The sequence below is a fragment of the Hevea brasiliensis genome, chromosome 9 (assembly GCF_030052815.1).
Source record: "Hevea brasiliensis isolate MT/VB/25A 57/8 chromosome 9, ASM3005281v1, whole genome shotgun sequence".
Lineage (NCBI taxonomy): Eukaryota > Viridiplantae > Streptophyta > Magnoliopsida > Malpighiales > Euphorbiaceae > Hevea > Hevea brasiliensis.
In genome coordinates this window covers 95840982-95985160 of record NC_079501.1, presented here as the reverse complement: position 1 = coordinate 95985160, position 144179 = coordinate 95840982, and the positions used below count along the sequence as shown (strand labels likewise).

At 32.6% G+C, this 144179-nt stretch overlaps 7 protein-coding genes, 1 non-coding gene and 2 pseudogenes across 11 annotated transcripts; 3 read left to right on the top strand and 7 right to left on the bottom strand.

Annotated features, from left to right (window-relative positions):
* The window catches only part of LOC110647962 (2-hydroxy-palmitic acid dioxygenase mpo1-like), a 1478-nt pseudogene extending 187 nt beyond the window's left edge, over positions 1-1291 (top strand).
* An 8456-nt stretch (positions 1292-9747) lies between these two features.
* Positions 9748-12177, bottom strand: LOC110647960 (cytochrome P450 704B1). The gene is given in 6 exon segments (XM_058154038.1): positions 9748-10089; positions 10367-10567; positions 10641-11027; positions 11125-11418; positions 11532-11747; positions 11857-12177. Coding segments are annotated over 6 exon segments (1599 nt in total). The 3' UTR covers positions 9748-9909.
* Positions 12178-13463: 1286 nt separating this feature from the next.
* Positions 13464-14890, bottom strand: LOC110647958 (NAC domain-containing protein 1). Its single transcript, XM_021802014.2, has 3 exons — positions 14614-14890; positions 14253-14533; positions 13464-14170 (listed from the first exon to the last, which is right to left on the bottom strand). Exons 1-3 carry the CDS (start codon positions 14777-14779, stop codon positions 13784-13786), a joined length of 834 nt encoding a protein of 277 aa, XP_021657706.2. The 5' UTR covers positions 14780-14890; the 3' UTR covers positions 13464-13783.
* Positions 14891-33148: 18258 nt separating this feature from the next.
* Positions 33149-47527, top strand: LOC110651860 (protein SHORT ROOT IN SALT MEDIUM 1). 2 transcript variants are annotated; one of them, XM_058154037.1, is made up of 23 exons: positions 33149-33218; positions 33312-33414; positions 34040-34234; positions 34931-34997; positions 35088-35221; positions 36286-36386; positions 36628-37302; positions 37407-37452; positions 38146-38238; positions 38327-38382; positions 38690-38810; positions 42893-43104; positions 43193-43256; positions 44057-44230; positions 44416-44446; positions 44550-45718; positions 45829-45903; positions 46007-46081; positions 46168-46488; positions 46625-46846; positions 46950-46991; positions 47074-47136; positions 47226-47527. In XM_058154037.1, the coding sequence occupies exons 2-23, from the start codon at positions 33343-33345 to the stop codon at positions 47313-47315; spliced, it is 4098 nt and encodes a 1365-aa protein (XP_058010020.1). In that variant the 5' UTR covers positions 33149-33218; positions 33312-33342; the 3' UTR covers positions 47316-47527. The 2 variants fall into 2 exon arrangements, with proteins under 2 accessions (XP_058010020.1, XP_021663015.2); XM_021807323.2 differs by having other exon boundaries at positions 34931-35221.
* A 637-nt stretch (positions 47528-48164) lies between these two features.
* Positions 48165-50176, bottom strand: LOC110651861 (methyltransferase FGSG_00040). The gene has a single exon (XM_021807326.2). The coding sequence runs from the start codon at positions 49908-49910 to the stop codon at positions 48279-48281; it is 1632 nt and encodes a 543-aa protein (XP_021663018.2). The 5' UTR covers positions 49911-50176; the 3' UTR covers positions 48165-48278.
* Positions 50177-52865: 2689 nt separating this feature from the next.
* LOC110651120 (anaphase-promoting complex subunit 2) lies at positions 52866-61044 on the bottom strand. Of its 3 annotated transcripts, none has more exons than XM_021806332.2 (17): positions 60756-61044; positions 60460-60549; positions 60150-60381; positions 59666-59961; positions 59172-59243; positions 58358-58590; positions 56468-56884; positions 56152-56353; positions 55937-56048; positions 55748-55830; positions 55050-55169; positions 54880-54968; positions 54723-54804; positions 54167-54358; positions 53528-53596; positions 53286-53453; positions 52866-53191 (listed from the first exon to the last, which is right to left on the bottom strand). In XM_021806332.2, exons 1-16 carry the CDS (start codon positions 60984-60986, stop codon positions 53331-53333), a joined length of 2643 nt encoding a protein of 880 aa, XP_021662024.2. In that variant the 5' UTR covers positions 60987-61044; the 3' UTR covers positions 52866-53191; positions 53286-53330. The 3 variants fall into 3 exon arrangements, with proteins under 3 accessions (XP_021662024.2, XP_021662025.2, XP_021662023.2); XM_021806333.2 differs by having other exon boundaries at positions 52866-53157; XM_021806331.2 differs by lacking the exon at positions 52866-53191 and having other exon boundaries at positions 53268-53453.
* Positions 61045-77769: 16725 nt separating this feature from the next.
* On the bottom strand, positions 77770-101624 carry LOC110651119 (caffeic acid 3-O-methyltransferase-like; annotated as a pseudogene).
* On the top strand, positions 90608-92091 carry LOC131183314 (uncharacterized). The gene is made up of 2 exons (XM_058154036.1): positions 90608-91117; positions 91885-92091. The coding sequence occupies exons 1-2, from the start codon at positions 90760-90762 to the stop codon at positions 91965-91967; spliced, it is 441 nt and encodes a 146-aa protein (XP_058010019.1). The 5' UTR covers positions 90608-90759; the 3' UTR covers positions 91968-92091.
* Positions 101625-112108: 10484 nt separating the features above from the next.
* LOC110650778 (caffeic acid 3-O-methyltransferase) lies at positions 112109-124913 on the bottom strand. Its single transcript, XM_021805900.2, has 4 exons — positions 124256-124913; positions 112884-113194; positions 112738-112802; positions 112109-112582 (listed from the first exon to the last, which is right to left on the bottom strand). Exons 1-4 carry the CDS (start codon positions 124672-124674, stop codon positions 112280-112282), a joined length of 1098 nt encoding a protein of 365 aa, XP_021661592.2. The 5' UTR covers positions 124675-124913; the 3' UTR covers positions 112109-112279.
* A 6074-nt stretch (positions 124914-130987) lies between these two features.
* LOC131183736 (small nucleolar RNA R71) lies at positions 130988-131094 on the bottom strand. The gene has a single exon (XR_009151761.1). It is a non-coding gene; the product is annotated as a small nucleolar RNA R71 (small nucleolar RNA).
* Between the last annotated feature and the right edge of the window lie 13085 nt (positions 131095-144179).

Genomic DNA, 144179 nt, shown 5'->3' with positions numbered 1-144179 from the left:
AAAATGTGGATTGTTTGATCTAGAAAAGCACTTCGCCTTCTATGGTGCATACCATAGTAACCCCACAAACATAGCAATTCACATGATGTTTGTTTGGCCAATCTTTTTCGCTGCTCTTCTTATTCTTTACTTTACTCCTTCTCTGTTAAACCTCCGCTTCTCTCTGTTTGGTAACGATGTTGATCTGCTTCTCAATTTTGGGTCCTTGTCTGCTTTGATCTATACTTTGTTTTATATCTGTTTGGATGCGAAAGCTGGTTCCTTTGCTGCTCTGCATTGTTCTTTTTGTTGGGTGTCTAGTTGGCTTGAGTTTTCTCTTGCGTGGAAGGTAAAATTTGTCTTCATATTAGTTTTTTTTTTTTTAATCAATTCAATATGGTTCCCTTTTTTCTCCGACCAAATTGACTCTATGTTGAAATTTTTCTCCATTGTTAATCATCTGTATGCTTGTTCATCTGGAAATTAAATATGCTTGTTCCGTTTGTGGTTTAAGGGGGAAAATAAATGCAGAAGAATCAATTTTGGGTTTTGTGTAATATTTGGTTGATGCTATTGACAGAGCTTCTGTTAAGTTTAGTAGGGTGTAATACAATATAATGCAATAAAACGTTTCTTCACTTTTTGTTTCATTTAATTTTTAATTAAACAAGCTTTTTGCAGGTTGTTCTGGTGGCTCAAATTGTCTGTTAGGCTGGACAGTTCATTGGCCATGGTGTCTTTGAGGTAAATTTTCTTTCTGTGATTTGTAAATACATCAATGGCTTCCCATCATATCTTTTCTGTAATTTGTAAATACATCAATGACTTCCCATTGTATATTTTCAATTAATATCCTGCAGAAAGGAGCACCAGCTTTTTTGGACAATCTTTCTCTAGCCCTTATAATGGCTCCCTTGTTTGTGCTTCTGGAGGTGATTCCTTTTAATTTAAAGCTTCATGAGGCTATAACACTTTTTGTCTGAAAATTAAGTTGATTATTTTGCTTTCGTTCAGACTCTTCAAGCATTCCTTGATTATGAACCATGTCCAGGGTTTCATGAAAATGTTCAAGCAAAGATTAAAGCTGAAATCAATGATTGACAAGAGAAGATGCAGAAGCTGCTTAGGTAATCTAACTAGGTCTGTATGCGATTTACTTTATTGGTCAGTATAGTTCATGCAACTGAAAGAAACCAAACTAGAAATCACATACTTCTTATATATCATCTAAGGGTGTGCAAATTCAGTCAATTGGAACCGAACATTATCAAAATTTTGGTCTCAATTTAGGTTCAATTCTTTGATGTTTAAATTTAGGTTCAATTCTTTGATGTTTAAATTTAGGTTCAGTCAACTGGAACCGAACATAATCAAAATTTTGGTCTCAATATACGTTCAAAATCTTGATGTTCATAATGAAGATAGTAAAATTTTTGCCTTTTGGTTATCAAAATTACTCTATAATGCTAATAAGGAGCTGTTGTGGAACTGTTACATGTGTCAGCTAAACTATTTTAAAAAGAGAAAAATATTATTTAGTTCATATATTTTAAGAAAATTAAACACTTCGTCCTAGTTTAGTTTTTATATTTTGTTTTCGTTAAACTAATTAATTCTTCTATCAAATTTTATGTTATTTATGCTATTCAAACTACTATTTAGTCCCTCTATTTTAAGGAAACTAATTAGTTGATCCCTGTATTTTGAAAAATACTATTATTTAGTCTCTTTATTTGAGTGAAACTAATACCTCCAGGTTATGAGAATGTTCATGGAGGTTTTGATTTTGGCAGTCGAAATGAGGAGGGAAAAAACATCCTGGATTTTGCTATGGCATACGACCTAATACTAGCAAATACCTACTTTATAAAAAGAGAGTCACATTTAGTGACTTTCAAAAGTGGGCAACATAGAAGTCAAATCGATTTCCTCTTAACCAGGAAGACAAATCGAGCTCTATGCAAGGATTGCAAGGTCATTCCAGGAGAGACTTTAACAAGTCAACATCGGTTAGTGGTCTTGGATGTCAAATTTAGGAACAATTCAAGTAAGGTCTAAAGAAATAGTGTAGCTCGAACAAAGTGGTGAGAGTTCAAAGGAGTAAAGCAAGTGAAGTTCAAAAATGAGCTTCTCGAGTCCGAAGCATGGAAGCTGGATATGGAGGCCAATGATATGTGGATACATATGGCATCAAAGATTAAAGAATTAGCTAGAAAAGTATTTGGAGAGTCTAAAGGACATGGACCACCCTCAAAAGAGAGATGGTGGTGGAATGAGGAAGTACAAAAGGCAGTGAAGAGAAAAAGGGAATGGTATAAGAAATTACCTAAATGTGATAATAATGAGGCATATGAACAGTACAAGATAGTAAAGAAAGAGGCAAAAAAGGCAGTTAGTCAAGCAAGAGCACAGGCCTTTGAAAAGTTATATGAGAAACTTGAAACTAAAGAAGGAGAGAAAGATATTCATAGATTAGCAAGGATAAGAGAAAGGAAATGTCAAGATCTCAATCAAGTTAGGTGCATTAAGGATAAAGAAGTAAAAGTGTTAGTGAAAGATGAGGACATTAAATAAAGATGGAGAAATTATTTTAATGATCTCTTTAATAATAGTCAAAATGGTAATAGCGTAAATATAGACTATAGAACAATAGAAAAGAATGTGGATTATACTAAAAGGATTAGATTTTTAGAAGTAAAGGAAGCACTTAAGAGAATGAAAGTGAGTAAAGCCTATGGACCCGATGGAATACCAATTGAAGCGTGGAATTGTTTGGGAGACATGGGAGTGACATGGTTAACTAAATTATTTAATAAGATTCTAAACTCAAAGAAAATGCCTGATGAATGGAGGAAGAGTATTTTAGTACCTATTTTTAAAAATAAGGGAGACATACAGAGTTGCTCAAATTATAGGGGAATTAAACTCATGAGTCATACTATGAAGTTGTTGGAGAGAGTTGTGGAGCATCGACTACGTCATGATACTTCTATATCTCTCAATCAATTTGGCTTCATGCCGAGTCGTTCAACTATGGAAGCGATCTTTGTCATTAGAAGCTTGATGGAGAAATATAGAGATGTGAAAAAAGATCTACACATGGTTTTTATTGACTTTGAGAAGGCTTATGATAGTGTTCCAAGAGATGTCTTATGGAGTGTGTTAGAACAAAAGAGGGTATTTATTAGCTACATATAAGTGTTGAAAGATATGTTTGAAGTAGCAAGTATTATTGTGCGCACAGTGGGGGGGGACACAAGAGATTTTTTGATCTCAATTGGATTACACCAAGGATCAGCTATAAGCCCTTACCCTTTTACATTAGTTTTAGATGAATTGACGAAACATATACAAGAGAGTATTCCTTGGTACATGATGTTTACGGATGATATTGTTCTGATAGATGGGACGCAATAAGGAGTCAATTTAAAGTTAAAGCTTTGGAGAAGTACTCTAGAGTCAAAGGGCTTTAAGTTAAGTAAAACGAAGACAGAATACATCCATTGCAAGTTCAGTGAAGGCCAAACTGGTGATAGGGAAGGAGTTAGTTTGGATGGAGTGATACTGTCCCAAAGTAATCACTTTAAATATCTCGGCTCAGTTCTTCAAGTAGATGGGGGATGTGAGGAGGATGTTAGTCATAGGATTAAAGCCGGATGGTTGAAGTGGAGACGTGTGTCACGGGGGAAGATTTTGCTAACCCAAAACCAGCTCCCAACACCCGTGTGGCACTTGTACTCTCAACAAGTCAGCCTCTCAAACTGTCCCTAGGATCTCACGGCAACCAATCTTACACTAGTCACCCAAAGATCACGGCAACCAATCCAAAGACAAAGTGTCTCAAGGATCCTCACGGCAACAACCCAACACAAAGTGTCCCAATGGCCGAATCCAACTCAAGCAACAAGCAACCAATCTCACGCAAGGCAACACAACAATGTGCAACACACACAACAACCATCAACACACACAACAACCATGCAAGTCATACACAAACAAGCAAACATAAAGAAAGGTAGAAGCATAGAGAAATAAGGCAAAAGGGCTACTTCTTGTATTGCTTGAAACCGGCTATACAATTGCCAAAAGGAAAAACAACTCTCAAGATGTTCCTCTCGCACACTCACCCTATCTCTACCGAAAATGGGACTAAGTCCCTCTATTTACATGCTTTGGCCACCCCTCATGATGGCCATTGTGTGGCCAAGCTTAAGTTACAAATAAAATACTCATGGGATGGGAGTGATGGACATGAGGAACCGGCTGCCTTTGACACATCATTCCAGTCGTAGCACTCCAAGTGGGCAAGGGAGGGAAATCTTGGCGCCAAGTGTTTTGGTCCCAAGTGGGCTGGCCACTTCATGCGCCCCACATGGGCTACACTTCCAACCCTCACGCTGCATGGCTTGGGCTCATCTTCCATGCACGTTGCCTTGGCTCCACTCACCACTTCACATGCGCCCCACTCAATTTCCTTGGTCCCCATGGTGCGCTGTCCACCTTGCAAGGTGTCCCCAAGTGTTGCACTACACCTGGCCACTTTGGCCCTTCAACATGCGCCCAACCTTGCCTTCACGTTGCATGGCTTGGGTCTCTCTCCATGCATGCAAATGTGCTGGCTCCACTTAGCTTCACACACTACATGGCCCGTGTATTTTAGGAGTGTTGGTTCCACTTTGGCAAAGCGCACATGCGCTATACTTTGGTTGACTTGGGCCATCAATGTGCGCCCCACTATCTTGCTCCATGTGCTGCCCATTTAGTGGCTCACATGCACCACACCACCATAAGACTACTAAGTCCCTCACCACACGGCCCGTGCACCTCTAGTGCGTGTGTCCCTCTTCTGCTGCATGTGTTGGCCACTTTGGCTCCATAGTGCACCTCACTATCCCAATTCCATGCAAGTGATTTCCCATGCACGTGAATGTGCTTGTCCCAAGCTGCCACACCATATGCTCCCCACTAAGTTGCTTAGTCATCATGGTGCGCTCCAATTGGCTTATTCCCATGCACATGCAACAAGCTTCACGTCCCCTTACTCCAAGGCTCCACATGCACACCACTTAATGGAATTGGCCTTCATAGTGCGCCCCATTGGTGCCTTGCTAGATGCACAAACAACATTAGGCCATTTAGTCCCAAACTACATGGTCCGTGGACCTCCACTATCTCAATTCCCACGCAAGTGTCAAGCTTCACGTAAGGCTTCCCCATGCCATGCAATTCACGTCCTTCTTTTTCAATGGCTCGGCCACCATGTCTTCCATGCACACAATGCCGCTTCATTTGGGCAGCCTTCAAGCACAAAACTAGTTGGACTTCCGAGACAATAATTTATGGGGTGACACTCTCCCCCCACTCAACCCAGCAACGCCTCCGTTGCCTCAAGTTGACGGCTCCTCACTGGTTCTTCACACTGCCTCCTCTTAGGCGGTGAACCTCTTTTCTTGTCCCATGAGCCCGTAGCATTTCCCGGCTGACCAATCTTCCCCATTTGATTGGCTTGCTTCTCATCCAGCAACTTCAGAGCAGTCCAAGTTGCCAAGGGAGCTACCACCCGAGGAAGAGGTGGGCTGTGTGAGTGAGCAACCAGCACCCAGAAGTCCAACTAGTTTTGTGCTTGAAGGCTGCCCAAATGAAGCGGCATTGTGTGCATGGAAGACATGGTGGCCGAGCCATGGGAAAAGAAGGACGTGAATTGCATGGCATGGGGAAGCCTTACGTGAAGCTTGGCACTTGCATGGGAATTGAGATAGTGGAAGTCCACGGACCATGTAGTTTGGGACTAAATGGCCTAATGTTGTTTGTGCATGTGTCAAGGCACCAATGGGGCGCACTATGAAAGCCAATTCCATAAAGTGGTGTGCATGTGGAGCCTTGGAGTAAGGGGACATGAAGCTTGTTGCATGTGCATGGGAACAAGCCAATTGGAGCGCACCATGATGACTAAGCAACTTAGTGGGGAGCATATGGTGTGGCAGCTTGGGACAAGCACATTCACTTGCATGGAATTGGGATAGTGAGGCGCACTATGGAGCCAAAGTGGCCAGCATATGCAGCGGAGGAGGGATACACGCACTAGAGGTGCACGGGCAGTGTGGTGAGAGACTTGGTGGCCTTATGGTGTGGTGTATGTGAGCCACTAAATAGGCAACACATGGAGCAAGATAGTGGGGTGCACGTTGATGGCCCAAGTCAACCAAAGTGTAGCGCATGTGCGCCTTGCCAAAGTGGAACCAGCACTCCTAAAATACACGGGCCATGTGGTGTGTGAAGCCAAGTGGAGCCAGCACATTTGCATGCATGGAGAGAGACCCAAGCCATGCAAGGTTGGGCGCATGTTGAAGGGCCAAAGTGGCCAGGTGTAGTGCAACACTTGGGGACACCTTGCAAGGTGGACAGCGCACCATGGGGACCAAGGAAATTGAGTGGGGCGCATGTGAAGTGGTGAGTGGAGCCAAGGCAACGTGCATGGAAGATGAGCCCAAGCCATGCAGCGTGAGGGTTGGAAGTGCAGCCCATGTGGGGCGCATGAAGTGGCCAGCCCACTTGGGACCAAAATACTTGGTGCCAAGATTTCCCTCCCTTGCCCACTTGGAGTGCTACGGCTGGAATGATGTGTCAAAGGCAGCCGGTTCCTCATATCCATCACTCCCATCCCATGAGTATTTTATTTGTAACTTAAGCTTGGCCATCATGAACGGCCGGCCAAAACATGTAAATAGAGGGACTTAGTCCCATTTTCGGTAGAGATAGGGTGAGTGTGCGAGAGGAACATCTTGAGAGTTGTTTTTCCTTTTGGCAATTGTATAGCCAGTTTCAAGCAATACAAGAAGTAGCCCTTTTGCCTTATTTCTCTTGCTTCTACATTTCTTCTTTATGTGTGTATGGATTGTCTTCCCTCCTGGTGGACATTTCCTTGGCGTGGACAAGTTTAAGGGCCTCATTTTCATTTGCCACCAAATTGGCCAATTGACATGCCCATTTGGTCAACTGCCATGAACGACCTCCCCGGTTGAAATTTCCTCGGATTTGCCCTTGTCGCCTAGGACTTCTCTCATGTCCCTGTGACCCATTGCCTTCGGCCTTTTGCTGTGTTCCAGCACCTTCTCCGTCCTTGTGGCTAGGTGACTTTGCCTTTCTCTTGGCCTTGCACCTTTTCTTGCTCCTCCTTGAGCGTTGTTGCCTCGGCCTCTCTTGCTTTGGCAATGCCACTTCTCTTGGACTTTCGGCTGCTGGTTGCTCACTCACACAGCTCACCTCTTCCTCGGGTGGTAGCTCCCTTGGCAACTTGGACTGCTCTTGAGTCTCACACACATCCACTGCATCCTTCCTAAGAGCTTCACTCGGGCCAACTAACCTCATGGCACCAAGTGTACAACACGGCAGGTTCTCCATGTTTGCCGGGGGTGGACAAGGTTGTTCCGGCTCTCTATCCTTGGCCAAGAACACTGCCCTCTTTGGACAGTCCCTCTTCTTGTGCGGTCCCCTGCACCGAAAACGCTTCAAAACTGGCCTTTCACCTCTTCGGTTCTCCTTCAGGCTGTGGAAGTTTTTCTCCCTAGCGCTTCCTTTTCCCTTGGCTGCGCTTGGCTTGGGTACCTCCACCCTTGCCTTAGGGCTTGTGAGAGTAGGGTGAGGATTGGTCCCAACCCCTTGGGTCACCAATCTTTTGAGCAACACAAGAAGTAGCCCTTTTGCCTTATTTCTCTATGCTTCTGCTTTTCTTTATGCTTGCTTGTTTGTGTATGGCTTGCATGGTTGTTGTGTGTTTTGATGGTTGTTGAGTGTTGCGCATTGTTGTGTTGCCTTGCGTGAGATTGGTTGCTTGTTGCTTGAGTTGGATTCGGCCATTGGGACACTTTGTGTTGGGTTGTTGCCGTGAGGATCCTTGAGAAACTTTGTCTTTGGATTGGTTGCCGTGATCTTTGGGTGACTAGTGTAAGATTGGTTTCCGTGAAATCCTAGGGACAGTTTGAGAGGCTGACTTGTTGAGAGTACAAGTGCCGCACGGGTGTTGGAGCTGGTTTTGGGTTAGCAAAATCTTCCCCCGTGACAGTTGGTATCAGAGCGGTTTGAGGAGTATTTCGGCAACTATGGCTGATTCAAGTAACCATGCGCAAGGTGGTCCTTCGTTGGTGGAACAACAGGCTGGTGCAAGGAGTAAGGTGCTGGCCAAATTCATGGGCCCTTCTCGGTTGAGAGAAGAGTTGGGGAACATTGAAACGAGGATGGACAAGATAGAGGACCACTTGGTCAGTGGGGACGATAGATTTGAGGAGCTGGAGAGCCGGCTAAGGGAGCTTGGAGAAGGGTTAGAGGACACCCGAGGTGAACTCCAAGCTACACTCAATGAAGCCCTTGACAAGGTGGCCAATGAAAGTAAGGCCCTGAAAATTGCTCACGCCAAGGAAATGTCCACCATGAGGGAAGACAACCGTGTGTTGAAAGAAAAGGTAGAGAAGATGCATGAGGACATGAAGGATATGCGGGAAGAACTTGGGTTGCTAGACATTTCCCCCGTGACACGTGCCACGGGAGTTTTATGTGATCGCAAGATTCTCAATAAGTTAAAAGGAAAAATTTACCATACAGCCATACGACTGGCTATATTATATGGTAGTGAGTGTTGGGCACTGAAGGAGTCGTATGCGTTTAAAATAAGAGTTGCAGAGATGAGAATGTTAAGTTGGATGAGTGGCCATACTAGACTAAATAAAGTCCATAATGAGAGTATTAGATAAAAGGTAGGAGTGGGGTCAATTGAGAATAAGTTGAGAGAAGGGAGATTGAGATGGTTTGGTCATGTGAAGCGTAGACATACGGAGACTCCAGTTAGATAAGTAGAGCACATTAGGTTACAAGATAGAAAGAAAAAAAAGGGGTAGACCTAAATTGACTTGGAGGAGAGTAGTATAACATGACCTAGAAGCATTACACATTTCTGAGGATTTAACCCAAAATCGTTTAGAGTGGAGAAAGTAAATTCATATAGCCGACTCCAAATTTTTGGGATAAAGGCTTAGTTGAGTTGAGTTGAATATTTGAGTGAAACTAATTAGTTGGTCTATGTATTTTAAAAAATACATTCTTGGATAAAAATGGAAATTTTGTTATGTGAAGACTAAATCTGAATTTACATTTTTTTGAATTTCCAATTCCTTGGACATTATTTTTATGTTTTCTCTACTAGAAAATAATTTTCCTTGATTGCTTAAAAATTTAAGAAAAATGATTAACTTTTTATGTAGACAGCTTATACAATTTTTATCAATAGACGAAAATGAATAGAGAATAAGGGGGAGAAGGGTGTAGGTGTAGAGAAGAAAAAACATGGAGATGGAGAAATAAGGGAGGATAAGAGAGAAATAAGGCGATGAGGATTAGAGTAGTTTAAGTATAAAAAATAATTATGGGACTAAATAGTTAACGGAGTCAAGTTACAGGGATTAGTTAATATGTTTTTCTAATTTCATTAAAATAGAGAAACTAAATAATAATTTGATTAGTATTAACTTAAGGAAAAATTGATGAAGGGATTAAAAAGTTTAACGAAAGCAAAGTATGGGGACTAAATAGTTAGTTGCGTTAAAATATAGGGATTAAATAGTAATTTACCATTGTAAAAAATTGATGATATAGAAAATTCTTAAGAAAATCTTACATGGAATAACGGCTTCATTATATAATTTTGCCTTGATAAGCCTAAACCATTGCAAAACCAAGTGCTAAAAAGAGTGATGTTAGGGTTCTGCAAGTCGGGCATGAAAAAATTACAGATCAAATATTTGTAACAAGAATGTCTTTCATCATCTTGGAACAATTTATTACTTACTATTTGAACTAATTGTTTCCATATGGATTGAAACAGCATGCTCTTGAAACATTGATTAACAAGAAAATCATGGCCTCTAGAATTGTTGTATCTTATGAACGCCTGGATGCTCTAAGCTTCAAGCCATGTGCCATTGATAGAATTGTCATCATTCTGTATTGCACTGGATGATTTGGGACCAAATCAAATTTGAAAAATCTGCAGAGTATGACCAGTGTCATCTTCATCTGGAGATATGCAGAGTCCTTACCCAGGCAAATCCTTGGTCCAGCCTACATACACATTAAAAATGGACAATAAGCACCAACCACTTTTCTCTGAGCATAGTGTCTGTACATCAGATTTAACCCAAAATCGTTTAGAATGGAGAAAGAGAATTTATATAGCCAACCCAAAATTCTTGGGATAAAAGCTTAGTTGAGTTGAGTTAGAGTATAGTATCTGTACATCCCACATCAGAAAGACATAAAAAGATCAAGGCTTAATATAATGTTTGGGCCTGACCATTGATTGAGTGTTTTGAAAGGGTTAAAATCTCTTGTATTTTACCTGAAATGCAGTGAACTTGAAAGGAGATGCTTTCTGGAAGAAACCATCTTTGAGCCATCTTTCAGGGTTGAATGAAGCTGCATCAGGTCCCTACTTGTACTTCATCCTGCCCATTGAATAGGGAACATAAGTCACCATCCCTCCTGCTTTGACTTTAGTTCCATCAGGCAACACATCATCCTCCAGAATCCCCTTGGGGTCCTACAATCATTCGATACTATCTCACTTATCCGCTACATTGATGGATTACAATTGGGAGTGAGAAAAGGTATACCTGAGGGACTGCTGGGTACAAACGAAGTGTTTCAGTGATCCCTGCATGCAGGTAATATAATTTTCCCAATGAATAATAAGTCAAGAGTCCTGCATATTGCACTGTTCTTTGAATGAAAGATTCAAGATCATCCAAGTCAAACTGAAGCAATGTAACATTCTCTTCCTTTGCCCTATCTTCCTCAAAAGTTTTGAGTTCCAAGTAGAGCTTCTCAGCTACATGGTTATGTGTCATTATCATGTATATTGCCCAAGAGAGAGTTGTTGCAGTTGTGTCTCTCCCAGCTCTCACAAAGTTGAGGACAACATCTCTCAGACTTTTATCTGTCAAATTGCTTTCTGGGTCTTCACCTAACTCAATGAACCTTGATAAAATATCATGTTTCTCCTGATTTTTCCCATCATAAACAAGTACTTTGGTCAGTGAAGACAAATTCTTTTCATCATTCTAGAGTAGAAAAGCTGTTAATAAATAGTTATGAAACCTTGTTATTATTGTTCTTTCGAGCTTCTTCCATTTCTGTTTTCCTTATATATATGACAGAGTAGGTGAAATCATCAATGATTTTAATGCTCATATCAAGTAGAGCTTCTGATCCCACATTAAGGAATTTCTTTATTTTCCACAATGGATCAATGAAGCAAAGTGTAACAATGATGTTGGCATTATCAAAAGCCTTAGCAAAGCAATTATCTGGTAGATTGGGAGCCAATGTTCCTATTTCTACACCAAACCCAACTTTGCATATGGAGTCCAATGTCATCCTCATAAACAATTCCTATAAAATTAAGACACTTATCAGGTTTAAGTTAGAATGGACAAAAAAATTAACAAGATTGGCATTTTAAAACCACCAGAATGAATGAATCTAAATCTAACTTTTCAAGTCACCTGCATATCTACTACTTGGTTGTGAAAAGATGCATGACTAAGGATAGATGAGAGCTTCAAGCTATACTCTCTAAAGACTCTGGTGCTGAAGTCCCTCAAATTCTTGGATGCAAACTCAAAACTATCAGTCTTCCTTTGTTTCCTCCATAGTTCACCATCTACATTAAATATTCCTTCTCCAAGCAGCGCTTCCATATATGAATGGTATGTTTCACCCTTCAATTGATATTAATTTCCTTTTATCATCAAATATAAGAAAATATCATAATGGACTTCAAAAACCAGAGTAAATAAATACACAATACTGATTATGGAGATTTGTTACCTTTGGATAATTGGCAAAGTTGGTCTTAAGAACATGTTCAACATTAGCAGGATTTGCAATGTAAGTGTATGTTGTGAATGGCATGGGAACTACTATAGTTCCCAATTTAGAGAGGTATTCAACAATCCAATCATGCATTCTATCATAGTTGATAAGCTGCTCAATTGCTGCACCAACAATTGGCCATGTTTTTAGTCCCTTCTTGTTCCTTTGGTTCCATCTATGGATAAAAATCCATGTCAAAGCCAAGCAAGCTATCATCGATATTCTCATGTTGTATCCATCAGAAGAAAGCAATGAAACACCCATTTCTTTTTCCATTGATTATAAATTCTGAAGAACAAAAAAATTGCAATGTACTGATAGAAAAGGCCTAAATGAAATAGTTTCTTATAATAAGCATGGCAATGGTAAAGAGGAAGTTGTTTGAGAAACAGGTTAGTGGTGAAGTTTATCAAGCAGAGAATCAGATATTTTCTGTCACAATCTTTGTATGCTTTAGGATAATTGAGATAAAATTAATTGCTTCGCCTCTTTTTGACCCTTTACCTAATCTATTCTGATGTTAAAGTATACCAGCTGAAACTGCTAAAATTGCAGGACCAAAGTTGATAAATTTATTCCACATGACTCATTCATTCAAAGAAGCAACAGATAAAACTTCTTCAAACGGAATTCCATCTTCCTGATGCAGATGTGAAAGTGGAATTGGAATCTTCATGGTCTTGCATCTGATAAGCCATTAGGATTTGTCGTTTTGAATATGGATAGCTATCAAAGCCAATGACAATTTAGTCCATGCATCTACTAGTTTCAAATCTGCTTTTTGAAAAAGCATTCATTTAAATAACATTAAAAAAAGTAGTTAAAAGAAGTTTAAATGTTTTAATGTTTTCATGATTAAAAACAATCCCAAGGGTACAAATAATTGTGCAAGAGCCGTACAGGATCTGCTTAGTATTTTATACTATTCAATTATTTCAAGAAATACAATCATACAAATAACTAAAAAAAAAAAAAACTCCCCAGAAGAGATAAGAATGGCAACTGTAGAGTCAAGGAAAAATTATATAATGAAATATATATATATATATATATATATATATATATATAATCATTTAATTATGATAAATCTTACATATATTTTATTATAATTAATAATTATAATAAAATTATTATATGTGTATCGATTTCACTAAATAAAAATTTATGAACTAAGATCGGGATAAAAACTTTCACTCTGAAAAACATGGGTGAGAACTTTTCCTTTTAATATTTTTAAATTTTCATTTAATTTAGTATTATATAATATAAATTTATTTATTAAAAAATAAATTAAAAATATAAAATTTAAATATAATTTTAATAATATATTTATTTTCTTTTAAATTATAATATTTAAATAAATAAATAACTTTTAATAAAAAATATTAATATATTATTGTACGGCACTCTACATATTACTAAGATTAGTACAGAGTCGAGAAGAATTAATTAAGTGCAGGGCAGAGCTAATCAAGTTTGGAAACAATTGCTATCCTTAAAATAGGTATTGCTTTTTCTCCAACCACAAGAGTTTCATATTCATATTCTGCTAGAATTAGGAATGAACCAAGAAAAAAACTACATTAAGTTAACAGAATACAGCCCATAGTATTGACAGATTCCACCTTGTTTCCATGACTTGGATTAAGAGAATTAGTACAAAGAATCTCCATCTAATTGAAAGCAACAGGACACAGCTTCAACAGTGAATGTGATAATCATCTCCATCATTCAAGCTTGACTACTGATTCATTAATAGATGGTATCACATGTTATTCACAATTGACTATTGTGTAAGATGTGTACTCTGCATAAACAATTTTTACATCTTACTAGAGATGTATTTTTTGTCCCTTGTCAAGCTAGTCAGATTCCAGGCAAATCACTGAAATTCATAGACCATTGGATCCACAAACAATGGTTGGTTTAGGATGCTGCCCTGATTCACCTGGAGCTTCCCTGAATCTGTATACTGGTTACCCATTTCTCCTAGCTGAAAATTTTCAACATGATCAGTCTCAGCATTGCTCATGATGTTCTGGAAATCAAAACTGGGATTGTATGTGTTGTCATTTAGAAGCTGGGAAATTGATCCCATATACTCAAATTCCAGTAGATTAGTAAGGGAACATGTCTTTGAAAATTTCAATATTTGTTGCTCATTAGCAGAAGGTTTGTCCAATTGGGTATTTGCAATTTCTATCTTCTCCTCCAAATTTCTTGCTATGTGCCTCTTCTTATAAATCCTACACAGGACCCAATCATCCAACTGGAACACAAAAAACACGAAAAAATCAATCATGGTTAAAAGAAAATAGTAACTAATAATTCAGAATTCAATGGTGGCTTACTCTCATGGATCTATTTTGCTTATTGGCTTGCTTTCTTGAATCATTTAAGCGATATTCATGCATAATCCAGTCAGTCTTGATACCCTTTGGTGGCCTACCATTGTAGAACACAAGAGCTTTCTTGACACCAACACATTTAGAACCACTGTAGATGGCCTTATCTGTGCCAGTGGCCTTCCAATACCCAGACACAGTTGCTCTGTTAGGCCTCACTCCATTTGGGTACTTCCTGTCTCGAGGGCTAAAGAAGTACCATTCATTTTCTCCAAATTCTGCTTTCTCTGCAGTAACAAGGGCCAAGAAATTAATAAACTAATGGAATAATAGAAAGAAAATTTCTTGAAAAACTGAGTAAGCTAACCAGGTAATTGCCAAGGATCAAACTTGTAAATATCAACTTCTGCGATTATTGAAACAGGGACTGGCTTATAAGTGGCTTGGTTGAGAAGGTAATACATGATCAATTCCTCATCAGTTGGGTGGAATCTAAAACCAGGAGGAAGATCAGAACTGGTTTTACTTTGCATTTTTCTAGTGCTGCAAACAATCCAAGAAAATGAACAAGATCAAGAAAATATAAAAATATGGGATTCAAGGCTAAGGAGAGGATGAGACTGTTTGAAATGTTCGCAAGGAGAGCACTTAGCCTTTTATCTGTAAGGGTTTTTTGTCGTGTAGTGAGCTGCATGGTTTTGATTGGCTATTCTCTTGACTTCCATTATTGAGATTTTCTCAGTTAAATTAAACACTGGACCTTTCTTTAAAAAAAAAAAAAGAAATATTTTACCCCTCATATCAACGAATCCCTACTTGTTCACACTCGACCATCTGGCTTCCCAGAGAATAACGCTTTCCTTCCTCAGATCATGTCATCCACCTCATGGCACGTTGCGCAACTGTATTGGTGGAAAAGAGAGTACAGCAAGATTTTCTCAGCTTGGAGAGTAAAACAAGAAATCCTTAACCTCGGATCGGACAGAAACGTAAGACGTTGTTGGGCCAAGTCAGCAACAAGTAGCCATCAAACGCACTTGAAAATGCCACGTGTCCCCTTTCCAAAAGAAGCACCCGTTAGACTGCGCCATCGAAGAAGTCTAAGATAAGCTTTGCTAGTCAAACAATGGAGCGTAGCTATCATAAATAGGTTTAATATTTTTAATAATTCTTAAATTTGCGATGAATTTAAATTTATAAATTTTAGCACCATTTATCATCAAAAATAATTTATACGTAAAAAAATTTACCAAAACCACTTTTTTTAAATATTTTTTATTAATACATATATTTATAATTATAATATTAAATTAATAATATATATTTATATTTTATATTTTTTTTATATTTTAATAAAATTATTAAAATTTAAAAAATAACTTTAATTTTTTTAAAAAAATATTTTTCTTAAAAATAGTTTATATTTTATTTTGAGTAATAAAATATTTTTTATTAATTTATTTTCTAAGTGTTTCATACACTAAATGCTATATAAAATATTTTTTTAATAAAACCCACAAAAGAAATGAAGCGCAATAATTATATTAAGTTTAATCTGAATTGAAATTTTATATATTGAATATTTATTATTAATTTATTTTATATAAATAATTTTTTATACATTATAATAATATTTATAAATTTTAATATTATATTTTAAATAAATATAATTTGAATATTTTATAAAATTATTAAGATTTTAGAATATAAATTATTAAAAATATATATTTTTTATACAATTATTAATTTAAATATATAATATTAATACATATTCAAAATAGTATTAACGTATAAAACTAATTTAAAATAAATTTATGACTTTTTAAAACTAAAATTAAGTGTTTTTATTATTTGTAATTTTTACGTAAAAATAAATAAATGAATTTTCAATTAAATTTTATAATAAATATTTAATTTAATTATTATTAAATTATTTTATTTATAAATAAATTTATAAATTATAATAATTGAATCTAAGATAAATTAAAAGAAATAATAATAAAAACCCTAATATTAACTTCGTGGTCCTTATCTAGCCACCTCAGCTACTACGTCCCAAATATTTTTTTAATGCGACGAAGTGGGATTGGGATTGAGATGAAAGGCCAACACGTGGCTCGGCTTAATTTGTACCAATCTTGTTACAATTAGAGATATTTTTTTTTTCCATGAATGAGAGAGGTCAACAATATGAGAATAAAATATTGTGAAAATAATTTTATTTAAACTTGCAAATTTATTAGAAATTTAATTAAAATTTATGGTAAATTATTTTAACAAATTTTAAATTTAATTATTATATAAATAATATCTGAGTTTTATATATTTTAATTAAATTTTATATAAAAATTATTTTTTATTAGTAATATTAATTTAATTTATTTAAAATATAATGCATATTACAATCAATTATTTATTGATATAAATGAATTTGCATAACTACAATCAACACATAAAAATGGAATATACTTTAAATTTAATTATATATTATATAAATTTATTTTAATATGATTAGATTAAATTGAGTAATTAAAATTAATTAATTTATTATTATTAATAAGCATTTAATATAAGTGGTTGGATACTCTTAACTCTTAAGTGAGTTTGAATATTAATCCTAATGAATAAAAAAAATAAATTTATTATCTTTATGTTATTATTATTAAAAATTAAAATTGGACCACAAAAATATTTTCTTCTTTTGCAATTTTTTATTTTTAACATATATAGTTTGTTTTAGAAAAACATCTTTAAAATGAATTAAGATCTCATAAATAGTTTTAATAAATAATTAAATCAATTATTTATATTAATTTTTATGTAAAATTAATTAATATATATAATAAATATATTATATTTTATTTACAAATTATTAAATTTATTTTTTTATATATTATAATTTTTCATAAGGAAAAAACTTGAGAAATGAAGTGGATCTGTATTAAATGTGGAACAAGAGAGATAATAAAGTTATTTTATATATAAAAATTAAGTCATTTTACTAAAATATCCTTTAAGCTATTTTTATGAGATAATGTAAAGAATTAAAATTTAAATTTTAAATTATATATATTATATTTATTATAACTACGAATTTCACTCCAAATTAAATATTTTATTTACTTTCTCTCTCCTCTTTTCTTTAATCAATTATTTTCTTTTTTTTAACTAGCTTTACACATTTAAAAAAAATTATGTAAATTAAAAAAACTTAAAAATAAAAATAAATAATATATTTTTATTTTTATTTTAATGTATAAATTAACAATTTAAAACTACAATATATATTACTTTATTATAATTAAATAAATCATCAATATGAATTTAAATTAATTAAATTAACTTAATGAAACTAACAATATAAATCGATTGAACTGATTTGATTAATGTATATATAATAAAAAATAATTAATTAATATTATAATTTCAAATAAATTCAATTGACTTAATTAAAAAAAATATTTCATATAAATAAATTATATATTTTTACTTAAATGCATCAATTAAATGATTAATTTACAAAAATATATAATCAATTTAACATGTTACAAAAATATAATCAATCTAACATGTTACATAGTTAATTGATTCAATTAACTGAAATATATATTTAATTAAATTATGATAATTGTTATAGTTGATATAAATATATATGAATAATGTGACATAATATGACATGTTGCATGCTCAATCGATTCAATTAACTAAAATATTTATTTAATTAAATCATTTAAATAATAATCGTCACAATTGATTCAAAATATATGTGGTCAGTTGATTTGATTGATTTAATTGACTCAAAATATATATGGTCAATTGACATAATGTAACATGTTACACAATCAATTGATTCAATTTACTCAATTAACGGGCTAATAATAATCGTTATAATTGACTCAAAATATATGTAGTCAGTTTATTCAATTAACTCAAAATATATATAGTCAATTGACATAATGTGACATGTTATATAATTAATTTATTCAATTTACTCAATTAAATGCTCAATAGACAAAAATACATGATCAATATAATATGTCGAATACTCAATTGATTCAATTAACTAAAATATCACATACTCAATTGATTCAATTAACTAAAATATATTATCAATGTGGCACTCAATTGATTTAATCAACTAAAATATATATTTTATTGAATCATTTAAATGATAATTGTCACAATTAACCTAAAATATATATGATTAATGTGACATTATGCATAATCAGTTGATTCAATTTACTAAATTTAATGTTTAATTGACTAAAATATACGATCAATGTGATATGTCACATACTCAAAACGATTCAATTGATTTAAATATATATTCAATTGAATCAATTAAATGATAATTATTATAATTGACTAAAATATATATAATCAATGTGATATTACACTTAATCAGTTGATTCAATTAACTCAATTAAAAACTCAATTGATTAAAATAAATGATTGAAGTGACATGTTACATACTCAAATTGATTCAATTGATTTAAATATATATTCAATTGAATCAGTTAAATGTTAATTTTTGTAATTAACTCAAATATAAATGTTAATTTTTGTAATTGACTCAAATATATGTGATTAATGTGACATGCCATATACTCAAATTGATTCAAATATATATTCAATTAAATTATAATTTTTGCAATTTACTCAAATGTATATAATTAGTGTGACATTACACATAATCAATTTGATTCAATTGACTCAATTAAAAACTCAATTGACTAAAATATATGATTAATGTGACATGTAACATACTCAAATTAATTCAGTTTACTCCAATATATACTTTCAATTGAATCAACTGAATTGTAATTTCGTAATTGACTTAAATATATATGATTAATGTGACTTTACACGTAATCAATTGAATCAATTGACTCAATTAAAAGCTTAATTGACTAAAATATACAATCAATATGACATATCAAATACTCAAATTTATTCAGCTGACTCAAATTGAATCAATTAAATTATAATTTTTGCAATTAAAATAATCAATGTGACATGTCACATATTCAGTTTATTTGATTGATTAAAACATATATTGAATTGAATTCATATAGATTCATCATATTTACTCAAATAAAACAAATATATTAATTTATTTGTCACTGTTTAAGTTAATTTCATTTCATAGATCAAATTTAAATTAATTTTAAATTGAATAATTAATTAATTAATTTAAATTTAAATTTAAATAATTTAATTAAAGTCAAAAATTAAAATTAAAAGTGAGATGAATAATTTGATTTAATTAAAATTAATCATAACATTAAATGACTATTTTTTTAATTAAACTGGCTAGATTAAAGGACAAAAAATATGTCATGTTATACCTTATACATTTTATGTAATTTACATTATTTTTGTCAATCGGTACAAAGTTGAAAAAAATAAAAAAGTCTTCAAACGATAAATATTGACTAAGAAAAAAATTATTTCATCACAAATATTAACTAAAAGAAAAAGTATATGCAGATTATACTATTTAAAACTTTAATAAAATAAAATAAAAATAAAAATTCAAAATAAAAATTTAAATATTAAGTATATATTATTAAAATTTGAATAATTATATATGTTTTATTCAATGTATATATAGAAAATAAGTACATAAAATAAATTTTATTTTTATTAAATAAAAACATAATTTATTATTATTTATTAAAAAAATGATATAATTAAAAAAAATATTAAAAGAAAAAAAATAAAAAATAAAAAAATTTACCTAAAAAATATAAATAATAAATAAAATATTTACATAATTAAAAATCTTTTAATTCACATTAATTATAAATTCACATTAATTATGAATCAATTGATCCTTTAATTATGATTCTTTTTATAATATCACTTTATAAAGATTGATATTTTGATAAGAACAAGGTAGAAGAGAGAATATTCTAGGAACCTTAGCCGCTACAATTTGGGACGCACCGATGCGTGCAGCAGGTGGCTTGACTTTGTTGACACGGGATTTTGTCTTTTACGATGAGGATGAAGTAGAGTGAATCCACGCAAGCTGCGGAAATGGAAATAACGTTAACGCGTTATGTCATCAGCCGGTAATTTATAATTTTTATTTTTTAATTTAATTTTTAATTATATTTTAAATAAAAATAAATTATTATTATTAAATTAATTTTTATTTAAATTTATTTTTTATATAATTTATTTAATAAGTTTTTATTTATTATATTAATAATTTTTTATAATTAATTTAATTCTTTTCATACATATATTAATAATAATTCATTTATTTATTTAAAATGTAATAAAATTATTTTATTCATAAAAATAATTTAAATTTTATAAATTTTTTATATTTTATTTTATAATTTATGTAAATTGATATTTATTTTTTTATAAAAAATATATTAGATTAATAAAAAATATTATTTTGAAAAATATTTTAATTAATATAATAAAAATATATTAAATTACTAATAATTAATTAAACTATTTAATTTTATTATATTAATCTTAAAAATGCTATATCTTTAAATTTTTATAAAATGTAACTTTTTTTTAATTTGATATATTTTTTATAAAATAATTCTTTTACAATAATTATTATCACTTTGCATAAATTTCTTATATAAAATATATATATTTCATAAAAGTTAAATTTTTAAATAAATATACAATGTATGCATATATAATTAAATATCAGCATTTTATATTAAGCTAATAAATATTAAAATATATACTATTTTTCAAAAAACAGTTCTTATAATTTTAATACTATAATTTTAAATTTTAGTTCTTATAATTTTAATACTATAATTTTAAATTTTAATTATCTTTATTTATAGTTAAATTTTCAATATAATTATATTTATCATCTATCTTTGTGATTTTACTGGTGTATAAAAATATAATTATTTAATTAAAATTAGAAAATAATTCTATTGAAAATGAATGATGATCAAAATATCAGTCCGAGACATGATGACATAAATTTTAGCACGAATAACAAACTTTTCCTAATATTATAGGAAAATAGGAACCAGTGAAAATATAAATAAATTTTGAGAATCAATATTGGTAAATATTAAATGAAAATAATAAAAATAAAGTAAATTAAAGACAAAATTTGAAAGCAAAATATAAGAAAAAATTTTTTTCTAGTGACTTTTTAATTATTTGGTGGTGTGTTAAAAAAATTATCAATTTAATAGCCATAACTCAAATCAAATAAAAAGAAAATAGAGAAATAAATATTATCTCAATGTAGTGAAGACTTGAAAAATAATTCTCAACTTTTTTAAGAAAAAAAATTATATTAACTATTTAGAAAGTACAACTTATATATTTGGTTGAACTCTAATAATACATATTTTTTTTATAAAATTATTATAATGAATAATTAAAATTATTTTATGAGAAAAAGTGTCATAATATAATATATTTCAGTAATAAACATAATATATAAATACAAAATTTATATATAAGTTATAATTAAATATCAAATATAATTAATATTTGGTCAATTTTAAAATAGAAAATGTTAATTTTTATTTATTTTATTTAATAAATATTATTTAATTGGAAGTCATCATAGATATCCCAATAATCATAGTTACAAAATAGATTTATACACTATATGTATAAGCACATATAATATTGCAGTTAATGATTAAAATTCTATTTGAGATTGTAATAAAAAATTTTAATTAATAAAATTTATTTTTCAAAAAATATTTATTTTAATGTGATTGGAAAAATATTTAGAAAATATTTCATGATTTTAAAATTATAATAATTAATTAATTATATTAAATTTAAAATTTTCAATAAATAATATTAATGGCACACTAAATATAATTTATTATTTTATTACAAGTTAAAAAAATAATTTGAAAGCATTGGAAGATAGAAGTAAGTTTGGTAGTTTATAAATGGCACAAATTATTTACTATTTATAGGAAAAATGATAAAAAAAATTTAAAATAAATTTAATTCAATCATTAAATAATTTTAATTAAAAACATTCTCATTACTAAAGCCTGAAGCCTTGTTCACTCAACTACACGAAGCCCATATTTTCTCCAAGTTCGATCTTAAAGCTGGTTTTTGGCAATTGGGTATTAACCCCTCTGATAGGCCCAAGACTGCTTTCTGCATTCCCACGGCCCAATACCAATGGACAGTCCTTCCATTCGGCCTTAAGACGGCCCCATCAGTTTTCCAAAATGCCATGACAAGGATATTCGAGCCCATACTATATAGTGCCATTATTTATATAGACGATATCCTTCTCTTCTCCAAAGATGTTACGGCCCATAAGACACTCCTCTCTACACTTCAACAATTGGTGGATTCCTATGGAATTATGCTATCAGAAAAGAAGAGCTCACTGGCCCAAACTGATATCGACTTCCTTGGGATGAAATTCAAGGATGGAAAATACCAACCGAGACCTCACATTGCAGAAGAATTACTGATGTTTCCTGATAAGGACTTGACAGTAAAACAAATACAACAGTTCCTTGGTATTATCAATTACATCAGGAATTTTATCCCGCATGTGGCCGCCCACACTTGTCAGCTGTCAAAGATGCTTAAAAAGGATGCCCCACCATGGAGGGAAGAACAGACATGTGCAGTCAAAAAATTAAAAGAAGTGACTTTAAACCCGCCACCACTAAATATTCCCAGCATTGGACACCGCATCCTTCAGACTGATACTAGTGACACCCACTGGGGTGCAGTCCTCATCGAAGAGATTCAAGGAGAAAAGCATATCTGCGGACATGCTAGTGGAGAGTTCCCAGAGCCTCAGAAACATTATCATTCAGTCTATAAAGAGATATTAGCTGTCAAAAATGAAATAAAGAAATTCGAATTTCATTTGATTGGCCACTATTTCACTGTGGTCATAGACAGCTCATCCTTCCCAAAGGTTCTAGACTTCAAAAACAAGTCTCTTCCTGAACCACAATTACTGAGGCTTAAGGACTGGTTCGCCAAGTATAAATTCTTCATCCAAAGATATCAAAGGGAAGCACAACTTGGTTCCTGACCTCCTATCCAGGCCAAAAACCCTCCACCTGATCCAATCTTCCTCTACACTCCCCTTGATCCTCATGGCATCATCTTCATCCTCTCCACATACTCCTTCTCCAATGCACAATTTCCTGGTTCCTACTCCAGACAGTTTTCCTCCCGGATGCTCACCAAACCAGCCTATCACAAAAATGGCTAAGTTCGCAAGGGACCATTTGTTTCACTACCTAAGTGCAAGAAACACCCTAAGGGGATTACTCCCCTCCTCGACTGTCTTTATCCCTGACAACCCTTTCCTCACCTGTTTCAGTATCCACCCTGGCAGAGAACTCATCCTTGAAGAACTATGGCCCCTCTGGTGCATGGTTACTCTCTATTCTACAGGGATAGAATTCCCACTCATGGCCCTGTATCAGTATGTTATGAACAACACCAACAGAACTCTCCTATCCAGATTTCTGGAATGGTTCAAGCCCATTTCAGCATGGCGCTACAGTCTGAAGCGCATCATAGACACCCATGGAATAGAAGATAGGCCCATCGCTACTCAGCCCAACATCAGAACCATGTTCATTTTTCACAGGCCTTTCTCTAGAAGGCCCGATGGACTCCTCTGGACCCAGAATACTGAATACGAGTGGAGGACTTACGTGGAATCAATTATTGATAAGGAGGCCATGGGACCCTTGAGGAAATAACTAGCTGAATATCTTTGTGAAATCAATAGCTATTATTGTCTGGTACCTCCCCATGTGAATTGTACATCACTTGGTCCCATCCAATCTCTCACTGATGAGCCTATTGACGGGACCCATCCTATGTGGCAAGATTCCCAAGATCCAATGGACACAGAGTCACGAGATGCCATTCAAAGCGCTAACCCACCATCTCCTGTACATAGACAGTGGCCAAAGGACTTTTTTGGAATCGACTCTGATGACTCCGACTTTGACACCCTCAATCTGTCCACCACTCCATGATAAAAGTTAAAGTTTGTCAGTCAATAATGTAATAATGTGTCCGTCTTTATTTTGCTTTCCTTTATGTTACTTTAAGAGTGTCGGTAGCTAGTTTCTAACCGGTTACCTGTAATGTTAAGAGCCTCCTCTCTTATATAAGGAGTTGCTCTCTTCAGTTGTAATCAGACTTAGTTCCCTTTCAATAATATTCTCTGAAGTTCTCTTCTATGGCTTTCTAAACTCTTCTCCTTCTCTCCGAAAACCTTTGAATGTGTATCATACTCTTATAATCAGAGATACATATGCTCTACACTTGCCTCTTTAAGAGGATCCTGTGTATCAGAAATATCTTTGTTTTGACATTAAGGTGCGACGGTCCCGTTATCACATGTATAATGAACAAAAAGGCACAGCCAGAGAGTACCTATGGAGAGGGAAGAGACATAGCATGAGTTCATTATATGTGTGGTAAGGGCTCCCGGCTTATCTTGGTATCAGAGCCTGGTTATGTTTGTATTATACATACTTCACTGGTGAGTAGGGGAGAAATCTTCAAACTCTGGTATTTCTTTTAATTTCTGCCATCTTCTCTTATCTTGGTATATCGGCTGAAAACTAGTAACTGCTTGATTCCTTCGTAGAAGGTAGAGCAATCTCTAGTCACAATGCCACGTACCAAACATGGCTTGTCAAACACCTAACCTCGCTTTCAAACTCATCTTCGCACTTCTTCTCCCTCTGAGATTGTTAATCTCACTTCTTCTCTTTTTTTTCTTCACCACTTCGAAGAACACTATCCTCCAGAATTGATAATCTCGTGGAAATATCCACTTTACCTAAAGACGCTCAGGTTGGAGAATCTCTTCTTCCTCTTCTCAGTCTATACAACATCTACAGACGATCTGGATCTTTGACCAGATCTATCAGATCTCTCATTTCTTCCAGAAGATCTTTGTCAAAAGAATATGTTCAGGCCTCCATAATGGATCAATGCTCTCTCCAGAGTTCATCTGCTGAATAGTACGTAACCTTAGAAATCCCTCCTCAGCTCATCTCCAGATGGAGACAAGAAGGGTTTTCTCATCTTCACTTTGGAGTTGTTCGACTTATCCTTAGTCTACATGGACGACGAGGACTTCCAGTAACAGCAAGAGTATCACTCCTCGATAAAAAGTTTTTACAGTATGAACATGCAGTGATAGGACATGTCTTACCACTTTGCATGCAGGAAGTGTGGTATTGACATTTTTCCCTAACTACAATCTTTCCCTTAGAGATCCACATCTCAGCACTGCTTTAAAAGTCCAAATCCAACTTACGGGTGCAGCCCAAGTCACATCTTCCATGATGGCTACGTTACACCACCAGATTATCTACAGGCTGCAAGATTATGCAGTAGATCTATCTCAGCCATCTGTATCAAATGATGCTCGCTGCTAGCGCATAATCGAGACCACTCCAACAATTGTTCAAATACCTAGGCAACTGCCTAGAAATGAGCTTAAACAGCTCATCCCAAAGGATTGGTTAACCAATTATGAAAGGCTCCATTCAACATCTCAACCAATCCAGATCACAGAATCATCTTTCAAAAGGAATCCTGACGGTACAGTACAAACTTCCTTCCAGCCACCACGGCATTCTACAGGATCCTTGCCTGTATTCTAAATCATGATGGTCCAACCATTAGAAAAGGAGTAAGAAGACTATCCCATTGGAGCAGTAACACCAGACAATCATTACATGTATCCTCAGAAAATAGATGGTCACTGCCCCTGGGATCTCCCAGGTTCTGGAGCATGCAACAAAGATTGTGACAATTACTGGGAAAATGAATATGACCATCCTCTGTCTGACAAAAATTGGAGGAAGCTCACCAAACAAACAAGAAGAGCCTCTTGCAAGCCTCAACAAGTTCTCAGAAGAGACTATCCAGATAATAGCCCATGGATTGGTATCCATGAAGAAACCAAGCAGAAGAAGCCTCTTCCCATACATGAGCTTGCCCTTGAGATCATCAGAAAGGAAGGAAAGAAACTACCTCCTCTCAAGCCAGTTTCTTCCCCTCCTCCTGCACTTCCTCTAGTACAACCCTGCATGATGTTCTCACCTGCTTCTTATGAAGCATACTTTCCTCCATTAGCACAACAAACAGACCAGCAGACCAAAATCTCCACCAGACCTTTCATCCACTCAACTAAGGTTGATAGTGAAGGTCAGATAAGCCCGATCACTCAAGCTGAAGAAGTCTTGAACTGACAAACCAAGAATGCTGCTGTCCAGAATAAGGCACTACAGCGTATTGATTCCAAGATTGACCAGGTCCTCACTAGGACTTAGCATGTTGATCAAAAAATTGACTCCTTCACTGCTTTTGCCCAAAACATGTGCAAAGACTTACAAAGCAAAATTACCCAGCTTGATAGAGATCTGAAGGCTTTGATCCAACAACAGAGATTTGGTGTAGAATTCAACCAAAAGGAACAGGAGATAAGAAGGCTGAAAAAACAGTTGGCCCAAGTTGAGGCAGACTTGCATAAGCCCACAGAAGCTCCGGTCTCTTACAGCCCATTCAGCCCTTTCTCTGCTCAAACAACTCCTAATCCTTTTCTTCCTACTCCTGAACCTGCTTACTCTCCCTTTGGACCTTTTAACTATTCATATGAACCACCTCCAACATACCACCCGTCTCCTTTGTTCAAACCCACTCCAACACCTGCCATATATGAGCCAAAGAGTCCATCTTCCTCGGAAGAATCCCATCCTCCAAAAAGGAAAATTGATAAAGGGAAAGACAAAATATATCATGATCCTCCTCCTCAGCATATGGTGTCCATATCCTCTGAGCCAGAACCAGAAGAAGATACTTCTGATGACTCGTCTGATGACAGTGAGGACGGACGAATGGATATCACGACACTGCTCATGGCTGATCCTCAACCAACAGCCTCCCAAACAGGTCCTTCACCAACTATAGATTCTACCAGTGGCACTACAGGCCCTACAGGGCCTCCTCAAGACCCCCATGTTGAGATCCCTGATGATGAACCCGATTCTAGATTTTGGACTACCAGGCGCTCCACAACAGACCAGGCCCAGTTCAGGCCCATGGTTTACCTTAGATGATGTTCCCCCATCAAAGTGGAGAGATCGCCTTGCAGAATTTAAAGCTTGGCTTGATGTCCAAATGCTCCAGGAAGGTGCTGACTCCCACACTATACTCAGAGAATTCATCTCTCGAACTGTTGGCACATTGCAAGATTGGTTTTCCTCCATTGGAGAATATCAGAAAGATCAATTTTGCCACCTGACTCCCTTACAAGCAGTCAACGCTCTCTTTGCTGAGTTTCTCGGAGATGCATCCTTATACAGCAAGCAGTTAAGACAAGAGTTCTTTGATATGTGCTGCTGTTCTTTAAAAAGATCAGACATTGAAAGACACTACCAGCGCATGACTCAACGTTATTATCTGCTTAATGGTTACAATGATGTCAACCTCAGGCATACCTATATTGCCTCCCTACCAGAAGCATTATAACCATAACTCCACAGAAGTATTGCTGCTACCAGAAGAGCAATGAATGCTATCACTATAGGGGAAATCCATCAAATGACTCTGGCCTGTCTGGACAAAATGTGCGAACAATAGAAATTGTTCAAAGATATCATTGACAACAGCAAAGCTTTGAAGAATGTATGCCAGAAGTCTCACCTTGCTATTAAATGTAAGGAAAAGAACTGTGAATGCAAGCCAAAGAAGAAAGCACATTACAAGAAGCATCCCTCTAGGTTCAAACCCCCTTTTAAACAAAAGAAAGGAAGAAGGTCAGTCAGATACTTTCGAAAGAAAAGAACGGGTACAAAGAAGTCTGACAGGTGCTATGTCTGTGGCAATCGAGGTCATTATGCCAAGAACTGCCCAAAAAACCCCAATAAGGCAGTTAAGCTATTACAACACATACAGCAGGCTTCTCACATCTCTCTGGAGCATGATGATGTTGAATCCCTGTTCTTTGAACAGGATGAGCCTGATGAAGATACAGTCTTTGCCCTTGGAGTAGACACTGGATCAGAAGAAGATTACTCATTCACTTCAGAAGAATCCAGTTCAAATACTGAAGCCCATTACCCGTCTTACCTGGCCCAACATATCCAATCCTCCCAATCCACTTATGGCCCAGACACTATTCCAATTCCTTTAGTCCCGATTCATATTCTTCCCAGCAAGTATGAACGGCCCATTAGTGTCATTGGCTTCCTAGATACCGGGGCTCACAAAAGCATGATGAACCCAGCCATCTTACCCTCTGAATACTGGGTCCCTCATAAAGAATATTTTAAGGCTGCAGATGGAAATGTTTTCAAAACTAGCCTCATCACTAAGCATCCAATTGGAATCCAGTTCTTTCCCACTTGTATCCTCTGGACTAGGGTCATCGGGTCGGATCTTCCTGACAAGGATCTGCTGATAGGCTTTGATTTGTATCAACAGGCGAAGCATTTGAAGATCCTCCCCACAGGATTGAAATATAAGAGGAATTTTCAGCCATTTACTTCTGTCCCAAGGTTATATTCTTTGGCTGATGCCTCAGCTGAATTCCAAGAGCACAAGGAGCTCCTCTTAAGGTCCTGTGCTGACTCTCATGCACATTTTCACCATCACCACCCCCTATGGAAAAACGTGAAATTCTTTGTCAGTCTTCCATTCAAACTCAATGAAGATATCAATCCGACAAAGGCATTACACCCGGAAATGAATCTTACATACTTGGCTCTAGCCCAAGAAGAGTGCAAACAGCTTCTCCAACAAGGCCTCATAGAACCCACTTCCTCCCAATGGGCCTGCCAGGCCTTTTATGTTGAAAAAAGATCGGAACGACTAAGAGGGAAGAAAAGACTTGTCATATATTACAAGCCTCTGAATCATTTCCTCTAAGATGACAAGTTCTCAAAATTTGGTCTTTTAGTAGTTATAAATTACAAAATAATGATTATAAGTTATAAATTAATAGCCACTATGTATAATTATTAAAGAAATATAAAACAATAATATAATAATATTAAAGAAAAAAAGTAATAATTAATAATTTTTTTATATATAATACCAAAATAACTAAAAACATAACATTAATAATATTCGATTACTATGTGAAAAATAAAATTTTATTTCTATCATTTATTAATTATATTTAATTACTATGTGAAAAAATAAAATTTTATTTCTATCGTTTATTAATTGTATTATAAAAATATCAAAAAAATAATATAAATTAAATATTAACACAAATATAAATATTAAATTTAAATAAAATATTAAAATAAATATCATTAAAAGAGAAATAAGAAATAAGACTTCCTTAACATCCTCCTCTCTCTCTCTCTCTCTCTCTCTCTCTCTCTCTCTCTCTCTCTCTCTTAGTGGCCATTGGATCGATTTTCTTTTTTTTTTTATTAATTTTTTAATAAATTCTTAATTTTTTTAATAAATTCTTAAATCTTAATTTCTCTTCTCATATTTGTATCATTTAAAGAATTTGAGATTCTTTCCTCAATATTAAGGTTCTATTTCTCTCAATTATTAGGGTTTTATTTATTCTTTCTTGGTAGATTTTTTTTTTCAATATTTGAATAAGTTATTTGACAATTCGAAATATAACGTGGATTGATAATTCCTTTTGATTGAAAATTTAAGTATGGATAATGATTTTTTATCAATAAAATTTAATAGTACGATATGTTTTTCCATTAACATTTGGTGGTTTAATATATTTTATAAATCATAGTGGCACAAAAGTAATAAATTCTCAAAAGATATAAAAAAATTTCTTTAATTGTCTAAAATAAAAATAAAAAAGAACTAGTTACCACTTAAAAAGTTTTTTTTTTATATTGAAATTATATATGAATAAAATATTTTAATTATTTATATTTATATTTATATTTTATTATTCTTATTAATAAATTATTAAATTTTATAAAAAAAAAAATATAAAGTGATGCTGCCCAACAAGCATGCGATGTTTATAGGAAATCTAGACTCCACAAAAGCAAATTATTGATCCTGTAGCAATTTTTGTAGTTGTTTTTTTTTTTTGGTAGTGAGCTTTTTGAGGACTACCCACTTACCCAGGCAACTTGCCATAGCAAGGATTAGGGATGAGGCCAGATTTTTATGAGAATTTGATCCGATGAAAGTTAATAAAATAAATTTAAATAATATATAATTAGATTTGAAATGAATTTAAATTTAAATTTAAAAAATAATATTTATAATAAATTTGTATTAAAATCTTAAAAACACATATAAATATTTAATTAAATATAAAATATAAATTTTTTATAATAATATTTATTAATTTTTATATATTTTATTTTTAAAAAATATAATTTAAGTATTTTATGAAATTATTAAACTTTTAAAATATAAATTTTATTAAAAAATACTTTTTTATATAGATCATTAATTAGAATATATATAAAATTAAATAAATTTGAGTATTTTTCAAGAAATAATAATTAAGTTTGAAATAAATTTATTACAAAATTTGAGATAAAAGTCAAATTTGAGATAAATTTGAGTATTAAATTTGATATTTATTATAAAATATAATTATACATGAACCAGTGAAAGAATAGATTAGCGTTAAATTATGATAAATTTTAATAGAGTTTTTATTTTTATATAATTTATATTTACACAAACTCTATAATTGATGTGGGATCCCAATTGATTAACTAACTGATAAATGAGTCTGCCTCGATTTTTTCATCATGAACTCACGCACGCTGACTCTTTCCTTGATTTTTTATATTTTATTTGTCAAATATAGAATACATGCACATACGAGTTAGTGACGAGAATATTAAAATTATGATCAATTTTAATAGAGTCTTTATTTCAATATAACGCATACTTACATATACTCTACAATATAAATTTTGAACCAACCGTGCCTTAATTAATCACGACGTATTAAATCAGATTGTTACAATAATTAAGTATTACTTTTAATAGAGCATAATGTAATTAATATAATATAATATAATATTTTAATATAATATAATATTTTATTTACTTATATTTTATTGTATTATGCTTTATTAAACGCAGTCTTATATATTATTATTATTATTTTTTCTCTATCACTGACATGAAACTAAGGAAAGTTAATATAGCAACTAATTATTAACACTCCATGCCGGCTTTCTTTCATTAATAAGATAAGAAATTAAGTGTAATTTAAATTAATATATTTTAAATAATAATAAAAATAATTAATTAATCAACGTATTTTAAAATTAAATGATATACATATTTATATTATTTATTAAATATAAAATTATATTAATTATTATTAAAAATATAAAATATTATTATTACATAAGAAGAAATATTTAGGAGTAAATAATTTAATTTTTTATAGGATATAATAATTCAAAATGTTAATATAAATTTAAATTGCATTCAATATAATTAATTAAAAATTTATTATTAATAAAATTTTGTTGTATAAACTTAAAATATAAAAATAAATATTAAATTATATTATTAAAATAAAATAATAAATAGACAAAACGTCTGATTTATTTTTTTAAATTATTTTATAACTTAAAAAGGTTTATATCACTTAAATCAACAATGAAAAAAATCCAATCAACAATCACATATAAATTAAATATATCGAATTAAATTAAAATAAAATAAAATTATATGATTTAAATTGAAAAATCATATAATATAGTTTAGACCACCAGCAAAATTAATAATTTAGGGTCATCATACCTTTATTTTATTTCTTTGAATGAAATTGTTGCAGCTTAAAAAAAAAGTTAAAATTTTTTTCTTACATCAAGATATTTTTTATATTCATTTATTATGATTCATAAAAGACTAATTCATTTAGGGTTCGTGATTGGCCTTCTCAACGATATCTTTTCTAAGATAATCGAATTTGAGTTATCCTTGAAAGCACAATGAGTCTTACATTGCACTCAACACTTGTTAGTAAAATTTTTTTTTTTAATCAATTGCAAACTTATTCAAACATTTAAATATTACCTATTTTCTATCACAATTTGACAAATTACTTTCTATTTTTACCCAATTAGTTATAAGTTTTTTTTTTAAATATTGAATAATAATAAAATATTATTTTATTTAATTTTATAAATTGATTAAATTTTAAGGACATTATTAAATTAAGATAGAATTAACTTGGGTTAAAATATTAAATTATTATTATTATTATTTTGTGAAAGAAGTTGGAATGATTAATATTATGCATTTAGGTATCATTTGGGGTTTTTTTTTTTAGAGCACATATGGGGCTGAAGGTAAAAGGTAAAAATAAGAGTTTTTTTTTTCTTTTTTTTAAATATTATTTTAAATATGGTTGAAAATTTAATTTTTAAAAATTTAATTATTTTGAAGTTTTTTTTATATTATTTTTTAAGCTTCTATAATTAAAACATATTAAATTTAATTTAAAATTAATTTTATAAAAATTAATTATTTAATTTATATATTTTAATAAAATTAATTTATTTATTTTAAAAATTACACTATTTAACCTATTTATTTTTAATCCTCTTACTTTTATTTTAACGTATAATTATTTTCGACTTAATTATTTAATTTTTATAATTTAAATAGTATAATTATTTAATTTTAAATTTATTAATTATTCATTCTCTATAATTTAAATAATATAATTATTTGATGTCATTTGATTTTTTTAATAATAATTAAGTAGCTTTAAAAAAATAGTAAGATTAAATAATTAATTTTATTAAAATATTAAGAATAAATAGTAATTTTTTTAAATTTTAATTAAGCGGCTGGCCCAACACATCAGACAACGATCTGACCTGACAGGCCCAAAACCGGTTCCTATATAAACCGAGAAACGTCAACGTGTAATTGGGTACCTGAAATTTCAAACTGTTCTATGCTTTGGCCGTAGGGTTTTGTTTTTTCTTCATCATCCATCCTGTATTGTCCTCTCTAAATTCTGATTTCAATTTGAATAATTTCTTTCTTATTAGCTGATAATTTGATTACATGTGTGGGTTTTCTTAATTACAGGTTTTTTTATCCTTTATTTTATGGTTCAAACATGTATTCCTCTAGAGGAAATGGTGCCTACGGTCAGCAACCTTATGGCTTGCAATCTGGCTATGCTCAAAACGTAAGCTCATTATAAAATCGAACCTTTACTTTTGTTTTGGAATATCTCTGGATAGTGTATTAATGGGTTTTGTTTGGATTTAATTATTATTGTTTTTTTTTTCCTTTTGGTTACTGAGATAATTGTTTGGAAGTTTATTACATCTTTTAATTACGAAGCTTTTAATTGGAATGCCGCTGTTTATTTTCTAATTGGGATATAGATGTCTGTTTTATGTACTACAATGGCTGTGGAATTTTATATAATTATTTTTTGGCTTTTTTGACATTTGTTCTCTCTCATTAGGCACCAGTTTGATTAAATTTAAAAAATGTTCATGTTTACTTGCTGTGACATTCACTTTATTGTAGCTTTATAAAAATTGTCATATTTTTTGATGTTTGTTAATTGAGTTATCTATGGTTATTTTTCATGGACATTGCCAAACTATCTAATAATTCTACCATTTGTTAAATTAGGTAACACTTTTATCGTGCTTACTGAAAAATGTGGGAGTTGCCGCAAGTGTTTTTTTTTTTTCTTTTTTTTTTTTTTTGGGGGGGGGGGGGGGGGGGTTGGTGGGCGCGAGGGGGGGGGTGGTTTTTCACTTATTTCAAATTGACTTTAAAATTTTGCAATTTGATAGCTGGGATCTGCATATTCTGCAAGTTCAGTTGGAGGGCCTAATGGAGGCTCTCAACATTCATTGGCTTCTAGGCATTCCTCAATGTTAAGTGCCTCTCAAGAAACAGATGTTGGTGGATTACGAAGCTCGGCATCACATTTTGGAGGTCAATATGGAGCTATCCATGGCTCAGCTTCCATGACTGGTGCTCAGCAGGTTGGCGGGATTACCTTCTCTTTTGCTTTTGTTTGGAATATTCCTGGTACTCGTGCATTATCTTATTTCATATTTAAAGGAAGTGCATCTAACCTTTGACATTGAAACTATTTCCAAAAATTATTTGATTCTTTCACACCTTAATCTTCATTGGTTTGCCTTGTTTTTCAGTTCAATTGACCTTATTTACACGGGATTATTCAGTGCTCCTGGAGCACATGCTTCCTCTCTCAGATATATATCCCATTCTCCTTTAATTATGGAGTAACTGAATTTTCATTTCTATAAGGAGCACTATTTTTTTAGTGCTCCTGGTTTGTATTATAAAATTCCCTTATTTACCTGCTTTATAATTTACATTTCCCATGTGTTATAATCTTGCTAATGTTCACCGGATCTTAGATAATTTCCTAAGATAATGTAAGATAAACATTTTATAGTTCTTTTTTGGTGGACCTCTGTAATCTTAACCTGGGAAATGTGTTTTTGAACTTAAAACTCCCTATCTTGAGAATAATGTTATCCAAACATTTACATTCTTTTTCATTGTGCTCCTGATATTGTGGCGAATTATTTTAATTGAGTTGTTAGAGATTTATTTTTGTAAAGTCTTAAGTCTGAGGGATTGTTAAATTTTGTCTTTGTCCATCTGCGGCTATATACTTCTAAGATTCCATTTTAAATTGTCTTGTATAGGTGCCCACAATGAGTGCTAAAGGGACTGGACCATCAGCTTTGGAAGTTCGTGGTGGCTATCCCTCAGGTCTATCTGATTCTCCAAAATTTTCTTCTGGTGACTATGTTCCATCATCTAGTCTTGGATATGGTCACAAAAGTGATCAATTATACACAGAGAAGATTCATGATTATCCAGTGATCGACAGACGTCAATATGGTGAACGACAGAGTGCTTATATTGGGAGGGACATGCAAACTGATCCAGCTGCACGATATGCCGATTCTGTTGGTTTTAGTCATCAACATCAGGTGATGCTTGTCTTTTGCTTTTTTATTTCTAATTTTTGTGCAACAAGACTTTTTTCACATGCATTAGTGTTTTTCAACAGTATTTATAGTAATTATCAAAGTTTTCATGATAATTCTCCAAATTTGAGTATTCTCCCTTGTACTTTTATGATCTGAAAAATTGGACCTCTGTTAAAGTGATTTTCTAAAAGAAAAAATTGCAATGCATTGTTCTATTGATATCTGAAACATACACAAACACATTACAAATTAAAAGATGCAAATTGCATTATTATTAAGAATCCATATCATGATTAGTTTTTTTAGGATAAAAACTTAGTTGAGTTGAGTATTAAGAATGCTTTTGATTATTTAAAAACTAATTGAACAAATATTATTGGTATATTGGCAATTAAAATAATTATTAACGTAAATATATGCGCTTTACAGATATATTAAAAGAATGTAAATTGGAGTTAGGTTTAGGAATACTTATGACTAATCAAATTATTTCTCCCCTAACTAAATATTTTAAGAATATCATTAGATTTACTGTTTCTAATACTCGACCAAATTTCAATTACGAGGACATTTTTATAAAGTACACTTCATTTGAATTAGGTTAAAGTGTTGTAGGTAATGATAATATCTTATTTAAATGCCCCTTCATTTCAAATATAAAGTAAGAATTAAATGCCCTTCATTTCAAATCCTAATAGATCCAAATGAACCTTGTACAATATTTATGTTATTAGATTTTGGATTTTTGCAGGTTTAGTCTGACATGAATTTGATTATCGCATAGGCTATTATTATTATTTTTTTTTAAATTGTGGGAAACACATGCCGTAATGGGTTCCACAACCTACTAACAGTAATGCGAATAGCAGAACACTGAATTTCAACAGCCAATCAAATTTTGGTTATAGTGATGTTTTTGTAATATTGTAAATGTTGATGCTTTTTTTGCCCAATGAATGTTTTAAATATTCATACTTTGATATGTGAAGTTTTTAAATAAAGGTCGTTTCTGTTCCTGTTTAATTTATAATATGCTTTGCTGGTTCTACCATCTACTGTCACAGGCTGGGATGTATGAACGTATTGATCAGGCATCAATGCTTCAACAAGAACAGTTACTGAAATCTCAGTCATGGCAATCTGCATCTCTTGATGGAAAGGCCAGGTATTTTTCATTTGTTAAGTATTTATCATGGGATGTGTCCAAATGGAACTTAATATGCATTTGATGGCTTATGGTGATTGTTTGCTGGTTACATCCTTTGACATTGATGAACAAGCATGGTCATCCTTGCCATGTTATAATATAACACATTAGACCTCTCTGTTATGGCAATAGCCTGTGTACAGCAAAGATAGCTTGTGTAAACTTCATTTTGCACTGAGTAGCAACACATTTCTGGCAGACAAATTGAATATCTTGCAGCAAGAGGTGCTGCTAGCCGTCATCCCACTCAAGATCTTGTGTCTTATGGAGGAAAAATGGATATTGATCCTAGCAGTTCATCAATGCTTAGTGGTGCTTCATATGGTGGGCAACATGCTCTATCAATATTAGGGGCAGCTCCGCGGAGGAATGCGGATGATCTCCTGTATCGTCAGAGTTCATCAAATCCAGGCTATGGAGTTAGCCTGCCTCCTGGTAGGGATTATGGCACAGGAAAAGGGCTTCATGGGGCATCTGTTGATGCAGATTATCATGGAGGTCATTTGAGGATTGATGAGCGTAGGGACGATAAAGCTGGTTATCTTCGGGAGTTTGAGCTAAGAGAGGAGGACCGTCGTCGAGAACTTTTGCGTGAGAGGGAGAAAGAAAGAGAAAGGGAAAAGGAACGGGAGCGGGAACGGGAACGGGAACGGGAACGGGAACGAGAACGAGAACGAGAACGAGAAAGAAAGCGTGAAAGGGAACGCATTTTGGAGCGACGTGAGAAGGAGAGGGAGCGAGAGCGGAAACGTGCAATTGAAATTAGACGCGAACGAACTCCACCAAGAGTCTCAAGAGAGAGACATGGGTCCTCTTTGACAAAGGAGGGGAGATCTTTGCGACGAGATTCCCCAAGCCATGAAGCTTCAAATAGGTGGATCATGATGTTTCATTTGCGTCCTACTCTAGTTCTGAATATATAGCTGTTTGAATATCTTGCAGTCTTCATAACTAACTAGCTGCTCTGTTATGCTGAAGGCGTCATTCACCTGTTAAAGAAAAAAGAAGAGAATATGTCTGCAAGGTAAAGAAAAACAATGCAAGAGTTTGGTAATTCAATGATTATAAGAACTTTTACCTCGTCAAGAATCTATCCTTTCCTTTTGATGTTCCAGAGTTGAGGCCTTAATTTGAATTCAGACGTGTTCCTGCTGTTGTGTCTAGTTGGCCTGCCTTTTCTATTCTTGGACCAAGTCTTCTATCTAGTTTGACTGAGCACTTCTTTTGACTTTCTTTAAGTTATACATTGTTCTTATTTCTCTTCTGTTGGAGCACTTATATTCTGGGCTGCTTTCCTTTGGCTCTGGGTGCCTGATTCCTAGCATTTCTTTTTTTGCTCGTGTGTTTTGTTCAAATTGATCTTGCCTTCATCTCCTACCCTTTCTTTTAATGTCTTCTATCATTTTGGACCTGCCATATGGAGACTATGTTCCCATCTCTCATACAGTTTCCAATATGAATCTCTGAAACTGTAAACTTGACTTCAGAAATTTCACATACAGGAACTTCTTATATGTTGATTGTAGAAAGCGTTTATTATGGCTTTTACTGCTGCTGAAATTCAGGAGTATTACCCTTTAATAAAGATGAATTTATGGCTGCTTTTTTTCATGTGAGACATACCATATATCAAGTCAATGGCACTCTGTTTTGTGCAACCTGAACTGTTCGTCGGTTAATTTCATTTTTATTTGTAATTTTTGTTTTGTACTTGCAGATTTCTGCTTCCATTTTGGTTGATGTAGAGAGGGATTATATGTCAATAGATAAGAGATATCCCAGACTGTTTATATCTCCTGAACTTTCAAAGGTCTGTGTTTCTAATTTGTCCCCCTCATTGGAAGAGATATCAAGGTTTGATAGTTTTTGTTTTTATCTTAACATCCTCATCATTTTAGGTTGTCATTAACTGGCCAAAGGAGAATCTTAAACTTTCTATCCATACGCCTGTCAGGTATTATGATCTTTAGTTATGTGTTTCCTGATTTCTTTGTTAGTTTACTTTTTCATTTATAAAGGGTGTGTGTGTCTGCTTGTATTGCTCTGCCATTACTTGCCATTGTAAAACCATCTGTATATATATATATTTCATAAGCATAAAACCATCAGTGTGTTATTGTGGGATTTTAAGCAACTATTTGAAGCTTCCAGAAAGTAAAACTATAAATAAGTAACTATAAATAAGTATTTTTATTTGTTTTACTTACAAGGTGAAAAACTAGAATGGACTAATATTTGTTAAATTGTCATAAACACAACAGTTTTGAGCATGATTTTATCGAAGATGAGGGTATAGTCAACTCAAAAGAGCCCCCATCAACTAAGCTTTTGGCTCAACAACTTGAAAAATCAGAGCATGGGCGCACAATATGGAATGCAAAGGCAGGTTATTTGTCTTTTTTTTTTTTTTCCCCCAGTTGTATTTAAAAACTGTATCTGCAAAAATATTTGATTTCAAAATAATGCTTCTAGTGCATTGTGAACTGCATTGATGTTAACAAATGCTTTTATTAGTGATTGTGAATATATTTTTCTGCCATTGCTTTCCATATTTCGTACAGTTGATAGTGGAACTTTGTTTCTGGATTTCAATTTTATTTTCTTTGTGAGGAAGTTTGAGCTTGAATAAATTCATTGTTTCTTCATGTTCCTTGTGTCACAAGCAATTGCTGACTGTGAACTGACATGTTTATAAGTGATGAATTAGTTAAATGCTTATTAACCTACTCATTGATATTGAATGAGCAAAAATAATGGGAACTGCATTCTGTATTTGTAATTTGAAACTAATTATTCCTATTTTGTGTTGTTTCACCTCTTGTTACATTCATAATCTGTAGTTTGTACTGCTGGAGCTGGACCCTCATATACAGTACTTTTATAACACTCTGGGTGTCGCCCATTTTTTTAATCCATCTATAGTCTTTTCTATGAATCAAATCTTCATAAACAGTGAGAACTCAGGAGGGCTTTTTATAGCCAGAAAATGGAAATGACTATTGTGAAGCTGGAGATCTGCACATGCCAAATTTGAATGATGCCCTTTTGGTGCCTTTTTTATATTTAACTTAATATGCATTCTTCACATCTTAAAATTGTTGTCATTGATATTTATGTTATTTTAATGGGATAAATACCCTAGAAATCCTCTAACTTAAAATGGTACATCAATTAAGGACTTGAACTTCATTTTTCCCCAATCAAGGCATTAAACTATTATGCATGATCCATACTAGGAAGAAATTGACAGATGTGCATATGTGGCCGCACTAGTGCAATACACTTGGCACATGTGCAGACGTACATTACCTTTGGAACGATAGTGGTATATTTAAAAGTTCAATCAAGGACTTCTTTGAGAAGAAATAATTAAACAACTTAATTGAAATACTGTTAGCAAGTTGGAGGACTTCTTGTATGTTTATACGTACTTCAATGGAACTGCCTTCCGTGTAAAATTGTCCTAAATTTCTATTAGGGAAACTGTTTGGATTGATTATTCTGGATTGACTAGATATTAAGGAGGGTTTTTTCATAGAATTAGTTGAATGTAAATAAACTTTAGAACCGTGATTTGTAGGTATGGTGATTGTGACTTGATTGGCTTCCTGGGAGTATAGAGGGAATTTTATAAAATGTTTATAGAATTAGCTCTTTTGATGCTTCATATGGTTTAGGAATATGTCCAAGAATAGCTGAACAAGCATGTTAAGATTAATATGTGGAAAATGGTGTCTGTAAGAGAACAAAATATAGATACATTTTTGTGAAGATGGGAATGGCACTGCTGAAAGATTAGTAGATGCTAGATATTCTGACGCAGCGTGAAGCTTAAAAACAAAACACTCTATACGCAAGGTGAAAATAAAGAGAAAAAAAACCTCTGCTGGATTTTTATTAGTAAAAAACTGTTATAAATACACAGATTTTACATGGTCTTAAATAACGGATTTTACTTAGCTTACCATTGCAGTTATTATTACCATCATTATTTAATGGATTTTTAATTTTGTACTTATAAAAGCTGGTACGGCCATTATTTAACGGTAACAGCCACTGCATTTTCAGTTAAGGATTCTTAGCTTTTTTTTTTTTTTTTTTTACCTCTTTCATTTGAAATGCAGTAGAGGGAAGTTTTTTTGGGTAAAAACTAGGGAACTTTTTTTGGCTAAAAAACTATCTTGGCTCATTCATTTTAGTACCTCTTAATTTTCTCTCGAGCAAGGTAGTTAAAAGCGTAAGGCACACTCAAAGCGATGCATCACCTCAAAGCTTAAAGCGCAAAAAAAAAAAAAACCTACTTCGTTGAAGGAAGCACAAAATTATTAAAAAATTAATTAATAATTTAATATGCGAAGAAAATACAATCCCTATACATAATTTGAACCTTTAAGAAATCATTATACATCAAAAAGTTTTTAGCATTCAAATTTATAGTCATAGCTTAGGGATCTTCAATAGATTTCCTATCAAAGTCCTAAATACTTTCATTTTGTTGTCCAAAATAAGATCCATTTCCATTAAAATCAATCTCAACATCTTCCTACATTGGCTTTGAAGTTGAGGCTCTTTGCGCGTTGCACCTTTTTTTTTTTTTTTTGCGCTTTAAGCACAAAAAGCTCTTATTTCACTAAATGCGCTTTGCTTTGCATATGTAAAAGCCTTTTCCTATTTGTTCCTGTGCTTTGGTGCTTTAGCGAGCGCTTTTTGCACTTTTGACTACTTTGCTCTCTAGGCAACTAAGTCATTTTCTTCAACTTTGTCAATTTTCTTCACAACCAACTCAAGTGAAATTATTTATTTCTCTACAAATTTTTGAGTTCAAGAGCATAGATCATAGTACGGATCATCAAATAGACAAGGTAGTTTAAAGGGTGAGTTATTGTTTTTTTTTTGTTCCTTTTAATTTTTAGCCATTTTTGAATATTTTTTTTTTGTAAATACTTAAATAATTAGAAATTAATATCAAAGAAAATTTTAAATAATTAGAAATTAATATCAAAGGAAACTTTAGGCTTTAATAATATTTGCTAAGTATAAATTTGGGCTTTAGCAAGATAAAATTTTAAGAAGATAAATAATCATGCAATTAACTCTTGAAATTGATTTTTATAAATTAATATAGTAACATAGTTGTTTACAAGCTAATTACACATTAAGTAAGTTCACTACCTAAAGTAATGATAAAACTCTCAATCCCAGTCCTAGGATCGAAGTTAAGTTAATTAAGAATCTTCTAGATACTCATTTTGATGTTAATAAGGTTTGTTATTTATTATCTTCTTAGTTATTGCGGTTTTAAATTGATTAATACTAATGATGTATGAGAATAGGTGATTTAATGTCTATATTTGATATATTTATGTTTATTATTTAATTGTACATCTTAGTTTTAATTTGTGTAACGACATGCTGATATCGTTACGCTAGGGCTGTTACAAGTCCGTTTACATTACTTACGGTCATGGCCCTGTTCCATGGTATTTATAGAGATTTTATTCTCCTAATCCTTTTAGAAAAATATGAATCTACTAAATAGGAAGTTTAGATAAATTAAAATACATTAGGAATATCTAGACTAAAGGGAAAATTAAATCCTAATTAAAATGCGAAACTAATCTCTAATCCTAATTGAAATAGGAAATAAACACAAATCCTAATTAATATGGGAAACAATAAGAAAACTAAATCTGCAGCCTTATTTTAGCAGAATAGGAAGTAGGATGCCTCTTGGACTGCTTGGTCCAGCTTGGAGACAAAATATGGACTGAAAAACGTCACTCCCCTGAATTTCCCGCTTCTGGACTGCTGGGACAGAACATCAGACGCCCTGGGTGTGTGGTTGGAGCCTGATACACGCCCAGGGCATGTACTGCTCTGTGACACTCTGCTGGCCACTCTATTTTTCTACAATTTCTCCGCATCATAATGTGGTGCTGTTCTACGTGGTCAAATGTAGACTTGTGGATGTGTTTTGCAGAAGAGTAGCTTGATTGATTTTAGGAACTGGAGGAAAATTCTGAAAGCTGATGCAATATAATGTTGATTGAAGGGTTGAAGAAGATGGAAACTTTTTCTTCTCAAGGAAGTACTTATGAATGACTGGATCTTGATTTCATGTGAGTGGAAGAAGAAAATTAATCCAGCTGATCCAACTTTTTTCGGAATAAGAATTAAGTTACATGAAAAATATATTTGTATTCTGTTGATCTTTGTGTTGAGAAACGCGGTAATCCATTTGCAGAGTAATGATCAACATACTGGAATTCTAGATAAAATTACTTTTTGGATGCCTGTGTATGATATTAGTTGTTTCTCATGTAATTTTCTTGTTTTATTTTAGTCATGTCTGATTCATGATGTTAGTTCACCTTTTCATATATATATATATATGCGTGTGCACATGCATGCGCCGGTGTTGATATTTTTCTGTTTGGTAATGTGTATTTTTCTGCCTGGTTCAGATAATTTTGATGAGTGGGCTCAGTAAAAATGCTCTGGAAGAGCTTTCTTCTGAGAAAAGCTATGATGATCGTCTACCACATATTTGCAATATTCTTAGGTTTGCTGTGCTGAAAAGGGATCGCTCTTTCATGGCACTTGGTGGTCCATGGGATACTGCTGATGGTGGTGACCCCTCTGTTGATGATTATGTTCTAGTTCAAACAGCCCTCAGGTTAGTATTCTTTATTATATGGGGAATTGGTATATGGATGCTGAACTGATACTTTCTGAAATGGACTAAGTTGTATTTTACCTTGTAGACATGCAAGGGATGCAACGCAAATTGATTTGCAGAACTGCCATAACTGGAATCGTTTTCTGGAGGTGCTATACTTTTTTATAATTATGTGAATTAGAACCTTTTGATCTTGTGTTCAGTGTATATGAGATACAGTTCTATATATATGACATAGTTTTTATAAGCTTCTGTGGTTGCCATCTAGTGATTCATGATAGATGCTTGTAGTATGTTTATTAAGGGAGGGAGCATAGTATGAAATCCTAATGAGTAATGCCTTAGGACTACTCAAGGTAAGACCATAACTGAGGTCTGTTCCTAAAAAAAAAATTGTGAATATACCTGTGACACAATTAAACACGAAGACAAGTAAAGTGCAATTTTAGACTAAATCTGACAACTGCAGAGGACACTTTTTGTTTTACCAAAATTCCTTTTTATTGTTTTTGGGTTAATAGTTTTAATTATAGGTTTTAAGTAAATAGATGTAATCAAATACCAAACACCTTTAGTTATAAGTTTGGCTATTCATGCTGGGATATGTTCATTGGAATCCCAACTTATACAAAGAACTTTGTTTGATAGTTGAAGCTTGTCTCTAAGTGTTTTCTCCATGGTATTTATTTTGCTGTTGACATTATTTGAATTGAAGGTCAAGTGTAATCCTCAATCAATGCTGAATAGATATTTGGCAAAATAGATTTTGCTGCTGAATTTATTTGTTTTGGTGAAGTTTTTATGCTAGTAAGCCCATGGTTGATTTTGTTTTCTCGTTTTCCTCTTGGATGCATTTCTTAGGTCGAATACTTGAGAGGTTTAGTTTGGCTGCTTGCATATATTCCTTGAAGTCAGAAACTGATTTCTAGACTACTGTTTGCATTTGCAGATACACTATGATAGATTTGGGAAGGATGGATTTTTCAGCCATAGAGAGATCACTGTTCTGTTTGTTCCAGATTTATCTGATTGCTTGCCTTCGTTTGATGCATGGCGAGACCAGTGGCTTGCTCATAAGAAGGCTGTTGCTGAGAGAGAGCGTCAGCTCTCTTTAAAAAAACAGGTGTGTTTTTGTGTGGGCTTGAAGATTTACATGTAATTTTGCTGATCTTTCTTCTTATGCTCATATTTTGGTGCATCCAGTGATTATATATGGTTGGTGTTAATGCTTTTCACTTGAAATTTACATTTATATCTATGGATCATAACATATTCGTGCAAATGTCATGCTTTTTTTTTCCTCCTCAGAGGTCTATGGAGAAGAAGGAAGGACAGAAAGGTGAATTTTTTATCCAAGCTTCTCGTACTGCATTATGTTGCATCTTTTGCTATGTTTATAATTATAAAATCGATATCATTCCTCATTCCTCTTTACTTTTCAGATAAAGGAACAGATTCTTCAAAAGAGTCTAAAAGGGCAGACAAATCAGAAAAAACCAAAGGATCTGCATCCGCTGGTGTCAACAATATGGAGAAAGATAGGAAACGTAAAGCGAATGCACAAAAGGGCGATGACAATGACAAGAACCTTGAGAAGAAGAATGGGATTGAAACAGGGGAGGAAGTCAAGAATGTTGAGACGAAAGAAAAGGGAGATACTACAGGTGCTCAGACAACTGACAGTGTGAAGACTGGAAAAAAGAAGATTATAAGGAGGATTGTCAAACAGAGGGTTGCTAATAAGAAAACAGATGCTGAGAATAGTATAAGCAAGCAAAATGAGTCGTTCGATGCTAAGGATGCTGGAGAGAGCAATGAAAGATCTGAGATCTCTGTCGAGCAGAATGAATCTTCTGCCGATCCTTCTGGAGTTAAAACTTTTGTGAGGAAGAAAGTTATAAAGAAGGTTCCAGCAGGGAAAGCTACTCAAAATGAAGATAAGAGTATGCAACCTGAGGTTAAAGCTGAGAAGGAAGTGGACAACACTGAAGACAAACCAAAGGATAATTCACAAAGCGGCAGTGATGCAGTTTTGCAAGGTACTAGTGTTAAAACTGCCATAAAGAAGAAAATAATTAAAAGAGTACTTAAAAGAAAGCTCACAGGTGTGGGGACGGGTGATAGGGCCAGCAAGACTAAGAAGGATGACAAGATAGTAGCTCAGGCAGGTAATGAAACAGAAAATATGGAGAAAGAAAGAACAGATACAGAAAGCCAGATGAATGAGATGCAAAATTCGGAAAAGAAAATAATTCCCAAGTCAAAATCACCTACTGTGGAGAAGGAAGCTAGTGTGCCCAATTCAATTAAAACAGAAATCAAAGCTGTCAAGGAGGATAAGAAGAATGACAAGGAAATTGATGGGAAAAGTGCCTCTGGGGCTAAAATTGAGGGCAAGGATGACAAGCAAAAAATAGCTCAGAGGGATAATCATGATGGCAAGTATAAAGGAAAGGATGATGAAAAATCAAAGGATGAAAAGAAGAAAAAGGATGGAAAAGACGAGTCTAGGAGTAAATCCAATAAGGATGCAAAAGAAAAGAGAATGCCCGAAGAACCTCCTAGACATCCTGGATTGATTCTGCAAACAAAAGGGGAAAAAGAAACTAAAGTATGTTACCAAAATTATAATTAATTTTTTTTTTCCCCCTTGAACAACTGATCTCACGTGCCTTGCTTCTAACCTGTCCCTATTGTCTAATGGTGCATTTTTCACTACAGCTGCGGTCATTGTCACTTTCACTTGACTCGCTTTTGGACTACATTGATAATGATATTGAGGAATCAACATTTGAGGTTTGTTTTGATGTATTTTGGTTCATGTCGCTCTTGTTCCATGAAGTCATGGTACATAAAGTAATATTGTCTTTATTCCTCATGTCAATTTTGTTCTTTGCAGCTCTCATTATTTGCTGAATCATTTTATGAAATGCTTCAGTATCAGATGGGCTCCCGTATTTTGGCGTTTCTGCAGGTGGTTCACAGTGGCAAATCCATCAACTTGCTCATTACTTGATTTATTTATTAAGATATCTTTATATGTGCATCTCTTGTATGCAGAAACTACGCATAAAATTTGTAACAAAAAGAAATCAACGGAAGAGGCTGTGGGAGGAAATGGAAGAGAAGGAAAAGGAGAGGAAATCATCAACTAAACGACAGAAGACTAATGAACAGCCTGTGAACACCAAATCGGCTGAATCTGAATTGTTGGGCACAGATCAATCTGAGGATCAAAGAACTAAGAAAAAGGAAGATACTTCTGTTGATAAGGGTAATGAAGCAAAGTTGGAAGATGAAACTGATTATGAAGAAGACCCAGAAGAAGATCCTGAAGAATGTGAAGAAATGGAGGATGCTGGAGATGACTTGTCTGATGAGGCAATGATACCCTCCCTTGTTTAACATTTGAATATCATTTTTCATGTTTTGTTGTCTCGGATTGATTGCCTTTACCTGTAAAAAATGCTGCATACTATCATGTTGAAATAGATTTATTTGGTGAAATCATTTACAGAAGGATGAAGAAGAGGGAAGGATGAGTCTGGATGCTGTCCATGAACCAGTGACTGGCAATGGGAAAGAAAAAGCAGCGAAAGATGCCAAGGAGACAAAATGTGAAGAGGCAAAGGTCAAGTCTGATGTTGATTTGTCAGAAACGAGAGATTTGAAGGTGGAGACTGGGAATAAAGAGCCATCTGCTGTAAAGGATGCTGTGGTTGATAAGGAACTATTGCAGGTTTTGTTGCAGACTCTAAACCCTCAACTCTTTTTATTTTTTTATTTATTTGAGATGTGAGTATATTCTTTCATTTTCCCTCTAACAATGCAAGTGTTCTCAGGCTTTCAGGTTTTTTGATCGTAATCGAACTGGCTATGTTAGGGTAAAGATTAAGATTAAAGCTTTTATGTTTTTCTTGCATTAGCCATGCCCAAGATTGGTGAAGAGTATCTTCTATTTTTCAGGTTGCAGACATGAGGTTGATTATCCATAACTTGGGGAAATTTCTTTCCCGCAGGGATGTGAAGGTGAGAATTTACTTTTCCATAGTTCAGGATTTTTTGTTCACCCCTCAATAAATTGGAAAATGTGGTTCATAATGGCTTTTCTTTATCAGGAACTCGTGCAAAGTGCACTGTTAGAGAGCAACACTGGGAGGGACGACCACATTCTTTATGGCAAACTGGTGAGAATGGCCCTAGATTGAGACATGGAGCCTGGTTTGTTTTTGCTTTTACTAGTTTGGCATTTGGTTTTTGTGGGTGGTGTTACTTTTTATCAAGTTTTGATTCGTCAGAAATCTTTACTGGTGAAAAGGATGGTGCTGTTACATATTTTGCAGAACATTGATAATGAGAAAATGTAAATTGTTGTGAGCAATATTAATAGAAACTTTGGGCGATAGTCCCCCTGTGCTTATCTTTTTTATCGAAAAATAGCAATTGCCATTGATAGGAAAAAAAAATTTACATTGTTTTGGCCCATTAAACATCAAACCTAGCTAAACTCCGAACCCAGAACCAAATAACCAAGGCCCAGCCATCAACAGAAACCCTAACCAATCCGAGTAACCAACCTGAATTCTTCAACCCGGCAACAGCGGAGCCCCATCGCTGCTACTCAAGGATTCACTTATCCTGTAGATCGAAGCACGCAGGGAGGAGCCACAGAGGAACTATGCTAAATCAAACCACATGCAAGCTGAAATCACTTTGTCCAAAATAGAACAAAGACCAAGGACATGAAGACCACACCAGGGCACAAAAGGCTAGGGGAGGAGGAAGACGAACCAATGAACCAAAGACTGAGCAAATGCTGGCGGAATTAGGAAAGGCTTGGCAGTGTTCTGGCGTCTCATTCTCATTTAATCAAAAGGGATCAGGGTCCACCAGCAACTCTGAACAATAATTATTTTAAATTATGTGAAAAGCAAATTCATCTCCTACTAAATTATGTGAATAATAATTATTTTTTTAAAAGCATCATATAATTTCAAATTTAATTATCAAGGCAGGTGGTTGATAGATTATGGCATTTTTGTCCCTTAATGAACGCATGGGCCAACGATTGATTGCCATTTATGCAAGAAATAAACTATTTTATGAAAACATAGACCATAAATGACTAGAATATAAAAAGAAAATCCTTTTCTTGGAATAGCTATTGTAGCTTAACAGCCGCTTAGTTCATGAACTTCATGTTGAAGAAGAGACTTCATTGCTTGTTTCTTTACCACTTTTCCATATATTCCTCTTCCCAATTTCATTACTCTCTCCATCTCCACCACATTAGCAGTTCTTCTTAATCCTCCCATCAACAACACTTTCACTACCCTCTCATCACTTCCTGTTGCTTCTGCAACACTATCCACCACTACATCAACAGCAGGAAGCCGTCTTCCCCACCTCTTCACCAACTTCTCTGACCCATATGCTTCACAATATGATGGCCAAAATGATGCCCTCAAATACCCTTTCTCTTTTCCTCTTACCATCCACCTTTTCATGCCTTCTTCTAGCCTGAATATTGCACCACCTACCTCTAATCCTCTTTCTATTCCCATCTCAATCTCTTTCATTTCTTGCTTAGAACAGAATTGTTCTTCAAACTTGCATCTCTTGCAATGACAATGGAAACCCCATGTATTTGACATTTCCCTTCTTTTCTCCATTGGCAAAAGCACATCAAAATATGCAAATGTGATCTCTTCTCCTGCCTTCACATCCCTTGAAGCATGAACTAATACATAATCCCCTACATGCAAGCGCCTAGCATTGGGATGACATGAATGGTTGATGAATGAAGCTAGCACCCACAACCCAACACCATAATAATCCTTATTCTTCCCCAAGACACTAGCTGAAACTGAATCCTCAACAAGAGAATTCACATCCAATATGCTCATCATCCTAACCATATCAAGCTCTTCATTTGATTTGCTACTGATCTCCTCCGCCTCTTGCCTAAAGAGGCTCATTTCAGGCACCCCAAGGTTTTCTTCCTCTTCACCAGTCGACAACGTACTCACCAAGTGTTGGATTCTTCGACACTTTTTGGTGGATTCTACAATTTCATCAATGAAATTCTTCCACATCATCAATTGTGCGTTTTCATTCGAATCTTCGCTTGACAATATGCCTCTCTCTGTAGCAATTGCTTTGTTCACTAACAACAACGTCCCTGCATCAATGTTCTTCGCAGCAAACAGGCCTCTCCCACTAAGCTGAGACTGTTTAATCTCTACAGGGCCAATATATTCAGCGAGCTCCGGAAAACTCCCACGAAACCCATTTAGCACCCAATCTGAAAGATCAAAAGCTCCAGTCCTTGATTGAAATTCAAGTTTCTTGCATTTCTCCACATACCCATTTAAGGTTTCAAGATTCCCATTAGCCTGTGGATCAAGAAGAGCTGTTTTAAAGCAATCCAAAGCCATAGAGTACCTGTTCAAACAGAGCAAGATTTTTCCTTTGCAGAGAAGAGCCTTAAAATGGGTACTGTCAATTTTCAATGCTTGATCACAATCTTCGAGTGCTTCAGTGAAGTCTTTAAGCCTGGACCGTGCTTCAGCTCTGTTCGAGAGGGCTAAGCAGAGGGATTTCTGAAGCTTGTTGATTTGATCTGTGTTTGGGTAGTGTTGATTGGTGTTTGAGCTCTGTTCTTGGCAAAGATCGATGAACTGAGTATAGACTTGCACCGACTCTTGCCATTCTTCACGGAGGAGAAGCTCGTTGGCCTTCAATCGGAGCTCTTGCATTAGCTTCTCCGGTGATGATAGCTGTTGTTGATCCTCTTCTCTCATTTTTTTTTTTTCCGACGTTGGTGGGCTATCACTTCTGTTCGTATGGTTTTTGTTCTTTCTTAGATTTAAATTTGAGAGCTTATAACGGTCACATTTTGTAACGGCAACGGCTACTATTCCTCTTTTCTGTTTACGAATATTAATTAGGTTTTATTAGTTGTGATTAAGAAAATTTAAGAGTGTATCTTTCTGAAGTGAAAGAAAAGCCATGATTCTGAAAAGTGGAAATAAGAAATATCTTAAATATAAAAATTAAAGAAAAGTATAAAAAATTATGATAAGAGTTTTTTTTTTTAATTATTAGTTAGTCTTTGCACTTTAAAAAAATAAAAAAAAAATTCTTCTAATTTTTAAAAATATATTATTTAATTCTTTTATTTTTTAATCCACAAATTATTTAGTTCATCCCATTATTTTAAATCAATTTTTCCCCAGCTCAACTATTCAATATTTATAATTTGAATAGTATAATTATTTAGTCTCATAATTTTAAATCTATTAACTATTCAATTATTATCTATAATTATTTTTTTTATTAAAAGAATAATATAAATAATTAAACAGTTAATGAATTAAATATAAAAATATTAAATAGTATATTTTTTAAGTAAAAAAATAAATAATTAATTTCATTAAATATAAGAATTAAATAATAATTTTTTTAATAAAGTACGATTCAGTTTCATATTTTAATATTTTAGAGTTTGAGATTTAATTTTAATAAAATAATATTTTAAATTTTATTCAATTAACACTTTAAAATATTTTGCTTCAACAAAACTAATTATGCTGATGTGGCGATTTATAATTATTAAAATAATATTTTACTAATGTGTGCATCCCACAAGTAAAAAATAAAAATTTTGAAATTATAATTTTAATGAAAATAAAAAATAATTTATAAAAAAAATTAAAATCCAAATTTCGTTCCCCCACTCCTTTCTAAGTCTTTCTTCGCATCTTCAGCATTGCTTAAACAAGATCATAAACCATTAAAACCCATGTATTAGATTAACAAGAAAAATAAATCTTAAGGTAAAAATAACAATATTTAGCTAAAGGAATATTTATATCCTCAATTAAATATTGCAACAGACTGAGTTTTTGCAAATATCTGATCTGATCAAATTCTAATAGAATAAGTTTAGGTAATGTATAATCGGATTTAGAACGAGTTCAAATTTAAAAAATAATATCCAGTTTGAATTTTGTGTGTTAGATATTCATTGCCTAAACTTGTTTATGTAAATAATTAATTAAATATAAAATATATATTTTTTATAATAATATTTATAAAATTTATATTTTTATTTTAAATAAAATAGAATTTAAATATTTATGAAATTATTAAATTTTTTAAAAATAAATTATTAATTAAAAATTTTTTCATGAAGATTATCTATTAAAATATATAAAATTAAATATAGTTGTGTTTTGAGAATAATCGGATTCGGTAATTTTTGATCCATTACTATCTTATCTTCGGTAGGATTCTAATACCAAAGAAAAGAAATGCAAATTACAACTTGTTCTTTCAGATTTATTAAAAATGATAGATTAGTTTCTCTATTTTTATCTTAAAATAACTTAAATTCGTTAACATAATAGTTCATCCACTCAAAATAAACACATTTCCATAAGGGAGGGATTAAATGATCAAAAGTAATCTCAATTTCTAATTTAAATGGAATGATTATTTTATTGAAAGAATAAATAATAATTATTTTAAATTTAAAATAAAAGGAATAACATGTAATTTTTAATAAATTTTAAGAGAAATTTCTAATTTATTCTAATTTTATTATTATTTACTCACTTTGAGTAAGAAAAATATTAGCATTTATTAAGAGAAACACCAATATAACTCACAAAATATTTAGATATTTGGTCTAATAATTTGAGTTTTTAGGTTAAACCATAGCATATGATTTGGTCATAAATATCGTTGACGTGACCAAATAAGATTTACCAATAATATGAAAAAATCTCGATAAAAAATGACAATTCCATTTTTAGGAGATTCTCAATCTTACCTTTAATAAGATTCCTCCTAAATAAGAATGGAGTTCCATCATAGCTAGTTACATCAATCTTTTTACTCATCTTCTACATCCTCAAAAACTATGAAACTCTTTGAATTAAATACTGCCTTAAACATAAATCAATTTAACTATGCTCTTTTTATTATTTTACAAGTCTATAGCTGCATCATTTAGATTATTGATATTTAAATTAAAAATAAATTAATATTTTACCAAATTTGGAGGGTTATATTCTAATTTATCCAAGAAAAATAAATCTCTTGATCACAATAGCAAGTAGCAACCAAGCCCTTTTACCTACATTTAGGGAATTAATCAAGTTTTCAAAATTGATTCACATATCCATATTATCAAATTATGAAGCTATATGGTATTCTTCCATATATATATATACATATATATATATATATATATATATATATATACCTAGCTGGCTAAAATGAATTTGTTTTTTTAGTATCCAATCAATCAAAAATAATAGGATGAATTTGAGTAGTATATATAATATTTTATTTTTGGATTATTTAAAAAAAAAAAATAAAAAAGAGCCTTAGTATAATACTAATATCTTTTTAAATGTCTTCAATAGCTAATTTATACAAAATGACACTTTTTTTTTTTTTTATATAATAATAATATAAATATTTTAACTTATAAATATATATATTTTTTTTATTTATTTATTTTTATATTTTTTTTTAATTTTTAAAAAAAAAAAAAAAAAAAAAAAAAAAAAAAAAAAAAAAAAAAGAGAAAATATAACAAATATAAATGCAATTATGATGATTTACATTTTAATTTTTTTTTTTTCACACAAAACACACAATCACATCACAACAACAACACACATACAACATCAACACATCACAACACATAGATATGTGAGAAAACTAAAGGAAGAAATCTAATTTACATATGACCAATAGATCCACGTCTATATGATCTGCAGAGAGTACCATCTTGTGATGAGAATATGGGAAAGCATTCTTAGGAAGGACACTCACCTTTGCAATCCATGAAAAGATCTCATAATTTGCTCCACTTTGCACAACAGAAGCACTTAGCACCGCAGGAAGAGAATATTAGTCAGAAGGCTAGTTAGTGTTGCTGATGATCACATCAAAACTCTCCTACAGATATCTCCATCATCATCCAGCTATATTTACCAGGCCAAAACCTAGGTTGCTCGTTACCAAAAACTCCCACTAGAAAGCAATATCTTCCAATTAAGGAGAAACACTAACAAGGCAGTGAAACCACACTAGATAGATGATGATGATATTGTGATAGTTATGGTGCATGGTCTATGATACAGTTATAAAACAAAACTCACTTGCACTGGTTATGAAGTATGACGAATTATGATCATATCGGATCGTTACTTCTTCAAGAAGTACATTCCATCTCTCAATTCTAACTTCTCTTCAGAAACTAAACCTGATAAAAAGCTTTGCAGCTGCTGCAGTGACTTGTCATAAGGAGGATCAGCTACACAAAACATCTGGAACATTTTTTTTTTTTTATGAGTTGACTAAGAAAACAGTACTACTTGTTACTTGTTAAAACCATTCTCACCTTGAGAGTGTTGTGGATGCGATCCAATGCCATGCTGCCGAAATTAGTGAGCATCCCCATTATAAATTTCTACAAGAAGCCAAATGCCCTTTAGAAAAGAGAGAACATGCGAGACTTAAAAAATTGTCAAACTCCACATGCACAACAAAATCCAGATTTTCTTTTTTCCGATATTTCTTACTTGACCAATGAGTTACCCAGCAGTTGCTCCATAGCCATCCCAAACCCATTTTACACCTCAAATAGAACAACCTGACATACTTCTTCATACTGTCTAGAACTAATGTTTTAACTAAGAACGTATTGTTACTGCAACAAACTGCGAGGATTGGAGCAACTAAATCAAATTAAATCCCCTCCTAAATACAACTATCAATGAGGCAAACTGTTAGAACTTTCCAATTCTAACAGTGGCTTTGATGACAGGGAATGTAGCCATATAATCTTAGTCAGATTAGAAAAATCAGAATCAATCAACCCCCAGCAGATGAAAGAAGCTAATTTTGAAAACAATCTTCGAAGGATGAATTGTAACAAGAACAAATTAATAAATATTCTCACAACAGTTTAAAACAATACTCTAAATATGCATTCATAAATAACAATGATTACCCAGAAAATTTACATCGTATCACATACCTCATACACAGTCATTTCCTTGCGAATTTGGTCCTCAACAGAGGCTACAGATCTCTCTCCCTCCTCATCACCAACTAGCAGTTCCTCACAACTCCCACTGTTACCACCATTCTTACTAGCATCAACCATGCCTTCCAAAAGGGTAAATACATGATCATTAGCATCTGCCCCAATTGATTCGGCAAGAATTCCCTAGATACAAAAAAGAGGTGCAAAGAATCATTTACCTCCTTAGATTTAGTCCTTGGAATTTTCACATCTATCAGTACACATAATAGAACACGCTTAACCATGAGGGACACTTTTACTCAAAACTTGCCAAGAAAAAGACAAGTTAACTTCAATGAGACAGGAAATTATAGATATAGGGAAAAAAAAAAAAAAAAAAGGCAAAACCAATATCTTGCCCACCTGTAAAAGTGGCAAACACTTTGCTCAGCCAGTAATGGATTTCAAGTTTGTTAAACTATCTGCCTAGGGTTTCTATCAATCTTAAAAATGCAAATGTAAGAAAGATAATCAAAAACCAACATATAGAGGAATTTTTCAAACCCACCTTACTTATCCAAAAATTTATCCTTCGATTGAGTACATCCACTGGTACCCCAATAGCAGATGCAAGCTTACTTGCGGTCCAACTGAAGAAGAAAATAAAACACTGTTAAACAATGAATGGATAGCATACCATGTGTTGCAATGATTCTTAAGCCTACCTCGTGTGATCTTGAAATTGCATGATAATTGCAGCATGTACAGGTGATACTGTAAACGGCATTGCTCTATCTTCAAATTGCAACTCCAGCTAAAACAAATCATCCATGATATATTTTGAGCAGTGCAAAATAGAAAGGAAAAACTAAAAGACGATTTTGGGGCATCTAACCTTCACAGTGCCAAGATTTTTCTTCCAAAGTAACTTACGAGGAGTCTTGATTTCGTGAAACCTATTGGCATAATCAGTGAGCAGTTTTTCAACAGGCTCAGGTACATTAAGTGCTTCGTCCTGAGATCAAGTAATACAAAGATGCCTTTGTAAATTGATGCTTTCATGAAAAGAATGGTCTTGACAGTGCAATTACAGGACAAAAACCAAAACTATGATTCATGATCCTCTTGACATTTTATGCTCAGTACTTTATATGCACCAAGTTACTGTTTCAGTGTCCTCATAGAAGTAACATGGGACTAAAAGGGAAATTTCAAACACATATTGAACTTAAAAACCAGAAGAGAATATCAGTAGCAATTGAAAAAATGAAAAAACAATTCAGCATGCTTGCAGAAAATTATGCAGTACAGGTTGTTAAGGAATATTGTATTACATGAAGCTGCTGCCAAAATCTAAAAGCAACAAAATCCTTTATATATATATATATATATATATATATATATATATATATATATATATTTGTTGTTTACACTGATAATTGAGTTCAAAGTTGAAACCACAACGTACAACGTTATCAATCACAAAGCCTTGCCCCAATGATGGAGGACATGGTAACAAGCCTTCTGATGATCTGATCCAAGGTTACCAATAAAAAAACATCATAGCATTAAAAGCAAAGTTTTCCCTAGTACCTGGATTGGAGGCCAAAAATTTGAGGATATAATGGTGGCATCAAGAACATCCAGATATACTCCTGTTTCTTGCTGCTCTTGTCCTAAGAAACCATTCAACAAGAGAAAAAGCTTGTGAACACAAAATCAAAGTGTAATCTGTTAAAGAGCTTTAACAGCGCTAAAATTTTTTAAACATTCATCAATTACCTGTTTGAGTTGACTGTATTGTTGCTTTGATATTATGGTTTGTTCTCTTGGAATCAATCAAATCATTAAGCATAATTTCACACCTCTGCATACTGCTGTCTCCAAAATGTATCTGGAAAATGACAAGGAGAAAGAATACAGGTTACAGGTGGACTATTTGAACAAACATGAAATGAAGACTTCCTCACAGACCAAAACAGCACTAGGTCACATGCCTTGAGAAGTTCCAAAGTTCTTATCTCTGAGTCAATGTCATAATCAGATTTGTTGAGAAGCTTTTCAGCAAGCATCACACGATATTCATTAACAAGTTGGTCTTTCGAACCAATTATGCCAACAATCATCCCCAGTATGTCAACCTTCCTTTGAGTCCTACTGCCCTTTGATGGATCAGCCTCTATGGGATCAGGCTCCCAGCTGAAAGGGCAAAAAGCAAAATGTCAGCTCTTCTTATTAATAAGGTGAAGGACGTACTGAGCGTTAACAAACTTGAGCCATAAATTAAATACATGAATTACAACTTACACATACCGTAAAGCGTTGATCCATGCTTGCTTGTCATCAGTGTGGAAGTCATCATCAGCAACAGCATTTTCTTGACTTTCCTCATCTCTATTTAATTCCTCAAGAAGGCTATCCCCAGTAATTCCAGATCCATTTGGGTTCCCCCCAGTCCCATCAGTTAGCATGGTTACAATGCACTTTATGGTGTCTTTCCTACCCCTTAAATAATCTCTTATTGGCTCACCAACTGCTTCAAGAAAGACACCAGCAGGATCAATAGTACGCAGTGCTTTAATAGTTGAAACATACTGATGCAGTATGTCATTGGTTGAGGCACCCGCAGTGAGTAAGCGATATCTCAGTGAAGAAATGAATGACTCAACCAACTTAGAATGTTGTCCAGTATATTCAAGGCACTGTTTCAAGTCCTCAATCGCAGGGGAGCTGCAGCATTAGTAAAATAATTAGGGCATATCAAGGAACTTCCTTTAGAGTATCTTAAATTAATATCAGAAAATTCCAGTTATGAATGGAACTCATTACATTCCATAAAAGAGGATGAATGATTTGTTGCATATAAACAAAAAAACTTCTGGTTTTAGAAGCAAATTGCAAAATCCATACAATATATACATTGCCTTTTAAGATATACTGAAAATGCGTTTGTGCAGTATGCAGTATCTATTTTCTAATTTAAAACTGATAATGCATTTCTGCAGTATGCAGTATCTATTTTCCAATTTAAAATACATAAAAATCATTCCACAAATTCAAGATTAACCTTCATCCATAAATGCTTCGAATTTTAATAAACAGAAAAGAATCTGAGATGTGAATGTTCACTCTTATACTAATAGAGTCTGCCAATCTCTGTGCACAATAAGATAAAAAGAGAAGTAGGTCATGCCTCTAAAACAAACATGCTTAACTAGATCTCTTTGTTTATAAATTTAATTCACATGTTACTTGTGAAAAGTTCAAAAACTATCATGCACTTGCATTTGCATGCACATAAGAAGCATCAAAGCGACACAATTACAACATTTTAGATTCCCTAAGAGACAATGCAGACAATAAAACCCATCAACATGTGTTAGTTATGTAGAAATCTTAAAGTCATCCTCCCTTACTTCTCTGGCAAAATTGAAGGCAGAACACTCAATAACTAAATTGCCACTGCTTCCTCCTACAATTCAAATTTAAAACTAGTTCAAATGAATTCCACAAAACGTTGTGAAACTCAATTGAATTTCATATTTTGTATTTTTTATTTGAAAAAAAAAATATAGATTTAAATTCCAAAAATTCAATTCTATGGAATTGGCTTTAACTAAAATCAAATTCTATCAAAAGAGTTGGAATTTGAAATGAATTCCACGAAATTATGACAATATTAATTTTTCGACTAAAATGCCCATGTCTTCCTCACACAAATTATCTCTCCTACCCCCCTCTCTCTCTCTCTCTCTCTCTCTCTCTCTCTCCTTTTTCACATTCTCTCTTCTACCTTTCTCTCACAGACTCACACACAACATTTAAAATAAATATTTTGAAATTAAATATTAAATATAATTTGTGCATAACTAAAATAAACTTATTCCTTATAAAAAAATTGTTATATTAAAAATATTTTAAAAATAAGACCAACAAAATTCTAAATTATATAATAAGAATAAGCTTTATGGAGGATATTTTGTTATAAGGATAAATGAACTCCAATTACAAAATTATACTAAATATGAATTATATGGATTGAGTTGTGCATTTTAAGTCGTATTATACCAAAAAATTTTAATTCATTTTCAAATGAATTCTCATTCCAATTCCAAATGAATTTCACATCTCTAGTTCATTTGAAACAAACAGTGTGGAAATGTTAAAAAAGGGATTAACATGCAATTACTTAAAATGAATTACCTGTCAGGATAGTCCACTATTATCTCAAATAGTTTGGCTATTCTCAGATCTTGCAATGTTTCATAGGCAAAATACTCTAGCCGCAACTGCCATCTAATAAGCCCTTCAGAAGGAGTGTTACAAGGTGATGGATGACAAGCCAAAGGTGATTTGATACCGGGGGAAGGGCTATCACAGCTAACAGAATCGCCAAGATAAGCAAGAAGTGCATGCAAGAACTGGAGAGGCACAGCCTGTAGAATATATCTCCAAGGAATCATCCATGAGTAACACAGGAACATAGACCAAACAGTATAGAGAGAACATAACATCTAGAGAACTAAACAATTTGAAGAAGTGCCAACAATGACACGAAGGCACTTCATGAGATTGCATGATATTGAATGCTTATATAGAAAGCATTCAATTTTGCACATAAACACAAGGACAATGGGAATTTACAATAGGTCCTCCGTCTTCTTCGTTAATAATATTGATACAAGAATAATAATAGAATAATACAGTTCAAACTTTATAGCATCATGCTAAAAATGTTCAATCAATGATATCATATTCTTGTTGGTATAATAACAAAATATTAGACTCTTGTACATGACATTCTCTGGGCTCAATGCCCCAGCAATCATGGTTTAAATCTTAAATGGGTACAAATATAGTAAAGTCATTAGTGTAAAGGGCAGCCATTGTCTGCCAATTTAACGCAATATGCGGATGAAATCACTGAAGATAAACCACGAATAAGTAAAGGCATCTATTATCCATTCATTCTACAGGCTGAAAGAAATAGAAATGATAAACAAGTAAAGAAGGGTACCTGTATCCATCCTTTAATGGACTCCAGCACAGAAGCCCTGTAATCATCACCAGCCAGATCATGCACTTTAGCCTGCCATCAAAACAGAAAATATAATGTGTTACAACTAAAGGTGATGCACCATATATTTAAGAAGACAATTGATATACAACAGCCTAAAATGAGTTACAACCATCCACACTTACAAGTGTGTGTGTGTGTGTGTGTGTGTGCATGTACAATCTAAAAGTTGCAAAGGCACAATAGCATTAAACACAAACCTGAGTAGCATAGATGACAATGAGAAATGTGACAGTAAGACATGAAAGGCTGCGAAAACATGAAACAAAGCATATATTTTTATATTTATAATGGTCTAATTATTTCAATATTAGATTTAAAAAAGTAAAATTCATCTAAATAGTTCTATATAATCAATCAACTATATAAATAGTATACAATCATGTGACACAGACAAGACTGAACATTGATTGCACAATTAATAAAACAATCACCTTCAAAAGTAAAAAGATGGCAGAAGCATAGGCATCTTCAGTCATAGAAGTAAATCCAAGATTTCTGAGGTCTCGAACGATTTTCCCAATGTTCTTCACCAGCTTGTTGTTCTCTGTGAATCTACCTTCAAGAAAGCATTCATCAATTTCCATTTCACCATTTCTACAAGACAGTTTGCTTTTTTCATCTAAATCCATGTCATCTTTATCTGGAGTATCACCATCACCATTAAACTCTCCCTCCATGATAGCACTCAGCTCCTCGAGCCTTCCCTTAAAATACCAGTGTAGTATTTCTAAGAACATTGTAAGGCATGGAAAGAAGGACAGCAATTAAACTTAGTATCAAATATATTCTTAGACAAGAAAATTCTAATAGCAAGAAACAATTAGCTTGAATATCCATATAAAAGCGGTGCCAAACTAAAGAGAGAAAACAAATTAATTTAAAATGTAGACAATAAACTAAAACAGATAAGCATACCGGGAAAATGTCGAGGAATGCTGGCCATAAGAACTGAAGACACCATTAACTGATACCTTGAAAATAGATATGATTTTTGAGCATTTGAATTATGTTTTTCCTCAGATGAGCACTCCTTGTAAGACTGCAAGGCATGAACTAAGACTAACAGGCACTTCCCCTGATACTGTTTTTCGGAGGATATCTCTTCAAGAGCTCTGCACAAAAGTTGCTGCAGCTCATGGTAAAATATCTGCATATTTAACCATTTTGAGACATCAGTGTACTAGCAGAACAAAATCAACCTGGCAAAACAGACACGCTTACATACAGGAGTTTCATGCTTCCCCAGAGTTGCTATATTGCTATAAGCATCAAAATGCTGCCAAAATTTTGAACTGCCATTCTTCTCAAATGTTTCCTGTTACAAAAACAGCATATGATTGCTCTCCTGAATGCATAAAAGCATTTAAAATCCTGAGATTAAAATTTTGATCAATAAAAATAAAGTTTGAATGATCACAAAAATTCAAGAGCCACACAAACCCATTCTTCAAATTGATCCAAGAAAACACTTGCATGACTCACAAGTACCCAAACTAACAATTATCAATAAATAACGAATACCTCCAACGACTTGAGAAAGTAATCGTTAACGAGAGAGCCAAGGCCATGCTTGCAGAGCGAGTGCACATGAGACACGAACTCCGGCGTCACGGAGATATCACCAGCGCCGTTAAGAAGAGCTGTAGTTGCGGCACAGAATCCGGCGTAGTCCTCGAGAATTTCATTGATCAAGTCGTCGCTTAGCGTATCCAAAATCCCTATATTACATACTAAAGGAGCTAATTCCTCCATTTCCTCTCAAGGCCACTGCTTTGAAAACCCTAGAGAGGTCGGGTGAGCTGAGAAGGGAGGGAAAACAAAATTTATATTAAAATTTTTAAATTAGATTATTATTTTTTAAATACTATTTAAATTCGATTTAGTTTTATATATTTTAAATTAATTAATAATTTATATAAAAAATATTTTTATAGATAATTTATATTTTAAAATTTTAATAATTAATAAATATTTAAATTTTATTTATTTAAAAATATAATATTAAAAATTATAATTATTCTTTATTTACTTTTAATAAATTCATATTTATTTTTTCAACGACAGGTTTACTTTGTTTTTCTTATTTTCTCAATTATTTTTTTTTTTTACTATTAAATATTTATAAATACTCAATTTAATTGAATCTTAATATAATAAATTTAAATAATATATAATAAAATTTATGATTCATTTTGAGTTTAAATTTTATATTTTGAATATTCATTATTTAAATTTATTTATATTAATATTTAATTAAATATAATATATATATTTTTATAATAATATTTATAAATTTTTATATTTTTTATTTAATATAAAATGAAATTTAAATGTTTTATGTAATTATTAAATTTTTAAAATATAAATTATTAATAAAAATATTTTTTTAAATTATTAATTAAAATATATAAAACTAAAAGTATTCAAATTTTTTTAGATAATAATAATCGAGTTTGTTATGAGTTTGGATTCTGATAAGTTGATTTTAACTATCATTGTTATCCCTGCTATCACATGCTGCTAGAGTGAATTGGGAGGACGAAGGAGAATAGTGAAATCCCTTACTATAATATTTAACTTAATTCGTCCCAGACCTAGCTTTTTTTTATTTATCTAAAATTATAGGGTATTTTATTTTTTAAAATAATAATTAATTTATTAATGTACCCTATTTATTGTGCATTGAGAAAATAAAATCTATAAATAAATTAAAAACATAAGTTACTTAATTTTTAAGGAAGCAATATAAATGGTGGATTTAATAGAAAAAGACTAAATAAAATTTATTATTTTAACTATATTAATTATTTTTTCAATCTATATGAAAATAGAAGTAAGTCTATTTTATGAGATGGATGGCCCTTTCATTCTTTTTTCAATTTATTTGGAGTGGTAAGTGAGTTTTGTATCATATTATAAAAAGGGTGAATTAATGAAGCGTAAAAGTAAATAAGGGTAAGCATCATCCTCACTTATAAAGCTAGGCATTCAGTTCAAACCAAATCGAAATTGAATTGTTAAAACCGAGTTAATTGAATTAACATATTTTAAATCAAATCAAACCGAACCACTTTAATTTGATTTGGTTTAGTTCAAACATATCAATTTTTGGGTTTTAATGGATTTTTTATATAAACTTAACTTTCAAGTTATTTGATTTGATTTTGATCTTGATTTGAATGTAATAGTCATTGATCAATAAAATTAAACAATTTATATATAAAAAATACATATAATTCATAAATTCTCTATAAAAATAAAGCAATTTAAAAATTAATAAAGTAATTCAATTAGGTTCGGTTTAATTAGTTTTTTCTCTCCAAAACTGAATCGAACCAAAATAAATAAAATTCTTAAAATTCAAAACTAAACTGAACCGAATTACTGGATTATGGTGACTTGATTTGGTTTATTCAATTCAAATCGAGTAGTGCTCACCCCTACTTACTTACCCATAAAAACTTAATTTGTTTTACACTCCAAATTAAGGTATAAGGAGATGTGAGGAGATGTAAGAGCTATGACTATTTTTATTTATACCTCTTAAGTGTATCCTTTCTTCATATCTTCCCAAACATAAAAAATATATATATATATATATACATTTCTTCTCTTTATCTTTCCAAACGTGAAATTTTTTTTTATTATTGTAATCCTCGTTACCTTTTCCTCTCCTGACCTTTAGAAAAGATTTTTATAAAACTTTTTTCAGATTTCAACGAAAAGGATTAGTAATCTTTTCGTTACTTACTCTTTTCTCAATCCAATCAGACCCTCAAGAATTGACACTGATTAATTAATCTAGTTAATTTAATAATAATCTAAATTTACCATTCTTTCTTTTTATTTATTTTCATATTTTATTTTCCACCCTTTTTATCCAAACAAAATAAAAAAATTTCCTCTCATTTTCTTTATTAATAAATTTTTACCAAATACAATAAGATAAATGAAAATTTTACCGTGTAGAGATTAAATCTGAATTTATATATTTTTTTTAAAATTATTTTAAATATTTTCATTTAATTTTCTAGTTATCATTTTCGTATTTCTCTAGTTAAAAACAATTTTCAAAAATTATCACATTGATTGCTTGGAAATTTATGGGAATTGATTAATCTTTTTATGCATACAACTTATACTAATTTCTATCAAAATATGAAAAAAGCGGATATAGGAAGAGAGAAATAAGGGAGGTAAGAAAGAAATAAATAAAGGGGAGGGTTTCATGGCAAATTGGATATAAAAAAATAATATGAAGAACTGAAAAGTTAATGAACTAAATTATTGCTGAGACTAATTAATTAATAGTAGTTTGACTAACATTAAAATCTTTTGACTAAAGAAAATTTGACTAAATAATTTAATGAAAGTAAAATATAAATATTAAATAGTATATTTTTTAAAATATAAAAATTAAATAATTAATTTTATTAAAATATAAAAATTAAATAATAGTTTTTCCTGTTAAGGAAGAAGAGGAACAATAAATCAATTGCCTGAAGTGAACATGAAAAAAAAAAGTAATTATTATTTCTAGGGATAAAAAGAATGTGAGTGATATCAAAGAAAGGATCACAACAACCATGACAGAATTAACCACATCGAATTAAAAAAGAAAAAAAGATATTTTTAAAAATAAAAATTAAAAATAAAAATAAAAATAAAAAACTTTACATGTTTTTACAATTATAGTTAAAATTTTTTTTTGTCAATTTTAGCCTAATTTGAAAGGCTCGATTAAAATTGGGGATTTGGGGTGCTGATGTGGTGACTGTTGTGGAAAAATATTGTTTTTTAATACGTTGTTGTTGATGTGGCAGATGATGTGGCACAAACTTTTATGTTCTTTATGACATGGCGGCTGACATAGTAAAAATATTATTATTTTATATATTATCGTTGACATACGTGATATAATTTTAATAATTAAAAAATTTAAAACTTTTTAACTTTTATCAATTATAGCTAATTCTATAAGTTTATTTCAATTATAGCCAATTGACTAATTTTGATCTAATTTGAGCAAAAATTAATATTTTATTAACTAATAAAATTGTAAAAAATGAAAATTTATATTACTTAGTATAACAAAAAAGTAATTTTCCCCTCTCTCCCCTCATTTTTTTATTTATTTAAAAATTAAAAATTCATGTAACAAATGTCAATAATAATAATAATAATAATAATAATAATAATAATAATAATAATAATAATAATAATAATAATAAACATATGGTTGAATGTCTATATATTATTGGATGACTGTGGGTGAGAGGAGAGAGAGAGAGTGTGTAATACCTACTATTTTTCGATGTTGGAATATCTGTCATTGACGAAATATTTTAGTGAAAATTAAAACTTCACTGACAAGGGAGTGGCAGTAATATGTGAAAGTGTGTTTTATATATGCGTGTTTGAAGTATTCAAAATGCTTTTAAGAAAATGAAAATGTTTTAAATGGTTTTGATTGAAGAAAAGTTTTTAAGTATGTGTTTAGGCAGAAGGAACTTCGACAGCTGAAGGATGGACTCTCGGGAGCCGAAGTGCCTTTTTTGGTAGCCGAAGTCCATTTTTCAGCTTAATTCCCTTTTTGGACAGAATGGATTCCAATAGCCGGAACTAAGGCTTCTGGTAGCTGAAAGTTCCTCGACTATCAAGGGTATAAAAAGGACCAAAAGCTCATTTTTTTGTCCAAAACACTTAGGTTTTCTCTTCTTTTCTTTTTCTCAACTGTTGGCACATAAAAGGAGCTCTTTAAAGAGATTTTCTTAGGTTTTTCAAGATCTGGAGGTAGATTCTTACATTTAGAAGTTTGGAAGAGTAGATTCAAATTTCAGAATTTTGATTTTCTCACCTTCAAGCACCAAGAAAAGAGGTAACTTTCTTTTCTTCCTGATCTAATGGGTAGATCTAAGAAAGTTGATGAGGGATTAGGTTTCTGTAACTTCAATTTCATAAAAAGTTATTTTTAAAGTTGAGTTTTGGGGAAATATATGCATGTTAGGGTTAGGGTTTTGTGATTTATGTGGAAATTTCATGTTTTGTTGTTAGTTTAGTAATGTTTAAATGTTATAGGCCTTAAATAGTTAGTTCCCCTTAATGGATTTGAAGAAATCTATGAATATGTTATGTCAGGTTTGGGAAAAACCTAGAATTTGAGTTTTTAATTAATGTATGTAGGTATTAAGCATGTTTTCAAGTTGTTTTAGGTCCCAGAGATGTGTATATGAGATTGGATTATGTTTTAGAACTTTGAGATGAGTTTTAAGGTTTTTTGGGAGAAGGATTCTAAAGTTTTTCGACTTGGAAATTCTGAAAATTCTCAAGTTCCACAGCCAAAGTATACAGTTTCTCAGAAAATCTAAAAAATCTCTAGGTTTGGCAGCCAAAGTCTAAGACTTCGGCTGCTGTAGTCAGCATTGGACAAAAGGGCCACCCGAAGCCTAAAACTTTGGCAGCCGAAGTATTTTCTCCCTGACTTTTTCTCTCTTCTTTTCTAAGATTCCAAAACATGGTTTCATGGTTTCTAAGGGCCTAGAATAAGATGTTTATGATATGTATAGAGTTTTAGAACCTTGTATAACACCTTAGAGTCCGATTTTGTAAGATCAGACTTAAGGGACTCATAAGGTTAAGGATCTGAGGATAGCTACAGTTTGATTAGGTGGTTGATAGGCTTCGAAAGGTGAGTAACCCTGACCTTAATAAAATGTAAACTTTTTAAATTTAATTTATGATCATCCTCATGCATTATGTCATATTTCTTTATGATGTATGTATCTAAAATACAAAGATATTGCATAATTGCATAATTATTATTAGTGCATTGACGGATGTTGGATTGAATCCTCCCATGTTTATGACTATGTTATGTTATGTATGTTATGGATCCATAAGTAAATCCCATGCGGAGATCTTTATGATGCCCTATCAGGAGAGATCTATAAGTTGCCCTGAGTGCATGACACATGTCATGTTTTAAGTAAAAGTCCTAAGAAGTCTCTGTATGAGCTAGGCACATTGGTTTTGGGGAGTTACTGGTGACGTCCATCCTATGTGAAATGTTTATGATGTGGAAACCCATATGAATAATGCATTGCATATGTATAAATTAAATGATATAATTAATATTGGTTAGTTTACTCACTAAGGTTGTGTAAGATTACCCTTTTTTCCTAACCCTCAGATGTAGAGTTGCAGGACTAGAAGAGTTCTTTGAAGAGAGAGCATCAAGGTTAGCTTTAGACTTTTCTTTTATGTATGATGTATGGGTAGATGGACATGTAAAATGTGAATGATTAGTACTGTACTAGTAATTAAAGAAAATTGAAGTTATGTAATATTTTTAGAAACCCTAGTTTTACGGGCTATCTCTAATATCCTCCTTTCATGCTCTACCCACCTTACGTCTCACCGTTCAACTCATATCCCATGTACCCTCCACAACAATATCCACAAAGTTCTTCAACCACCATGGAAACTCAAAATCCTATGGAGGGAGTTACAAGAAAGCAAGTACCGCCACCCTTTGCAGCTCCTATAGTTCCTACACAAGAGGCTAGGATAAGTGGTCAAAGTAAGGCAAAGATGATAGACTACTTAAAGTTAGATGCTCCCAAGTACAAGAAAGGAGATGATCCTTTTGAGTACGTTAAGGTGGTCAAAATGATAGTCGATGAATAAGATGCTAGTGATAGTAAGGCCATTCAGATGGTCGGCTCTACCTTAAAATGAAAGAAGGTGAAGGATTGGTATATGTCCTATGTTGATGATAGGGTCGACAATATGACCTAGTCTCAGTTTATGGCAGAGTTTACCAATTGGGCTTTCCCAGAAAGCTTTAAAGACCTAAAAGTGGTGGAGTTTGAACAGTTGAGACAGACTATTGATATGAGTGTTGACGAGTGTAAAGATAAATTTATTGATCTTCTACAGTATGTGGGGCTGAAGTATGATATGGATAAGAAAAAGGTAAAGAGGTAGACTCAGAGGTTACACTTTAGATACTCCTCATTGATCTTGGCTGTAGAAACCCATAGCTTCCATTTTATAATAGATGCTGTAAGAAAGATAGAGGCTGGAGGTATTATTAAAGGGAGTTTGGAGTTGAAAAGTACTAAAGCTGAGCAATCTACAATTCCTAAGGTTACACATGTAGGGAGGTTCAATCACTTAACCAAGACTATTTCCTTAACCAAAACTAAGATAAATAAAGGAGGGAAGTTTGGCTAGAAGCAAAAAAAGAATAAGTTCTGAAACATAATCAAGTTAGGCCACGGGGTGGAAAGCAGATCTAGTTTGGGATCGGATGCCTCTGGTTGTATCAGATGTGGGAAGCCTCATTGAGGAGTTTATAGGTTTGGAACCTCCCAATGCTACAAGTGTGATCAAAAGGGGTACATGTCTAGGGATTGTCCTAACATGGAAAGGGTGGCTTCACAGTAGCAGACTGGGTCAGGTAGTATGGCTCAACTGGTAGCGAGATAGATTTCTGTGGGTCCCTTATTAGGGAGGGGACAGGGTAAAGGGCTAGGTTCTTCTTCCTCTATGGCAAGCTCACAAGGGAGGGGTTCGATAGCATAGGCACGGATCGTTATCATGACACAATAAGATGCCAATGCTTTTAACAATGTGGTATTAGGTAATCTTTGTATTGAAAGTTTCAATGTGCATATTTTGAATGATCTTGGTGCATCTCATTCTTTTGTTAACCCTAAAGTAGTTTTAAGATTGGGTTTAATAGTTTCGAGTCAGCAATGTCCATTGCTTGTTAGTGAACCCAAGTGTGATCCTTTAGTGATAGAGATGATCTGTTACACCTGTCTAATAATGTTGGAGGATAAATGCTTTCTAACTAACCTAGTGGTCCTAGAATTAATGGATTTTGATGTCATTCTAGGGATGGATTGACTCTTAGCCAATTATGCCACCTTAGACTATAAAAACAAGGTAGTAAGGTTCAGAGGACAGGATGGGTCAGAGATAGTTTTTTAGGGAGATCAAACATCATTAGTGAAGGGGATGATCTCCGCAATGTAATCTAGGAAGATGCTCCAAAAAGGATGTAGAGGGCTCCTAGCCCATGTTAGAAAGTTTGTGGAGAACAGAAGTGGACCGGGATCAATTCTTGTGGTTAAAAAGTTTTTAGATGTGTTTCTAGAAGAATTACCTGATTTACCACCTAAGAGGGAGATAGATTTTAAAACTGATCTAGTGTCTAGTATTAGACCCATATTTATTCCTCCTTACAGGATGGCTCCTGCAGAGTTAGAAGAGTTAAAAAGAATAACTATAGGAATTAGTGTATAAGAGATTCATTCGATTGAGTACCTCCCCTAGGGTGCTCCAGTACTATTTGTAAAGAAGAAGGATGGATCCTTGAGGTTGTCCATTGACTATAGGCAGTTGAATAAGGTCACTATGAAGAATAAGTACCATTTGCCCTATATTAATGACTTGTTTGATCAGCTAGCTGGAGCAAGTTATTTTTCAAAGATAGATTTGAGGTTCGGATATCACCAGTTGAGGATTAAGGAGTCAGATATTTCAAAGATTGCCTTTTAGACCAAATACAAATATTATGAGTTTCTTGTGATGCCATTTGGGTTAACCAATACCCCAGCTGCATTCATGGATCTCATAAACAGGGTGTTCAAGCCTTATCTAGATCACTTTGTGATTGTCTTTATCAATAACATACTAGTGTACTCCAAGAGCCCTGAAGAACATGCACAACATCTAAGAATGGTTCTTTAAATGTTGAGGAAACACCAGTTGTATGCTAAGTTTGTTAAGTGTGAGTTTGGCTAAATAATATATCCTTTTTCATACATAAGGTTGAAGTAGTAGCAGATTGGCCGAGGCCGACTATAGTTACTGAGATCAAGAGTTTCCTAGGTTTGGTAAGCTATTATAAGAGATTTATGCTTGATTTCTCCAAGATAGCTACTCCAATGACTAGTTTAACTTAGAAGGATAAGAAGTTTGAGTGAAGTGATGAATGTGAGGAGAGCTTTTAGAAGCTTAGGGAGTGTTTGATTTCAGAATTAGTACTAGCTCTGCCTACAGGCAATGAAGATTTCACAGTTTATTGCAATGCCTTTGGAGTGAGTTTGGATGTATTCTTATATAGAATGGAAGAGTAATAACTTATACTTCAAGACAGTTGAAGAAGCATGAAACTAATTATCTCACTCATGACTTAGAGATGAAGGCCATAGTCTTTGCCTTAAAGATGTGGAGACATTATTTTTATGGAGCAAAATGTGAGATCTTCACAGACCATAAAAGTCTTTAATACATTTTCAAACAGAAAGAGCTGAATCTCACACAAAGGAGATAGGTAAAAGTTCTTAGTGATTATGATTATATAATCTAGTACCATCTAGGAAAGGCAAATGTTGTTACAGATGCCCTTAGCCAGAAATCATTTGGCAATTTAGCTCATATATTCATGGAAAGGTGGCCTATCTTGAAGGAGTTACACCAGCTGATTAGAGAAGGGTTACAGCTAGAGTTATTAGTTAAGGGTACCTGGATAGCTTAAATGAAGATAACTCCAGTGTACCTAAGGCAAATAGCAGAGAAATAACATGAAGACCTTGAGTTGGTAAAGATAGCATAAGAGGTACAAAAAGGTAAGATTAGTGAGTTTCGTTTCGATGGAAAAGGAGTGTTAAAATACGAGAATAAGTTATGTGTACCAAATGACATCTAACTTAAGGGAGACATTATGAGAGAAGCTCATAATACTAGGTATAGTGTACACCCCAATGCCACTAAGATGTATTAAGATTTAAAGAAGGTGTACTAGTGGCCTTTCATGAAAAAGGAGATTGTAAAATTTTTTGCTGCTTGTGAGGTCTGTCAGAGAATGAAGCTGGAGCATCAAAAGCCAGCGGGAATGCACAACCCACTACCCATTCTAAAGTGGGAATGGGAAAATATGGCTATGGACTTTGTTATTGGGTTACCAGTAGCCTCCAATAGACATGACTTGATATGGGTTATAGTGGATAGGTTAACCAAGACTACTCACTTCATTCCTATTAGAGCTAACTATGCTACGGATAAGTTAGCTCAAGTCTATGTGGTAGAGATAATAAGGTTGCATGGAGCTCCAGTGATAATAGTCTTCGATAGAGGACTGCAGTTCACATCAAGATTTTGGTGTTGTCATCAAAATGAGTTAGGCACTAGGTTACACTTCAGCATGGCTTTTCATCCTCAAATAGATAGACAGTCAGAAAGGACCATACAGACTTTAGAGAATATGCTAAGAATGTATTTACTTGACTTTGGAGGATTGTGCAAAAAGTACATTCCTCTAATTGAGTTTGCATACAACAACAACCATTACTTTAGCATTGGAATGGCACTGCATGAAGCTCTTTATGAGAAAAAAATATAGGTCTCCTGTGTGTTGGGAAGAAGTAGCTTTAGCGGGAACAAAGTTGGTGGAAGTCACCAATCAAGCCATGCCTTTAATAAGGCAAAGTTGAAGACAATAGCCAGTAGACAGAAGAACTATATAGATCTCCATAGGAGATAAGTGGTTTTCCAGGAAGGGGACATGGTGCTTCTAAAGATATCTCCAAGGAAGGGTGTCATCCGATTTAAAAAGAGAGTCAAACTAGCTCCGAGATATATTGGACCATATGAAGTACTACATGAAGGAGTGGAAGCTTGAATAAGGGCATTAAAACCTTGAATTTCAAAAATTATTTCTAAGGTTACATGCACCATACTAAGTGTCTTATGATCCTAATTAATTTCTAATGGCCAATTGCATACCAAAACATATTTTAGCATGCATTAAAATTTCATTTGCCATTAAAGATTATGAATTAATATTTAATTCAATTAAACCCTAACTAAAAGAGGGATTTTTAGGTACTAACCTCTTGATGCACAATTGAAGTCTCTTAGGATATTCTTAGGACCCCAAATATTATCCCTCTAGTTTGTCCACCACAAGCACACACCAAAGTTTGCAATGGCAGCCCCTAGATTGGCTTCTCACGCCTTGTCAACTAATTTTGAGATGGGGTTTTGCTTTGTGAAGGTTGTGTGAATGTATTGGGAGTTAAAAACACTTTTTAATAATTTTAATTCAAGAGGGAATCAAAGTGTTTCCCTTGAATCAATTGAGAAGTCAAAGAGGAGAAAGAGACCATGTTACTGTCCAACATGAGAGCAAAAGAGAGGAGTGATTTTTTCTTTATAGCTTTTTTTTATAAACCTAGGTCAAACCCTCACTTACTCCATTGCCACATGTCATCACAAGATCCCATCTTGTTATTATTTGATTTAATTTTATGAAGCCAAGTGTCAAGCTCTATTTAAATCATGACATGTGATCTTCCATCATAGGAAGACAAATGGCAAGATCATATAGTGCTATGTGTCACCATCTCTTGGTGCCACATGCCACCATCTCATGGCGCCACATGTCACCATGTGAAAAGACCAATTTGCCCTTACTTTTTAATTTGAGTTCTTAACCCAAAATTATAATTTCTCCTCTTTAAATCAATTTATATCAAGTATAAATTAATTAATTAATTAATCTCGATTAATTAATTTCTCATAATTACATTCATATTTAATGAAATTAAATATAAATTTAATTTATACTATACATCCAATAACCTAGATTTGGTTTCAAGTTATGCTAGGGACTTTGCAATCTTATTGCAAACCAAACCTCTTTAATTAATTAATTAAACTCTTTAATTAATCAATTAAATCACATTTTAAATGGTGATTAGCTTATGTAGATGTGTGACTTACTAGGCTCATTACTTATTGGCAATGAGAAATGATATTAACTCTTAATATCATTAGAACTCTTTCTTACCGTAAATGATTTTTCTAAATCATTTTAAGCATCTCATAGACCATGGTTGACATCTAGCATAGTACGCCATGGCCACCCAATCAGTAATAAGGAATACCTTAAATGAACCTTTAATCATATGTTACCATGCACTAGAATCTCTCCGTTACAAAATCCCAATTCGAGCTGGAGTCACGGTTAATGTCAAACCCCATTTGCTTTGAACATTACGTTCTCTTTTAATTTCAGTTCTTGGTTAATTAGATTTTCTTATTAGAAACTCCTTTCTGACTAAATATATCTGTCCTGGCCAGGAACTTGAAACATTAAGAACAATTAAATGAACATAGGATTTTATTCCTATTTACCTAGGATAACGGATTCCATCTTGATCAACATCTATCTCCATATATTACTAGTAGGAGCCAACACATGCCCATATACCCATACACAGTACAAGTATGAAAGCAATATCAAACTCAAACCACCTATATACAAGATAACTGTGTTATCTCAGGTCTAAAGATTATATGTACTGATATGATATATAACAATGCATTGACAAGAGTAAACTCTATGTGCTTGTCATAAGCGTCACTGGTTCGACCTACTTATCATGTATAAATGCCTATTATGTTTGTTATGTAGCATAAGACTCACCACTCCATCTTATTTATATCTCATATAAATACCTTGGGAACAAACATGATTACAATCTTTCTGGATAAGTCATGTCCTTTGTGAAGTATCCTCAATTGTGAATCAATTTATGATACTTTGTGATAGAAATACTGTTATTCATATTCTTAACAACTTAAGAATAGAATTTCTAACAAAATATCAATGGACCTTTTCTATTACACATAAATATATTATGTAAACAGAAAGTGAAATTACCTTTTATTAATAAAATATATATAAGATACATACAAAATGATATGCTCTAAGGCATACTACTAACACTACAAAGGGTCAAAAATGATCTTCTAAGTTAGCGTTGCCATCGAAAATGGAAAGAATCCATCCGGTGTTCCATGTTTCTATGTTAAGGAAGTTCGTGTCAAATCTGAGTATGGTTATAAGTGAACCAGATATGGAAATTTTAAAAGATCTTTCTTATATTGAACAACCTATTCAGATCGTAGATACGCAGATAAGGAAGCTAAGAAACAAAGAGATGCCTATAGTTAAGGTGTTATGGAATCACCACAATATGGAAGAGTGCACATGGGAAACTCGTGACTCCATGATACGACAATACCCCTACCTTTTTTAGGTATGTTATGTATGTTATGTTATGTTTTTATGTGTTTGTTTTAACATTCGAGGACAAATGTTCTTAAGGGGAAGAGATGTAATATTTGCCATTTTTCGATATCGGAATATCTGTCATTGATGGAATATTCTGATGAAAATTAAAACTTTACTGATAAGGGAGTGGCGGTAAGATGTGAAAATATATTTATGTATGTGTATTTGAAGTATTCAAAATGCTTTTAAGAAAATGAAAATTTTTTAAATGGTTTTGATCAAAGAAAAGTTTTTAAATGTGTGTTTAAGCAGAAGGAACTTTAGCAGCCGAAGTCCCTTTTTCGGCTTAATTCCCTTTTGGACAGAATAGACTCAGACAACTGGATCTGAAGCTTTCGGTAGCTGAAGTCCCTCGACTATCAAAGGTATAAAAGGGATCAAAGCTCATTTTTCTATTCAAAACACTTAGGTTTTCTCTTCTTTTCTCTCTCTCAACTGTTGGAGCATACAAGGAGCTTTTTAAAGAGATTTTCTTGGGTTTTTCAAGATCTAGAGGCAGATTCTTCCATTTAGAAGTTTGGAAGAGTAGATTCAAGTTTCAGGATTTTGATTCTCTCACCTTTAAGTTCCAAGAAAGGAGGTAACTTTCTTTTTCTTTTTGATTTAATGGGTAGATCTAAGAAAGTTAATGAGAGATTAGGTTTCTATAACTTTAATTTCATGAAAAGTTGTTTTTAAGTTGAGTTTTGAGAAATTTATGCATGTTAGGGTTAGTGCTTTGTGATTTATGTGGAAATTTCATGTTTTTAATATTTAAGTATTATGGACCTTAAATGGCTAGTTCCCCTTAATGAATTTGAAGAAATTCATGAATATGTTGAGTTTAGGGAAAACCTAGGATTTTAGTTTTTTATTAATGTATATGGGAATTAAGCATGTTTTCAAGTTTTTTTAGGCCCTAAAAATGTGTATATGTGATTGGATTATGTTTTGGAACTTTGGGATGAGTTTTGTGGTTTTTTGAGAGAAAGATTCTATAGGTTTTTTACTTGAAAATTCTAAAAATTCCCAGGTTTGACTACCGAAAATCAAAGGTTTAGTAGTCAAAGCATGCAATTTTTCGAAAAATCTAAAAGATTTCCAGGTTGAACAGTCGAAGTCCAAGATTTTGGCAACTGTTGTCAGTACTGGACAAAAGGACCAATCGAAGCCTGAGACTTTAGCAGCCGAAGTTTAGGACTTCAGTAGCTGACGTTGATTCTGTCTGACTTTTTCTTCCTTATTTTCTAAAGTTCCAAAATATGGTTTCATGGTTCCTAAGGGCCTAAAATAAGATGTTTGTGATATATAAAGATTTTTAGAATCTTGTATAACACTCTAGGGTCTGATTTTATAAGATCGGGCCTGAGAGACTCGAAAAATTAAGGATCCGAGGATAGCTATCGTTTAAGTTAGGTGGTTGATAGGCTTTAAGAAGTGAGTAACCCTGACCTTAATAAAATGTAAACTTTTTGAATTTAATTTATGATCATCCTCATGCATCCTATCATATTTATTTAGGATGTATATATATATATATATATATATATATATATATATATATATATATAATACGAAGATATTGCATAAATTGCATAATTATTGTTGGTGGATTGATGAATATTGGATAACCCACTGCCTCCCCACAATGTTTATGACTATATTATGTTATGGATCCATAAGTAAATCTTATAGGGAGATCTTTATGATGCCCTATCAAGGGAGATCTATAAGTTGCCCCAGGTGCATGACACGTGTCATGTTTTAAGCGAAAGTCCTGAGGAGCCTCTGTATGAGCCAGGCACATTGGATTTGAGGAGTTATTGGTGACATGTCTATCCTACATGAACTGTTTGTGAAAACTCATGTGAATGATGCATTGCATATATATGAATTAAATGATATAATTAATATTGATTAATTTACTCACTGAGCTTGAGTAAGCTTACCCCTTTCCCCTAATCTCCATATGCAGGATTGTAGGACTAGAAGAGTTCTTGAAGATAGAGCATCGGGAGTAGCTTTAGCCTTTTCCTTTATATATGATGTATGGGTAGATGGACATATAAAATGTGAATGGTTAGCACTGTACTGGTAATTAAAGAAAATTGGAGTTATGTAATATTTTTAAGTATGATGATATATATGTTATGTTAACCCCTTTTTTTTTTTGGGACTATGTATGTTAAATAATTATGCTTTAAAGTTTTTGTATTTTAAGGTTCAAATTTTGAACTAAATTATGTTAAGGTTCAAATTCTGAACTAAATTTATGTTATGAATGTCCAAATATGTATGAAAAGACTAAAGTGTAATAATTTGAAGTATGCCTAAAAATGGGGAGATATAGGAATATGTGTATGTTTTACGGGTTCTGGGCTTACTATAGATTTTGACAACCTTAAATTTACTTGATTCCTAAAGCCGATAATAGCCCTTAACTTGGGTCGTTACACACACACACACACACACACAGAGAGAGAGAGAGAGAGAGATGTAGGTATAAGGATATTTCTTAGAGAGAGCGAAAGAGAGAGAGAGGGGGGTAAAGAGTTATGGGGGGGGGGGGGGGGGATATAAATATATATATATGTGTGTGTGTGCAGGTATAAGGATATTTTTTAGAGAGAGAGAGAAATTGGTGGAGAGGTATTTTTAATTTTAAATAAATAAGAATTTATCTATTTTCATAAATAAGTTTCATAAATACCCCCCCAAAAAGGGAGAGAGATAGAGAAATATTACTTTTTTGTTTATACTAAATAATATAAATATTTATTTGTGACAATTGTATTAAGTAATAAAATATTAATTTTGACCAAATTAAATAAAAATTAATTAATTGACTATAAATGAAATAAACTTATAGAATTAGCTATAATTGACAAAAGTAAAAAAAATTTGGATTTTTTTAATTATTAGAGTTTTGCCACATCAACGATAATATATAAAATAATAATATTTTTGCTACGTCAGCCACCACGTCATCAACAACATAAACGTTCATGCCATATTAGCAATAATATATTAAAAAATACTAATTTTCCACGTCAGCTACAACGATCGGGCCTAATTTTTGTCAATTTTGGCCTAATTTAAAAGTTTAGTATTTATTATGGCTGATCAAAATTAGGCATTTAGAGGCACTGATGTGGCAGCTGATGTAACGATTGGGCTCCAACCACTAGAAGAATTGTCCGCTTTGGCCATAAGCCTCACGGTTTTGTCCCATAGGTGGAATGGAAAACTTCCCAGGAGGTCACTCATCCTAAGATTTTTCTTAAGCGAGCACGCTTAACCCTGGAGTTCTTCCAACTCTCCAAGCCATTCCACCAAAAGGTGCCTCTAGTGAATAGTTCCCCCATTTTATATATCATTACTTTTTGAACCCAAGACCATCTCCGTGCTTTGCTGATGTGGAATTTGCCTAAGGGACCTTTCTCCCCCCCTTTCGGGACTCAGCGTTCTCGCTGAGGTTTGCCCCACCATCGCCCAAGAGGACACGCGAGCAAGGTCCCTTAGACAAATCCCACATCGACAAAGCACGGAGATGGTCTTGGGTTCAAAAAGTAATGCTTAACCCTGGAGTTCTTCCAACTATCCAGGCCATTCCACAAAAATGGAAGAACTCCCATTTTATATATCATTATTTTTTGAACCCAAGACCATCTCCGTGCTTTGTCGATGTGGGATTTGTCTAAGGGACCTTGCTCGCGTGTCCTCTTGGGCGATGGTGGGGCAAACCTCAGCGAGAACGCTGAGTCCCGAAAGGGGGGGAGAAAGGTCCCTTAGGCAAATTCCACATCAGCAAAGCACGGAGATGGTCTTGGGTTCAAAAAGTAATGATATATAAAATGGGGGAACTATTCACTAGAGGCACCTTTTGGTGGAATGGCTTGGAGAGTTGGAAGAACTCCAGGGTTAAGCGTGCTCGCTTAAGAGAAATCTTAGGATGGGTGACCTCCTGGGAAGTTTTCCATTTCACCTATGGGACAAAACCGTGAGGCTTATGACCAAAGCGGACAATTCTTCTAGTGGTTGGAGCCCAATCGTTACATCAGCCGCCACATCAGCGCCTCTAAATGCCTAATTTTGATCGGCCATAATAAATACTAAACTTTTAAATTAGGCAAAAATTGACAAAAATGACAAAGTTTTAGCTATAATTGAAAAAACACATCAAGTTTTGAATTTTTTAGAATATTAGGCCATCCGAAAATTGTTCTTATTAAAAGGGTTTTACTTGAATACCAATGTATCAAAGAGTAAAAAATAGAACACGCAATACCATTATAAATCAATAATTTTAATGCGTCAATAGGATTATATTTTTTTAAACTATAAAAAAATAATATGGAAAAAATATATAAAAAATAAAGGTGATGATATTTTTGAGACACAAGGTAATAAATTCTACAAGTAATTGATATATATTTCCTTTATTTTTGCATGATAATTAATCAGGATATAATTAACTTTTTATTATAGACAAAGCACAATCATACATATAACTCTTATTTGTTTTCTTTATTGAGAATTACGTACTGTGAAAGCCACCTTTGAAAATCTTCTCATCTCACAACTTCAAAAGTTAAAAAGCCAAAAGATAGCATTGAGAAAACTTGGCCCTTAGGCACTCTTCAAGAATTCCATCACATAGGTATTGAAGGCTTCACATGCCACTCGAAAACCTTGAAATCCAGCACCCTTGGCTAATGCCTCAAATTCCTTTTCAGTTCTTTCTTTCCCACCTGGGTTATGAACCAACATGATGCAGTCATTATGAACCACTGTCTTGGTGGCGAGGCTGCTGTCTGGGCCAACCGCAAGAATGCATTCTGCTATGATCACTTTCCCATTTGGTGGCAGCGCTCTGTAACAATTATTCAAGAATTTTAAGCAGTGCTCATCGCTCCAGTCATGGCATATCCACTGTACAAGAATCAAGAACACTTGCATTTTAGGCCACTAAAAACATCAGAAATCTTCCCACTAAAAACATCACTAGAACCAGGATAAGAGGTCTTTAAAATTCCAAACTTACCTTCATGAAAATGGCATCTCCTTTAGGAACCCTAACAAACATGTCTTAACCAACATGCTCCACGCCTACACGCAACAACAATCTCTATGTGAAAATCAAGCAGGATATTAAGAAGGGGATTGGAATTTTTGGTAGGGAATTTGTAAATACCAGGAAGGGATGGAGCATCCTCAAGTACATGGGGCAAATCAAAGTTAATGCCTTTGATTGAAGGGTATTTGGAGACGATCATGCTAAGGACAGCTCCAGTACCACCACCAACATCCACAATGGAAGAAAGGCCTTCAAAGCCTTTATAAATCTCAAGAATTTTCTTCATGATAATGGTAGAGTGATCAGACATTCCCTTATTGAAAACCTTATTAAATCTTGGATCTGTGCCATGATATTCGAATGATATCATTCCATATGCCTTGTTAAATGGAATGCCTCCTTCAAGAACTGCATCTTTCAAATGATACCTGTAATCAACAGAGCCTTGACTTACTTATCTTATTCATTAATTAGAACATGTTTAATTAATATAAATTTATCCACATCAAATTCATTTTAAAATCTGTAATTTGGAACATGTTCAATCTCTCGCTTTACTAAAATTAGAAGTTTAATTTTGATCGCAAGGGTTTTTGAGGTCGTCTGGACGAATACTAACTGAAGTGGGAAAAGTGAGGAGTTGCCACTTTAATTTTGAGGAAAATTAAAGAAAACCATTTGTAATAATAATTAAAAAAAACACTTCGAAAATAGAGATTTTAGGTTCGGGGTCCGTATATGGGTGGGGAAGGTGTTAGGCACCCCACCTCATCCCTCAACGAGGGTAAACAGATTTAATGTTATGCTCTTTCTAAATTAAAACTGATAATTAGGGGGTTAAAATGATAATGTCAATCCTTTGTCCGAATAAAAGGAATATTTAATATTTCACCATTTAGGGTTGCCCAAGAACACGAGTACATGAGACGGCACTTCAGTGGATAGTTGTTACGTAATGGATTTTGTTGGGGGTTAATTTGAATTTGGAAGTCATGGTATTTGTTGAGAATTTTAAGCAGGAGATTTCGGATAAGAACTCTCCTCTGATCTCTACATATTTTATTAAGATTTTGGCTGAGAATCGGGTAAGAACTCTCCCAATCTCTTAAAGTATTCAGTTTAAAGTTTAAGTGAAGGATCTCGGATAAGAACTCTCATCCGATCTCTACGTATTTTAAATTTTGGCTGAGGATCGGATAAGAACTCTCCCTCGATCTCTTAAAGTTTTCTGTTAAAAATTTATGTGAAGGATCTCGGATAAGAACTCTCCTCCGATCTCCACATATTTTAAATTTTGGCTGAGAATCAGGTAAGAACTATCCCCCGATCTCTTAAAGTATTCTGTTAAAAATTTAAGTGAAGGATCTCGGATAAGAACTCTCCTCTGATCTCCACATATTTATTAAGGTTTTGGCTGAGAATATGGATAAGAACTCTCCTCCGATCTTGTTGAAAATTTTAATTGAGAACTCGGGTAAAGACGCTCCCTCGATCTCTTTATGTGTTGCGTTAAAAATTAGATTGAGTTCGGGTAAGAACTCTCTCCCTGAAATGTGTTTATTGGAATGGTATTTGTAGGAGCTTCATAATTAAGGATTCAGATAAAAGGTCTCCTTTTGGAGTATTGAATATGAAGGAAACCCGTGCAAAGCTTTTCCTAGCCTACAGGACCTTATAACTAAGAGGAGGACGAAAAACTGAACTCCTTTCTCATCTTCTGCATGATTGCTTTATCTGAACTCTTTCATCCGATCTCTTTTAGTTGCTCGCTCGGGATCCTAGCTTATTTTGATTCCCGATCTATTGCCTCATCCCCTGGGCTTGTTCCGAGGCCCGACCTCATGATTTATTTATTCAACATAATCCTGTTCCCAATCCTATTCAACCCTTTTGCTATACCCCTTCTTATTCAGTCCCAAAAACTCTTGTTAAGATACTCTTACCTATACTCTTTAGAGTATTTACGAGCCACTGAGGACTCGAACATCTACTCTTGAAGGGATTGAAAACTAAATGACGATAAATGATATAAAAGAAGATACTGGGAATAACTATTGACCTAAGTAATCTATTTTGAGATGTAGTGCGACTGGATATCAAAGAAATTTTAAAGGGAAACTGGAAAAAAAATAAAATGAAGATCTTCGTCAAAATAATAGTTTAGACGCTTACCTGTAGGAAGTTGAGGAGATAAATGAGTTAACTCTGGTGTCCACAAGTCCTACAGAAGTGAAAGTTGACGGCAGAAGGACTCGAACTTGCTCAATGTAATGGGAATAGATCGGAACCAAGTTGAGCTTGGAGAGTAATGTGCTGATAATAGAGCAGTAAAAATGAAACTGAACGAAAATGGCTTCACAGAGTAATAAAAAAGCACTGAAAATGAAAATCTCAGGGTTCAAAGCTCCTATTTGTGAAAATACTTAAGAAAACTAGCTTCGAAAGTTTCTCAACACTATGAAAGCTCAGAATGGTAAGTAGCAAGACTGAATCAAATTTCAGAGTCTTTCCACTATAATCATCACCTTCTCTCTTTTTTCTTCCGTCCCCCTCTACAGTATTGCATGCAGGTATTTATAGGGAACGAGTACCTATAATGAAGGGTCATGATCTCACCAGGGGAGACGAAGGGTTCAGATTCAAAAGGACATAATCTGATGTTTAGAAATTAAAGAGAATCAAGATGGAGGGCTGGGATCCCATTCAGAATATCCGTCCTTTCTTTTTTTAATCCAACGACTCAGGGTCTTGCCTCACAAGATGGATCTGAGGGCTGGGAATAAAAAGCGTCGAACCTATTAACTGCTTTTTGATCCAAGGGCTCTGGATCCATCCTTATGATTATGATCAAGGGTGGAGATCGAGATGTATAGGACTGCCATAACTGTTTTGGCATCTGTCAGCTAGGTGGACGTTTTCTGTAGTTGAGGCATGTGGTGAGGACCTGATCACGCCTGCAACGCCTTAACTAACTCGACTCTAATAATGAAAAAAGTTGATTGAAAGTTATTTAATCTTTCTATGCTTTCCGATCTCTATTTTCTTTCGATCTCCCTACTATGACCCTCTCCTTTTTTGATCTCTCTCTTGTATCGGGTCCCTTCTCATTTCCCGATCCCTCCCATTCTAAATCTTTCCTCTTTATCTGACTTGCCTTGATCAAAGCAATTAATTCTTCAGTTACTGATGCATTCGCTTCGATTTCTGTATGCAATAAATGCCCAGGCCCTATATATATGCACCTACGGGAAATCCCCTTCACACTTCACTTTTCCTCCTTCAGTTTGTTTTCAATGCTTCATTTCTCCAATCCTAGCTTGTCTGGTGATAATTTTGATTATGGCGACCATCTTTGATCTTTTTCCGACTGTTTTCTTCGCCTTTTGCCTGATAATTTATGAGCCCGGCGATCGGAGAACTATGGAGACATCATCTAATGACAGTGAGGGAACCAGACTAATTTACTGATTAAGATCAAAAGTGATGATCGTGTCGATCTCGAGTTGATCTATCAGTACAATCGGTAGACCGATCTCGGGTTGATCTATCAGTACAATCGGTAGACCGATCTCGGATAAGAGGACTGCTAATTTCAATCTTAATGTCGGTGACCGCCTCTTGAAGTTCATTTGGCTTCCAACCACAACCACATCGGGCGTCCCGACTGTAGCTCGGTTCTGGTCGATGGCATCGGCAATGACTCCGCTCAATATCATGAGAGTCATAGTCACTCTATCTGAGCTGCACATCCATCCAATACTTGTGGCTGACTTTCTGATCAAACACATCTTTTGATTCAGTCACAAGACTAGGCTTTGACATAGGCCAGCATTCAGAGTAGAATGTAGTGCTGATTTTGAGGGATCGCCAAAAGGATATAACTCGATCTCAAAATGTAGTGCTGATTTTAAGGGATCGCCAAAAGGATATAACTCGATCTTTTGAGATCGCCCAAATGTAATCCGATCTTTGAGATCACCCAAATGTAATCTGATCTTTGAGATCGCCCAAATGTAATCCGATCTTCGAGATCGCCCAAATATAATGATCTTTGAGATCACCCAAATGTAATCTGATTTTTGAGATCGCCCAAATGTAATGATCTTCGAGATTGCCCAAATGTAATGATCTTTGAGATCACCCAAATGTAATCTGATCTTTGAGATCGCCCAAATGTAATGATCTTTGAGATCGCCCAAATGTAATGATCTTTGAGATCGCCCAAATGTAATCCGATCTTTTAGAAATGAAATGAAATTTTATTTGAATATTTTGTTTTGTTATTGAATTAGTTATTTTTTCTGATCTCTGATTAGTGTAACTGATCTGATCCCTGGGCGAATCACCATGCGGCGATCCGTGGCTTCAAAATTTATTCAATTTGATGGCCTTTGGTTAACCGCTCATTTATCCAATTTTTATTATGTTTATGGAACCTTCCCGCGACGTGTCAAGAAAGCAACCTGATTCCGCTAACCAATGCATCGCTTGGGACTTCGCGAGCATTTAATGCTCAGACGAGTATAAATAGGGAAGAGGTGAGTCAGTTATTTCCTTAAGTCATTTTAGAACTTCCCTAGCAATCTCAGCATTTTCTCTCATTTTCTCAAGTTTTCAGGTGCCGATCACACTCCGGTAAGGGTTTTGATTTCCTTTCTTGGTTAATTTCTTTTGTTTTTCTGAAAATGAGCGGTGCTGAGGGTTAGAGAGCTGCGAGCCCGCCTTCTGTCCATATTTCGTGGACCTTGGAAGAAGGTAATGCGATTGGACTAAGCGGACGTCCCAATACAGCCATCATTCCAATTACTGTTTCGCCCACCAGACTGAGGCGAGGAGCGTCTTTGAGAAGAGAAAACCTGCCAGCTGATGAGTTGCCTTCGGTCTTGAGAGAAACCAATCTCCAATCTATAAGCCAAGAGTATAATCTGCAGATCGACTCTTTTGAACTGATTAAATGCCACGGCGACCATCGGGCCGATCACTTCTTTGATGAAGGTGATCTCATCATGGTATATGAAGAACAGCTGAAGGCAGGGCTCCGTTTTCCTTTGGACGAATTTTACAAGGCCGTCCTAAAGTTCCACCATGTCTCGGTAGCTCAAGTGCATCCGAACTCCTGGCGGACTTTAGTAGCCTTCCGGGGCCTTTGCCGAGCTAAGAGACTGGAGCCCACGGCTAAAGTCTTTACCGAGCTGCATAGGCTTGCCCGAAGGAAGGATGATGAATTTTGGTTCTTTTAGGCAAACCCGAACTGCGGGCTCTTCACCGATCTCCCTTCTTCGCTGAAGAACTGGAAGAACCGGTTCTTTATATTGAGGAGCAAGATTCCAAATGGCTTTAAGGGTATCCCACGGAGTTGGCAACACCTGGTCGCTCCGATTCCGAAGAAGATCATCTTAAATAAGGACAAAGACGCCATGGTGAAAGAGTTAAAGTCTCAGGTGTCCATTCAGAAATTCTCGTGCTTAGACGCAGTTATGGCCGAATTGAAGTATTGGATGATGCGGCTGATCACCGACGAAGACTACGAGCTTTAGCTCTCTGACCTCGGTCCTGGTACAATCCATATCTCTGGCCTTTGAATCTTAGCAAACTCACTGACTTCTTTTCTGTGCAAGTATGGCAGGTGGCGACACTTCTAAGGAGAGTCGTCACTGAAAGAGGGAGGTCTCTCGAAAGGTGCAGGCGATGAAAGAGGCCACCGTTACTGCTACTTAGACTCCTCAGCATGAATTGGTAGAGGTGTCGAGCTCTCCTCCCCAACCTCAGGAGCAGGCGATCCCAGAAGTAGAGGTCATCGTTCCTCCTCCTCAGCAGATCGAACTTCCACCTCCCTCGCCTCCTCCGATCTCCTCCAATGTGGAAGGGGAGTCTTCTGATCGTACTATTAGGACACTTTCTCGGGGCGCTCAACTCCTGATCCAATCACTAGAAAGGAATCGTTCCACCCGAGGGAACCCCGGCCTAGCCAAAGTCATGGGCGCCTCTATCTGCTTCCAAGAAGATCGAAACAGATTGGCAGAGGAGAGCATCGACGATATTTTAACTCAGACAATGAGCTTGGGCTTGGAGGCTATTGCCAATCAACATGTGATCCGAGAGAAAGCCCACGCCTGAAGGAGGGAGATTCTTAAGGCAGTCCAGGATGCCTCTGCTGCACAAGCTCAACTCTCCTCTGCTAATGACTACATCGCCAGAATGGAAGATCGGATGAAGCATTACGAAGAGAGGATAGCGGAGGTGGAGCAGGAACTTGAAGACTCCCGGATTGGTCGATCTGCCAATCTCACTCATTTTGCTGAGGAACTTCGGGCGAAGGAGGAGGAGCTCCAAGCCAAGGATGAGGAACTCCAGGCCAAAGAAGAGGAAAGCACAATGAAAGAGGCTGGGCATATGTGAACGCCCATAATTAGGGGTGTGCAGTTTTCGGTTTAAACCGAAAAACTGAACCGAACCGATTAATTCGGTTCAATCGGTTCGATTTTAAAATTTAATCGGTTCGGTTCGGTTTATAATTTTAATAATTTCGGATTAATCGGTTCGGTTCGGTTATTTTCATAAAAAAATCAAAAAAATCGAACCGAACCGAAATCAAAGAAAACCGAACCGAACCTTAAGATTTTTGAGTTTTGATTTCTAATTTTTTTTGTTTTTATGTTTTTATTATTTAGATTTAATGTTAAAAATATGAAATTTTATAAATTTCGGTTTGATAGGTTTAAAACCGAACCGAACCGATATTTATCGGTTCGATTCGATTCGGTTTTCTCTTATCAATCGGTTCGGTTCGGTTTTTAAAATTTTTTATTTTCGATTTTCGGTTTTATCGGTTTGGTTCGGTTCAAAATCGAACCGACCGTTTGCACACCCCTACCCATAATGATCTCCTGGCCGAGCTGAGGAAGCGTTATCCTGAGGAGGACTTCTCCTGGATGAATCAGCTCATTCCAAAGGCCGAAGAAGAGAGTGACGAGGAGTCTGAGAGAGAGGGGGGGGGATCAGAGAGCTGATATTGTACCTAGGGAGCAGGCTGGGGGAGATCCACCTGCTGAGTAACTTGTATATATTTTGTTTTGAAATGAATAAAATCCCCTTTTTGTTCAATTTCTTAATGAGATCAGAAAACGTCCAAATTGTCTGAGTACTTAATTGATTGAACGTATTTGAACATTAAACTTAAAAGCGATTATTAATCAGAGTATAAGAGATCGGAAAAACATTACACGTAAGCATGAGATCGGACTAAGCCATGACCAAATACTGGGTAAAACTTTAGAACATTAGAATTGCAAAGACTTGACATTGACTTGAACTCTTAAGATCGGAATCGTCATTAGACCAGATAGAAACCTTAACTTTATTTTAAGGAAAATTTAGGGTCTTCAAATGAGAAGCCCAATCACATCGTTAGTCGAATGAAGTTCTACAATATTTGTGCAGAGAGATCGGAGAGTATCAGTAGGCAAGATTGGATGGTCCGGAGACCCAATATTGATTCGACCCCATTTGATAAGAGATCGGAAAATAATTAACTTAAGCGTGAGATTGGTTTGTTTCATGGTCGAGCAACCGGTGAGCTCGGAAAAGCCATTTGTGATTGAAGGACATCGGTTGAGAGCGGATAATAAAGTGAAAAGTTTAAAAGTTGCTTGACTTCGGAGGTCAGCCAAAATAGAGTGTCTACAGATCGATTAGACAAAATTTAAAAGATGAGAAATTTAAAATGACATAAATATAAATAGTGTCAAAAGATTTATAATTTTTAAATATTATTATTGTTGACCCCACAAGCTCAAAGGAGCATAGATTTTGATGATACCAAAACTCAACTAGAATCAAACTAACATTATTTTTTAAGTGTTGTGTATCTCAAAGAAAAAGGACAAAAGGATTTCATGATGGATTCGTGCTTCTGAAGAAAAGATGACATTCTAAGGATAACACAGGACGAATCAAATGAGATCAAAGAAGAAAATGTTACCTTCCAAGGCTGCATTGAAAATCATAATTGAAGGTACATATAGTATAGAAGTTAATTTTATTTTTTAGGATTACTTGTGAAAAGAATTGAGGAGTAAAAGTCAATGATACTTATTTTCAATCCCTCAAAAGATTTTCTTTTTAAATATCATTATTGGCCTAAAAAGTGTTTGACTATGATTTGGTGTAAAGTTTTATAGTTTTGAAAGTTATGCAGAAAAGTTTTCCTGGTATGCTAACTGGTTTGCTACTTATTTTAGTATGCTAACTAGTTTGCTATTTTCTCAAGTATGCTAACTGTTTCAACTCTGCACAACATCGCAGAAAACGATAAAATAACGGCTATTTTCTTGAAATTCGTATCTGTAACATTCAAATGATTTCTGCAACGGTAAAAAACGTTCCAAAGCTATAAATACACCTTCCTTTGGCCATTTTGCACTTAATGAGAGTCCCTCTACTGTTCAAAATCTTTAAAGCTTTCATTCAAAGTGCTCAAAGTGATTTATTGCTCATCATTGGCTTATTTACTCAACTCTTCTTTATAGATTCTGTTATATTGGGTGAGAGTGAGTTTTAAACACCTTATTATCATTTATGAGAGGTCATTCAAGCACCTATTGAAGCTTGGTTGTGAAAAGTGTTTGGGATAACACTTGGTAGAAGTGTGAAGCTACTTGTAAAAGCTTTGGTGAGAAATTTGTAAAGGGCTTGGTCTCTTGCCTTTAAAAGAGAAGAATAGTGGAGTGAAGACTCAAAGTGGGATCTTTGAGAGAGTGGATGTAGGCTAGTTAAAGCCGAACCACTATAAAAATTCCAGTGTTCATTTTCTTAACCTTTGCTCTTTACATTTATGCATTTTAGCTTTATGATTGATATGCTTTTGCTGATATGAAAATTGATATCATATGCTATTGATCTTGCTGCTATCTGAGAAAAACAGTTTCTTCGCTAAATCACGATATCCGATATAACTGCTTGTTGTTTAATCTGGCCGCTAGTATATCCGTATTCGCTCGTTCTTTGTGTTAAAAATCTATACAGATTACTGATATATTTACTGAATGCTAATATAGTCTGTTATATCAGTATACTGATTGCATATAGCTTAACCTTGTATCAACTTGTTAATAGAGTTATATTGTTCATATTTCGCATTAGTCAATTAAGTTGAACTTAGCTGCAATTTTCAAAGGTTTTGAGCAAGAACCGAAAATTGTTTTTAAAGTCCAATTCACCCCCCTCTTGGACATATTTTGGGACATCAATTTGGTATCAGAGCTTGTCTCTCTTGCTTGAGGATTAAACCCCTTAGAGTGATCCACACACATGGCTAGTTCATCTAGAAATTCCACTGGTATACTCCGCCTCTTAGCTGAAGGTTATTCCATCACTAGACCACCACTTTTTAATGGCACAAATTATTCCTTTTGGAAAACTAGAATGAGAAACTTTATACAATCTGTTGACATTGATGCTTGGAGAATAGTTAAAGATGGTCCTTATATTCCTTATAAAACCAGTGAAGGAAATGTACAAATTCCTAAAGCTGAAGTTGAATTTGATGATAATGATTGGAAGAAAATTTCTACAAATGCCAAGGCTATTAACATTCTTCATTGTGCTCTTGATATTAATGAGTATAATCGTGTTTCAGGATGTCAAACTGCAAAAGAGATATGGGACAAACTAGAAGTCACATATGAAGGAACTGATGTAGTAAAAGAGTCAAAGGCAAACCTCCTCATCCGTGATTATGAATTATTTGAGATGAAACCTGGTGAAACTATTGCTGAAATGAGTACCAGATTTACAGACCTTGTAAATCTACTTAAAGCTCTTGGAAAGAGATTTGAAGAACAAGAACTTGTAAAGAAAATTTTGAGGTCTCTTCCAAAGACATGGGAAGCAAAAACTACTGTTTTTCAAGAGACCTAGGATTTGATAAAATAAACCTATGTTTAGTTAATTGGTTCTCTCATTGCTCATGAGTTGTTTTATAAGAAAGATGATAATTTAGGTGATCAAAAGAAAAGAAAGGCATAGCTTTCATATCCAAAAAGTAGATGAGAAAAAGAAAATGTTGCTCTTAAAGCTAGTTCAAGTGATGATTCAAGTGCTTCAAGTGATGATGATGAAGATATGGCTATGATAGTCAAAAGATTCAAAAGAGCATTTAGAAAAGGTGGAAGCAAATACAAGAAGTTCACAAAGAAATATGCTCCAAAGACTCCAAATCATTCAAGTGAAATAGTTTGTTATGAGTGTAACAAACCAGGCCACATTAAGCCAAAATGTCCTACTTTGAAGAAGAAAAATAAGTTTAGAAAGGACAAAAGCAAAAAGGCAATGGCGGCAACATGGAGTGATAGTGACTCTTCATCAAATGATGAAACAAGTGACAAAGAGGCTGCAAACACTTGTATGATGGCAATTGAAGAAAAAGGTGAAAGCTAACACATCGAAGATAGTGAAAATGAGGTAAATCTTGAACTTTCTAATGTTGATGAATTAGAACTTGCATTTGTGAAGACATATGATAAATATAGAACTTTTAAAAAGAAATGCAAAATTTTAGTTCATGAAAATTGTGCTTTAAGATCAGAAAATATTTCATTAAGTATGGTTTCAAAGGAAAATGAATTTTATAAATCTCAAATGAAATTATTTAAGGAAGTTAATGATGAGCTTCAAAGATCAAAAGAAGTGTGTGAACAACTTCTTGAGAATACCTGACTTCTTGAAGAAAAAGTTGAATCTTTGACAAGAGATTTATCTAAATTTACAAAAGGTAAAGAAACACTTGATATATTTCTTGGGAATCAAAGATCCACAAATGAAAAATCTGGAATTGGATATGATGGATTTATGAAGTATGAAAAATACAAACAATTTTTTGTTAAAGCTACATCCTTTTCTCAACCGAGTATTACATGCTTTTATTGTAATCATAGAGGTCATATGATTAATGCTTGTCCTATTAGGAAAGGAACCTTTAAGGCAAAGAAAGTATGGGTGCCTAAAGAAACCCTACCTAATGTTACTAACATTCAAGGACCCAAAGTTGCTTGGGTACCTAAGAAACGATTAATCGATTTCAGTGTCCGCTAAGGAGTATCTTTGGAAACAGAACATTAGTACATTGATAGTGGCTGCTCTAGGCACATGACAGGAAATAAAGGCAAGTTTTCCTCTCTTACCTTGAAAGAATAAGGTTATGTGAAATTTGGTGATAAAAGCAAAGCTAAAATTGTTGGATGTGGAACTATTGGTAGAAATCCTTGCATTGAAAATGTTGCATTAGTTCAAGGATTAAAGTATAATCTTTTAAGTGTTAGTCAACTATGTGATAATGGTTTCAAAGTCATTTTTACTTCTACACATTGTGAAATTCATGGAAATAATGTTATGTTTGCTGGTGTTAGAATAGATAATATTTACTTACTTGATTTAACAAGTCTTGAAGAAAATTGTGAAACATGTTTTATGACTTCAGATGATAGTGCATGGTTATGGCATAGAAAATTAGGACATGCTAGCATGAGTACACTTGCTAAACTTTCTAGAAGGAACCTTGTTAGAGGACTTCCAAAGCTAAGATTTGAAAAAGAATTTCAATGCAAAGCTTGTGCACTTGGTAAGCATACAAAATCATCTTTTAAATCAAAAAATGTTGTAACTACGTCTAGACCATTGGAATTATTACATCTTGATCTTTTTGGTCCAATCACACCTAGAAGTCTAGGAGGCAAGGCTTATGCATTTGTAATTGTTGATGATTTTTCAAGATTCACATGGACTTTCTTTCTTGCTCATAAAGATGAAACCTTTGATATATTTGAAGCTTTTTGCAAAAGAACTCAAAATGAAAAAGGATATTGCATTACATCCTTGAGGAGTGATCATGGAAAAGAATTTGAAAATAAATTGTTTGAAAATTTCTGCTCTCAAAATGGTATTTATCATACATTCTTAGCTCCTAGAACTCCACAACAAAATGGAGTTGTTGAAAGGAAAAACAGATCTTTGCAAGAAATGGCAAGAACAATGCTGAATGAAAACAGTTTACCAAAATATTTACTCAAGCTGTAAATACAGCATGCTACATTTTGAACAGAGTCTCCATTAGAGCTATTTTAAAGAAAACTCCTTATGAACTATGGAAAGGAAGAAAACCCAATATTGCATATTTTCATGTCTTTGGTTGCAAATGTTACATTTTGAATAACAAAGACAGCAATCTCAAGAAATTTGATGCTAAATCTTGTGAAGGAATATTTCTAGGCTATTCAACAAATAGCAAAGCATATAGGATCTTCAATAGAAAAACATTGACCATGGAAGAATCAATGCATATACTTTTTGATGATGCTAACACTTCCTTGCAAAGGAAAGATTCTTGTGATGATGAAATTGAGCAGATTCTAAACTCAAAGAGTTCGAACAATGATGAGCTTGAATCAAAAGAACCAGTGGAGGATGATCAAAATGACAAAGAAGAAGAACTCCCTTGCTCCACAAATATTGAAATTCAAGATGACTCCCAACCAAATGTGGAAGAACTACAAATTGAGGAACCTCAACATCAAGATATTCCACAAGAATGGAGGTACCATAGAAATCATTCCAAAGATGACATTCTTGATAGTCCATCACAAAGAATGATGACAAGAGCTCAACTTAGAAGATATTTTGGTAATGTTGCTTTTGTTTCTCAATTTGAACCCAAAACATATGATGATGCTCAAAATGATGAAAATTGGCTTTTTGCTATGCAAGAGGAATTAAATCAATTTGAAAGAAACAAAGTTTGGACACTTGTTCCTAAACCTAAAAAGCATTCTGTTATTGGAACTAAATGGGTATTTAGGAATAAGATGGATGAAAAAGGACATGTAGTTAGAAATAAAGCTAGACTAGTAGCTCAAGGATACAACCAAGAGGAAGGTATTGATTTTGATGAAACCTTTGCTCTGGTTGCTAGAATTGAAGCTATTAGAATGTTGTGTGCATTTGCATGTTTTAAGAATTTCATGCTTTATCAAATGGATATTAAAAGTGCATTTTTAAATGGATATATTGATGAAGAAGTTTATGTAGCTCAACCTCCTGGTTTTGAAGACCCTCACTTTCCAAATCATGTTTACAAGCTTACTAAAGCTCTCTATGGTTTAAAGCAAGCTCCTAGAGCATGGTATGAGAGACTTAGTAAATTTTTGCTTCAAAATGATTTTAAAAGAGGAAAAGTGGATACTACTCTTTTCATTAAGAAAATTGGAAAAGACATGCTTATTGTGCAAATTTATGTAGATGATATTATTTTTGGTGCTACTAACCATTCTCTTTGTAAGAAATTTTCCAACATGATGAAAAGTGAATTTGAAATGAGTATGATGGGTGAACTTACCTTCTTTCTTGGATTGCAAATTAAGCAAATGAAGGATGGAATTTTTATAAATCAGTCCAAGTACATAAAGGATATGCTAAAGAAGTTCAAAATGGAGGATATGAAAAGTGTTGGAACTCCCATGAGCTCAACAATTAAATTGGAGAAAGATGAAAAAGGTAAAGAGGTAGATAACAAATTTTATAGAGGTATGATTGGTTCTTTACTCTACTTGACAGCATCTAGACCAGATATTCATTTTAGTGTATGTTTATGTGCAAGATTTCAGTCATGTCCAAAAAAATCTCATCTTGTAGCAGTTAAGAGAATTTTTAAGTACCTCATTGGCACTCACAACATTGGCTTGTGGTATCCAAAATGTGAATCATTTGATCTTATTGGTTATAGTGATTCAGATTTTGCTGGTAGTAGATTAGACAGAAAAAGCACTTCTGGAACTTGTCAATTTCTAGGTCATGTATTAGTTTCATGGCACAGTAAAAAGCAAACTTCATTGCACTTTCATCTGCAGGTTGAATATATTGCAGCTGGAAGCTGTGTTGCACAGATTTTGTGGATGAAACAACAGCTTGAAGACTTTGAAATTAAATTTGATCACATTCCCATAAGATGTGATAATACTAGTGCTATAAACCTATCAAAAAATCTTGTTCAACACTCTAGAAGCAAGCATATTGAAATTAGACATCATTTTATTAGGGATCATGTTCAAAATGGTGATATTCAAATCGAATTTGTCCCTTCTGAAAAACAGCTTGCTGACATTTTTACAAAGCCACTTAATGAGGAAATTTTCTGCAAAATAAGAAGAGAACTTGGTATGATTGATGCTTTTGATTAAGTTTTGATGCATTCTCATGTTTCTATATGAAAATGAAGTGATATATGTTGGTTTGTAGTGTTAAAGATGCATTCTGATATTTTTGGTGCAATTTGAAAAATTCTGGATCATATCAGATATGAACAGTAATCTGCAGAATTTGATCTTAGTGGCATACTAATTCGTTTGCTAATTTTCTTGTTTGCTAAATGCTTTACCACTGCTCCTACTTTTTCGTTGAAAAACTGGAAGTCAGGTCTGATTGCACTAAAACTCTGAAATTATTTTTTTTCGAGCGCCTATTCTGCATGTTTAAAGCCCATATTACTTAAATACCCCTCTACTTAGAGTATTGCATCTTTATGTATTTAAGGGCAAAATGGACTTTTAACACATTAATTTGCGCGGGATTCAATTTTTTTTCTGAACCATCAATCTTCTCGCCGTCTCTCCTCTGCTACACGCTACCTATTCTCTGCAAAAACCTACAGTTATGTCTTTTCAGTTTTAAAATTCAAAACTCCTCTTTCCGTCGCTTCGTATCTCAGAACCCGAACGGCTGCATTTCTCTCTCCACTTGCAAACCCATTTCGGTCGCACCATTCCAAGCCATCGTCTCCCTTCATCATTTTTAAATACTTCCGAAACCTATTGGCAGTGAATCGATTAAATCGATTGTTTGCAGATAGAAAACCCCCAAAATTTTTCGTTTCTGTTATTTCTTTGAATCTGCCGAAAGAAATCATTTGCTGTTGGATATTTTTCTTTTGCCTAAGTCGATTCGCACTCTCTGTTTCAGTATATTCCAGGTATAAAATCTAAAACTTTAATGAAATCGTGTTTTACATTCTATCTATGCCTGTTTTATTTGCTTTCGCAATGTGCTGATATTTTTTTTGATTTGATCTCGCTTGTTTGTTCTGTTTTAGCGCTCAGTTGTTAATTTTTTGGGCATTAACATTTCGTAAAATGTGGAATATAATAATAAATTGATTGCCATGGATTCGTAAGAACCCAAATATCTCTTGCTGTCTGTTCTAATTTTTTTTGCCATTGCGCTCTGTTGTGCTAAATGAATGATGATATGCTTCGATTGATTATATATATAAATATATATCGGCTGCTCACATCGCTGAATTTATAATCTCAGTCCTCACTGTCCTTACGGCCTATTTTGCTTCTGAGATTGGTTATGGCGCGAGACAAAGGAAAAGGGAAAGCCAAAATCCCTACATATTCATCATCGAACTCAACTAACGCAAGTGTTCGTGCGTCACCTCCTCCACAAAAAGATGCTCCTCTGGTAATTGGCAAACCAAAAGAAACACCCAAGAAAAGAACCAGTGAGCTAGTTCAAGAAAAGGGAACCAAAAAGAAAAAGACTTCAAAAGCTCCAGTTGTACATATGGAGAGGGCTATTCATGAGCCAAGGTATATTCACTGGCCTGCTTTTGTTGAAGTTTCTGTTCCTTTGCAATCCTTGTTTGAGTATCAAAAATGGGATAAACTGTGTTCTGACACTGAAGGAGTGTATGTGGATTTAGTTCAAGAATTCTATAAAAATTTGAGGGTTGATGATTCTGACAAAGATGAGTCTTTTAAGGTGAAAATGAAAGGGAAAATCTATGAAGTGACAGTTGCTAGATTAGCTAAAGCCCTAGGAATTCCAAACAGTGGGAATAAAATCTGCTCCCACAAAGATGTTTTTGCTGTTGGTGGATTTAACAAAAGAGATTTTGAGGGTGAAGTGTTTAAAGGGGAAGTGAAGGATAAAACTAGCATTACTCATGCACATCAACACATTAAAATTCTTCATAGTTTTATCATTTATGTGTTGAATCCTAGAACTGGCAGTCCCAACTATCTGAGTACCCTTGATCTCTGCATAATTTGGCATATAGTGAACCAAATTGAATTTAATCTTGCCTATTTTATGCTGAAGCAAATCATGAAATGGAAGCCACCTTACAAGCTACCTTATGCCCATCTTCTTAATGGTCTGTTTAGAGACTTTGGGATACCTTTGGAAACCGAGAAACTTAGGACCAATATGATCCCAATCACAAGTTTGCAAAAAGATGATGATGGTAGAAAGCTTAGATTTGAACAAGGTGCTAGTTCCAAAGATAGTGCAAGTGACACTATTAATGTTGAAGGTATTTTGGAGAAAGTAAACAACTTGAGAGAATTTGTTGAAATGGAACTTGGAGAGCTACAGAAATTTAGAAGTTTTCAAACTGTTCTTATGAATGCTCTTGATTCTAAAGTTGATGGGACTTTAATGTTAATGTACAAGATTGTGGAAGAATTGTTTAAAATCAAAGTTCATTTGGGTATTTCAACCACTGAGGCTGGAGAAACCAGTAAGGCTGCTACTGGTTCTGTTCCTCAAGCCGAGAAAGAAAAAGAAAAGGAGGAAGAGAAAGAAAAAGAGGAAGAAGAAGAAACAGAAGAGGAAGAAGAAGAAACAGAAGAGGAAGAAGAAGAAAGAAACAGAAGAAGAGGAAGAGAAAGAAACAGAAGAAGAAGAAAAGGAAGAAGAGGAAGAAGAGGAAGAAGCTGAAGCAGAAAAAGATGACAATGATTCTGATGATGAGAATGGAAATGGAGGCAGCAAAGATGGTAGTGGGAAGGATATGAGTGACTCAGAGTCTGAGGCAGAACCAGAGACCCCTACTCCTGCTGCTCCTGGAAAAGGAAAGGGAAAAACAGCTCCAAAGGAAAAAAGCAGTAAGCAAAAAGAGGAAACTGGTAAATCCTCTGGCAAAAAGGCTAAAACTGGCAAAAAGTCTACAATGAAGTGCGTACTATCACTGAATCGAGTTAACACCGGGCCTATTATTCCCTTGACACTGTGAACCGAATTGGTCTGCAATTCTTCAAACCTTGAGTGACAAACCTGTCAAGCCCAAAAAGCTGAAAATGGCTGCTCCAAAACCAATCAGAAGAAGCTCTAGGCTGAAAGGATAAACTGAATTCTGATTGAATTTTGTCTAACAGTCTGTCTGTTAGTTTGCTACTTAGTTTGCTACTTTTGGTTTTTCTGAACTTTAAATTAGTCTGCTATATCAGTTACTGTTTTGACTGTTTATTCACTGCACTTAAACTGAATTTTGATTTATTCACATGTGCATGCTTTCTCCCATATTCTTTTGATGCTGACAAAAAGGGGGAGAAAAGTAATGAATGGTAATCTTGATATGTGACATAGGTTGTGATTACTTATGGATACTTATGGATGATATAGTTTGTGCATATTGTTGATATAACTTGTGAATGTGATTACTTGTGGATAATATAGTTTGTGCATATTGTTGATATAACTTGTGAATGATATACAGTTTGCATATTGTACATATTTAGTTAGTATTTTAGTCACACTTGACTCCTTAAGAAAATGCTTATGAATATTTCATTGAAATTATTAAGGGGGAGTTATTTGTGATTAATTGTTGGTATAAGCACATACATAGGGGGAGTTATTCTCTCATATACATTCATACACATACTCACACTTATCAATATTTACATGGTGATTCAATTGAGTTTTGTCATCATCAAAAAGGGGGAGATTGTTGACCCCACAAGCTCAAAGGAGCATAGATTTTGATGATACCAAAACTCAACTAGAATCAAACTAACATTGTTTTTTAAGTGTTGTGTATCTCAAAGAAAAAGGACAAAAGGATTTCATGATGGATTCGTGCTTCTGAAGAAAAGATGACATTCTAAGGATAACACAGGACGAATCAAAGGAGATCAAAGAAGAAAATGTTACCTTCCAAGGCTGCATTGAAAATCATAATTGAAGGTACATATAGTATAGAAGTTAATTTTATTTTTTAGGATTACTTGTGAAAAGAATTGAGGAGTAAAAGTCAATGATACTTATTTTCAATCCCTCAAAAGATTTTCTTTTTAAATATCATTATTGGCCTAAAAAGTGTTTGACTATGATTTGGTGTAAAGTTTTATAGTTTTGAAAGTTATGCAGAAAAGTTTTCCTGGTATGCTAACTGGTTTGCTACTTATTTTAGTATGCTAACTAGTTTGCTATTTTCTCAAGTATGCTAACTGTTTCAACTCTGCACAACATCGCAGAAAACGACAAAATAACGGCTATTTTCTTGAAATTCGTATCTGTAACGTTCAAATGATTTCTGTAACGGTAAAAAACGTTCCAAAGCTATAAATACACCTTCCTTTGGCCATTTTGCACTTAATGAAAGTCCATCTACTGTTCAAAATCTTTAAAGCTTTCATTCGAAGTGCTCAAAGTGATTTATTGCTCATCATTGGCTTATTTACTCAACTCTTCTTTATAGATTCTGTTGTATTGGGTGAGAGTGAGTTTTAAACACCTTATTATCATTTATGAGAGGTCATTCAAGCACCTATTGAAGCTTGGTTGTGAAAAGTGTTTGGGATAACACTTGGTAGAAGTGTGAAGCTACTTGTAAAAGCTTTGGTGAGAAATTTGTAAAGGGCTTGGTCTCTTGCCTTTAAAAGAGAAGAATAGTGGAGTGAAGACTCAAAGTGGGATCTTTGAGAGAGTGGATGCAGGCTAGTTAAAGTCGAACCACTATAAAAATTTCAGTGTTCATTTTCTTAACCTTTGCTCTTTACATTTATGCATTTTAGCTTTATGATTGATATGCTTTTGCTGATATGAAAATTGATATCATATGCTGTTGATCTTGCTGCTATCTAAGAAAAACAGTTTACTGCTAAATCTGCTGATATCTGATATAATCTGCTTGTTGTTTAATCTGCTGTCAGTTAGTATATCTGGTATTCTGTTCTGGTTGCTGTGTTAAAAATCTATCCAGATTACTGATATATTTACTGAATGCTAATATAGTCTGTTATATCAGTATACTGATTGCATATAGCTTAACCTTGAATCAACTTGTTAATAGAGTTATATTGTTCATATTTCACATTAGTCAATTAAGTTGAACTTAGCTGCAATTTTCAAAGGTTTTGAGCAAGAATCGAAAATTGTTTTTAAAGTCTAATTCACCCCCCTCTTGGACATATTTTGGGACATCAATTATGAAATTAGTTTTAAACAAAATTATACAGCAAAAAAATTAGTTTGAAATTAGGATTTATTGTTGTTATAGATAAAATTAAATAAATATACAAAAATTAATCAAAATTAAAATGTGACATCCCTAAATAGGGTACCCTATCCACATCCCTAATTTCATTTGATATTGGTAATAATAATAAAATTATAATAATCATATTTTCGTATAATTACTATCATAAAAATGATACCTGTGACATGCAAAAACTTTAAAAAAATTTAAAAACTTATAAATAGATTTTGTTTGTTGAAGTAAAAAAAGGCACAAAAATGTAGTAAAGAAAGAAAAAGAATATCATATTGTACGTCAAAGTTAATTAGGTCTAGGTCATATTGAAAAGAAAAAAAGAGTGTTTAACTGCAGACTTATTCGTTACTAATTTTTTTAACAAATTTATAATACATAAAATATTTGTCATTGAATAAAATTAGAATTTCATATCTAATGATTTAAATACAAATTTTTTTATTTAATTAAATAGTTAATTTTTAATAATAATTTTATAATTATGTTAATTAAGTAGTTAATTTTTTAATTGTAATTTAATAATTTAATGTTATAAAATTATAAATATTTAGAACAATTAAAAAAATAAATTAATGAAAGTGAAATTTGATGTTTAATTTTTTATTAATTTCATTATAATAGATTAAATAATTTTTAATAAATTAATAATATTTATAGAATTAGGAATATAGGATTATAATAGGATTTTTTGTGTAAGTAGAATTACTATTAAAATAATATTAAAATTTTAATTTATATTAATTATAGTAATATTAAAATTGAAATTATTTATAGTTTTAAGGATGCATAAGTTGCCTCTAAATATTATTAGTGACGAATTGAGTAGAATAGTTTCTTCTTATTCAAAGTATTAGTGACAGGTAGGCTATCGTTAAAATTATTAGCGACAAGTTTATATAAAATAGCTTTTCGTTACTAAAAGTATTAGCGATAAATATAACGTCGTTAAAGGTAATTAGTGATATATTTATTTAAATTAGCAACAAAAATTTGCAGCTAATGTATATTATTAGTGATAAATACATATAGCTATCGCTATAGATACATTTTTATTGATATTTTCATAAATAATATAAATTATGAAATATATTTTTTACAAAACCAATATTTCCCTTTCTATATTTATATATAGTATAAAAATATAATATATTAAAAAAATATTCATTTTGATTTTTCATCTTCCTGTACATATCTGGGTGATCTGCAATCTCCCTGATAGCCGGTGGCTTCTTCCACGGCGGCGATAGCAATAATCTAAAGCTTTCTCTGTGAGCCTTGGGGTTGCGGATTTTCTACCCGTTTTAGTCCTAGGTCTTTTGGTTATTGGGCTTTTGGCCTCTTTTTATCTTGGCCTAGGGTTGGTAGTGTAACCAGAGTCTTCGATTAAATGAGTTTTAGGCCTGGAGTCTTGTGGTTGTTTTCGATGAATGATTTTCCTATGATTTTTATGAAAAAAAAAATTAAATAAAACTTTATTGAAATGAACACGTAGATTTTAAAAAAAAAAAATTAAATGAACATGTAGAGACTCGACAAGGTATGATTTTTAAAAATATATGTGTGGCTCTTAATTATATTTTGAGTGAAATGGTGGCTCTCTTGTGCCTGAGTTCTTACCTTTCATTATCATATTCAATATATTAAGAAAATGAATCGAATCTAATTCAATTTTAAAAATTAGCTAAGGGAGTAAGAGTGTCAAAGACTTTATAACGGACACATATTTCTATTCCAAATTAATATGAGATATTAATACATCCTCTAACTCATAAATCAAACAATTAGAGCGGAAACCGAAACATTAATTTGAGAGACTCTAATATCATTTTAAAATAATAAACCGAACCTAACTCAAATTCAAAAGCTAACTCAAGAGAGAAAAAGTATCTAAAACCTTATCAACGACGCATTACCCATATTTCAAATCAATGTGAAATATTAATATAGTCCCCATCAATTTGGATCTATATCCACCATCTTTTTTTAGTGATTAAAATATTATTATTTTTATTATTATTATTATTGCAAATAAAAAAAAATGATTTTAACTTAAAATTTGATGGAGTCATTTAAAATGGATTTCAATTCAGTTTAAAACGATTCTAATTAAGAATTGGAATTGACTTTCAAGGAAAAAATATTTTAAATGTTAAAAACACAATTTGAAAAATAGTTTAACTATTTTTATACTTAAGTTATATTAAATTTAATTTACAATTACATTTTAATATCATTTAATTAAAATATTTGGAAATATATCTTTTATAAATACTCTAACAATAATATCAAAATAGTCCTATAAAACAACTATTTTTTTTTTCTCTTCTTTCAAGTTCTCATTGCATTTTCAACTTCTATTTATCCAAACCCTGAAAAATTTTTTCATTTTGAAACAAATTCTTAAGTTGTTGTTTTTATGGTAATTAGGTCTGTTCGACAATATAAACTAACGATTATGTAGTAACAATTAGTTATTTTAATAGTTGTAGCTATTTTACTAACTGTTAACCGTTAGTAATTAATTATTTATATAATAATTTAAAATAAAAATATTTAATAAAAATATTAATTAATTTAGAAATTAAATATGAAAATAATAATATTATTTTTTTAACTCTAATTAAAATACTATAAGAAGTAATGTTTATCCTAAATATTTATATTATTAAATAATCTAAATAAAAGAGATAATATTTTAATTTAATTTATCGATAAAAAGTGTTTGAACAGAAACTATAAGAAGGTGACGAAACCAACCAACTGCTAGATTCTTTGTTGTACACGCAAGTCGCAATGAGTTAAAAAAAAAGAATACCAATCATTCTAGGCATGGTAAGCCTTTTCCCATTACTCATCCACCGGTTTGTCTCTTAATTTTCTAGTTTCACATGGAGCTTCTTTTAACTAAGTACCAAATTCTCATATAAACTATTATAATAAAAATAATTAAAAAAAAAAAATCCCATGTTAGACATTCAAAAGGTTGTGGATTTCTTGAAATTAAATTTCATTCTAAGTACCCATTTTATATTTGGTTCTAAAATAAGTTGAGAATTAAGAACTCAATTAAACAAAGAGTCAAGAGAGTTGCAGAGAAAGATTACCAGCTTTCCATGAGGACTTTATCCTGGTTCATGAGACAAAGAGCGGCAAAAGACACACCATCTTCATTCTTGGTCAAGAATTTGCAAACAGGAGCAAGACCATAAAGCCTCTCAACTTTGCCATCAGGAAGGTTTCTCAGAGAATAAGTAAGAATGGAGTAGCTGGCCAAGAGTCGCAAGATACGGTCCAACATCACCGGCGCATCTGGGTTCGTGGTGGGTAGCTGAGAAGCGATGTCGGACGGCGACAGGAACGCACCAGGACCTGCTTTAGCCATGATTTCAAGTAGGTCGAGCTCAATGGCAGATTTCAGCACCATGGGTAGCACTGATGCGCTAGCTAGTTGCATAGCAAACAGATTTGCTTCTTCATCTGATACCTGAGTAGGAGTCATCTGAGTTTCGCTGGTTGAATCCATTCTTATTGATTCCTCTTTACCTTTTTCAAGACTGGAGATCGAGTGAATTAATTATAATATAATAAGGTTGAAGAAGGAAGGTGTATGGGTTTCAAGAAGCATGGCCGTAAAGTTGTTATATTTACATGGATTTGCTCAACCACATCTGAAGCTTTCCCTATGAAAACAGTGCCCAGAGCCCAACAAAGAATGGAAGCCCAACTCCAAAATTGAAAAGAATATGAGAATTTTCAAATTGTCTGTGGGTAGCAATCAAAATTCCATTTTTTATCTACACCAAAAATCTGTCTCTACTACTGATTTTTGTAAGGAAAATTTACAATTGTGTTCCTAAGTTTTACTTTATATTTCACTATAATTCTTTGATCTTGAGAAATTAATTATTTAATTTTAAAATTTTATATTATATTATATTTTAATTATTAAATTTTAAAAATGACTTATTTAATCTCTTTAATTTTAATATATATAAGAATTTAGTTTTTATAATTTTATTATAATGAATTAAATTATTTCATATATTAAAATTACAGAGACTAAAATATAATATTATGTAAAATTTTTAAAAATTTAAAAATTAAAATATAATATAATATAAAATTTAAAGACTAAATAATTAATTTTTTAAAATTTAATAATTAAAATATAATATAAAATAAAACACAAAGAGGAAATTACAAATTTTGAGCTGTCATTCCTCTCAAATGTTTCCTGTTACAAAAACAACATATGATTGCTCTCCTGAATGCATGAAAGCATGTAAAATCCTGAGATTAGCATTTTGATCAATAAAAATAAAGTTTAAATAATCACAAAATTCAAGAGCCACACAAACCTATTCTTCAAATTTATCCGAGAAAAGGCTTCCATGACTCGCAAGCATCGAAACTAACAATTATCAATAAATAACGAGTACCTCCAACGATTTGAGGAAGTAATCGCGAACGAGAGAGCCAAGGCCATGCTTGCAGAGCGAGTGCGCATGAGACACGAACTCCGGCTTTACGGAGATATCACCAGCGCCGTTAAGAAGAGCTGTAGTAGGGGCACAGAATCCGGCGTAGTCCTCGATAATTTCATGGATCGAATCGTCGCTTAGCGTGTCCAAAATCCCTATATTACATATTGAAGGAGCTAATTCCTCCATTTCCTCTCAAGGTCACTGCTTTGAAAACGCAAGAGAGCTCGAGTGAGCTGAGTGAGGGAGGGAAAACAAAATTTATATTAAAATTTATAAATTAGATTATTATTTTTAACTGCAATTTAAATTCGATTAGTTTTAAATATTTTAATTAATTAATAATTTATATAAAAATATTTTTATAGATAATTTATATTTTAAAATTTTAATAATTAATAAAATATTTAAATTTTATTTATTTAAAAATATTATATTAAAAACTTTATTTGCTTTTAATAAATTCATATTTATTTTTTCAATCATGGATCTGCTTTACTTTTCTTATTTTTTCAACTATTTTATTTTTCCTGTATAAATATTATTACAATCAATGGTGCAAATTGCTAGCAACGAGTCGAATTTAGTATATAATCAAATTTAAAATAAATTTAAATTTAAAAAATAATGTCCGTAACGGATTCAGGTTGAGTTTAGGTTTTACGTCATATAAATATTTAATTAAATATAAAATATATATTTTTTATAATAATATTTATATATTTTTATATATTTTATATTATATAAAATAAAATTTAAATATTTTATGAAATTATTAAATTTAAAATATAAATTATTAATGAAATTTTTTTTAATTATTAATTAAAATACATAAAACGAAATGGTTTCGGTTTTTCTCAGGTAATAAAATCGGGTTCAAATTCGAGTAGTGTGATTTTCATAGATTTCTTACCTATTGCCATTCCTACTATCATGTGTGACTTGAGTAAATTGTGGGGATGAAGGAGAATGATAGTGAAATCTCTTTCTATAATATTTAAGAATTTTTCTTACCTAAATTGGTTCCATCATAAAGTGAAATTCACCTATTAAATATATGAATATCACATATTTATATTTTGAGTCTATGATTAATCCAGTCTAAGTAAAAATTTCCCCTTAATAGGTCCAAGGCTTACTTTTTCTTTTATCTTAAATTATAGAGCACTTTACTTTTTAAAATAATAATTTATTTATTAATTTGCTACTGTGTCCTATTTATTGTGCACTGAGAAAATAAAATTTATTACCTTTTCCTCTATTTACCTTATCTTATTTTTTCGTTACTTACCCTTTTCTCACCCCATCTAACACACACCCTAAAGAGTTGGCACTGATTACACCCTAAATTGGAGTGTAAAAAATTTAACTCCTATTGAATAATCTTATTAATCTAGTTAATTTAATGATAATCTAAATTGTCCATTCATTCTGTTCACTTATTTTCACAATATTTTATTTTCACCCATTTTATCCAAACATAATAAAAACATTTCCTCTCATTTTTCTTTATTAATAAATTTTTACAAAATAAAATAATATAATGAAAATTTTACTATATGGAGTTAAATCTGAATCTATATTTTTTTAAAAATAAAATTTCAAATATTTTCATTCAATTCCCTAGCCATCATTTTGGTATTTCTCTATCTAAAAATAATTTTCATAAATTATTGCCTTGATTACTTGAGATCTATGGGAATTGATTAATTTTTTTTACACATACAACTTGTACTAATTTTTAACAAAAGATGAAAATTTGGGGTGGGGAGGGGGGGAGGAGAGGGGAAGAGAGAGAAATAAGGGAGATAAGAAAGAAAAAAATAAGGGGGAGAGAGTAATGGCAAATTGGGTATAAAAAAAATAATAGGAAGGACTTACTAATGAGACTAATTAATTAGTTTTACTAAACTAGAATAACTAAATAATAGTTTGATTAACATTAAAATCTTTTAACTGAAAGAAAATTGAACTAAATAATTTAACGAAAGCAAAATACAGATTTTAAATAGTGCATTTTCAAAATATAGAGATTAAATGATTAATTTTATTAAAATACAAAAACTAAATAATAATTTTTCCTATTAAGAAAGAAAAGAGACAATAAATCAATTGCCAAAAGTGAACATGCAAACAAAAAAAATAGTAATTATTTGTTATAACATTTTAATATTGAATGAAATAATTTATTAAACTTATTAATTAAAATAACTTAAGTTTATTTATTTAACCATTAATTAAAGTAACTTAAGTTGTTTAATAAGCTTAACTTAAAAATCATTTATGTTTCTACTTAAGTCATCTATAAATAGATGAGCTCTTAACCGTTCTTTCTACAAAATGGAAAGGCACTAAGAGAAAAAACTTAGAGAAAAATCTTAGAGAGAGTTTAAAAGTCAAAGAAAGGTATTTCTTGGTAGAGCTTTAGATTCAATTGCTAGTGCAGAATTGGTTTGAATCGCATGAAAAAATTGTTGGATTGTTGTATCCTAGAGGGGACAAGTCAATATCGAAGTCTACTACATTAATTTATGGGCATTGTCTATCACAGAAGGCTTGAATCTCTTTAAAGAGAGTGACATATCTGTGCCTCAGCCGGGTCAATCTCGTTAATTTGTTCCTTGTATTTTAATTATTATTTTAATTTATTGTAATTGCTCCAACAATTTAAAGGAGATTCAAATATGGAACCAATCTTTGAAAAACCAATAGAGAACACAAGAGATCTTAATAAGACCTTCTGCTTCAAGGGAGTCCATTTCAAGAGATGGAAAGGCAAAGCACTAATCTATCTTAGTTTGCTCAAGGTTGCCTATGTCCTCATGGAGAAGAATCCAAATAAAATTAACATTGAAGGCATGATCAATGATGAGATTATCGAACATCATGATAAAGTTAAGCAATATGAAAATGATGAGTATAGTTGTCGTTATTATCTTCCAAATTGTCTTTCTAATCAATTTTATGATTATTATGAGAATACTTATCTTACTGCAAAGAAAATATGGAAAGCCTTGCAGTTAAAGTATGATACTACATAAGCTAGTGCAAAGAAGTATGCTACAAGTTGCTTTTTCCAATACCAGATGGTGGATAGCAAGTCTATCGTAGAATAAGCTCAAGATTTCCAAATGATTGTGTAAGAAGTTCATTCAGAAGGAGAAGCTTGGAGACAACTTGATTATGTTGAAAATAATTTATAAACTCCCTCCATCATGGAGTGAATTTCAAAAGAGATTACGACGTAAACAAAAAGAAATGTCTTTTGAAATATTAATTTGGTACATTCGTGTAGAGGAGGAGGCAAGAAGGCAGAATACACTTGTGATACAAGAGAACAATGGTGATATTACTAAGGCAAACTTAATTTCTTCAGATAATTTACAAAAAAAATAATTACCACAAAAATTCCTTTTTAAAGCCTTGGAAAAAATTTGGCAAAAATAAAAGTAGACATCATAGAGGAAATACCAATCAAAAGAATGAGAACCAAGAGCCACCATTAAATAATCAAAATGCATGTTTTATTTGTGGCAAGAGTGGGCATTTTGCTTGAATTTGTAGATACTAAAAACATGATACTAATCCTCAAGCTAATGTTATCGAAAAGCCATTTGCGGCAATGATTATAGATATTAACATGGCAGAAAGTACAAAAGGGTGGTGGGCAGACTTTAGTGCCAATAGGCATGTCTACCATGACAAAAATTGGCTCAAGTTGTATGCTCTATATGAAAAACCAAAGACCATATTGCTTGGTGATTCTCATATAGCCCAAGTATTGGGGAGTGCAGAGGTTGAATTAAAATTCACCTCTAGAAGTGTGTTGACTCTAAAAGATGTTCTTCATGCTCCTTCGATAAGAAAAAATCTAATGTCAAGTTTTTTTTTTTGAATAAGGCTGGATTCAAACAGATTATAGAATTTGATCAGTACATTATCACCAAGAAAGGAATATTTGTGGGTAAAGGCTATGCTAGTGATGGTATGTTCAAATTAAATTGTTGTGCACCGCGGAAGCGTGTAAACTGCAAAGAAATAAAACAAACACACAAAACACCAATATTTACGTGATTCACCCTCTCAATATAGGGCTACATCCACGGACATGCCATCTTTCACTATCAACAAATAAACAAATCATCATTACAAGCTCATAGCTATGCTACCCATCAACCTAATTATACCTAAGAGAACCCATACTACATAACTGCTCATAGTAAATATATTAGTTAGTCCCTCTCAGTCTTTTCTAGACATAACCCAATATATTTATTATTACAATACTGCACCACAAAGGGTGCCTTCAACTATATGGGCAAGAGCCCTCTCACCAATGAACAAGAATCCCTTTCTCTTGAATTCTATGTCCTTTCTCTACCTTAGGCCGAAGCATCTCTCTATTGCAATAGGCAGAAGCACCTCATCAATGGGCAGAGCCAAATTGGCAGCAATTGGCAAAGCCCCTCTCTACAATGGGTGACAGCCTCACTCAATGGCCTGAAAACCATTCTCTTCAATGGGCAAAAGCCAAATAACCTTTTCTATCATTCTCCTATTTATAGTGTTGATTCCCTTAATCCTTATTTGATTAAGAGTCCTACTCAATTTAGGAATAACACTAAACTAAGAGTTCTTCTCATTATAGGAAATATTCCTCTATCCTATTGAAGAATATTTCTCCCACTCAAATTAGGAAAAGATCTATCTCCAAATCTCATTAGGATTTTGAGTCATAATTTTAACATCAATGTTGAAAATAATAAAGCACGTGCAAATTTTGTTTACTTGATCTTTTTTATGAATTTTTAGCATGCTCGTTTATGTCATATAAATAGTAGATATGTTAGTATAATGAGCTGTTTAGCACTAATTCCAAGGTTAAAAAATGAATTTGAAAAATGTGAAGTATGTAGTAAAACTAAGATCACTAAAAGACCTCATAAAAGTGTTGATAGAAGTACTGAATTACTTGATTTAATTCACACTGATATTTGTGAATTTGAAGGATTGCTAACTCGTGGAGGAATAGATATATTATCACTTTCATAGATGATTATTCTAAATATACTTATGTATATTTAATAAAAAATAAAAGTGATGCACTTGATATGTTCAAAAATTATCTCCACGTGGTAGAAAATCAATTCAGTAGAAATATAAAAAAAAAAATTTAAAGTGGTAGAGGTTGCGAGTATTAATCCATTGGATTTAACTTGTTTTGTTCAATCCTTGGGAATTATTCATGAGACTACTGCTCCATATTCACTTGCTTTTAATGTTATAGTTGAAAGAAAAAAAAATAGAACACTTATTAAATTGACTAATGCCATTATGATTGATATTGGAGATCCCTCAAATTTTTGGGGTGAAGCTATGCTAACTACATGTCGTGTATTGAATTGTGTGCATACGAAAAGACTAAATTAACTCCATTTGAGTTTTGGAGAGGGTATAAGCCAAATTTGGGATATTTAAGACTATGGGATTGTCTAGCTTATGTTAGATTACCAGATCCCAAAAGACCCAAATTAGGAGTTAGAGCTGCCGCTTGTGTTTTTCTTGGATATGCTTCAAATAGTATTTCCTTCAGATTTTTAGATATTGAAAATAATGTAATCTTTGAGTATGGAGAAGCTATTTTTCATGAAGATAAATTTCCTTTTAATTCAAGAAATAGCTGGGGTCAAAATATTTTAGAAAATAGTTTTAATCAATCTAGTTCTTTTACTTCTAATTTTCAAAATCAAGAAAATTCTAATGTTGAACCAAGAAAGAGTAAAAGAGGTAGAATTGAAAAAGATTTTGGTCCTGATTATTTTGCATATAATGTTGACAACCCTATTTCTTTACAAGAATTTTTATCTTGAAATGATGTTGTTTTTTGGAAAGAAGCAATAAATGATGAATTTGACTCATTGGTTTCTAATTAAACTTGGAAATTAGTTGATTTACCACCAGGTTCCAAAATTATAGGTTGTAAATGGGTTCTTAGAAAAAAGTTGAAACCAGATGGATCTGTAGACAAGTATAAGGCTATACTTGTTGCAAAAGGTTTCAAGCAAAAAGAAGACATTGATTTCTTCGATACATTTTCTCCAATTAGTAGAGTAATGTCCATTAGATTGTTAATTGCGATTGCTGCAATTCGTGATTTACATATTCATCAAATGGATGTGAAAACTACTTTTTTAAATGGAGACCTAGACGAAGAAATTTGTATGGATCAATAAGAGGTTATAGAACCTGGACAAGAAAACAAAGTGTGCAAGCTAACTAAATCCATTTGTGGCTTAAGGCAGGCACCAAAATAGTAGCATGAAAAGTTTGATTCTTGCATGATTGAAACTGGCTTTAAGTCCAATGAGTCTAATAAGTGCATTTATTATAAATCATTTGATGATGGATATGTTATTATTAGCCTCTATGTTGATGATATGTTAATGTTTAGCTCTAATATGCATGTGATTAGAGAGACAAAATATACTTTGTAGCCATTTTGATATAAAAGATCTTAGTAAGGCTAATTTTACACTGGGCATGAAAATCACTAAAACAGATGATAGTATTTTTCTTGATCAGTCAAATTATATTAAAAAGTTATTGAATAAATACAATTTTATTAACTGCAAGCATGTTGCAACTCCTTTTGATTCCAATATTCACTTATTTCCTATTAAAAGTGAAAATGAAATCACTAATCAGAAAAAATATGCTAGTATTATTGGAAGCTTGCGTTATGCGACTAATTTTACCATACCTGATATTGTGTACGTTGTAGGAGTACTAAGCAGGTATATAATCAAGCCAGGTAAAGTTCATTGGTATGCAATGGATCGAATAATGAAATATTTAGTTGGTACTAAAAACTACGGCTTTTTGTGTAAAAAATATCCTATAGTACTTGAAGGATATTGTGATGTTGATTGGAATACACTATTAAGTGATTCTCTCTCTACCATAGGTTACATTTTTACTTTGGAAAGTGGTGCTATATCTTGGAAATCCAAGAAACAAACAATTATAGCTAATTTTACTATGGAAGCTGAATTCATTGCTTTAGCTTCAGCCAGTGGAGAGGCAAATTGGTTAAGGGACTTACAATATGAAATTCCATCATGGGAAAAACCTATCCCACCAATATTAATACAATGTGATAGTACTGTAACAACTAGTAGAGTGCAAAGCCATTATTATAATGGTAAATCCAAATCCATAAGAAAAAAATACAGTACTGTGAGATCATATTTGTGTGATGGTGCTTTAAATGTGGATTATATTAAATCTTTTGATAATCTTGCAAATCCATTAACTAAGGCCTTAGCAAAAGAAAGGATTTGGAATGCACCGAGGGGGATGGGATTAAACCCAATACAATCAAGAATCGCGTATAAGGATACCCAATCCAAGGACTAGAAATCCTGAGAATTGGATTGAATGGGAAAAGCAAATTATATGGTGGTCGTAAGAAATGCACTATATTTTCTTTAACCTATCCCTATGATACGAGTGCATCTATCCTATAATGTAAAGAAGAGGTTGAGTTGAAATAAACTCTTAATGAATTTTTGTAGCTCTTATGAGTGGGGTGTTAGAATTACAGGAGCACCCTTGACAAATTTCACCTATATGAGTGTGGAGGTAGGTTGCTTTCTATAAGAATCAGATTAATTCTTAAATACGCTCATGAAAACAGGGATAACATAGGGCCGTAATGTGTTGGTTGTTAAAGCTCATATATGTCAACACTTGGATCTTTATGTGTGAGCAATTATCCTTGATTTCCCCTAAGAAGTTAAAGTTCAAGTCTGAGACTGCTCTAACTCTGGAGTAGAGGTGATTGTTTCGCTAAGTGAAGGTTCAATGCAGAGTCACACCTTCATTAGGCATAAAAATCTATCTTTGGTTGGTAAACTCTCTTTATAATAATAAAATGAGTGGGGGATATGTTGTAACATTTTAATATTAAATGAAATAATTTATTAAACTTATTAATTAAAATGACTTAAGTTTATTTATTTAACCATTAATTTAAGTAACTTAAGTTATTTAATAAGTTTAACTTAAAAATCATTTATGTTTCCACTAAAGTCATCTATAAATAGATGAGCTTTCAACCATTCTTTCTACAACATGGAAAAACACTAGAGAAAAATCTTAGAGAGAGTTTAAAAGTCAAAGAAAGGTATTTCTTAGTGAAGCTTTGGATTCAACTGCTAGTGCAGAGTTGATTGAATCACTGATAAAATTGTCAGGTTGTTGTATCCTGTAGGGAACAAGTCAATATAGAAAGTATACTGAATCAGTTTATGGGCATTGCTTACCACAGAGGGCTTAAATCTCCTTAAAAAGAGTAAGATATCCATGCCTCAGCCTGACCAATCCCATTAATTTGTTCCTTATATTTTAATTATTATTTTATTTTATTGTAATTGCACCAACATTACTAAATCTAGGGATAAAAAAAAGTGAGTGATATCTAAGAGTATACATGGGTCAGTTTGGACAGGTTCAATGTATTTTGCCAAATCAAACTGAAAAAGTCAGTTTTGATAATATTTAAACCGAAACTAACAAATGAAATTACAAAACCACATATATTCAGTTTTAATAATAAGCAAGTTGGGTTCGGTTTAGACGGTTTTTACTTATTTTAATATTTTTTAGTTTTTATATTTAACTCTTATTAAACCTTTTTCATATACATATTATCATACATTAATTGAAAAACAAAATATTAATTTAAGATATATTATTCAGTAAAAATAAATAAAAGCAAAAAATAAAATAAAATTATTTACGTATTTCTCTTTATATATATATATATATATATATATATATATATATATATATATATATATATATATATATATATATTCGGTTTGAATTTGTTTTTTATTATGTCAAAATTAAATCAAATAATTAAAAAAAATAAATAAAAACAATTAATTTATTTTATTATAACTAAAATTTACTCAATCCTATAGTTATCCTCCCCTTCACATCTTAAAATTTTTTTTCTTTTTGTCTCTTTTTTTTATAGTGTAAATAGAGATAAAAAAAAAAACCATTTTTTTAATATATAATAAAAAGTATAAAAGAAAAAGTGGAATAAAAGTATAAATTCACTTAATATTAATAAGAGAAGAGCTGTACCATGAGCAGTTGAATTAGTGGTCTTATTTTCAAACAAATTTTTTATGTAAGGTTAAAGGTTTAAATTCAAAAAAAATTTTCTTATTAAGAGGATTTTACCTAAAGCCAGTCTACTCTAGAGTAAAAAATAAAACACGCAATACCATTATAAATCAACAAAATTATATTTTCTTAAATTATATAAAAATAATATGGAAAAATATATAAAAAATAAAGGTGATGATATTTCTGAGACATAAGGGCAGGGACGGATGGAGGTTAGGGCCAAGGGAGGCATTAGGCCCCCTGAAAATTTAAATATATCTAAAATTAAGATGGTCAAAATAACTTATCATTTTTTTTAATTAAATTTACTTTTCATTATTGTTTAAAAAAAATAGATTTCAAATAAATTAGACAAACTTTTCAATTTTAGGCCATCATAGTAATTCATAATATAAAACATTTATTGTATTTTTGAATTAAAAACAGTACTAAATTTTTAGCAAGTCAATTTTATTAAAAAAAAATAAAGTGTTTAATTTTGTTATTATAGATTAATTGTGACAACATATTAACTTTTGTGAAAAGTTTTCTTATCAATTTTTATTTATTTAACAAGTAACATATTTTAATTAGACCCCTAAACTAAATTCATGGCTCTGTGTAATAAATTTTACGACTAATTGATATATATTTCCTCTATTTTTACATGATAATTAATTAGGATATAATAAACTTTTTATTATAGACAACGCACAATCATATACATAGTTCTTATTTGTTTTCTTTATTGAGAATTACATATACTGTGAATGCCACCTTTGAAAATCTTCTCATCTCACAACTTCAGAAGTTAAAAAGCCAAAAGATAGTATTAAGAAAACTTGGCCCTTAGGCACTCTTCAAGAATTCCATCACATAGGTATTGAAGGCTTCACATACAACTCGAAAACCTTGAAATCCTGCTCCCTTGGCTAATGCCTCAAATTCCTTTTCAGTTCTCTCTTTCCCACCTGGGTTATGAACCAACATCATGCAGTCATTATGAACCACTGGCTTGGTGGCGAGGCTTCTGTCTGGGGCCACCGGAAGAATGAATTCGGCTATGATCACCTTCCCATTTGGTGGCAGCGCTCTGTAACAATTCTTCAAGAATTTTAAGCAGTGTTCATCGCTCCAGTCATGGCATATCCACTGTACAAGAATCAAGAACACTTGCAATTTAGGCCACTAAAAACATCTATGAGTTCTTCTCACTAATGTTTTTTACTCATCTCATCTCTTGCAATTTAACTCTTACTTAAGCTCACTAGAACCAGGATAAGAGGTCTTTAAAATTGCAAACGTACCTTCATGAAAATGGCATCTCCTTTAGGAACCCTAACAAACATGTCCCCACCAACATGCTCCACGCCTACACGCAACAGCAATCTCTATGTGAAAATCAAGCAGGATATTAAGAAGGATTGGAATTTGGAAAGGAATTTGTAAATACCAGGAAGGGATGGAGCATCCTCAAGCACATGGGGCAAGTCGAAGTTAATGCCTTTGATTGAAGGGTATTTGGAGACGATCATGCTAAGAACAGCTCCAGTACCACCACCAACATCCACAATGGAAGAAAGGCCTTCAAAGCCTTTGTAAGTCTCAAGAATTTTCTTCATGGTAATGGTAGAGTGATCAGACATTCCCTTATTGAAAAGCTTATTAAATCTTGGATCTGTGCCATGATATTCGAATGATATCATTCCATACGCCTTGTTAAATGGAATGCCTCCTTCAAGAACTGCATCTTTCAAATGATACCTGTAATCAACACAGCCTTAACTTACTTATCTTATTCATTAATTAGAACATGTTTAATTAATACAAACTAGTCCACATCAAATTCATTTTAAAATCTGTAATTTAGATGTTTAGTATGAATAATAAAAAAGATATTCAACTAATTGAAATTTAGAAAAAAAAAAAAATTTTAGTCACATTTTATTAATAGAGGCCTGAGATTATTTTTTTACTTAATGACCCGTGTTATTATACTATTAGTATTTAATGGCAAAATTACTAAACGTTATTAATATATACTGGCATGACAAGTCTCCCTGAACTCCTAAGCCGAGTCAAGAAATCAGTAGGTAGATTGTATTTTCTACGTATTAAATTTGTGAGGCCCACTTGCCACGCTAGCTAAAAAGCACAAGAAAATTTGCCATGTCAACATAAATTGACAACATTTAGTAACTCAGTCTTTAAATACTAATGGTGTAATAACACAAATTAATTTTAGTAATTTTGAGCAATTCCATCCAATTAGTTGCAAATTCATGCAATTGACTATATTTGTATTTCCAATTTTAATTTGCCGACCAAAATTAGGATTATAATTTTCAATCTCTCCTGCTTATCATATTTTTGTTGATTAAAATTGCCAAATTATACTAAAATTAGAAGTTTAATTTTGATCGATTAAATAAAGTTTAAAAGATGAGAAATTTAAAATGATATAAATAAAAATAGTATCACAAAATTTATAATTTTTGAATATTAATATAAAATTAATTTTAAACAAAATTATACGGAAAAAAAATTTATATAATCAATTCTACTTAGTTTTAGATTAGGATTTTATGGTTGTTATAGATAAAATTAAATAAATATACTAAAATTAATCAAAATTAAAATCAATTTATTAAATTGCAAGTTAGCAAAAAATTTAACTTCTTTTTTTTATCATTAGGCCTACTTTGCAGCACACACATATAATTAATTAATTAATTAGTTTTTTCTGTAATGTGCGTGGCACATATTTATTTACAAACTCGTGATTTAATTTTTTTATATAATATTTTATTATTTTTTTACATATAATATGATATTATCATAGTATTATAAATATTATTTTTAATTATTTAAATTAAAATATAAATTTTAATGTCATTTTCATTAATTATATAAATAAAAATATTTATAAATTTAAGAATTATTATTTTTTTTTGTTGATCATGAAAATTATGTGTTAAATTATTAACATATAATATTAAATTTATTATAAACTTAAATATAATATAAAAAATATAATAATAAATTTTAAAAATATAAATGGTCAATATATTTAAAAATTAAAATAAATTAATAATAAATATAAATTAGCTATTTAATTAAATTTGTTTAAATACTGTTATTTTATTATTTTTTAAATTATAAGTTTAATTTGTATATATTTTAATTTTTTATAATTTAAATAATGTTAACTTAATAACGAGATTGTATAACTAAATTAATATGAAAAGAATTATTTATAAAATTAGAAAATATAATAATTTTAAAATGTATTTTATAGTTTAATGTATTATCATAATAAAAGTTTTATTTTCATTATATTAATATATTAAAATTTTATATTGTTATATTATTTAATATAAATAATTTTAAAATCTATTCAATATATTAATTATTTAATATATTTCATAAATATTTTTATTTTTAAATTATAGATCATATTATATATACTATAAATATATTATAGATTAAAATATAAATATAAATATAAATATAATTATGTATTTTTTATTATTTCATAATAATTATATAATTAATACTTTTAAGTAGTTAAATTATTTTTCTTTTCTCCTTTTCCTCTTCATATCTTCCTCTCGTTTTTATTACTTTCAAAATTTAAAACATAACAACTTGAAATTATTATTGAAAAGAGTATAACTTTTCACATAAATACATGCCAAAATATAATTAGATTTTCTTATAATTTTATCATCAAAATCAACAATCTAGTTAAGATTGACTAATAAATTAAAAAATAAAAATGTGTTCATGCACAAATTATAATTAATCTATATTTAAACTAAGTAAGCTCAAGAAAATTAAAATTTCATACAATAACATCTAAAATGCACTTTTTTATGTAAAAATAATATTAAACATCCCAAATATTATTGGTTGCATCAATATTAAATGTGAAAAAAATTGAAAAATAAATCTATCTTAACCTATAGATATAAACATCATTGAATTTGTAAGTACATTGGTTTCATTTAGGGATGTCAATAGGTTGGGTATTTGCAAGTACATGACTTGACAAAACCTTTAATAGAATGTGTTTGTGTAATATATAATCGGATTTGGAATAAATTTGGTTTGAGAAATAGTACCTGTTTAGGATCAAGTTGGGTTCAGATTTTACATATTAGGTGTCTGTTATCCAAAACCGTTTACATAAATAATTAATTAAATTTAAAATATATGTTTTTTTATGATAATATTTATAAATTTTTATATATTATATTTTAAATACATAGAATTTAAATATTTTATAGAATAACTAAATTTTAAAATATAAAGTATTAATAAAAAATTATATAGATTATTAGTTAAAAATATATAAAATTAAACAGATTTGGGTATTTTTTGGTTGATTTTGAGACAGATTTAGATAGTTGAGGATAAATTTTAATAGAGTTTGAGACGGATTAAGGTATTGAAAATATTAATAGGGTTCGAGTTTGAATTCAAGTAAAATGCTTTTCACGGGTATCTTATTTTCATCATTAGTTTCATTTCATATTGATAATAACAAAATCATAGACATTCTCATTCAACTATCTGTTAGTAGTATGCCATAGAGCAAATCATTTAGTATGTATCTTGTATATGTTTTATTAATAAAAGGCATTTTCACTTTTCTGTTTACATAATATATTTAGGTGTAATAGAAAATGTCCATTAATATTTTGTTAGAAATTCTATTCTTAAGTTGTTAAGAATATGAGTAACAGTATTTCTAGCACAAAGTATCATAAATTGATTCACAATCGAGGATACTTCACAATAAGGACATGACTTATCTAGAAAGATTATAATCATGTTTGTTCCCAAGTTATTTATATGAGCTGTAAATAAGATGAAATGGTGAGTCTCATGCCATATAACAAACATGATAGGCCCTTATGCATGATAAGTAGGCCGAACCAGTGACATTTATGATAAGCACATGGAGTTTACTCTAGTCAATGCATTGTCATTAATCATATTAGTACATATAATCTTTAGACCTGAGATAGCACAGTTATCTTGTATATAGGTGATTTGAGTTTGATACTGCTTTCATATTTGTACCGTGTATGGGTATATGGGCATGTGTTAGCTCTTACTAGTTGTATATAGAGGTAGGTGTTGATCAATATGGAATCTGTTACCCTAAGTAAATAGGGATAAAATCCTATGCTCATTTAATTGTTCTTGATGTTTCAAGTTCCTGGCCAGGACAGATAAATTTAATCAGAAAAGAGTTTCTGATGAGAAAATCTTTTTAATCAAGAACTGGAATTAAAAGAGAACATAATATTCATAGTTAATGGGGTTTGACATAAACCATGACTCCAGCTCGAATTAGGATTTTGTAACAGAGAGATTCTAGTGCATAGTAACATATGATAAAAGGTTCATTTAAGGTATTCCTTATTACTAATTGGGTGGCCATGGCATGTTATATTAGGTGTTAACCATAGTCTATGAGGTGCATAAAATGATTTAGAGAAATCATTTATGGTAAGAAAGAGTTTTAATGATATTAATATTTAATATCATATCTCATTGCCAATTAGTGATGAGCCTAGTGAGTCACACACATACACAAGTAATGACCAAGTTAAAAGTGATTTAATTAATTAGTTAAAGAGTTTAATTGATTAATTAAATAGTTTTGGTTTGCAATTAGATTGCAAAGTCCCTAGCATGACTTGAAACTAAATCTTAGTTATTGGATGTATAGTACAAGTTAAATTTATATTTAAAGTATTTAAATATGAATTTAATAATGAGAAATTAATTAATAGAGATTAATTAATTAATTTGTATTTGATATAAATTGATTAGAAGAGGAGAAATAATTATTTTGGGTTGAGAACTCAAAATTACAACACAAGGGTAATTTGGTCATTTCATAGGGTGACATGTGGCACCATGAGATGATAACATATGGCACCATATAAGCTTGCCATTTGTCTTCCAATAATGTAAAATGAACAAAGTTAAGATTAAATCTAATTTTGACACTTGGCTTAATGTGATTAGGTCAATTAAAATTCTGAGCCAATCAGAAGATGACATGTGGTAAGGGTTTTAAGTGATGACCTAATTATATAATGTGTTGTTATGAAAGAATGAATAACATTCTGATTTTATCAAAGAGATGCCGCCACCCTTGAAGTCTTCTTCCTCTCTTCTTCTTCATCTCTCATCAATTCAAAGAGAATTGCCCATATTCTCTTGAATTAAAATTGCTAGAAATCGTTTCTAGTATTCTGTATACATCTACAACCTCTCTAAAGGCAAATCCCTATTTTCTAATTGGTTGGCAAGGCTTTAGAAGCTGTTCAAGGGGCTGCCATTGGTGATCTTAGTGTGGACAATCTAGAGGGATAACATTTAGGGTCCTAGGTGCTTCCCAAAGGTACCAAACACATCTACAGTGCATCAAAAGGTTAGTGCACATGTTCTTGAATTAATCTAGGTTTCTAATGAATTAATATGTTAATTCTAAAATCTTAAATGGAAAATGTAGATCCAAATACATATTAAAAGTGTTTTAATATGCTGTTGAACATTGAAATCAATAGGTAAATAATGAATCTTGCATGATGCATGAGACCCTAGAAGAAAATTTTTGAATTCAATGTTCTAATCTAATAATTTTCATGCTTCTGCTCATTCAATTGGTATCAGAGCCACTATATTTGCCATTTAGATTGTTTAATATATGATTTAATTGTGTGATTTGATCATAAGATGATTGATTCATTGCTGGTTGCAAAGAAATATGTGGCGGCATGCTTGTTTGGAGTCACCATGGTGGCGGCTTGCATGGTTGTGCAAACCTAGGGTGCGCATGACTTGGGCTTGAGTGTGGGCTTGTTTTCAAGGCCCATAATTAGGCCCATGACTAATTAAAATGTTTAATTAGGATTTTTAATCACACAATTAAATTTTGATTCAAATCTGAATTTTTAAATTTGTTTGAATGTGATTCAAATATGAATTTTTAAATTTGTTTGAATCATATTTAAATCTGGATTTTTAAGTTGAATATGAGATATTCAATTTAATTTTAGTATGTATGTTTTATTTAATTGTTAAATAGTGATATGCATAATGGATGATCATGGATAATTAAAGAGTAATGTAATTGGATTTATTTCTTTTATGTTTCTTTGGGTTGTAATTTAATTAATTTATTTTAGTGGCATGTATTATAAATGTTGTAATATTTTTGGGTTGTAATTTCATTTATTTAGTTCTTGTAAATTCGCTTTGGTATGCCAAGGATTACTATGTAATTGGATTGCAAGAAGATCAAGGAGGTCAAGAGCATTGGTGGGACCAGTGGGAGGAATTCAAGATCAAGTGTTGATTATGTACTCTTTCAGTAACTCTTGTAATATGAATGAATAAAATGCACCTAAGAATGCCTTGATTCAAATCTTGGTGGCTCAAAATTAAATCTCGTAGAAAGTCCTTGATCATACCATATTTATATGTTTATCCATGAATGCATGAGATGTATGGGAATATATGCAAATATATGATATATGTATGCTAATTGAATAATGTGCAAAGTGAGACCATAATAGTAATTAGGCCGACCACAAAATCTTCTAAACAAATGATTAAGTTAGAAATGGTATAATTAAAGGTAATTATATCATGGGCCCTCCATTGAGGCAATTATTTTAAGAAATTTTAAATACTTGCATATGATGCAATTAATTTAAGAGATTTTCTTAAGAATAATTGTTAAGTATGAGATGTTGTAAATATGTAAATGGTTTAATTGCCAATAATGGATGTGCCTGAGGACATTAAAATTATTTGCATGTTTACTGGCTCAATGGGATCAACTTAACTAATGCAAGATAAGTCAATAATGGATGTGCCTGAGATTTTGAACATTAGGGACTAGGTAAAGGATTGAACCTCACATGAGATGTGATGGGCAAGGAGTTGCTCACTTATAGTTTATTGTAATTCTAATAATGGATGTGCCTGAGGATGATCAATAATATTACAAGAATTCAATCACCCACTAGAAATATATCCAACTAGGATTTTCGTTTTCTACTATGAAAGAGTAGGATTCGCTAAGTTAGGGGGAGGACTAATTTGATTAAAAGACCATAATCATTTTGGTTAAATACATGATACATTTACTAATTAATCTGGTTATTTTCTACAATTAATTTTCTGATAATAATGAGCACACCACAACCACCACTATCCAATATCCTTGCTAGTATACTTGATCACAATATGTTGACAGGATCTAATCTTTCTGATTGGTTAAGAAATTTGAAACTTGTCCTGAACCTTGAACATATAAGATATGTTCTAGACTCACAGGTTCCTAGTCCCTTACCTCCAGAGGCCACTCAAGAGGAACATGAAACTTTGGACAAGTGGAAAGAGCATGATATGAGAGCCAAGTGTTACATGCTTGCTTCTATGAGTAATGAGTTACAGAAGCAACATGAGAACATGCAATATGCAAGTGAGATCCTCCTTCACCTACAAGAGTTATATGGTGAACATAGCAGGAATGTCAGGTATGAGATATCTAGGCAGCTATTTCGCATAAGGATGTCTGAGGGACAAAATGTTGGGGATCATGTCCACAAGATGATTCGGCTGATTGAACAACTGAAACATCTTGACTTTAATATGGATTTCCAACTGTAGATGGATTTGATCCTTCAGTCCCTTCCTGAGTCATTTGGGAATTTTGTGACAAATTTTCATATGACTAAGCAGGAATACACCTTGGCTGGTCTACTTAACATGCTGGTTATTGCCCAAAAGAATATGCCAGGCAATAAAGGGAAAGAGGTAGCTTTGATTGCATCTTCTTCTACTGGAAAGTCCAACAAGAAGAAGGGTAATAAGAAAAATAAACCTCAAATTCCTGATCCTTCCAAGAAGATAGCTAAACAGAAAGGGAAGACCAAAGCTGATAGAGGCAAAGGAAAGTGTTTCCACTTCCAGAAAGATGGGCACTGGAAAAGAAATTGCCTAGAGTATCTTGCTTCTCTGAAGGACAAGAAGGATATACCTTTAGAAGGTATGTCTATATCTTGTTATTTATATGTTGATGATGCTCATAGTTCATCTACAGCTTGGGTTTTGGATACCGGTGCCAGTTCTTACATTTCTTATGATATATAGGAACTAGCAAACAGTAGCAGCTTGCGTTCTCGAGATGTTAAACTCCGGATTGGAGATGGCTCAACTGTTGAAGCTTTAGCCATAGGATCTAAATATTTTTACATGTCTGGACATGTTTTGTGTTTGAATAATATTTTATATGTACCTGATGCTTTTAAGAACATCATTTCTATATCTAGTTTGACTAGAAATGGCTATGAATTTCAGTTCATAGATGATGTTTGTAATATTTATTTTGAAAATAAATATGTTGGCTCGAGTTATATGCATGATGGTCTTTATTATTTGGATAATAATGACAAACATAAATTGAATGCAAGTGATCTAAATGAATGCAATGCCATGGTGAAAATCGACTCAAGTTCAAAATATATTTGGCACTTAAGATTAGGTCATGTTGCAGAAGATAGGATTACAAAACTAAAAAAAATGGGGATTCTATCCTCATTGGGCTCTGAACCTACTCCAACTTGTGAATCCTGCCTTCAGGGCAAAATGACTAGATCACCCTTTGTTGGACAAGGACTAAGAGCTGAAAATATTTTGGAGCTAATACATAGTGATGTATGTGATCCATTTAAAGAAATGGCTAGAGGCGGTTTTTATTACTTTATTACCTTTACTGATGACAAATCAAGATTTGGGTATTTGTATTTGATGAAATACAAATATGAATCCTTTGAAAGTTCAAAGAATTTAAATCTGAAGTAGAAAATCAAACAAGAAAAAGTATTAAAGCTCTTCGATCAGATCATAGAGGTGAATACTTTAGTACTGAATTTGATGAATACTTGAAAGAGCATGGCATTGTTTCCCGACTCTGACTCCTCGGGACACCAATTTGAATGGTGTATCTGAAAGGAGAAATCGTACCCTATTGGATATGGTACGTAGTATGATGAGCTATACTGATATGTCAATATCCTTTTGGGTATTTGCATTAGAATCAGCTTTGCATATTCTGAATAGGATTCCATCAAAATCATATCTTTCACACCTTATGAGATATGACATGGAAGAAAACCAAGTCTTAAGCATGTTAAGATTTGTGGTTGTCCAGCTTTTATCAAAAAGCTGAACACTGATAAATTGGAAACCAGATCAGAAAAGGGTCGATTTGTTGGATATCCAAAAGAGAGTTGGAGAAATTTAAAACTCAAAAAAATTTAAAAACATATAAATTTATTTTGTTTGTTGGAGAAAAAAAGACACAAAAATATAGGAAAAATCATATTATATGTCAAAATTAATTAGACTTGGGTCATTAAAAAAAAGTGTTTAAACGTAAACTTATCTGTTACTATTTTTTTTTTAAAAGAAAGGTTACAAATTTATAATAAATAAAATATTTGTCTTTCAATAAAATTAGAATTTCATATCTAATGATGTAAATATAAATTTCTTATTTAATTAAATAGTTAACTCTTGATAATAATTTTATAATTATGTTAATTAAATTGTTAATTTTTTAATTGTAATTTTATAATTTAATATTATAAGTTTGTAAATATTTAGAACAATTAAAAAAATAAATTAATAAAAGTGAAATTTGATGTTTAAGATTGTTTATTAATTTTATTATAATAAATTAAATAATTTTTAATGAACCAATAATATTTATAGAATTAAGAATATAGGATTATAATATGATTTTTGGTGCAAGTAGAATTACTATTAAAATAATATTAAAATTTTAATTTATATTAATTATAATAATATTAGAAATTAAAATTATTTATAGATTTAGCGATGTATAAGTCGCCACTAAATATTTTTAGTGATGAATTTGTATAGAATAATTTTTCATTATTGAAATTATTAGCGACAAAGAGGTCATCATAAAAATTATTAGCGACAAATTTTTATAAAATAGTTTTCCGTTATTGTAAATATTAGCGTTACATGCATTGTCACTAAAGATAATTAGCAAGAAATTCATTTGAATTAGCTACAAACTTTCGTCTCTTATATATATTATTAGTGATAAATACCTATAGATACGTTTTTATTAGTATTTTAATAAATAATATAAATCATTAAAGACATTTTTTATAAGTAAATATTCCTCCCTCTATCCGCATTAATATATAATATAGAAATATAATATATTGAAAAAAATGTTAATTTTGATTGAGTTTTCATCATCCTCCTGTGCATATTTGAGTGACCTGCAGTTTCCCTAGTAGCTGGTGGTTTCTTCAACGGCGGCGATAATAATAATCTAAAGCTTAGTCTTTGAGACTTAGGGTTGCAGATTAAGTACCTGTTTTAGTCCTAAGTCTTCTGATTTTTAGGCTTTTAGCCTCTTTTCATCTGGGCCTAGGGTTGGGTTTTATATCATTTTAAGAAAATAGGTAAAAGTTAGCTCAAAGAAAATAAGTGTCCAAAACCTTATAAAGAGCATATCTCTTTATCTCAAACCAATATGATATTGAGATGGTGCCACATGGCGCCGTCAATTTAAAATTATATCAATCAATTTTTTTTAGCAATTAAAATATTATTATTATTATTAAAAACAAAAAAAAAAATGATTTTAACTTAAAATTTGATGGAGTCATTTAAAATGGATTTCAGTTTATCGGAATTGACTGACTTTCAAAAAAAATTTTCATTTTAAATGTTAAAAACACAATTTGAAAAATAGTTTAAAAATTTTTATGCTTAAATTATATTAAATTTAATTAAAAATTATATTTTAATGACATTTAATTAACTTATTTGAAAATATATCTTTTATAAATAACAATAATATCAAAATAGTTCTATCAAAAAAGTAATTAAGCATATGAATTTATTAGTGGTTTAATATATTCTCCTCTCATTTTTTTTTTCCTTCTTTCAAATTCTCATCGCATTTTCAACTTCTATTTATCCAAATCCTGAAATTTTTTTTCATTTTGAAACAAAATTTTAAATTGTTTTTAAACAATAATTTTAATTATTGTTATAGTAATTATTTAGTTGATCTAATTTAGCAATACTAATTATTTATAATAATTAACTGCTTATATGATAATTTAAAATAAAAATATTTGATAAAAACAGCTATTGGATTAACTGTTAAATGTAAAAATGATAGTATCATCTTTTTAATTATGGTCACAATACTATAAAAAATGTAATATTTCATGATCTACTCTTTCAACTTCTAAAATACATATGCCATAAAACATTATATATAAGAGAAGTTAAATATTTTGATCTTAATCAAAATAATAAACAGAACGTTAAAAGTTATCGACAAACAATGCCTGTTTGACACATGAACTATTAAAAAGTCGCAATGAATAAATGGTAAACACCAATCATTCTAGGCATGGTAAGCCTTTTCTCATTAATCATCCACCAGTTTGTCTCTTAATTTTCTTATTTCACTTGTAGCTTCTTTTAACTAAGTACCAAATTCTTATACAAAATATTATAATATAAATAATTAAAAAAAAAAATACCATGTTAGAGATTCAAAAGTTTGTGGTTTTCTTGAAATTAAATTTCATTCTACGTACCCATTTATATTTGAAGTGCTAAACAAGTTGAGAATTAAGAACTCAATTAAACAAAGAGTCAAGAGAGTCGCATAGTAGATTGGCATTCTTGACCCAAAAAAAGAGAGAGAGAGTTGCAGAGAAAGATTACCAGCTTTCCATGAGGACTTTATCCTGGTTCGTGAGACAAAGAGCGGCAATAGACACACCATCTTCATTCTTGGTCAAGAATTTGCAAACAGGAGCAAGACCATAGAGCCTCTCAACTTTGCCATCAGGAAGGGTTCTCAGAGAATAAGTAAGAACGGAGTAGCTGGCCAAGAGTCGCAAGATACGGTCCAACATCACCGGCGCATCTGGGTTCGCGGTGGGTAGCTGAGAAGCGATGTCGGATGGCGACAAGAATGCACCAGGACCTGCTTTAGCCATGATTTCAAGTAGGTCGAGCTCAATGGCTGATTTCAGCACCATAGGCAGCACTGATGCGCTAGCTAGTTGCATAGCAAACAAAATCGCTTCTTCATCTGATACCTGAGTAGGAGTCATCTGAGTTTCGCTGGTTGATCCCATTCTTGTTGATTCCTTTTCACCTTGTTCAAGACTGGAGATCAAGTGAATTAATTATAATTTAATAAGGTTGAAGAAGGAAGGTATATGGGTTTCAAGAAGCATGGCCGTAAAGTTGTTATATATACATGGAGGTTTGCTCAACCACCTCTGAAGCTTTCCCTATGAAAACGGTGTCCACTTCCCAACAAAGAATGGAAGCCCTACTCCAAAATTGAAAAGAACATGAAAATTTTCAAATTGTCTGTGGATGGCAATAATTCCATTTTTCATCCACACCAAAAAGATGTCTCCACTACTGGATTTTTATAAGGAAAATTTATAATTTGGTCTCTGAATTTTATCCTATATTATATTTTAGTCCCTTAATTTTGAGAAATTAATTATTTAATCTTTGAGTTTTATACTATATTACACTTTAGTCCCTCAATTTTGAGAAATAACTTATTTAGTTATTTAATTTTAATATATAGAATAATTTAGTCCCATAATTTTAATGTTTACAATAAAAGGATTAAATTATTCTACATATTAAAATTATAGGGACTAAAATATGATACAGTGTAAAATTTAGAAACTAAATAATTAATTTCTAAAAAATTAGAAATTAAGGTGAAATATAAGATAAAACTTAAAAATTAAATAATTAATTTCTCAAAATTCAATAACTAAAGTATAATATAAGATAAAACTCAAAAACTAAATTGTAGATTTCCCTTTTTATAAACTGTCACACCCTCAAGCTCTCAATTATTTCATGTTAATATTTGTAATTAGTATAAATATTCATTATTTATTTTTAAACCCAAAAACTTGCATAAAAAATTTAATAAGAATAACTATAAATATCATTAAACATCATATTAAATAAAATAATACATTATTAGAACACCTTATTTTTAGAAGAAGAATATTATCATCCAAATAAAGTGAAACCCATATATAACCATTTTCTGCCTCTTTCTCTTCTCTTCTTCGTTCTTTTTTAGATGGTCACCAATGGGAGATCTCATCAATGCTACCCTCCCTTTTTTTATTATTTTTTTATTTTTTTTAATTTTTATTTCTTTAATAACTCTCATATGATTTATACCTTGCATAAATTCTCAAATTTAATCTTACATATTAATAGATGATGAATATATTTGCTTCTTTCTTAATGAAGATTTGTTGTGTTTTCTCTCCTTTCCTACTTGAAAAATTTTTCTGTGTCTTTTGATGAATTATTTTGTTTATTAGATAGTAATATAGTACGAAAGGCAGGTATTTTCAATCTTGAATTTATATCAAATTCGATTAAAATTCATTTTACACTTTTCAAATTCATCCTAAACCCAATTATCATTACTTAAATAACGTATGAACTCTTTTAATTTTGTATATTTTAATTGATAATATATACAAAATATATTTTTATTAAATTTTAAATTTTAGATAATTATATAAAATTTTAAATATTTATTTAAAATATAATATATAAAATTTATAAAAAATATATTTTATATTTAATTAATTATTTATAAAAACAGATTCGATACAATTATTTTTTTAAAATTAATAACTCAATGCTGAAAATTTAATTATATATTATCAAAATTCATAAAGAAAAAGTTTTTGATTGAATGGAATATTTAAAAATATTAAAAACATTAGGTCCGTTGCCACTTGGAGGAATCCTTGTCAAATTTGGATGAATATTGATAAATTCTGTTTGCTGTGCCCTGAAAAAAGTTGAGTATTTTAATTGGGCAAATGTACAAATATAAAGTAAATTTATTAAAGAATTAAATTCCTTTACTAAGCACTATGAAGAATATTGATTGGCCTGTTGATTAACTTCTCCCAATTCAATTGTGGTAATAAATAATATGTATTCCACTTTCATGTCCTTATAATGAAGAATGCTAGTCATCATCTCACTTTTAAAAATAGTTGAGTTTTAATGAGATTCACGGCTTTTATAAGTATAGGAGCACTCAATAATTTACTTAAACATGGCTACCTTCCACTCAAATTTGAGATAAAGAAAAAAAAAATCATACAAATCTTTTAAAAAAAAAAAATCACTACATATTACTTCCTATAATTGAAGAGGAATTAGGAAGGCTGGTGAGGTTTGCAGGAAATTCTTTGAACTTGGAATCTACAAGAACTTCCAAAAATTGCAATTTTTATCTAAAAGATTACTGAGAATTGACCTAATCTCTCTCTTTTGTTTTTTATTTTTTTTTATCAATAGATAGATATTAGGTCTTATTTTCTATGATGCAATCAAAGTTGTAATATAATTATAATTACATAATATATTTAATTACGTTGTTTAATAATACAAAAATTTGATATAATGAAATAACAATTACATATGTAATCAATTATATTTAAAATAAAGTAATGATCATTACATAAAAAAATAAATGTAATTATAACTATTTATTTTAATTTTTTTATTCATTGTCAATACTACCGTCACTACCATTATCCAACCACCACCACCACCACCTCCATCACAACCACTTGATCACCACTATTACCATTTAGCTATTATTACCTCTATACCACCTAGCCACTACCCCTACTACTACCTCTTCTTGCCACTACCCCTACTACTACCTCTTCTTGCCACCACCTCCATCACAATCACTTGATCACCACTATTACCATTTAGCTACTATTACTTCTATACCACCTAGCCACTACCCCCACTACTACCTCTTCTTGCCGCCACCACCACCACCACTTAGCTACTACTATCACTCTACTATCAATCACTACAACTATTATCACTTATTATTAACACAATAAATAAATTAAATATTAAAATAAAAATTATCATTACATTACAATACTTTTATTTTTATTTTATAACCAAACGCAGGAATGTAATGACAATTATATTACATTACAACTTTAATTACATTACATAATTAATTACATTACATTATATTACGCTCTATCAAATATAACCTTAGTTTAAAAAAGCTATATTTAATAAGATATTCTCATGTTAAGTTTTTCTAGATTTTATTAATAAAATAATTTAATTGCTTTATTTTATTACTTTTAATCCCTTATTCTATGAAAAAACTATATAATTATTTAATAAAATTGAAAAAAAAAACTAAGAAAATTCAATATGCACCAACAAGTAGGAATTACAATGAATAGAGTACTTAAGAAAATTACTCTATTTAAATTTGAGCTTAGTTAGCATTTTCAATACTCAAATTTATATTAAATTCGATTAAAATTCATTATATACCATCTAAATTCATCCTAAATTTTATTTTTATTACTCAAATATATAATATATAAACCTTTTTAATTTTCTATATTTTAATTAATAATCTATACAAAAAATATATATTTTTATTAATTATTTATATTTTAAAATTTTGATAATTTTGTAAAATTTTAAATTTTATTTATTTAAAATATAATATATAAAAATAATATTTTAAAATATACTTTATAGTATTTAAATATTTTTTAAGAAAAAAAATTACTATTAGTTCCTTTATTTTAATAAAACTAAATATTTAGTCATTCTATTTAAAAAAAAAAAAAAAATATATATATATATATATATATATATATATATATATATATATATATATATATATATATATATATATATATATTAGTTAGTCACTATATTTTTATTCCATTTACTATTTAGTCTCCCTAGTCATTTTATGTATCAGTTAAAATTTTATTCAATTAATATAATTCGAAAAACATAACTATATAGTTACTCTATTTTCTAAACCTTGAACTATCTACCTTTATGATGGTATTTCTCTCTTCTTTAATTACATTGACTAACAAAAACTTGATTTGAACTGGATAAAAGGATTAAAGAATGAATTGTTGGAGTAGTTTTGCATCTACCTCTATGATGGTATTTCTCTCTTCTTTAATTACATCTCACTGTTACACTCATTTCATATAGGCATTTTAGGATAGTTTTGCATCCATTTTGCCCTTATATTTTAGTATATTTTATGTTTTTAGCTTTATTTTAGCTTATTTGTTAACTTTGGATACTTTATATTTGATTTTTGTAATTTTGTTGTTTTTGATAGATTTTTGTGGCAAATTGAAGATCAATGAGTGCATTAGGAAGTGATTTGAAGAAATTTGGAGTTCTTTAAGCATGGAGGAAAGTTGAAGAAATCAAGCCTTGAAAGAGCAAGTTAGCCTAAATTTGCTTGAGACTTTGCTTATGATGTTGCTTATGATATGTCATATAAGCTTAACCTTAAGCCTGTTCAAGCTGAAAGTCAAGCACGACTTAAATCCTACTGATTCAAGCTTTTACTCCAAAACCCGCTGAGAATTGCTTAAGATCCTGCTTAGGGTAAGCGGCAGTGCTTAAGGTACAGCACAAGTCAAGCTAAAAATTAAGCATGAGCAGAAAAGTCCATTTTACTCCAAGTCTGCCGAGATTTGCTGAGGGTCTGCTTAACCCTAAGCAGACAGTGCAACCACATGCTGAAATTTGCTGAAGAAGCTGCTTAGGGTAAGCAGTACCCTAAGCAGACTGCTCAAAACGTGAATGACTGTACTGACTTAGACATTTCTACACCTCATTTCCTATCCACTCCTTGGTTCTTATTCGCTTTTAGTGCAACTTTTTGGGACTATATAAAATTATCATTTTCTAGTTTTTGCCACAAGAGGAAACGGGAAGAAACAAAGGAAAGAAAAAATTATAAATAAAGAGAGGAGGAGGACGCCATTTTTCTGAGGGAGGAGCTCTAGAAATCAGAGTTTTGGGTTCTTCCACCTGAGTTTTTCTATTTTTAGTTCTCTTATCATATTTTTCTTTACTTTTCCATCAATCTTTCTTGTAAATACCGACATCAGTGAGTAAACTCTTTGCATTTCAGAGTTGGGGATATATGTTTTAGATTAATTTGTGGATTTGGACTGGTTATTTCCATATTTTATCTAAATATGAGTTTTGATTCCTTCCTTGTATGCTTGATTTACTTGCCTAATGTTGGTACCCATTGGGTATTGTGTTAATCTTTGATTGAAGGACCGAAAGGTGAAAGTCATTGATAGATAATCAAGGATTGGAACTTAAAATTACCTAGATTTAGAAATAAACTATGATTTTAAGAGGAATTAATGATTGGTTACAAAACTTAATAGGTTTTAAAGTAATCAAATAACATACGAAAGTAGGTTTGGTTATTTTAGAACACATTTTGGTTTGCTTGAAAAAGATATCAAAGGAATTTAGAATCAATCACCTTCAAACTCTATTTTTCCCTAAAAATTGGAATACCCAAGACAAATCCCAATTAATTTATGCATAAACCCCAAACTCTGGAATCACTTTTAACATAATTAGACTTTGATTTAAATTACCCATTATTAATTTAGTTTAACTGCAAACTAGATTTAGAATTTATTTATTTACTCTTTACCCATTCCAATTAGATTAATCAATTTACTTTGCTCATTTACATTTACCATTTATTCATCAATCATTAGCCTAAATAATCGCTTCATTCATAGTTTGGTACTCAAACGGCAAATCCTCGTGGGAATGATATTTGACTCATCACTCTATTACTTGAGACGACCTATATACTTGCGGATTTGTGCAACAAGTTTTTGGCGTCGTTGTCGGGGATTTGATTTTTGTTTGATATTGAACGATTGTTTGTTTGGTTAATTTGGGCATTTTATTTTATTTTTAATTTCTTTTAACATTTTACTTTGAGAATTTGTTTATATCATTTTTCAGGTACTTTATTTTATGAGAATGACAAAAAGTGAAGAAATCAATTTATTCTTTGATCTAGAAATAGAAAAGACAGCAAGAGCTTTAAGAGCAGAATCTAAGAGGAGAAAAGTTGAATTTAAAGCTCAACAACAACAAGAAAGAGCACAAGAGCAAGAGCAATTACAAGAAGAAATGGCCAACAACAACAACAACAACCGCTCTGTGAAGGATCACGCCTATCCTAACATTGGGGATTTCATGCCAAGTATCACAAGACCAAGAGTAGAAGCTAATAATTTTAAATTGAAGCCTGCACTGTGTCAGATGGTACAACAATCACAATTTGGGGAAAGTCCAAGTGAAAGTCCATATGTGCATCTAGCACACTTTCTTGAGATCAGTGATATGTTGAAGATAAATGGAGTCTCTGATGATGCAATTTGACTCAGATTATTCCCTTTGTCTTTGAAGGACTGAGCTAGAGAGTGGTTATATTCTTTGCCACCGGGTTCTATCACAACATGGGATGAACTTTCTCAAGCATTTTTAGCTCAATATTTTGCACCAAGCAAGACAGCTAAGCTAAGAAATGAGCTGACTTCTTTCAAACCTAGAGATGATGAGAGCTTATATGAAGCATGGGAGAGGTACAAGGATTTGCAAAGGAGATGTCCACATCATGGGATTCCTAAGTGGATGCTTGTTCAACACTTTTACAATGGAGTTTCACTAGCTATTAAAAGTACAATTGATGCATCTTTTGGAGGTGACCTTATGGAGAAATCTGAAGATGAAGCTTTTTCTACTCTTGATAAAATTGCTTATAACAATTACCAATGGAGTTGTGAGAGGAATGAGATCAAGAAACCAGCTGGTATGTTTGAGCTTAATGCCATGAATATGATTAATGCTAAGTTTGATGTTTTGACAAGGAAAATGGACAAGCTAAGCATGAAAGTAGATTCTTCAGTTGGAGGTTCTAGTAATTCAGTAGAAGTTGGAGCTGTAAATGTCAATTGTGCAGCTGATTTTTCTGCACTTAGTCAAGATTTTTCAAGTGAGCAAGTGGATTATGTGGGGAACTACACTCTAAGACCAGGTGGTAACCCATTTTCTGCAACTTATGATCCAGCATGGAGAAACCACCCCAATTTCTCTTGGGGAGTTAGACAAGGACAACACCAAAATTTTCAGCAACCTTCTAGGTATCAACAACATTAGAATTTTCAGCAGAATAGAGGTCCTCCTCCTGGAATTCCTAAACCTCAAAATGCACCTGCTCCACCACAACCACAACAACCTCTACCACAACAAGCACAACCAGACAAGACAGCTAGATTGGAAGCTATGATTGAGACTCTACTTATGAGCCATCAAAGCCAACAAGATATGATTTCTCAATTAGCATCTAAAGTAGATCAAATGGCAACATACAATAAGGTGTTAGAGAATCAAATAGCTCAACAAGCTAGCTCTTTAAACAACAACGCATTTGGGAAGCTCCCTAGCCAACCAGGAAATTCAAGGGAGCATTGCAAGGCTATTACATTGAGAAGTGAAAAAATATTAGAGAGTGGAGATAAAAAGATTAAAGAGAAAATTGAAGAAGAGAATAATAGAGAAGGAGATGAAAAAACTGAAGTTGAAGTTAGAATTAAAGTTGAGAAAGAGAGTTCAGTGGAAGAAAAAGGAAGTAAAGAGAGAGAGAGTAAAGAGGAAGAACCTAAATATGTAGCACCTAAAGCTTACATGCCACCTTTACCATTCCCACAAAGGTTCTAGAAAGTAAAGTTGGATAAACAATTTGGGAAGTTTTTGGAGGTATTGAAGTCTTTGCATGTGACTATTCCTTTCACTGACGCCTTAGCACAAATGCCTTCATATGCTAAATTTTTGAAGGAGATTTTTTCTAACAAGAAGAAGTTGGAAGAATTTGAGACCGTAGCTCTCACAGAAGAAAGCAGTGCTATTTTGCAAAATAAGCTTCCACCTAAACTGAAAGATCTTGATAGTTTTTCCATACCATGTGGGGATATCAGTATAGATAAGGCTTTATGTGATCTTGGAGCCAGTGTTAGTCTAATGCCATTGTCTATCTATGAGAAAATGAAGATTGGAGAAATGAGCCTACCACCATTTCACTGCAGTTAGCAGATAGGTCTATTAAATTTTCAATTGGGGTGATTGAGAATGTTCCTCTGAAAGTTGGAAAATTTTTCATACCGATAGATTTTGTAGTATTGGAGATGGAGGAGGATGTACACATTCCTATTATTCTTGGTAGACCTTTCCTTGCTACTGCTGGAGCTATGATTGATGTAAAAAATGGAAGGCTTACATTAGAAGTTGGGGAAGAAAAAGTTGAATTTAATTTGTTTTAAGCAATGAAAAAGAAAGATGATTCAAATTCATGCTTGAGAATTGATGTGATAGATGAAGTGGTCAGAGAAGTGCTCAAAAAGCAACATCCTGAAGATCCCTTAGAAGCTTGTTTGGTTTACAACATCAAAAAGGGGGATGAGATTGAAGAAGCTGCAGAATATGCTAAAATCTTGGAAGGAAATCCACCTTTGCCTATGGCTAATATTGAGAAGATTGGAGATTTGAAGCAAGATACAACTTCAACATCAATGCTTGAAAAAAGTGAAGCACCGAAGGTAGAGTTGAAACCTCTTCCAACAAATCTTAGGTATGATTTTCTTGGTCAAAATTCTACATATTCTATGATTGTTAGTGCTAAACTGAATGATTATGAAGTTAAAAAATTATTAAGAGTTCTTAGAAAGCATAGACGGATAATTGGTTATACCATTGATGATATTAAAGGAATACATCCTTCTGTGTGCATGCATAGAATTTTGTTGGAAAATAATCATAAAGCCTCTAGAGAGTCACTAAGGAGATTGAATCCAAATATGAAAGAGGTTGTGAAAAAGGAAATCTTGAAATTGCTTGATGTCGGTATCATTTACCCTGTTTCTGATAGCAATTGGGTAAGTCCAGTTCATGTTGTACCCAAAAAGGGGGGCATCACAGTAGTGAAAAATGAAAATAATGAACTAATACCTACAGGACTGTAACTGGATGGAGAATGTGTATAGACTATAGGAAGCTGAATAATGCAACTAGAAAGGACCATTTTCCATTACCATTTATAGATCAGATGCTTGAGAGATTAGCTCATCATTCTTATTTTTGCTATTTGGATGGCTATTCAGGGTTCTTTCAGATCCCTATTCACCCGGATGATCAGGATAAAACCACCTTCACATGTCCCTATGGTATCTTTGCATATCGAAGGATGCCATTTGGATTATGTAATGCCCCAACTACATTTCAGAGATGTATGGTATCCATATTTTCTGACATGATTGAGGACATTATGGGAGTGTTCATGGATGATTTTTCTGTGTATGGTAAATCTTTCGATGAATGCTTATCTAACTTGTTTAAAGTTTTGTAGAGATGTGAAGAGTTTAATTTAGTTTTGAATTGGGAAAAGTGCCATTTTATGGTACAAGAAGGAATTGTTTAGGGACATCTTGTGTCAAATAGGGGCATTGAGGTGGACAAAGCAAAGGTATAAATTATTAAGAAAATGCCACCCCTGACATCTGTGAAAGGAGTGAGGACTTTCTTAGGGCATGCTGGATTTTACAGGAGATTCATCAAGGATTTTTCTAAAATTTCTAAACCTCTTACCAATTTATTGAGTAAAGATGTGGAATTTCATTTTGATACTGATTGTATGAATGCTTTTTACAGGATAAAGGAAGCTTTGATATCTGCTCCTATTATGCAGCCACCCGATTGGTCATTACCTTTTAAGTTGATGTGCGATGCTAGCGATTATGCCATTGGGGCTGTTTTGGGATAAAGGAAAGATAAGAAGGTTTATGCAATATATTATGCAAGTAGGACCTTAGATGATGCTCAAATAAATTACTCTACTACAGAGAAAGAGTTTTAGCAATGGTATTCACAGTAGATAAATTCAGGTCCTATCTTGTGGGGTCTAAGGTAATAGTGTACACAGATCATATAGCTATCAAGTATCTCCTTCAGAAAAAAAGGCCAAACCTAGGTTGATAAGGTGGGTACTACTCCTTCAAGAGTTTGACTTGGAAATTAAGGACAAGAAAGGAGTAGAAAATGTAGTAGCAAATCATTTGTCTAGATTGAGGCAAGAATAAGGAGATAATTTGGGGAAAGAGCTTCCAATAGATGAATACTTTCCTGATGAGCAGTTGTTGGTAATCATGAATGCAAAAATCCCCTAGTATGTAGATTTTGTGAACTATTTGGTGTGTGGAATCCTTCCAGCTGATCTGACATGGCAGCAAAAGAAGAAATTTCTTTTTAATGTGAGGGATTATGATTGGGAAGAGCCATTTTTGTTTAAGAGATGTGGAGATGGGTTGATTAGAAGATGTTTAGCTGATGAGGAGATAGGGAATGTTATTAGATATTGCCATTCTTCACTTTATGGGGGTCATATGAGTGTTACAAAGACTACAGAAAAAGTTCTTCAAGCAGGGTTCTTTTGGCCACATATGTTTAGAGATGTGAGAAAGTTTGTAAATGCATGTGATAGGTGTCAAAGGATGGGTAATATCTCAAAAAGAGATGAAATGCCCCTCCAAACATATTGGAAGTGGAACTATTTGATGTGTGGGGCATTGATTTTATGAGACCCTTTCCATCATCCTTTGGACACAAGTACATTTTAGTTGGAGTTGATTATGTGAGTAAATGGGTTAAAGCTATACCATCTCCAACTAATGATGTTAGAGTTGTGATCAAATTCCTTAAGAAGTTCATTTTTACAAGATTTGGAACTCCACATGCCATTATAAGTGATGGAGGTTCTCATTTTTACAACCATCAATTTGAGAGATTATTACAAAAATATGGAGTAAAGCACAAGGTTGCAACACCCTACCATCCATAAACTAGTGGTCAAGTGGAGATCTCAAACAGAGAGTTGAAAAGAATTCTTGAGAAAACAGTGAATAGTTCAAGGCAAGATTGGTCACTAAAGTTAGATGATGCTCTTTGGGCCTATAGGACAGCTTTTAAAACTCCCATTGGCACCACCCCTTTTAGATTGGTTTATGGGAAAGCTTGTCATTTACCTTTGAAGTTGGAGCATAGAGCATATTGGGCCATAAGGACACTGAATTTTGACTTAAAAACTGCAGGAGAAAAAAGAATGTTTCAATTAAATGAACTTGAGGAACTTAGATTGGATGCTTATGAAAATGCCAAGCTTTACAAGGAAAGAACTAAGAGATGGCATGATAAGCATATTAGGAGGAAAGAATTTCAAGAAGGGGATGTTGTTCTCTTATATAATTCTAGGTTAAGGTTATTTCCCAAAAAATTGAAGTCAAGATGGTCAGGGCCTTACACTGTTACAAAAGTATATCCATATGGAGCTGTGGAGATAGGGAATGAAACCTCAGGCACTTTCAAAGTTAATGGGCAAAGATTAAAGCATTATATTATTGGAGAGCCTACACAAAAGGTTGTAGAGGTTTCATGGCTTAGTTCCCCAACTGGGGATATTTAGGTGATTTGGAGTGGAAGGTCAAGCTTAAGACCTTAAACAAGCGCTTCTTGGGAGGCAACCCAAGCGTATCCTTTTATAGTTTATTAATTTTCCATTTCATTTCATTTTTAGTTTTTACCCTCATAAAACTCAAAAGTGACATTTGTTTATCTTTTGTAGGTCATTCATGAAGATTGGGCAAATTGACACTTGTAGCAAAAAGAAAGAATTGAAAGGGAGCAAGTATAAAGCAAATTTCTGTACTTTATCCAGTCCCTATGAATAGTAACACTTTTAAACTTGTGCTAAACTGCTGATATTGAAATCTACTTGATAACACATGTCTAACTTTGTGTCTTGTGTACATTTTTGTGTTTTGCAACTTAAGGGAGGATCAATTTTGATATTTAGGACTGATGTGAGCTTTATTGGAGTGCAAAATTAGTATTTGTTGAGTTTTACCTTTTAATGTATATATAGTTTTTGTAGTCTATTAGAATTTGCATGCTTTTGTTTGAGTTACTTTTATGTTACTGTTCACGCTACTGCTCATGCTGCTTAAGAGGTCAATCTTTATATCTTTTCTGCAATTTTTGAATGCTTGGAATCTGTCTCAAATGTTATGGAAACTGTGCTTTGGGTATAAGCTTAGGAATAAGACCATTTCATTAGGTTTGCAAAGGGTAATCACAATCCATGCCTAATTGGAGCTATTTGCCTTTCAATTCCCTCATGGTTGTATTATGTTTCATAAGTTTATGAGAGATGATGAGCTAAAATTCTTTAATTTTGTGGTGTTTATGTGTATTTGAGATTTGCTGAGGGTCGTGATAGCATTCCATAGCATTTGGACTGTTTTTGGTAAGTAAAATCACAATTTTTTCCAAAACCTGCTGAAATTTGCTGATGATGTTGCTTACCCTAAGCTGTACCCTATGCAACTCCTGCTTAACCCTATGCAACTCCTGCTTAACCCTAAGCAACACTAGAATCTTTAGTTCAATAATTGCTATGTTGCTTACCCTAAGCTGTACCCTTTGCAATCCATGCTTAACCCAAAGCATTACCCCAAGTTACCAATTGTCTGCCCTAAATTTTGAAAGTCCCAAATTTCCGCCACTTTTATTCCATTCTCACTCCCGATAAACCAGAGCACTCTCCTACTCCCTCCACCATCTCTTTCGACTATTCTTGGGAAGTTAAAGAGATTATTTCTCTTTATTAAATGGCGAGAACCAAGATGTGGTCTACCCACAAACCCAGAAAATCCAAACATTCTGCTAAATCGAAAATGGCTACTCCATCTTCACCTTCTACTAAACCTAACCGCAGTCCCAGTCCACCGCCGCCACCACAATCGCCACCCAGCACCCCACCACCACCACAATCGCCTCCACCATCTTCACCACCACTACCCCAAAACCAAACACCCACCCTCATTCTGCTGACACCCCTCACACCACAAAATGAAGCCGCTATTGAGACACCCATCCAAGCCCCTGCCATAGAAACCCCAATTGAAACACCCATTATCGAAACTCAAATTCAAGAACAGATGCCTGAACCTGCCCCAACTCAAGCCAAACCTAAAACTAAAACCAAAATGACTGCAGGTAGAACCAAGAAAGCCTATGTTGCAAAAAGAAAAGAGAACCCGAACTAAGAAAGCCTCTGTTGTAAAAAGAAAAGGGAACCCCTCTATTTCTTTGGACTTCGACTCTTCACCTAGGGTTTCCTCTGAACCAAATAGTAAAAGAACTAGGTCATCATCATCAATTTCATCACCAGTGGCTCCACTCCCTATATTTCAGTCACCCTTAGCCTATCCCCAACCTGCCAGTGCTCCAGCAGCACCTTCAACATCTATCGATGACATAGAAGAGGTACCTTCTCCATTACCTTGGGCTTTTAAAGACGTAGATATGAAAAATGCTTATGAGAGTTTAGCCTTTAAGCCCATTTCAACAAACAAATATATGGTTTGACACCCCTTACCCGTGTACAGTATACCCGAGTAAGTAATGCCACACGGTGTACTGGCACACTCTAATATACCTTAATTGATTTATATCATGCTTTGGAATATAATTTGTGAAATATAATTTATTTTAAGCCATTTACCGAAATTATTACTTATTTGAGGTTCCGAAAATTTTAAAGAAAATCCGGCAGAGTACCGGCTAAAAATGGAGAAAACAGTTCTTCGGAACCTGTTAAAAACACTTCCAATAAACAAATTCATTCATTCTCAACTCCAATATCATCACAAAACTCAATATCAAGATCTCAACAATTTTTCAATTTCAGGTCTCAACAACCTTTTCATTTCTCAAACATCCCTTTCTCAGGGTTCTCATATATAAACAACAATTAAATACTCAAATTACTTCCATACATACCCATAAATCTTTATTATTTACATGAACCTCAAAATACATTACATAAATCCCAAATACATATGAGAAAATAAAAATTTAATTACAAAATGACAAAATGACATCTAGTGTCCTACCAATGCACTGCAGGTGACGAGGTGACACGGACACTGTGCAGAACTGCAGGATGGACTCACCCAGTCTGCGGTCTACTGGGCTCACGATCTGTATCTCCAGTACCTACGCGTGGCAAAAGCAACGCGCTAAGCAATAATGCTTAGTGGTGCAATAATAAAATAAAAGAAAATAGCAAGAAAACAAATATATAGTGAATGTGTATGATTCATTTGTTTAGTATGGTTATATATACATTAATTCAGTAACTTTGTTCACTTTCATTCATTTGGTTGCCCAAGTAACCTACACTAGACGACTGGACTGGATAACGGGTAAACTGGCACTGGGTATCTAGTACCTCGGGCCGTCACACCATCGGTCGCATATGCATCACCCGGTGTGCAACAGAACAGCTACCAAGCTGTAAATAATCTCAGGCACAAGGCCAAGTCTCAATGCAAAGTCAGAATGGCTAAAAGCCATGAAATCACAGAATGGCATTTTTGCCATGTGCAGTACTGCTAACTGAACCCTATTGGCATGCCAAACTATCCAAACCAATCATGTTAGGTATACTAGGGCATTTGAAACTTTTAAATTCTTCAATTTGTGCATTTCAAGTTTTGGGGTCACTATTCACCTCATTGGTCAACAAAAATGTTGAATTTTGGATAGAAAATATGTGTATTAGTTTTAACACCCCAAACATACCACATTTTGTATTTAAAACTTGTTGGAATTGATTGCCATTTCCATTTCTCAACTTAAATCTAGGAGGGCAGAATTTTCAGTTTTGGAGACCCAAATTTACTGTTCCATTGGGCCCTGTTACAGTGGGAATTTGAAGAAATGGCAAACATGAAAGTTGTTCCTTATTTTGTCTAGTTGAATTTCCTTTTTTGAATCACTCCATTTGGAGTTTTGTAGCTCCAGATATGGTCCAAAAACCACAGCTGGCCGGATTTGCATTCTGCAGAAATTACCATATCTACAGTAACATGAACAGTGACTGCCACTGCCATTTGGGTTAGGTTCTGGCCATAATTTGGGGTAGGTTCCTTCATGCAAGTTGTTTGTCTATGTCTTAACTTGTTGCTGTAAAAATTTCAGGTCAATTGACCAAATCTACAGTGAGTTATGGCCAAATGAACAGTTACTGTTCATTTGGTCAATTCTGCAGGGGCTGTTGCAGGGTGTCCGGATTGGGGCCAAGTTTTGGTCCTCTTGCTTTGGTCTTTTGGGCATGGTTTCTTCAGCAAAAATGTGCCATTATAAGCCTAGTTTCATGTCCAATTGGCCAAACACCAATTGGACCAACACAGCCAAAGTTATGGCTGCGTAATTGGACTGAAATCTCAGTCACCATTACTGTTGTCCCTAGGCAGCATAGTCACTCTCTTTGCCAAGCTATTTTTCAGTCCAAATTATGGTTAAATTTCCTCAAATGGTCACTAATTGACCATTAGAATGTCCTTTAACAATTTCATAAGCCAAGTCCACATTTTCACTCTCAAAACCCTAGTTTCCATTCCAATTTACCCATACACCTTGGTTAAGCACACTAAATCATTACCTATGTAGATATATAGCTTAAACATAATCTCCCATTCATTTTAAGTCCATCAAAACCATCAAGCCACTCCATTATTGTTCCCTCATTAGGGCTGCCGAAATTCAAGGCATGCATAAACATAAATTTCATTCATTTAAGTTACAAATTCTTGCTCACTTTAAGGCTTTAACATGGAATAAAGGAGATTTAAGTATATATATGCACTAACCTTGAATAGGGCAGATTTTTCCCCACTTAAAACTTCACTTTCCTTCACTTTCTAGGCTTCCAAACACTTCCCCAAGAGGTGTGGTTAAGTTTTAATGAAGGGGTTTAGGGTTTAGTGGTGGAAACAAAGGAGAAAGGGAGCTTGGGAAGTGAGGTTTAATGGAGGTTGAGAGAGAGAGAGATTTTGGCTGGAATTGAAGAAGAAGAAGGCAGCTGCAATTTAATTATTTTGGTCTTCATTTTGTCTCTTTTAAGTATTTAAGAAAGTTTATTAGCTTGTGATTGGTTGGTGAGTTTTAAATGACATCACAATGATGTCGTAAATAAGCTTTTTCCTCACTTTCTTTTCTTTCCTCCACTACTCATTTCCAATTTCATTTTTAGTAATGTTTCTTCATATTTTATGTCATATTAATTATTTACTCAACTAGACAAGTCGGCCAAAAATCACCCCTGAAGGCGAAATGACCAAAATGCCCTCCGTTTGGCTCAACGGGCCAAAATTGTCTGTACCGATTGAAAATTTTTTCTAGGTATTTTCTTGGCATTCTAATGCTATGGGAACCTCAGTAACCCTTCTCTAGAGTCCCAAAAATTATTTTACAGTTTTTCCCCCGGGTCTAGGGCTCCTCGTTGCGAGAACCGCAACTTCCCTCCGGTTACCCATTGCTTGGGCACCGGCTCGTTTTACTTGGTTGTATTTTATTTCTAAAATTTTTACTAAGTGTTTCTTATTAATATTTGAGTTAATTATGGTCCCTCACTTAAGTTTAATTATTTTTCCGGATGTTCTAGCTGTCCGGACCGACACCGGTCACCGGAACAGTAGAATGTACGGAATGATTACCGGGAGGGTGTTACATATGGATGAGCAGATTTTAAAAGAATTAGGAATTTATGACTCTGTGTTTGCTTATTTAGATGCTGTCAATTGGACTGAGTTTGCTAGGATTAGGGCACTAGTGTATAAAGATTTGACTTTGGAGTTTTTGAGTTCCCTAAGGTTGAATTTCAAACCTGCTGTCCCTGGGCATAGAGATGTAATCTGCTTTAGATGTGCTGGCATTGATAGGGAGTTAGATATGGGTTCTATGAGTGCAATTTTTGGTTTTCAGGATACTGGCTATAAGAGCATTGAGTGGCAACAAACCATCTATGATCCTATTAAATTCTGGAAAGAAATTGCACCTTATGGAGGTTATTATAGGTAGAGGACAGCAAAGGCAACTAGGATAGTGGATCCTGTGTTAAAATACCTTCATAGATTTATCTCTTACAATGTCTAGGCAGGGGACACAGTAATAGCATTGTGGGTGCTGGAGATTTATTTTTCTTGTGGTGTATCAAGGAGAGAAAACTAGTTAGCAAAGCCCATTTCCTTGCTACTCATTGGCACCAAACTGTCACAAGACACACCACAGGTAGCATAGTTTTTGGAGGTTATATAACTGCCATAGCCAATTCATTTGGCTTTTATGCTAGTTTACATAAGCTACTGCGAGTGTCTGGTGAGTCCTTTTTAGATAGCACAATGTTGCTTCACATGGATCTTTGTGAGAAGAAAGGGCATACTTATGTGTTGTTAAAGCAGCATGCTGATGCTAGTGGGTCTGCAGCACCAAGTGCTTTTGCACCAACAGAACCTATGGCAACACCTCAAGCAGCCATTGCCCAGCAGTTTTTAGCAGATATTCTGTCCCTCCTAAGATCCTTAGAATCTAAAGTAGCCAGCTTCACTGCCCAACCATCTGCTCCCTCCCCTGACACCACAGATATTCTTGCAACCTTGAAGAGCTTAGAAGTTAAAATTGATGTTCTGGGTTAGCAGCAGGTCACACAGCAGAAGAAGCTAGAAAAGAAGCTTAAAAAGAGATTTTCATCTCTTAAAAAGAAGCAAAAGCAGCAGCAATTTCAAATGTTGGAGCTCTACAACAAATTGGCCCAATCTTTCAATAATTTATATCATTTGCGCCAAGACATGCTCCAGCAAATGAAGGACCTCACAGAAAACTTGGAGACTGCCTTTGAAGCTTTAGATCACAATGAAACTACTGCAGAACCTGAAGTAGACCCTGATGCAGCAACAAAGCCTTGACAGCAATAGTAGTAGCAGCAATTGCTTTAGTTTAACAATACTTTAGGCTTTGTCCAAGATTTAGTTTTTATTTCTGTATTTGTTTTTGTGTTTGTTCTAGACTTTGGTTTCATTTTGTTATTTGTTTGTTTAACTTTAAACTTTAGCAACAGTTGTGATTTATCTTATTTTATGGTTGTGCTCACACTCACACATTTTTTTTAGCTTATTCTCTCTTGCTTTACTATCCTATGTGTTTTTGCAGTTGTGAATCTAGTTATTTTCTGAATGCTCCTATTTTACACCTTTGTACACATTATCTTTGCACTTTCTCCTTTATTTAGTTCTAATTTTGTGGATATTAATGAGTGGCACAGTTTACCTTCAGCCAAATCTATTTAATTTCATCATGAGGTACTGGATCACTTGCAGTTCTTTCTATTTTTAACATGTTCCCAGTGCTTAAGATCTCGCTTAACCTTATGCAAACCTTGCTTAGCCTTAAGCAACATCTTACGCAACTTTTTAAGCATTGTAAATTCATACATTTGGGATACTTTTTCACATTCTTCTCTCTAAAGCTTCATTGTTAATATCATTTTGAGCTAATTTTGGAATTCTTGAGCTTATATTGATTTAATCCCCAATTGTATATATTTCATTAATTGATTAGTTCACACCATTTTGCCCATCTTTGCATTCATTTTAGACATTGAAGACAATGTTTCATTTGATTTTGGGGGTGAGGGCAAAATTTTTACAAAATTTTTAAAATCTTCTTTAAAATTTTCATTCATTCATTTATTGCATTTCATTCATTCATATATAGATAATCCATACACTTATACATATACCACACACATGTCTATACTCATACACATACATTTGCATATAGTTTTCGTATAGATTACACTTAGTTTTAATTTGATTTATGCATTGATTTTAGGATCATGCATATCGTAAAAATAAATTTTTACCTTATCCTTAGAGGATTGAGAATTACTTTGAAGAGCAATTAAGCTTACTTTTAGAAGGGTTGATGGATTGAAAGTTTTGGATAGGTGCAAAGTTATTAGATTCTTGTCTTAGTTTATATCTTCTTAGCCAAGGGCCACCCAATCAATTGCGTTGACTTTGAGTGCCTAGAGAAAACTCTAGGGTGAGAAGTAGCTAATTGATGTCTCACCAATCCTAGAACAATCTTTCTAAACCTTTCAAGGTGAAATCATAGCATGCACTTGAGAAAGAAATGATCTAGGCATTCTTTGAATTTTGAACCCATATTTTAGCCTTAGCCAATCTCACTTTAAAATTTTCCTTTGGAACCAATTTGAGCCTACATTTATCCCTCTTATTCCTTTGGAACCCACATTAAGGCCTAGCCATAAACCCAAACACTTACCTACCCTCCATGAGAATAGTTCTTTGAGTGATAGATACACTTGAAAATAATAATAATAATAATAATAAAATAATAAAAAATAATAATAATAATAAATATAAAAATATAAAAAGAAAAAGAAAAAAAAATATAATAATTAGTTGGGAGAAGTGACTAAAGTAAAAAGGCTAGCAAATTCAATTATAGTATGTAAAGTAATTCACCACCCAAGTACACAAAGAAATGAGTTTGGGGGTGAATTGAAATAGACAATTGTAATTCAAAGTCAATGTTATTTATGTAGTCCCTCCAAAAGCTTCAAAATTATATGCTAGCATTGGTGAATAGTTGTAAAGTTCCTTCTTCCATTTGATTATTAAAAAAATAATAATAAAAAAATAAAAAAAAGAGAAAAAAAAATTGTGTCTTGATCTTTTAATAATTTGATTATTCTCATATTTTGTTACCTTTATCCTTTCCTTCTTAGCCACAT

What these genes read in the sequence shown, in the direction of transcription:
- LOC110647958 (XM_021802014.2), bottom strand. Translation starts at nt 14,779, where the DNA reads ATGCAAAGTAAAACCAGTTCTGATCTTCCTCCTGGTTTTAGATTCCAC. An exon ending in TGATCCTTGGCAATTACCTG is followed by an intron (nt 14,534 to 14,613) that starts GTTAGCTTACTC and finishes TTGTTACTGCAG; the next exon opens with AGAAAGCAGAATTTGGAGAA. An exon ending in AGCAAAATAGATCCATGAGA is followed by an intron (nt 14,171 to 14,252) that starts GTAAGCCACCAT and finishes TTTGTGTTCCAG; the next exon opens with TTGGATGATTGGGTCCTGTG.
- LOC110651860 (XM_021807323.2), top strand. Translation starts at nt 33,343, where the DNA reads ATGTATTCCTCTAGAGGAAATGGTGCCTACGGTCAGCAACCTTATGGC. An exon ending in GAAGAGAATATGTCTGCAAG is followed by an intron (nt 37,453 to 38,145) that starts GTAAAGAAAAAC and finishes TTGTACTTGCAG; the next exon opens with ATTTCTGCTTCCATTTTGGT. An exon ending in TATCTCCTGAACTTTCAAAG is followed by an intron (nt 38,239 to 38,326) that starts GTCTGTGTTTCT and finishes TCATCATTTTAG; the next exon opens with GTTGTCATTAACTGGCCAAA.
- LOC110651861 (XM_021807326.2), bottom strand. Translation starts at nt 49,910, where the DNA reads ATGAGAGAAGAGGATCAACAACAGCTATCATCACCGGAGAAGCTAATG.
- LOC110651120 (XM_021806332.2), bottom strand. Translation starts at nt 60,986, where the DNA reads ATGGAGGAATTAGCTCCTTTAGTATGTAATATAGGGATTTTGGATACG. An exon ending in ATAGTGGACTATCCTGACAG is followed by an intron (nt 56,885 to 58,357) that starts GTAATTCATTTT and finishes CTAATGCTGCAG; the next exon opens with CTCCCCTGCGATTGAGGACT. An exon ending in AATACAGTCAACTCAAACAG is followed by an intron (nt 55,831 to 55,936) that starts GTAATTGATGAA and finishes ATGGTTTCTTAG; the next exon opens with GACAAGAGCAGCAAGAAACA.
- LOC131183314 (XM_058154036.1), top strand. Translation starts at nt 90,760, where the DNA reads ATGGAAGAATCAATGCATATACTTTTTGATGATGCTAACACTTCCTTG. An exon ending in TCAACTTAGAAGATATTTTG is followed by an intron (nt 91,118 to 91,884) that starts GTAATGTTGCTT and finishes TTTATAAATCAG; the next exon opens with TCCAAGTACATAAAGGATAT.
- LOC110650778 (XM_021805900.2), bottom strand. Translation starts at nt 124,674, where the DNA reads ATGGGATCAACCAGCGAAACTCAGATGACTCCTACTCAGGTATCAGAT. An exon ending in GGATGCTCCATCCCTTCCTG is followed by an intron (nt 112,803 to 112,883) that starts GTATTTACAAAT and finishes TGTTGCGTGTAG; the next exon opens with GCGTGGAGCATGTTGGTGGG. An exon ending in GAGATGCCATTTTCATGAAG is followed by an intron (nt 112,583 to 112,737) that starts GTACGTTTGCAA and finishes ATTCTTGTACAG; the next exon opens with TGGATATGCCATGACTGGAG.